This window comes from Eptatretus burgeri, chromosome 8, assembly GCF_056783735.1.
Source record: "Eptatretus burgeri isolate ZD-2024b chromosome 8, Ebu_testis_v1, whole genome shotgun sequence".
Lineage (NCBI taxonomy): Eukaryota > Metazoa > Chordata > Myxini > Myxiniformes > Myxinidae > Eptatretus > Eptatretus burgeri.
This window is the reverse complement of record NC_140968.1, coordinates 6,737,834-6,882,012: the sequence shown is the minus strand read 5'-3', so window position 1 is coordinate 6,882,012 and position 144,179 is coordinate 6,737,834. Positions and strand designations below refer to the sequence as shown.

At 44.5% G+C, this 144,179-nt stretch overlaps 2 protein-coding genes across 5 annotated transcripts in view; both read right to left on the bottom strand.

Moving 5' to 3' along the window:
• Window positions 1-12,535, bottom strand: part of LOC147021009 (uncharacterized) — an 18,214-nt gene extending 5,679 nt beyond the window's left edge. Inside the window, exons 1-3 of one of the 4 annotated variants that reach the window (XM_085893603.1) lie at window positions 8,441-12,535; window positions 4,569-4,614; window positions 4,182-4,367 (exon numbers count right to left, since the gene is read on the bottom strand). In XM_085893603.1, coding sequence (XP_085749729.1) covers window positions 4,182-4,367; window positions 4,569-4,602 — 220 coding nt within the window. In that variant the 5' untranslated portion in view covers window positions 4,603-4,614; window positions 8,441-12,535. Of the gene's footprint in view, window positions 1-4,181; window positions 4,615-4,898; window positions 6,085-8,440 lie in introns of those variants that run through there. The other 3 variants (XM_085893602.1, XM_085893600.1, XM_085893601.1) reach the window with 3 other exon arrangements.
• Window positions 12,536-28,683: 16,148 nt separating this feature from the next.
• LOC147021008 (uncharacterized) lies at window positions 28,684-134,755 on the bottom strand. Its single transcript, XM_085893555.1, is given in 8 exon segments — window positions 28,684-33,171; window positions 33,173-34,944; window positions 93,884-94,316; window positions 113,239-113,402; window positions 130,070-130,502; window positions 130,654-130,945; window positions 133,385-133,514; window positions 134,490-134,755. Coding segments are annotated over 5 exon segments (2,841 nt in total). The 5' UTR covers window positions 130,491-130,502; window positions 130,654-130,945; window positions 133,385-133,514; window positions 134,490-134,755; the 3' UTR covers window positions 28,684-33,120.
• Between the last annotated feature and the right edge of the window lie 9,424 nt (window positions 134,756-144,179).

Below are 144,179 nucleotides of genomic sequence, written 5' to 3'. Positions count from 1 at the left end.
TTGTCTCTCCAAAAGGACCGTTTGTCCTTTGAAATCTCATTCCACTTGAATTTCCTTCTGCCTGAACTGTTTTGTTCTCCATTCTTTTCCCCCATTTTCAAAACCACTTCAAACTCTTCATTGAATAAAAATGCTTCACTTTGGTTGTTTTCCATGAAGAATACCCCACCTTCACTGTCATATATTCCTCTTCTTCTTAAGAATATCGTTGTCCAATTAGGAATTGGAATCAACATTCCTCCACTTCATGTCCCCTCTTTCGACATCCCTCCTCACCCTGTCCTCTCTCAATGTTTCTCTCCACACCCACCACCTCAATGTTTCCCGTGAACCTGACCAACTCAAACCTTCCACATTACACGAACCCCATCAAAGCCTTCCTAAAACCTTTCCTCCTGTTTTTTTTTCCATGTCCTTCAACATAGTCAACTGAAACTTGGTACATGGCCATACGATGATGAGTTACATCACCAGTTCGAGTTTCAGGTCATTTCATCAATTTTTCACAGAGTTATGCCCGTTTTGGGCTTCGGAAATATCACAACAGTCGGGGACATGTATTGCAAAGCAATTCTCACTCTTGTTGTAATGGTGTTTGGTCCATAACCAGGTTGTGAAAAGAGGGGTATCTTGACCTGGACATGGATATTAGGTAGGTTTTCTTTTGATTAATGTTGATGAATCAGTCTTTTCCCCAGTCACAAACAATCTCAAGATCCCAATTTGGATTGATGCTGCCTTGAAGGCGGAATGAAGCAGGCAGGCAGCAAGGATAAGTTCTGTATCGGGTTGAGTCATCAGCATACATGGTGAGCAGAGATGAAATGTTGTGTGGCACGTAAATGTATGCAAAGTAGAAGCATCGAAGGCCTGAACGCAGACCTGGGAGGGACCTGCATGAATGATATGGGCTGCAGAAAATTGACCCTCATGCCACACAAAAATTTGGTGATCTGTGGTAATTCTGAGATTCTTGCCACAGATGCCCTGGAATACAATGCGACTGCAGCTTCTGAATGAGACTCTTGTGACAACCTATCAAAAGCCTTGGAGATGTCAAGGGCTACAAGTCAGGCCTCGCTGCACAAGTCTGGGGCCTGGTTCAAGTGTTCAGTTATGAGGAAAAGAACATCACCAGTCGATGGTAAATGATGGAACCCATCCTGAACATCAGTTCAGAGATTGTGGACTTCCAAGAAAGTGATAACCTGCTCCCCGATGAGGAATTCAAAATACTGTGCTCCATCTGGGAAGAAAGCTGATCGGCTGACATTTGCATGGATCAGATTTCTCTCCAGAGCCTTTAAAGGCAGGTACAACTGAAGCCAACTTCCAGCAAGATAAGAAAACAAACTTTGATAAGCAAAGGTTGTACAGGTTTCACAGAACAGGAGACAATTCTGGCAACAACGTCTTCAGGACCATTGCAGGGATACGATCTGGCTTTTGAAATGTCATGCCGTTGGATGATTTTTCCAACTATCTGAGGAGTGATAATAGTAGTGGATACAATATAATTAATTTTAATAATAATATTAACATTAATGTTCACACAGGTGTGACAAGTCATTAATGATTGATTTTGGTCATCAAGTTTGGAGTTTGCAGCGAAATGCTGCACCACTGGAGTTTGAATTGGCCAGTGAAGTACAATGCAAAACCACCTCTTGGTTTCCCGAATTTCCATTTTGTGTAATCTTTGAGGAATTGTTTTTGGATCACGAGACGTGTTCAAGAAAAGGTGTGTAAAGGTGTGTGTTCACCAAAGTATGATTCATCTTTGGCACATGTTCAAGAAAGGGTGATTCATCTTTGGCACGTGTTCAAGAAAGTCAAATTTACACTTGTGTTGAAGAAAGTGTTCAAGATTTGTATTTCTAAATATACCTCCACCACCCTTGGGATCCGAGGGTCCTGAGTTCAAGCCTCGTTGCCCGCTGAATTAATTCACCAGGGGGTTGACTCAGCCTGCCATCCTTCCGAGGTCGGCAAAATGAGTACCAGCTTGCTGGGATGACCGAGTCATTCAAGTATCCTGCGTCAGAGTGGCGACCTGTCCAGGATTGTGCCCAATAGCCAAGGAGACTGCTTCGGCAGCACCAACGCTCTGTACAGAGTATGGTCCCAATGGACTCCACCACCGAACGGTGAACGGAGGTTATTTTTTCACCCGTTTGTTTGTCTGTCTGTATGACTGCGAACAGAATTCCTCAAAAAATTATTATCAATGGATTCAGACAAAACTTAATCGACAGGTTTGGTGGGTGATGAGGACAAATTGATGAGATTTTGTGAAGATCCAGATCTGGATATGAGAATTTCTAAAGTGATTCTTCACCATTGAGAGATGGGGACAAAACCGATCCAAAGCACGATATTTCAAAAGGTTGTGGAAGAGTTGGCTTGGTGACAAGAATAAGTCGATTCGATTTTGGTTCAGGTCCGGATCCAGATCCGGCCTATCAGTGGGACACAAAACAAACTTTTCAGTCTGGTGGAGGTATTCACTCTACCGAGTGCCATTCCAAATACATTTTTACTGAAGATTTATATTTGTTCATTGCCCATGTTCAAGAAAGGATGATGGATAGGAGTTCAGGTGTGCCAAGGAGGATTTTGTATGATGGAGGATGCAGTCAGCAGTTGGCTTTGGAGGTCAACTTTGAAATGTGTTTTGCCCAAGAAAGATCACGGCTGACAGTGAGACCTCGTATTTTAAGTAACTGAACTTCCTCAAGACTATTGAGAGGAAAGTAAATGGGGTGGCAATGGGGAGGGGGACGGGGGACATCAGTTAATCCCCTCTCTCATAAGTTCTCTCAACCCCTCTTCCTGTCCAAGCTGGAGTTCCTCAAGGCAGCATTTTGCACCCCGTTCTGTTTCTCGTTTTCATCAATGATCTCTCCGACTCTCTGGAGCATCTTTTTTTTTATCTCTTTGCTGATGACTCCACACTCTGCCGTTCCATCTGTCATCCCTCAGATTGGCAAGCAGCAGCTTCTTCGCTCTCTGCAGATCTGGATAAAATCACAAACTGGTCCAACACGTGGAACATGTGTTTCAATCCTGACAAATCTCACACTCTCACGATGTCTCTCTGAAAGGACCGTATGAACCACTGCCCCCCACCACCAACCCCCGCCAATCCGCTTTCTCAACAATCCTCTTGAGGAAGCCCTTTCATTCAAGCTTCTTTGTCTCACTATCTGCCATGATGTTTCCTGGGAAAACCACATTTCCAAACTGGACTCCAAAGACAGTCACCGACTGCATACCCCCCATTGTGTAAAGTCCTTCCGAGACCCACCTGAGCTCCTGACCACATGCAAAGCTTTCATCCGCAGCCTGATGGAGAATTGCTCTCCCCTATGGGCTGGTGTGCCGGTCTCTCACCTTTCTCGGTTTCACGCTGTGGAAACCAAGGCATTTTGGATCGTTGGCATCTCCCGTGGTGAGGCTGAGTCTTTGGGCCTCTCACTCTCTCACCGCAGGCAGGTCAGTTGTCTTTCTGTCTTCTACCATCTCCTCTCAGGTCTCGCCCCCCTTGCTCTGTCTGCGACATATCACCCCTCCCCCATCCCCTCCCCCTTGTATTTCACAGGGTGCTTCAGGTCCGCCAGCAACGCCCTTGTGGTAAAACCACCAATATCACCAATCACTGCTCACTTCACTCTTTCATTGCACTTTTTTTTCCTGTCTTTGGAACAAACTCCCACACTCTCTTCAATCCCACTCTTCCCTCCAGGTCTTCAAAACAGCTGTTCACCATCACCTCCCATATTCCCCCATCCAAAACCACGATCTTTTCCACCCCCAATAATCCACCCCAAACGCACCTCCTTCAATCAAATTCCCTGCTTTCCTTCCCGAAAGTTCCCTGTCGTGTTGGGTTCTGAAAGTCCCTGTGGTGTCCTTGTTTACCCCATGTTCCCCATCCAATCCCTCTTCCTTCCACAGATCTTGTGTGTTGTGTGTTCGCTCTCACATGAGCCTCGACAATATATACAACAAAAAAAAATTTAAGAAAAACAAAAAAAAAATTCACTGTGGATCGAGAATCTAAACATTTTCAACACAAAATTGTTCCAAAAGAGATTCCATAAATTACAAGAAAAAACACATTCATGGTCGAACATCAAGGTATTTCTTGACATGCTCAGGTGTATAAAATAGTGACATACCAGAATTGGGTGTTAATCCATGATCCTGATCATGGAGGTTGCAGACATCACTGAAACCGATTCCCCGGAAACCAGGAATATTTTCCAGCTGCACATTTTGGAATCCGATAAACTTTTTGCAGAAACTGGAAAGTTCTCGAATAGCATTCTCCAAGTTGATGAATAGACTTCCCAACAGAGAAGAGCCTGCAAGGTGGACAACCTGCGGCTTGAAAAAAGATTCCACAAATTTACAGAAGTCGGCATACATTGCAAACTTAAACTTCTCTTTGGCGAGAGAGAGGAGCTCTGTTCGCAATGCATCAGAGTCTGTACAAACTCGAAGAACCTTCCCATTCTCAATTCCAAGTATATTGATCACTGCTTGGGCTGTTTCTGCTCTCAGACCTTGTGATTGGAGCCATTCCAAGAAGTTGTCCATTTCACCGATGACCTGCCAGGGACACAATGCTCATGTTAACAAAGGAAAGGTTATACATATCGTTTTCTTCACTCTGTATCTTATCCAATCAATTCAGGGTTTTGCAGTCAGTTTGTTCACCCCATGTGTGCTGGCAGATTGAACTTGAGGTCGACACACTGACCCCGAGTTGTCTCGCTTGGGTTTGAATCCCAGCCTGGCAATAAACTGTCACCGTGGTGTTTGACAGAGAGGGAAAGGGATCAATGCCTGTGCCGTCCAGCCAGATGAACGTTCAACTGGGCATCCCCTCTCACCGCGTGAGTTGGTGGGCATTAAAGATCCCATGGAGTCTTTCTCGAAGATGAGGCGAGCTTTCAGGCATGCTGGCCAAATTCCAAATTTCTTCTTGAAAATACAGGGGACACTGCATCTGCGGCACAGCCACACTCGCAGCAATGATGCAACCAGCAGCCACCACAAAAACAAAATGAAATAACAAAAAAATGAAAGTGCAACCCCACTACTCCCACCCTCATTATCGTTTCATCAAAAAGCATATAATTAATCAATGTCCAAAGACAAAAAGGAAATGCATCAACAGTAACACCATAACTACACAAAACAAGGACAAAACAAGCAGAAAAGCCATGGTGGGGGAGAACCTCTTATTCCTTTTCTTCTTTCTCAGTTCCCTTTCATGGACACTCAGCAGGATGAAATACAAAAACTGCCAAAAGGGCAGAGGAGCTCCTTGTGAGCCAACAGCCATCCATATCTGGTGCCAACTGCATCTGCAGACATCCTCCTGCAGTTGCTTACCTTTCCAAAGAGATTGATGGCAGAATTTGCACTCTGGCCACCACAAAACTCACTGTAGTGTGTGTTGTGGTGGTGGTGAGGTGTCGTCCACCAGACGAGTCTCCTCGGGTTAATCTGAGGTGTCCCTTCGGTTGGGTGTTTGGAATATCCTATCCTTAAGTGATGGGGATGGGCCAGGCATTTGGCTGGGGGGTGGCCAGACAGAGGATCCTGGAGTACAAGTGGAAAGTGGACGCAGAGATGCACTGTGGCACATGCTTCCAATGAATTAATTCATGAATTTGCCTTCATTCAGTGTGAGCTCAAACACTTCAAAATAGGCAACTGCTCCCACCCAGGGCTGGCCCGAGATGAAATGATGCCCCACGCAAGAATTGTCTTTGGAACCCCCTTTCCATTTGTTCAACATGTGAATGTCTCATGAAGGGATATGCTGTGGTGAGAGCAAGCAGTGGTGAGGGGGGCAGTCAGGGCAAGCAGTGGTGAGGGTGCAGTCAGGGCAGGTAGTGGTGAGCAGGCAGTTCGGGCAGGCAGTGGTGAGCGGGCAGTCACGGAACGCAGCAGTGAGCGGGCAGTCACAGCACGCATTGGTGAGGGGACAGTGAGAGCAGGCAGCAGTGAACTTCCACCGACATTCCATCTCAGTGAAATTGGATTCCACAGGGAAATTATTCAGGAATTCGAGAACTTGGAGGGAAAGTGCGACCACCACCCGAAGTGAGTCGGAACTGAGGGCAGGCAGGGGTGAGTCGGTGGTGAGGGAAGGCAGTGGGGAGTCGGTGGTGAGGGAAGGCAGTGGTGAGGGGATCATGTGGGCAGGCTGTGGACATGCGGTGGTGAGAGCAGGCGGTGGTGAGGGGGTCGTCAGGGTAGGAAGTGGTGAAGGGGAAGTGAGGGTCTTGTCATGGGATAGGTGGGATTGATGCGTTTTGTTCACCCTAAAACAGCCGACGCCCACCCCCCTTATCCCGGCCACCAAATCATTCTTTTCTTCATTCCCTGTTGATATCCCTGTACCTGCCCCACTTCTCTCATCACCACTCTCCCATCCCCCTCCCTAATATCCCAATTAAATTGAGTCGTTCGTTTGATGGATTTATTTCATCTGAATCGAGGTGTTGACGTTACACAGACATGATAGACCAAATCTGAATTTCTCCCTCCTGTGCTAATTTCGTTGTTAATTCCTGTTATATCTTCCTGGCTGGCTCACACAAAGCCAGCACCCCAAGCGGTCTCCTAGGTCTCCTGTCCCAAAATCCGGCCCTGGCCCCACAATCTCTTTCTGATAATCGGCTCTTGCTGTCTGTCTGCCCCATCCTGAAACACAGAAAGGCTCCTTGGAGAGAAAAAGTGCTCCTGACCACATACAAAGCTTTCGGCCACAGCCTGATGGAGTACTGCTCTCTCCTCTGGGCTGGTGCTCCTGCCTCTCACCTTTCACAGCTTCATGCTGTGGAAACCAAGGCATTTCGGATCATTGGTATCTCCTGTGGTGAAGCTGAATCTTTGGGCCTCTCATTGACTCTCCAACCGTAAGCAGATCGGTGGTCTTTCTGTTTCCACTGTCCCTTCTTGTCTCACCCCCCAACCCACCCTCCCCCCCCCCCCAGGCTCTGTCTGTGATTTTCCCACCACTGCATTATTTCCTCAAGACATTCAAGATCTGTCAGGAACACCATTCTGATAAAAACTACCAAAATCAAGAATCACTGCTCACCTTCACTCTTTCCTTCCTCTTTTTCCCCAACCCTTGGAATAAACTATGCCCAAGATCGCTCGATCAGATGATGGAATAAACTCCTACACTCTCTTCAATCCCACTCTTCCCTCCAGGTCTTCAAAACAGCTGTTCAACACCACCTCTCATCTTCCCCCATCCAAAACCACGATTTTTTTTACCCTCATTAATCCACCCCAAACCCACCTCCATCAAATTCGCTACTTTCCTTCCTGAAAGTCCCTGTCCTGTGAATCTTGTATACCAGATGTTCTTTCCCTCTGCGTTCCACAGATCTCCTGATGTGTTTGTTCCCCACCATTTTGTCCTTCCCTCTCTTCTTGTTGTGTGTAGTGTGTTTTGCCTCGACAATATTCCATCCATACATACATATCCAGCAAAGTCGTGAATATAAACACATATATTGAAGTGATGACACATATTAAACACACACCTGGAGGGCTCCGTTCCACCTTCTGAAACCCACGTGTGGAGAGAAGAACAAACAAATATCTCAATTTACATTTACTTGAACTTTCTCACAAATACATCATGAATTTACACTTTCCCTGGTTCAACAAGTCCGACACCGTCATCTCACAAACACATTCCAGACATCGCACTGAAGGGATTTGTGCATAGATGGGAGATGTATAGGTTCCTGATGGGGTGGCAGGGGAGACCTGATGGGGGCAGGGCGGCAAGTGCAGAGCGATACAGGTGGGGGGAGGGGGCGGGGGCTTAGGGGCGGAGGGGGTGGAGGTGGGGTGTGGGGGTGGTCGCACTTTCCCTCCGAGTTCTCGAATTCCTGAATAATTTCCCTGTGGAATCCAATTTCACCGAGATGGAATGTCGGTGGAAGGTTAACGAGGAATGTTACATTTTAGACCCACACGATATTTTTGAGTTTATTGATTATTAATCAGGGTTTTCATCTCCATTCAGATTATGAACGTTAAAAATCCCACGGAACAGGTAAAGTCGGTAATCGAACCTGGTTCCCTCGTTACTCCTCATTTAGAGATAAAATTGGATAAAAAAGTCAATTATAAAATGTTTCTGGTGGTTTTGTTGTTAAAAAGGAAGAATGAGGTTTAATTATCGAAGGAGGAAGTTTTGTGATCATGTGATTATAACACAATGTGGTGAATAAAACAAAAGGAGTGAAAAACACCTCATTAAATTAACAATCAAACACCTCAACAAACATTCAATAAAAACTCCTTTAACTTTCCTTCATCGACGTCGTCAAGAAACATAAAATTATTTTACATTTAAATTCACGTTTTTAGTGTTAAATAAGAATTCCCAAAATACCTCTTCCCATCAGTCCCGTCCCGACCACGAGGATCTCGGTTCGAGGTTCTGTACGAGGTTCACAGGAACAACAACCCGGAAGTTCTTCATCGTCCTTTCATTCTTCTTCTTCTTCTTCTTCCTCGTGTTCACTTTTCTCCTTGTTATCACTGATCTCCACCATTGTATTTGACGGTTTTGTTGTTTTATAAAATACTCCAAGAATGAGGAATTCAATATTCTCCAACGTTTTTATTAAACCGACATCGGAACGTTGCAAGGTTTTCACTATACACCTCCTGACCTCTGACCCCGTCTTCTTCCTCATCGCTCCCTCTCACTTCCGGTCGATACACAACACCACGTGTTGAGATGGAGCCCCCGTTGTCCTGTCACCTCACATCACGTGTGAGACAGTCAATCTCGCCCAAAAGTGGGTGTAACCTCGGACTAATTGGAACAGAAATGAAACCACTTTTATTTGTTGAGAAAAGCTCTGCTGCATGACATACTAAAAATCTAATAAAATATTTTTGGTGGAACATATTGTATTTAATGATTGAAAATTGTCATCCATAAGCAACTGTTGCACGGGCGAAAATGAAGAAATTATAACTTTGTGAGTAATTAAGCTGCATCCACAATCTTGGTGTGTTTACCCATGTTTTTGTGCCGAATCTTTCAAATAAACACATGACTGAACAGTTTAGTGTGTTCCTTATCTTATTCCCAGGGGGGTCCCCACCCCCAAATGTCAATTCAGCTCTCCAAAGGTAAACAGGTTTATAATTCTGTAGTTTGATCAAAAACCAAATCCTCTATTTCAGCCTGTTTCGTGTCACTGCACATTTGCTGGTGGTACCCATGATTATTAGGGCTAAAATATGAAAACAGTTCTGATTTATTTCATCATTTCAATGCTGAATCCTCATATCTCGGAAGCTAAAGATAACAGGTTAATACAGCCATTTTCGTATCTGGTTTGTTTCTTTCAGACCTGACTCTCATTATGATTTGTTTCTTAGTGTTTTCTGAGAGTTCAGGGTTTCAGAATTATTGAGTACTCCCTGCTAATATCTATCAATAAATAGCAGCACCTTTCAACTTGAAGAAACATGCCTTTTCAATATCACCAAATCAGCATATTTTGCCTATTTTTAAATAAGAATGAATAAATAAGATGAAAGGTAAGTAAAATTTAAGATAAAGAATCTCTTGAAGCAAGAGTTCAGACGAGATGTAATCATTAACTCCAAATTAATTGCATGCAAAACATCCAGCAGACCATGCTGAAAGGCGCATTGTTTTAATTCAGAACGAGGGAGCATTCATTAATCTTAAGTGGTTCCTGTTGACTGGACTAAAGATAGAATTATCAAGCATTTTGTGAATTATCAGAGAAAAGGTCTCAAGTGCATTGAATGCAATTGAACACAGAACTGGGAAACTTTGGTGTATGTATATGAAATGTGTAGACATAGTACGGGACTTCATACGATCAGAACGCACGGGTGATTGGAAGCTACATCTACAGATTCTCCAAGACATGCTTCCCTACTTTGCTGCCTCAGGGCACAACTTGTATACCAAGTCAGATTACCTGTACCTTCAGAATATGACAAAGCTGCAGGACAGTAACCCATTCGTGTATTCAAAGTTTATGGATGACTTTCACGTTGTAGGAAGGTCGGATCGCTTTTGGGCAGGGCTGTCACCTGATCTTGTGATAGAACAGGTTCTAATGAGAAGCCTAAAAACAACTGGTGGTTTGACAAGAGGACGGGGCATGACTGAAACACAACGACTGGTATGGTGCCTGTCCAGACCTGTTTGTGCCGAGGTGAACAATGCCATGCAGCAACTAACCTCAGTCACCTATTCAACGAGTGAGCAACATAAGGACTTGTCAAAAGCTCGGCAAATGAGAGCTATGGATGATACCAATAAACTCATTTCCATCCTCGCTGAAAGAAATCCATTTGAAGACAGCCCCACATTGCACAATATTGTAACTGGTGTCGCAACCAGGGATGATGTCAATGTGGAACAAGCAGAGCAAGTTGGGCAGAAAATTCTGAATGAAATGGAGGGGCAACATGTTCAGCAATATGTCTTCCGGAGAAAAAAAATCAAGTGATCACTCCTGAGTTCGAAGTCTACAATCAGAATAAATGGAGAGAAAGTAAACATTGATCCACAACTGCTCTTTCAGAGACTGGTAATTGCAGGAACACAGGCTGAAAATCTAAAGTATGCCTTTCAATATGATCTATGCTCATTTCCACCTGCTTTGTTTGAGACTAAATATGTGCTATTGAAAGCAAACAAACCATCTCTTGGCGAAAGCTATTTGGGCTACCCTACCACAGGGGGAGTAACATTCTGTACCTCTGAACTGCCAGTATATTCTTGATGGTGGTGCTTTACTTCACTGGATCCCATGGCAAATCGGAGAAGCCTTTCAGTCAATTTTGGACAGATACGTGACCTATGTGAGGAAGCATTATAGAGAGGCAGTTGTTGTCTTTGATGGCTACACTAGCGGGCCATCGACCAAAGATGGCACTCATCAGAGACGAATTGGAAAGCGCCAAGGCCGAACAGTTCACTTTCAACCCAAGATGACCCTCCAACTCAAAAAAGAATAATTTCTATCAAATAATGCAAATAAGCAGCGATTTCTTCACTTTTTGAGTAACTCCCTAGAAGCAGCAGGTTGTGAAGTTCATCACGCCAGAGGTGACGCTGACTTGCTTATCGTGCAGACAGCAATACAAGTTGCTGCTCAGCGTGAGGTGGTTCTCATTGGAGATGACACAGATCTTCTGGTACTCCTCTGTTACCATGCAAAGAACTTGGGCCATGATGTCTTCTGGAGACCTGAGCTAAAACAGGGACAGACTGAAAAATTTCTGAACATCAGATGTGTACGTGAGCACCTTGGCGAGACTGTCTGTGAGAATATTCTATTCGTGCATGGTATGCTCGGGTGTGACACTACTTCACGAGTGTTTGGTTTTGGGAAGGGTGTGGCTTCAAACTTACAACACAACAATGAATGCTTTCAAGAGCAGGCTGTGGTTTTTACTAATTCTGCATCCAGTAAGAAGGAGATAATTCAGGCAGGACAGAAAGCTATGCTTTGTTTATACAAGACAAAGTCCAATGACAGTCTAGATTTGCGAAGATACCACAGATTCCAAGAACTAGTCACGACGAGCAAAAAGGTGGTGCACCCAAAGGTATTGGCACCAAGTTCAGGAGCAATGAAGTACCACAGTTTCCACGTCTATCACCAAGTGCAGGAGTGGAAGGGCATGAACTTGCAGGCAGAGGACTGGGGCTGGAAAGTTATTGAAGGGAAGATGCTTCCTCTAATGGCAGATTTGGATGTGGCACCCAAAGCACTGTTAGAGGTCAGAAGATGCAAATGCAAGACAGGGTGCGGAAAACGTTGTGGATGCAGAGGACTTGATCTGGAATGCACACCGGCTTGCAGTGAATGCAGAGGCATCTGTGAGAATATGAAAACCGAGAACTCCGATGACAATGCAGAGGATGACACATACAATTTGACGTGAACTGCATTTTGTCATCATCAACTTACAGTGGAAGAGTCCCAAATTTGGTAATATTTTTTCAGACGAGGGGCGGCATCTCCCCACAGTTGATGAACTCTGGATGTTAATATGATTCCCTATGAGCTCTTTGGTAATTGAAGTGATTATTGAACGAATGTGAAACAAATCTAGTCTTGGTAACCCTGTATCAGGGACCGTGGAGGGGGGTTTGGGCTCCCTTAGCCACAGGCTGCTGTTTCAGTCATTCTTATTCAATAAGACTGTAAAGGGACATTATCAGAGTATCATAAGAAGCAAAGTCAATCCAGCTGTAATCATATTTGAGGTCACTATTCCATGCAACCTAATTTTGCCAGGTCCTTAATTACCAATTTCAAGGGACCCCCCAAAAATGATGTTCCACCAAATATTTTGCATTAGATTTTTTATATGTTATTTACCATGTTTGTCATAACATATTACCACAGGTCTGATCTCTATTCCAATTTGTCCTCGGTCAAACCCTATTTTGACTTAGCCAGTGGGTTGATTCAGCCTGTCATCCTCCTGAGATCGCCAAAACAAGGACCAGCTTCCTGGAAACAAGGGGTCGTGCATCACCGGCACAGCCGCACTTCCAGCAATGATGCAACCAGCAGCAATCGGCTGTAATACAAAACCATAAAAATAAATTATTCTCCCGCATTGAAACACAAATTGACAATCCGAACATCAATAGCTGCAGCACATGATTAGTTCACTTGAGTGACCTAGTCCAAAGTACAATCCACATGATTTGTTCACTCGAGTGACCTGGTCCAAAGTACAATCCACATGGTTGGTTCACTCGAGTGACCTGGTCCAAAGTACAATCCACATGGTTAGTTCACTCGAGTGACCTGGTCCAAAGTACAATCCAAATGGTTCGTTCACTCGAGTGACCTGTCCAAAGTACAATCCACATGGTTAGTTCACTCGAATGACCTGCTCCAAAGTACAATCCACATGATATTGCTGGACTCCACAAACTGACACGTTCCTTTTGAGATATAACTTCAACAACAAGGGAAAATAAACATTGCTTTTCTCATGTACCTGTAAAAACATGGTTTTGGTTTTAAAATAAATTCCTTTTTCACTCCCACATGCCGGAGTGAGTGATCCAAAGATTCTTACTCAAGCAAAAAAAAAAAAACATTTTATTTATTCATTGAAATTTCCTGAGATGAGCTTTCAGCCAACTACATCAGTACATGTCAGTGTACATTTACTGCACATTAATTTCAAGGTCATCAGCATTTAATTAACAAACATTGGGTACATTGGATTTAAACTTCAATTCACTGCATCATGAGGTTCAGATGAAAACACCAACAGGCCAACCAAACACTGTGTTGAGCCAAGGGTTTTATAAACAAAGGTGTAAATTGATGAAGTGATGAATCCAGAAAACCTGCAGCACCAGAAACATTTGCAGAGAATGAATTAATGTGATTAATCACATATTATAATTGATAATGTAGTGTAACTTTCCACCTGGTTATACTGTTGCTGTGCCGGGTTTCGGTGGTGATAACGGCCGCCAGACGGAGCAGTAGGGCCGTCCCCACCGATACCCGGAATTGAAAGTCGTAACCCTTGAAAGTATAACCATGAAAGTGTACATGAAAAAAAAATTGAAAGTGTGCCATGCAGATAACTCCAAAGGTCACGGGCCCCTTAGCGGACCGTGGACGCCAATATTTTCAAGGCGTGGGGTAGGGTTAATTGTCCAATTCCAATATACCTAAGCACCCACGTCATTCAACTACCGGGGAAACCACACCCTCGGCCGACTCTGTCCGAACGGAATCGCATTGACCGACTCGGGTCCGGCGTAACCGAGCGGGAATTACGAGAGCCGCACCGGTCCCAATGACAACTTACGGCACAAACGGCCTCACTAATTCTCAAGCCTGAACCATGCTGGGTCAATGATAGAAACGACAGGCAACAAACTGGAACATTTAAGAGATATTTATTTACAAGGGAGGGAGACATAGAGCAAAGTTATCATGAAGAAAAATGCAATGAACAATGAGCAATCAACACTTATACAATTTCTACTGAACAGACTGGCGCCACACACACACAAAAAGAAAATGGAGCTGGCCGGTCTTCATTCGGAGCCCCAGCCCAGGAGGATAAGCGAACTGGAGGGTCAGAGTTCTGCTGGTACCTGGCCACGTTCGCACGGCTTGCCGACCTGCCCTTGTGGAGCTCAGGATTCTTGTGGAAGGGCTTGGGAAAATCGAACGCTCCAACCACCACGGTGGGATTCGAACCCACACAGACAACCTCGCACCAAGCAACCAAGACGAAGCGGAAGAAGCCAGCCAACACCAAGATGGAAGAAGGCCAGCAGACCAGACGAGACGGATCGCACCGACAATTATTCAACCCCTCCTGCGAGGTGGGAGGGATCCGTCCTGAGGTAACTCTCCCTCCCATTGGACGGGGGGCGTGTCGGTGGGCCGCCCCCCCCGCCTCCCCGAAGAGGCTCTGTAGTTGTTTCTGGCTTTCTGGCTTCCCATTGGCTGGAGCGCCTCGGCTTTGCTCGCTCTTCGTCCATTGGCTGGAGGAAACACTCCCTGCCCTTCTTCAAAGCAGAGCCTCGATCTGAGACAATGGAGGCTCCGCCCACGCCTTCAGCCAAAAATAAGTGGATAATGGAGTCAGTGCGCGAAGGTTTGGTTGGGTGGTGGAACGAAGCAGGATGTTGTTGTTGGGGAATATAAAAAAAAAACTAACGACAAAATAACTCGCAGCACACATGTAATTCACGTTAGACACAGGGGATGGATTCTAACTAAACACATATATACAGTACTTAAAGAAATAACTGAACTGCGGGGACTCTGGCTGTTGTGTGCAGATGGTTTCCAAATCCGTAACACTACCCCCCCCCACCCCCGATTTTTAAAGACTCGTTCCGAGTCACAAATTTTTGTGTGCCATGCAGGTGCAGGTTTCTCCTCGAGTACATTTTACCTACGGATCCCCGAGTGCGACATTTGTATACATGTCCCAAAAAGAAATTACCGAGTGCGCTGCGTACCTAAACTATCAGACTCACACGGACAACTTTACTGAATTGCCGGCGTGGACAGACACACAGGTAGGTTGCAAAAATTATTTACATCTTCAACTATTAACACTAACCATGGCCCAGGACCTGTTATCCATGGGAAAAGAGGCACAGCAAAGTCAACAGTTTGTGTGGGTGAGTGCACAGCAGCTTGAAGGTCAGACATCTTCAGGGGCTGCTCAAAAGGTCCCTCTTTCTGTTTCATTGAACCTTCTTTTTCATTCCTGGCTGCTGGAGGCAACTCACCCTAACACGGCAGGCAATATGCCATCCCACAGGCCATTTGAAGTGGCCTTTATTCAAGGAGGAATTCGCCGGGCTGCTCATTGCATTCCCTGGCTCATTTGAATGGAGAATGGGCTGGATGCAAAAACACAAATGATGGATGGTGCGGCTGCCTGCAGGGTAGTCAGTGGAAAACACCTGACGATGGATGGTCCTGGCGCACATGGATGGTTGGTGACAGGGGAAGGTCATGCAACAAGGGTGAGCAGACATGGGGTCAAGGCAAAGGCAGGCAAGTGAATGCATGGCAAATGCGGACCAGAAGATACAGCACAACAGTCCAGCTCATGAAGCTGGCCGGCCTCTGGTCTCGTTCCATGAGGTTGTGTGGAGGGAGTGCGGTGGTGCCGGCCGCTCCGAAAGCGGGCTCGGACCTAGCCTATGGTCTCTCCGCAACCTATCGCCTTTACCTGTCTTTGTCCACACCCACTCCCTTAATTTGCAACAGCAAAACAACCAAATTTAGCCCCTTCCTTTTTTTTATTTTTCTTTATTAATGTATTTGTAATTCCGTCTCCCGAACCCCCTTTCTGTCTTTGTCCGGCTAACCTATCCTGTCCACCTCGCCTACTCCAAGCCCCTAAAATCCCTTCTGAGGGGACAAAGGGAGAGACGAGCATCCTGTCTCGAGGCCCAACAAAGCCTCAGAATAACCTCCCACATAATTCAGCCATCTTACCAAGGTGGGTCCAGTGGCCGATGGAGAGCGAAGGAATGGATGGTGCGAAGGGGTACATTTCCCAACTATTCTAGCACTTATTTACTTTAAACTACCCCGGGGCTTTTTCCAAAACGCCTGTCACTTTAAACTATTGGTTCTAAAAACCATGATTCCCGTTGCCTGTGCTGGTGTCCATTCTAAATTTGGGCCTTGCCCGCAAATTTTCACTCGTGCCATTGCACAATTTCATGGCTGGGCAGCGTGGATCACTTGGCAGGGATTCCCATTTGCCGAACTCTAACTACGGCACCCCCGGGCCCTGAGGATGTCTCCGAGCCTACCTGCTGCCTATAAACGCTCCCTAGCTCTTCCCGGCATTGCCCCCCCCTCCGATGCCCACTTGGCATTCTGGCGCTACGGGTCCCGTTTCCGACGGGTCGCCCGTGCCAACTGCACTATCCCGGTCCCTTGGCCTACTCTGGCTGACTCGTCCAGTGCCCGGGGTGCCCTCTAATCGAGACTCACCTTTCAACAGCCATGCTCCCAGCCGGTCCATGGACTCCTGCACCATACAAAACAGGTTTCGAGCTTTCTTTCCACACCAACAATACGACCTCCTCTTGGTAAATTTTACAAACCCACTAACGAACATTACACTGACCCCGGGGTCACTTGGGTGGGTTTCACTCCTCCCCCCACTCATTCATTCGCCCCATGCATTCCACATTCGCTCCATTCACACTTTGGCCCGCTGACCCATATTTATTCATCATGCTTTTTTCATTCACTTTTAATTTCACACCAACACGACCGATGTTCGCCTAACTGTCTCGTGATCCCTCGTCGTCCCTTATTTTAATGCACGTTCCATTTAATCTACGTAGCGAAGCGACGTCCCCACTACACATTCCATGTCTGTTTATGTCTCCCAAAATCCATTTCCCACTCTAAATCTAAACTAAATTCCCACTAACTAGTCCACGGGCCCCATGAGGCCGGTCTATCTCACGCTAAACCCTTCCCACTAACTATTGCTTCCTTTGCCCACACAGGATGTCCACCACATTCCTGCCGGACCATCGACTTGGAGTGAGGCTTTTTTTCCTTTTTTTTCTTTCTTCCACCACCAAGGCGGCGGACTACGACTCACCCGCTCATCCCTTCCGTTGGACGATAGCTGGGGCCTTGTCGTCGCCCTGCACATCGCAACAAGCGCTCGCTCTCGGGGAATTCCCCACGCGGGAAAACGAGCCCTGTTAATCTGAAGCTCGCGCCGCGAGGTCCGGCCCGATGACGTCACTCGCAAACCGAACATGCACGGCTTGCCGTGCAGGCCAGCCCGAGCGTATCGTCCCGTGGACCCGCTCCGCGTGTTCCACGAACAGAACACGTGGCATGCAGCACATGGAGCTTCGCACTCGTGCCGGCATGGGGACCCGTCCGTTCCAAATTCAATCACGAGTCACTATTTTCGCCATCTACGCGACGGTCTCTTTCGAAACGCGGGATGTTCACGCGCCAGCTTCTTGAGTCGCGCTCGCCCAGGCCACTCCGAAAACGAAGAGCGGACCTGGACACAACGTTCTGCGGAGCCGGCACGGTTTCCAAAATAAACCCATCCACCATCTGGGTCGGTCCACGTACCAATTCCTCGCATGCTATATTACTCACGCATGCCATGACACTCATACCATACTCACCTTTTGACACACATTTCGACACACTCGTACCACTCATACACTCCACCACACACACCGGGACATTCATATCGGGGATTTGTGCTACCACAAGCAATCCCAGCGTTTCCATACCCTCCAAGCTGCGCGTGTACCCGTTCACATCAGACATCCCCTCAACCTCACACGGCTCGACCGGACTCACCTGGTCGTGATCTGCTTCAAGAGGGTATACCGTCTCCCATCGTTCCTGTGGGAGGTCAATCTGACCCCCGCATTGGGTCACAACACATTCCACTGGCTCAACCCAATTGTCCCTCACTATCTCTACCTGTGTGTGCTCTTCATCTTTATTTCCCCGTATTTCGTTCACCTTTTCCTATTGTACTTCCCGCGTCTCTGGTGTTCCCTCCTTTGTCTCCTGCGTCTCCCCTTTCTGTATCCGTGAATTTTTTTGTCGTCCCCTTAATTGAGGCGCTGCTCATCCCCTCGTGTCTCGTCCCACACGTTTCGGTCTCCCCATTAATTGTGGTGGCGTCTCTCATCATCCCGACCTTACCCATCTCCATTGTGGGCCGGACACAATTTGCACTCCCTCTGGTCGGTTCGGTCGCTCCGTCACGTGGTGCCGCCATTATACCTCTTCCCCGACTGCAGACTCAACCCCATGCTCTGCATTTCACATCTCTGGGTTTACATATCACCGCTCAGTGCCTGCATATCGCGCGCGTTCGCCTCCATTTTGGCATCCATCCGTTGTGCATTTGCGTCCATTTTGCTTGCCATTCCTTGGCACATCACGCGCGTTCACGTCCATCTTTCGCATCGGCACCTCCAACATCTGCCTCATGTCAAACGACCCTGAGGCAGCCAATTCGTCATGATCGGTCACGGTTTCGCTGGGGACCGAGGGGGGAATTTGACGGAGGGGTCGCTCTCGCGCCGCCACTCCCATAACACCCATTACGACCTCGGGGTCTGATTGCGGGGAAAATTCCTGCATGGGGGTGTCCTGGACCATGGATTCTACCAGACATACCTCTAAACCCACCTGCTTCAGCCCATCTTGGCTTGCCATGCCGCATGTTGGGAATAAAATTTCAAAGCGCTCGGGGGGCGGGGGGTTGCTCCCTACCCCTGATCTGTGTCCCGTGAATTTCTCTACGGAGACGGAGGGGTACGAAACGCGTTCCTGAACACCAATTTGTTGTAAAATTGGTGTCCTGCAAATTTATGGAGGTGGAGGGGTTCGCACCCCACTCCTGACAGCCAATTCGTTGTTGGCCGGGTATTGGCGGTGAGCATGACCGCTCGATGGAGCAGTGGAGTCGGCTCCACCGAACACCCGGAATCTTGTTCGTTACCCTCGGATAACTCTGAAGGTACGGGTCCCTTACCGCTTACAGGACCGTGAATCGTCAATGAATCAACCGTGTGGGCACAGGGTTATTTGCCAAACTTCAAAATACCTCGAGGCCCACGTAGCGAGCTACCGAGGATTCACACCCTCGACGGAGCTCGAACAGGACGAGCTGTTATCGTGCTCGATCCGTGCGTAACCCGAGCGAATGGTTACCGAGTTCCCATTGGTCCAAATGCACAACGACGGCGGAAACGGCCTTTTTCATTCCTCAACACGCACCAAGCCAATGAAGGAAAGGACAAAGATGAGCTGAAACATTCAACAAATGTGAATATTTATTTACAATAGGTGGGAAGGGGACACATAAAGAGCAGAGTTAAACCGACGATAAAGAATGCGAATAATTATAATGTACAGCAAAAGCACTAAACCATTTACGACTTAAAGACGGGCCCACAGGACACACACAAACGCACACACAAATACCCAAAAGAAACGGACCCAAGTGGTCTTTATTCAGCCCTCCAACCACGGAGGATAGCTCGGCTGGGAGTCAGGACGGCTGGCTACCTGGGCCGCGAGCGCGTGGCTGGACGTCCACCCCTTACCGGAGCTCCAGTCGCCAAAAGAGGACCAGGGCAGCCAGAGGCAGACCAGCGCAAGCGACGAGATGAGACCAGACCAGCACCTGTGACGAGATGAGAGCAGACGCTGGCGACAGGACGAGACCAGAAGCCAGCGACGAGATGAGACCAAACCGAAACGTGCTCGAGCAGACGGGGCGCGATTCTTCTCCTCATGCTCATCCCGACAACCACTCTTCTGAAGGACGGATAGACGGAGTGGAAGGCAGAAAAAGATGGGAAAACAAGCCAGGCCCCAAAAAGCTCTCTACCGGCAGTCACGCCAACAATTCCCCCCCCCCTCCTCTGTTGAGAGGGGCCATGGCTCTCTGTGGCCTCTTTTCATTGGGTGGAGGGCATGTCGGTCCCCGCCCTCCTGAAAAGGACCGCCCCTCAAACAGGAAGTTGAGTAACAGTATCCCACGCTGGCTTCCCATTGGCCGAACGCCTCGGCTTTCCGCGCATCGCTCATTGGGCAAACAGGGACTCATGCCCTTATTTGGCATGGAATTCACATCACCTGACAAATTGGATTCCGCCCACCGCGAGCATTATGGCGACAGGATGGAGCGAAGGTGTTGTTGTAGATATGAGTAATGTAAAATTCCTATCTATAAAATAACTTCGCAGCGCATGCACACTAAATTCCCATGAGATATATGGGAAAGGGAGCTATCTGTCGACATTTACTTATCAAAATAACTGTTCTAGAGGGACCTGAATGTTGAGTGCAGTAAGCTTCCAGATTCGTAACAATATTCAATAAGAGTGACGAGTGGAGGATTTCTCCCATTTCTAATTCCATTATTTGCTGGTTTAAGTGCGGCTGGAGCATTGACGGGTGGTATTTCAGCAGCGGTGAAAACTGCCAACGAAAGGAAGGCTCAAAAAGAGTTGGAAAGACATAACAAAGAGTTGGAGAAACAAATAAGTGGAAGTGGTGTAATTGTAGATTTTGCTGAAAAACTTGAAAGTTAACCAAATAAAGCGAGATTGTTAGTTGGAGATATGCTTTCTTCTATCGCACAAGCAGGTGTAAAATTAACTAAAAGGGGTAATGGATTATATCTTTCTAATAAATAAATGAGCATTGATGAGTGGTTTAAAGAATTTGGAAAGAATACAACATCAAATTTACAACTTGTCAAATATTGTAAGAAATTAAAAATTCATAATGTGGTTATTTGTATGAGATGAATTAACATACAAAAAATATTATTATTAACTTAGAAGATAATAATGGGAACTGTTCTCATTGGGTTTGTATTTTTAATAGTCAAGACAAATATTATTTTGATAGTTGTGGTCTTCCACCACCTGTTGAAGTCATTAAAATTCTTACAGAATGGTGCTTATCAAACATTTCAAGTCCAAGAATTACATTCCAAGTGTTGTGGTCAATTATGTCGATATGTGTTATTTCAACTCAACAAAAAAATTTTTTAATGACATTATTTTCAATCTAATATACATGACTTATGTTGGTAAAGATGGTTCTATCTTTGGTGTATCCCAAGAACTGGATAGCGATTTATCAAATAATCAAATTTTACAGAGAGGCACAGGCTGAACGACAGAAATATCATACAGCAAAAAATATTAAGATGAAAAATGTTGATAAATTAATAAATTATCTAAGCCCGATTGACGCGAATGACTTGGTGAGATAAAGTGATATATCACAATATTCATCCTTAAATAAAACGGCATGTTTTGTTCAACAAGTAGAACTTACAACCACAACACCTGGTTCAACAAACCAGACACCTTTTCTTATTAAAATCAATTATCTGATACGTTTTGAATTTTATAAAGAAGGAAGAATAGTTAATATGAGAATAGAGAAATGGAGGTATAATATGTGTGATTTCGGATATAATTGGTCTTTTTTATTAAACCAAGATGACCTCCACGATTTTTATCAGTCTCGTAAAGAAGAATATCATCCACTTGGGAAGAATCAGGAGATATGTGAAAGCACAATTTGCAAACAACAAATACACAATTTCGGGAAAAGGAATTTATATGATGGTGAAGCAATAGTTTATATGACAAAGAAGGAAGGAAATTGGATAGTCATACAAAACCGAGGAATACAAATTGATTTAACAACAGGAAGATGGGGTGGTATTACGTGTCATCAAATTAATCTGTCATATATTTCTGATACATAAATGACAGCAAGAAGACTTCAAGAAAATTATAATTTTTGCATTCAAGGATACTTACAAGAAAAGGGTGTTCGATTTTACATTCCTTTTGAATTGGAACAGGCACACGGCCATTTTTCAATTAAGAACTGGCCTTATACTGATATTAAAAAACCTACAAATGGAGATTTGATTAAAATATTAAATAAAAATATACTTCTAAAGGTGATGAAATATAAAACTCTTTTAGAAATCACAACAAATCTTATTGGTTTCCGATTATGAGAAATATAATTGTGGATTCAAGAGTATCGCAGAATCCAGATGAATATATGTATGATATTCTGTGGGGTGAAAGTGGTTCAAGGATAGTAAGGGATGAGGGAGGAGTTGAAGAAACTGAGGCAAGAGAGAAGGAGGAAAGGGAGAAAAAAGAGAAAGAAGAGAGGGCGAAGAGAGAAGGAAGAGAGCGTGAAGAGAGAGGAGGAGAGGGCGAAGAGAGAGAAGGAAGAGAGGGAGAAGAGAGAGAAGGAAGAAAGGGAGGAGAGAGAGAGAGAGAAGGAGGCAAGGGAGAAGAGAGAGAAGGAGGAGAGGGAGAGGGAGGAAAGAGAGAGAATGAATAAATATAAAAATATGGAAACCAGTGAGATTATAAAAAGATCAAAGGTAATGCAGAAAATAAATCAATCTCAACGCACCGAGGTGGAAAACAAAGAATTGGCAAGTCGATGAGAAATATATGCGTCAAGACTTTTAACATCGATTTCAGGGAGAAGATTTCAACGAGAAAGTGAAGATAAAGAAGAGAAAGAAGGAAAAGATTATATTATTCATGATGTTGGTGTAGTTGACTTTGATAAAAGTTTTACAATTTTTTTTCTTTAATAAATGGAGGAGAGAGTGAAGACATTTCTAAGGATTATTTATGTTTTAAAAATTAAGATTCAAATGTGCATGTTGGAAACTAAAAAGGTTTTCGCACTCTGTCAGAATTTTTCACATAATTAAATGAGTTATTGTCTCAAATGCAAAAAGAAAACCGAGAGTAAAAAATCTCATATGATAAAAGTAAAAATAATAGGGTTATCCAAAAAGGTACATGTTTGGTGTGTGGCTCAAACAAGAGTGAATTCATCACCAAACACAAATGAGGGGGAGATATACAAAGGTTTTTCTCAGGAAGTAAATTTACAACAACTGGAATACCAGGAGAATTATATCAACCAGAGTATTCTTTCTGTGGTCCAGGAACAAACTTGAATAAAATATTAGATGAGGCTGACAATCCTAAACCGTGGAGCAAACCTATCAATAGGGTTGATGAAGTGTACATGAAGCATGATATTGATTACAGGAATAACACGACGTTGGAAGAAAAACGTGAAGCCGAGAGAGAAATGTATAATTTGTCTGCGATACAAAATCCAACCTTGAGAGAAAAAGTTGATCGGTTCATCGTGAAGAAGATGATCAGTGCTAAATTGAAACTTGGGATTGGAAATTCAAAAAACTTATAGGCTCTAATGATGTCATTAAGATTGAAGAGCAATTAGCGAATGAATTACATTAACCAATAATCACAAAGTTTCACAGCAGGAAGGTTTATTCCAAGGAAGTTGATTATATCTGGTCCACTGATTTAATTGAACTCAATTATGACAAGGGGTACAAGTATGCTTTAACCATTATTGATTTGAGGAGTAGATATGCGTGGGTTGTTCCTTTGAAAAACAAAACAGGTAACACTATTTTGTTAGCTTTCCAACAGATATTCAATAAAAGCAAGAGAAAACCGAAAAAAATTGTCAACTGATGAGGGTACAACAAAACATTTATGAAATTTCTTTAAAATATTAACATTACATCATGCAGCACCTTTAATGAAGGAAAAGTGGTTGTTATTGAGCGTTTTAATCACACTTTAAAAGAGAGACTATTTATAAAATTCACACAACTCGGTTCTCAACAATGGTTATCTTTCATTCAGGACATTGTAGATAAGTACAACGACATGATTCATACCTCAACGAAAATGAAACCATCAGAAACATTTACAAAATTAGGATTTGAAAAAGAGATTAATGCCAGAAAGCCTGTTCAAAGTTGGTGATATCGTAAGAACATGCAGGTGGAAATATCATTTTGAAAAAGGTTATACCAAGCGATGGACTAATGAACTTTTTTAAATTGTTCATGTCGTCGGAACAGTTCCTTGGACTTACAAATTATGTAATTTAAAGGGGGAAGAGATTTTAGGTTAATTTTATTCACAGGAATTACAAAAGACAAACATAAATTGAAATTCTATTTTGACTCCACCCCTTTTTAACTCCGCCCTTTTTTGACTTCGCCCATGCAAACCTCACCCATGCAAACCTCACCCACACAAACCCCACCCACAAAAGCCACATCCACACAAGCCCCACGCACACAAACCCCACTCACACAAACTCCACCCACAAAAGCCACATCCACACAAACCCCACCCACATAAGCCACATCCACACAAGCCCCACCCATGCAAACCCCAACCACCGACACAAGCCCCACCCACACAAGCTCCACCCATGCAAACCCCACCCACATAAGCCACATCCACATCCATCATATCCACATAATTAGTGATTAGTTCCCCACACACAACATGTTTATTTAATTTAAAAAAATTGCTCCACCCACACAAACCCCATACCCACAAGCTCCACCCACCCACATAAGCCCCACTCACACAAGCTCCACCCACACAAGGCACATCCACCAACACAAGCCCCACCCACCCACACAAGCCCCACCCACACACAAGCCCCACCCCTGTGTACCCCTACCTTTGACCCACCACCCCATCATCCCACCCCCCACCCTTCCACACACACACACACACAGGGAGGGAGGGAGGATGAGGGAGTGGTGGGTCGTTGGGGGAGCGCACCTTCCCCACCAACTTACATCTCCTTTATTTTTTTTTGGGAATTCAAAATCAGATAATTATATGGAAAGCTTCTCCAGTACAAAACCAGTCGGAAGTTGCAAAAATTCTTTATTGAGTTATTGGGTTTATTTGAAAGCCCATAAAATAAACTTCACAACGGTGTATCATACATGGTGGTCTATCACAAACTGACCGAGATATCTTAGGATGAAGTTTTACAACACACGTTATTGGGGAAAATCGAAATAACTGGATATTAGCTTCTGAAGTTTGAGAAACAAAGTCCTAAAGGCCCTGTCACACCTTGACGATTTAGCCAGCGTATGCCTGACGTCTGCAAAATTTGGCTAAAACGCTGGCACACGTCGAATACGTTATGGGTAAGTTTGTATACGTTAAGAGCACGCTGGCATACGTCATAGTACGCTGGCTTTTTTTCGTAGTACGTTGGCATACGTCTTTGTACGCTGGCATACGTCGTAGTATGCCGAGGTGTAAGACAAATTTTCCATGCTTGAAATTTTTCGACGTTTGCCAGCGTATGATTCACACGTTCCGCATAACGCTGGCAATAAGTTGTAGGCACGTTATGCGATCGTTGACACACGTTACTTGTAAGTTACTCATAAGTCGAAACACATCGAGGTAATGTTTTGGCGTACCCGAAACTTATTTCTAACCGATGAGTTTCCAACCGACAACACCAAGATGAGATGCTGTGTTGAAGGCACGTTACGCGATCGTTAACACACGTCCACACACGCCACTTGAAAGTTACTCATAGGTCGAAACACGTCAAGGCAATGGTTTGTGTCAGTGTTCCAGACTCCCTGTTTTTTTTTTGTTTGTTTTTTTCTTCGGTATGACGGTGATGTTGACACTTCGATATCTAGTGCGGTTATAATACAATATAATTAATCGGCTGCCGCTTAACAATTTAAATCAAAACTATTAGATCGCTCGCCAACTCTTCGCGAAGGACATCGTGGGATGTTTAACATCCACAAACTACTGCCGGCAGATGGGACTCCCATCTAATGTCCATCCAATGGACGGCACACACATTGGTGAATGACCCTGCTGTGCAACACCAGGATGACAGTTTATAGCTGGGTCAGGATTCAAACTCAGGCAAGACAGCATTGAGGGAGGTGTGCAAACCTCCAAGCATTCCTGTCAGCCAGACAAAGCGGAGCGAGCAAGAACAATCAAAATGGTTCCAAGAAAGGTTTCACTCATGAGGAAAGATTCAAAGAAAAAAGAAATGATGTTACATTTGAGAGAAGATAAAATATGAAAACAAAATATTGTCCGGTGGACTGACGTGATCATTGCCCACTCTCTCCCAAGCTTCTTCACCTCAGTTTCACAGTATGTCTTTGGTCAAACTTCATCACTCTCTGCAGATCTGGATAAAATCACAAGCTGGTCCAACACATGGAACATGTCTTTCAATCCAAACAAATCTCACACCCTCTCTGTCTCTCTCAGAAAGGACCATCTGGAACACCCCCCCTCCCCCATCGACTTTGTCAACAATCCCCTGGAAGAAGTCCTTTCATTCAAACTTATGGGTCTCACTATCTGCAATGATCTTTCCTGGGAAAGCCAGATTTCCACACTGGCCTCCAAAGCCAGTCGCCACTGGGCATCTTTCATCGTGCAAAGTCCTTCCTTGGCCCACTTGAGCTCCTGATCACATGCAAAGGTTTTTGCTGCAGCATGATGGAGTACTCCTGTCCCCTCTGGGCTGGTGCGCCCACCTCTCACCTTTCTCAGCTTCACGCTGTGGAAACTAAGGCATTTAGGATAATTGGTATCTCCCACCATGATCCTCTCACTGTCTCACCACAAGCAAATCGGTGGTCTTTCTGTCTTCTACAATCTCCTGTCCGGTCCAGCCATCCCCCATTACTCTGTATGCAATATGTCCCCCCCATATTTCTATGTGGTGCTCAAGATCCACCAGCAACCCCCTTCTGGTAAAACTGCCAAAATCACGAATCACTGCTCAACTTCACTCTTTCATTTATCTTTTTCCCCACCTTTGGAATAAACTCCCACACTCCCTTCAATCCCACTCTTCCCTCCAGGTCTTCAAAATAGCTGTTCAACACCACCTCTGATCTCCCCCCATCCAAAACCACGATCTTTTCCACCCCCGTTTGAAAAGCCCAAACCCACATCCTTCAAATTCCCTGTAAGGTCCTGAAAGTCCCTGTGGTGTTCATCTTGTTTACCCCATGAACACCATCCCATCCCTCTCCCTTTCACAGATCTAATGTCTCTGTTCCCCATTGTTTTGTCCTTCCCTCTCCACCCATCTTGTCTCCTGCCCCCTCTTGTTGTGCATTCTGTGTGATCGCTGTCATACGAGCATCGACAATGAACACAAAAAAAGAGCTCACCACCCCAACCATTCACACAACACACTAAAAATGAACCAAAAATGATCGTTAAAAGTTAAAGTCGCAATCATACATTCGTCCAGCAGCAAAGAGGGGGCCCTGAAACTTACATGATGTTAACCCATATGACTTCAAGTCCTCCTACACTCCTCGTGATCCTGGATACCTGACGCCAAGGGTCCCTGATCCTTACATAACTCACCAGATGTTCTAAGATTCCAGATCTTACAGCCCTAAGTTTGCAGCACTGTAAAACACCTTTGGCTCCAAAGGCACAGGGCATTGAGCATCAACCTAATTAATGCAGCACCTCGCTTATGCACAAACTAAGAATCAGAAAGCACCTTTCAGTTGCTCGCGCTATGATTCAAAATCAGCGGAGCGGCTCGAAAAGCCCCTCGAATGTTCGAATGCCCGGATAAAAACATTCAAACCTGGCACGGATTTCACACAATTCAGCTTTCCCGGAACAGATTACAACAATCTGGTTTTAATCCAGATGTCACAGCGCGAAGGTTCCAATGAATGACTCAACTCAATTTCCTCGGGGTGGCGTCACCCAGTCGGGTCAGAGGCAAGGCACATGACTTTATTGAATGCAGGACACAGCGAAAGGGTCAGGAAAGGAAATCTGGAGCGGTCCCCATAACTGCTCTTTCAGGTGGCCACCTGCGTCCGCATCACCTCAGCCGACGTCACTTTTACCTCCGGTGCCCTCCCCCCCCACCACCACCCCTCACCCCTGGGATGTTGCGAGCCTTGCTCACTGTGTCATTTTCTTTGGTGTAATCACCAGAACCTTCAGTGGAATTGAACGTCACTCCATTTCTCGTGAGAGTTGAATCATTTATTTACGTGTGCACGGAAACAAATACACAGAACAACACCAAGATGAGATGCTGTGAACTTCCTTCTTTCCATTCCGTTTTACAAGCAATCTTCTTAAGAGCAAAATTATTTGCAGAAAAGTAGGAAGGAGGAGGCATGGGTAACACAAAGAACAGTACTTCTGACTGAAGCTAACTGAGATTTTAATGGCCTGTAAAGATGTTTCCAAGCTGAGAACATTCCAGCCTCAAGGTGAAAGGTGAGATATTCTGTGAAAACACAGCTGTGTGCAGTATTTTATGACCAAACACAGTATTCTATCAGAATAGGGATGGGTAACTGACAAAGAAACATTGTGAGAGGAGGCTCATGGAACAATGCCTGACAAGATGGGGATATATCTTGGCAAGAAACCCCAACGACCCTGAGCTTTGCAGCTGCGAGCTTATCAGCCAAACATTCCAACCTGCCCGGTTACTGGGCGAGGGGGTTTTAAAACACACTTCCATGATTCTTCTTGGTGAACAAGACCACACATGATGACAAAACAACTTCAGTTAATCACAATGTTTTGCAACAGATGAGACTTTTACAATCATTTAATAGCACACAAGAGGAAATGAGTATCATCAGTTCATTATCTTGCATGACAGAAAATGGTTGTTGCAGCAAATTATACATTTCACAAGACAGAATTAATTATTTTTCTTCCACAATCCCACTTCAAGTGTGAAATATATTTCTTTTGTTGGATTGCATGTTCGGATTGACCACGCTTATGGTGTGATGTGTTTCTTCAATATCATTGATTTTTTGCCTGTAATTACTGTAATGTTCATATTGATACAAAAATACTGTACAAATTTCTCACAGCATTATAACATTGCTTGTTCTGAGTCTGGATTCACCACCTGATGCATTCAGTTATATTCAATAAAAACAAGCAGTGTCCTGACTCACGTGTGTTGTTCATCACTTGTTGGAGAACAATTTTACTATTCCTGTTCTTGGTAGATTTCCTGCAAAATTTTTACTGTTCAACTGCAGAATAATTTCAGTCATTAATCTGATTGGAATGTACATTTGTCCATAAACCATCATGTCTTCGTTGGTAAACACAGGAATTGATGACTGGAGAAAGTAAATCGAAATTGTTCAATGACTCGCAGATTGCATCAGTAATATATTTGCTCTTCAACGATAGTTAATGGTAACAGCATCTAACATTGAACAGGTGAAAGTATTTCCCTGAAGTTTATAATCTAAATTATCAAGGAATGCATCCTGACGGAGTTTTCATTTTATTTTTGAGGTTTTTCATCAATCTCCACCTGCAATGCTCAATAAACTGTTGAAGCAAGACAAGTTGTTCCGATTTCACTTTCCACATTTATTTTTAAAAACTGCTGAACTTCAAAGCTAAATCTCACTTGGCTGCACTTTGATTACTTGAGCCAAAACCAAAACAAGATGCCTGAAAAAGGATTTCAAAATATTTTCTTCTTCCAAGCTGGCATTCACCATAGTTTGTGAGAGCACGGGATCCTGAATTTTCGCTTTCTTCCAAACATCAGCAATGTCGTGGAATCCATCATCGCAGTTGACATAAAATCACACCTTTTATCCAAAAGCCTCATCTCAAATCATCAATTTGGATTCAGACCAGGACACTCCAACTTGGACATGCTGCTTTTACTCTTTCAACAATGGTTGGAGGCCTTCAATATCAGACATATCAAAGCCGTCTCTCTGGGCTTATGTTGAGCTTTCGATATGGTCTGGCATTCCACATGCTGTGCAAACTGTTTGCGAACTCCGCTCGTGGATGACTGACTTCCTCCACTCTTGCAGCAAACATGGGGCTCTCGATGGAACTCTTTGTTCTCCTCTTCCTGTCAAAGCTGGACTTCCCCCAATGTAGTGTTCTCAAACCCATCTTATTACTAATCTTCATCAATGATATCCCCGACTCACTGGAAAATTCTCATTTTCTCTTTGCTGATGTCTCCACTCTCTGCCGTGACATCCCTCATCCTTCTGACAGACAGAAGGCTCTTCCCTCCCTTTTGACCTTGACAAAAATCACAAACTGGTTGGACATCTTTCTCTCTTTCCCTTTCTCTCCCCAATGACCTTACCACAAACCCATCTACTTTCTCATCAACCCTCTTGAAGAAGTTCAGTCACTCAAACTTTGAGTCTCAATCTGAGCCATGATCTCTTGGGCAAGCCACATTTCATCATTGGCCTCCAAAACTAGGTGAGCTCCTATCCACCTGCAAGGCTTTCATCCACAGCTTAATGGAGTCCTGCTCTTCTGTCTGGGGTGGCTCCCATATTGCTCTCCTTGAAGCCATGGAAACAAAGGCTTCAAGATCATTGGAATTTCTCCCGATGAAGCTGAGTCGATGGGACAATCACATCACCATTGCCACCAGGTTGGTAGTCTCCATCTTCTTCCGACTCATTTCTGGTCCTGCACCCTCCACCCTCTCCATGCTCCTTCTCTCCGATGTATGTGCAGGATGCACACAGTCTTCGAGCAACCCCTTCAGAGTGAAACTGCTAAAACCCAGAACCACTGCTTACCTCCACTCAAATGTTTTCCACACTGTCTTCAATCTGATTCTTCCTTCCAGGTCTTGAAGACACCTGTTCACCACCATCTCAAGTCATCACCCCTCCAAAACCATGATATTTTCTCCACCCAGTAAACGATCCCTACCACTTACAACATTTTGTGAATGTGTAGAACTTGTCCACCCTTATGTTGTCCCTTACCCCTCATCGTTACCTGCAAACCCTATGTCAGTCTCTGTCTATTTTCCCCTCCACCCTGCTGATGACGTTTCCCCTTTCCACTGCTGTTCCGTTTGTAATGTTGTATGGTGATCGTTTTGGTGTCCGAGTTCTTTCTCCATGCACACAAAAAAGTCGAGGATTGAAAGAATCTTCTCCTCCTTCTCAGGTGCAAAGGACATTATGAATGAGTGAAGATCAAAAGATAGTGGGTCAGGATGAGAGGACTTGAAATGGTGTTTTCCATGTTGAAAACTCAGATGGGAAGATCAGGATTGGACTACCACTCATCAGTTGCCTTTTCTCCTTGGGATAGCTCATCCAATGCTCAAATGTGGTGATTGTGAAGAGCACCAGAAATGGGGGATGCCATTCAGACCAGGGCTTTTGAATTTTCTCACTGGTATAATTTTCACTCCGACGATCACTGGTATAATTTCAGCTGACTTCAATTTTTGAGGTCCTCGACCTCATTTTACAGAACCTGATATTATGTCATTTTTTCTGATTTCTGTGGCATGTTGTTCAAAGTCGTTGGGAACTGAAACCTCAAAGAAAAATGTTGACTTTTCCTTTTTGTGTTTGAGCACGATGTCTGGACGCAATGCTTTCTTTGTGATGTCCATGCTTCCCCACATTTTCTTAAAGGCATCAGTGTGGTGTTCTTGATCTTGAGCATTTATGATGACTCATTCTCCATCCCAATTCATTTCACCTCTTTGCCATTCCAGTGAGCCTTCCTTGTCAATCCCTGTCCTGTCAAGCTCTGTTTTAAATCTTCCTGCTCTTTTATCACTCTCATTTGTCAGAGTATATCTGCTGATATTTCTTTTTTTAATTTTTATTTGCAATCATTGGGGCTGTGTTTGTTTCTGTTTCGCTTTACTGTGTATTATCCATCATTTACACCTGTTTTTTGAAGTTTGTTGCGAAATGGAATAAGGATCCCTTTTCTGGTTTGATGTTTTCTTGGTCATGCACAAATCTCATGCGATAATCTGTCGAGCTTTTCACATACTCCGCTGGTCTGACACACGATATTCTGTGCACTCGGTTATGCTCCATCACACAACCTCATTCCGGTCTTGGTAAATACAGACACGGTATGCATAGGTGTTTGTCGAACATCTTGTGAATAGTTAGATGTTTCCTTGTTTTGGTGTCTAAATTGTTGATCTCCAATTGTGGCCAGTTTATAATTGCACAGCCATATTGGAATACCGGCACTGTAAGTTGGTTTGCAGCTTTCGTTTTGTTCATTGGAGAGAGGGAAGACTTCAAAATTAGTCTTCTTCTGCGTTGGTACTCTTTGCCGATTATTTTATGCATTTTTTCGTGTTGTACCTGGGGCTTCTTTTATTCCGATGTATTGAAAGAATGCTTCGTTTTCTCGTTCGTGTATTTTTGTGTGGATTTTTTGTCCGCTCTCCTGTATGGATGCTCATGTGCTGATTACCTTCGCATTCTGCGAAAGGTTATGTTTTGGTCGGCGTGTATTTATTTATTTATTTATTTGTAATCTTGTGATTCGTATAACTCAAAAAGTATTAAACCGAATTGCATGAGATTTGGTGGGATGATTGGTTATTAGCCAGGAAGCATTCGATTAGATTTTGCGATCGTTCGGGTCAAAGGTCAAGGTCACGAAAAGGTCAAAATAGTCTTTTTACGATAACACGGTCAATTTTTATTCAATGTGCATGCAACTAACGCCAAAATGTTCAGAATTCAACGCCTCATCTTGTGATATGCAACATGACACAATGACGCCCATACTCTTGTTACCAGTTAGGGGTCAAAGGTCAGGGGGGTCACGACCTTGAAAAATATGCGGTTTTTGTCATAACGCGGTCAATTCTTGTCCGCTTTACATGAACCCAGCACCAAAATGTTCACAATTTAATGCCCAATCTTGTGACACAATGACGTCATAACATGTCACCGGTTGGGGTAAAATGTCGGGGGGGGGGGTCATGCCCTTGAAAAATATGCGGTTTTCGGCATAACTCAGTCAATTCTTATTCGATTTGCATGAAACCAGCATCAAACGAGATTACCTTCTGTTGTTGAAACGTTGTATTCATCGAGCTTGTGAGTGAAGACTCGCCAAAACGACGTGAGTTGATTGTTGTTTAGTCTGTAGCCCCCGAAAGTCGGGGGGGGGTCATGACATTATAGATATGTGGTTTGTGTCATAAGACCATTCATATGAAACCAGTTCCCCACACTCATACCAAGAACAAAAAAAGTAGTGGCGGCGAAGGTATGCGCTCTATGAGTGCCCATTCTAGTTCAAATTGTCTTGATGAGAGAAACTTTTATCACAAATGGAGCATTTGAAAGGATGCTCTCCTGTATGGATCCTCATGTGCCGATTCAAAATGGTTGAAGAAGAGAAACTTTTATCACAAATGGAGCATTTGTGAGGACGCTCTCCTGTATGGATTCTCATGTGCTGATTCAAATGGGTTGTACAAGAGAAACCTTTATCACAGACAGAGCATTTGTGAGGACGCTCTCCTGTATGGATCATCATATGCTTATTCAAACTGCCTTTTTCAGAGAAACCTTTATCACAGATAGAGCATTTGTAAGGACGCTCTCCTGTATGGATCCTCATATGTATTTTCAAACTGCTGTTATGAGAGAAAACTTTATCACAGACAGAGCATTTGTAAGGATGCTCTCCTGAATGGATCCTCATATGTATTTTCAAACTGCTGTTATGACAGAAACCTTTATCACAGATAGAGCATTTGTAAGGACGCTCTCCTGTATGGTTCATCATATGTATTTTGAAATCGCATTTTTTCGAGAAATCTTTGTCACAGACAGAGCATTTGTAAGGACGCTCTCCTGTATGGAACCTCATATGTATTTTCAAATCGCATTTTCTAGAGAAATCTTTCTCACAGACAGAGCATTTGTAAGGACGCTCTCCTGTATGGATCATCATATGTATTTTCAAATTGCATTTTTTAGAGAAATCTTTATCACAGACAGAGCATTTGTAAGGACGATCTCCTGTGTGGATCCTCATATGTATTTTCAAATTGCATTTTTCAGAGAAACATTTTTCACAGACAGAGCATTTGTGAGGACGCTCTCCTGTATGGATCCTCATATGAATTTTCAAAATGCCATGATGAGAGAAATCTTTATCACAGACAGAGCATTTGTAAGGACGCTCTCCTGTGTGGATCCTCATATGAATTTTCAAACTGCCCTTATGACAGAAACCTTTATCACAGACAGAGCATTTGTGAGGATGCTCTCCTGTGTGGATCCTCGTATGTATTTTCAAATCGCATTTTTCAGAGAAACCTTTATCACAGACAGAGCATTTGTGAGGACGCTCTCCTGTATGGATCCTCATGTGCTGATTCAAATGGCCTTGACGAGTGAAACCTCGATCACAAATGGAGCATTTGTGAGGACACTCTCCTGTATGGAACCTCATATGTATTTTCAAAGTGCTCATTCGATTGAAACCTTTATCACAGACAGAACATTTGTGAGGACGATCTCCTGTGTGGATCCTCATATGTATTTTCAAACGACCTTTTTCACAGAAACATTTTTCACAGACAGAACATTTGTGAGGATGCTCTCCTGTATGGATCCTCCGATGTATTTTCAAACTGCCGTTATGAGAGAAATCTTTATCACAGACAGAACATTTGTAAGGACGCTCTCCTGAATGTTTCCTCATATGTCTTTTCAAAATGCTGTTATGAGAGAAATCTTTATCACAGACAGAGCATTTGTGAGGACGCTCACCTGTATGGATCATCATACGTCTTTTCAACATGTTTTTTTGAGACAAACCGTTATCATTAACAGAGCATTTGTGTGAGCGTTCTCCTCGGTGGGTCCTCATGTGAGTTTTGATGCTTGTTGAAGTAAAATCGACACTGCATATCTTACACTTATAACACATTTGCCTTTCGATAACCTTTTTGTGTTTGTTTATTTCAATATTTATCTTTGTGCCGTTTTCACCAGATGCACACTTGAATTTTGAATCTTGTTCATGGGATTGGTTCTTCAAAATAGACGTCTTCACCGTCAAGCTCCTCCTGGAGCGTATCTGCCCAACTGGACTTCTTGATTGTTCTACAAAAACAAACAACAAGAAGTTATTTTAGAGAAACTCAAAATATTTAGCAATTTCGAAAATTTTATGAACCCTGAATTCAAAAGAGTAAATGTTAATTTTGTTTGCTTCTGCACATCTGTTGTAGAACAGAGAGGACTGCCGTTTGTCAAATGAACATCTGAATCTTCCTTTACAGAAGCTTATCTTAAAGTTTGTGAGACAAATGAACCACATTTACAGGATAAACATCACCTGAAAATAATGAAGGACATGAAGTTTAAAACACTGCCACATGCAAATCCCATGAACAGGTAGTATGCAATAGACGTCACTTCCACTGTTGGAACAAGGCTCTGTGATGCTGCCACCATTACAGGAGATAAAACAAGGTGTTTACAATGAGAAAATTTATATATATATATATCTAGTCGAAATTCGTTAATGCGTTACAAAAGCGTGACAGCCGGTAGGAAAAATCATATTCAAATAATTCCACTCAATTCGTCACTTCTGGACTCATTTGAAACCACATTTTTGGGTTTCACTCATTATAAACCCTTCCAGTCACTAGAAAACGAAGAAAATATAGAATGTTTGCGAAAAAAATGGGGTGAACGTGCATCAGGTTTGACCGAAATATGAGGGGATAAAATGCCGTTTTTCACATAATAGCAGAGATATCACGGCCATTACGGGCTTCTTCATCGGAAAACAATGACGTGTTGTTTGTGCAGTGCCACTTGGCACACGTCTACAGCATCATCACTTCTGTTGTACCTCGTTCACGTGACTGGCAGACCACTTTCACGTGCGTAAGAAATTGACAGACCTGCATCATCAGTTTCGTCGGGCATTGTTTTGCATGCTCGGCTATCAATAGAGGCCATTCATGCAGATCGGTACACTACAATTACGATGTAATACATACAATTGATATTGTTGCTGATCTCCGCCCGTCGGCGTGCGGGCGGCCGCGTTTAGCTCATGGCCGATGCTCTCGCCCACCGACGTCGCAATCGAGTCGCAGCTTCCGGATCAACGCCGGAATCCAGCTACGGGTGTGTTTTAAGCACACCACAACCTTGTCCGTACTCCACCCGCGCTCCAGGGTCCGATCGCCGAATGGTGTATTTACCTAATTAATCGCGTGGGCAGACTACCGAGAGATTGTACCTCAACGGGGGCCTGCTTGGAAACGAGCCGCTTAAGCAGCTCGCTCAGTTTTGCGGTGACTGAGCGGTGTATTATCACCAAGCCCCGTTGGACCCGATTGGTTTATTGGTTATTAAAACAACCAGCTATTATTCCGAACTCAATTATGGTAGTTCAATTGAGGGAAAGGACGCAACGAACAGGTGAACATTCACACAAGGACATTTATTTACAAACAAAGCACGTAAGCAGGCATGCGTGTATGCACTCAAACACGTATGCCGGACACGGCGCCACATCATTCAAACAAAGAAAAACCCCAGGAAAGGCAAGGGCAGAACTGGACCTGGTGGGTCTTTAATAGTTCACGGAGCTGTGGAGACCGCGGGAACTCCGAGAGACTGCGCTGGTTACCTGCCACCTTCGTGGTGACTCGCTGGGCTATCCTCGACGTTCCGTCAGCATGGCAAGTAGCGCCACGCGACTTGGTCGGCCCAGGCCCCGCCATGTGGCCTGGTGATTTAGCCAAGCTGACGACGCCTCGGAGGAACGAACGGGCTTCTGCTCTTTTCGAGTTGATACTCTTTTAAGAGCCCGCCCGTTCCTCTGCGTCTGTTCGGACCGTCCCGAGGCCCGATCACCTCGGACCACTATTTCGCTGGGTGGCGACCTCTCTCTGGCTCTCTCCACCGACCCGTGGTTCTGCGCGGCATGGCAGGCTGGTTGCGCTCCAACTGCCCTCCACTGGACTCGCTCCTTGGCTCCAGCTCCAGTCTCCTCGGCTCTCTCCGATAGAACTCCACGACAAACCCAGACCTCCACCTCCTGCACTGCTCCAGACTGACTGCGTGCTTGGTGTTCAGCGTGCCTTTTTATCGAGTCCGTGGGTGATGTTTGATCTTTGACCTCTCACCCTTCACCCCTGCTGGCTCCGCCCTTTTTGTGTTTTTGATCCGATTGTCGTGAAACGTGAAGAAAACGGACGTTGCAGAGATCAGCCTTAACACGCGGACGTTGCAGAAGACATCGGCTTGCAGAAGAAGACCTCAACAGGGAACCCTCACGTCTGTTGGCAGAGATGTTGCTCGATGAAGATGCTGTTGCCTGTAATAAAATGGTGGCGTTTGTGGAAATGAAGGTGAGGCGATGTTTGTTGTGGCGAAGGTGGTGAGGAGATGTCGTGGTTGTGGAGATGTTTGATGAGAGCGATGTTTTCATTGTGGAGAGGTTTGATGAGATGTTGTTGAGGTGATGGCGAGGAGATGTCGGGGTTGGCGTTGTGGAGATGTGGTTGGTCCAAAATAACGAAAGCAAAAGAATATTCTGACCTCAAAGATCACAGCCCGGTAACACGAATAAATCTCTTTAGACATCGGTGGGGAAATCTGATCTGAACACACACTTATTGTGTTCTGATATCTGGGACTGTGTTCTGTGTTCTAATAACTGATATCTGGGAAACCTGAATGGTGTTCTGTGAATTTCCACAGTCGTAAAATCTTTATTGCAATGCAGCGAAAGAGTAAAGCTTATCATTATTTATGCTCCCCCGTGAAACTTTGACGGACACATATTACGCTCGTGAACCGAGGAAACATCGCTCCGTACAAGCAATTCGTCGATCTTTCCGGCGAAACGTGTTACAGAACAAAGGATTCTGAACATATTCTATGGGGGAAAGGCGATTAATATAGCAATAGACGTATGCGAGTACGGCTACAAGGGGTATGCAAATGCGTTCTACGAGGATGTCACGTCACAAAACCAGTACATCAGAATCAACGTTTTTCGGAACAAGAAATGTAAAATCGGACAAACGATGAATTTCGATGCTGCGCACTTCATTACAGACGTGTTGTACGATATGTAACGACGTAGTGGGAATAGAATATTCGACACTGGGAAAAGGTATCCAAAAAAAAGAGCCAAAATTATAACGTTCCGAATTCCATGAAGGGAATGTAATGCATTAGCAAATTTTGACTCGTGTGTGCGTGTGTGTGTGTATATATTGTTGTGGTTGACCAAATTCGCAAACCACCATTCAGGTCCCTTAGGTGAGATATCTCGGTAAGTATATGTGTAGTTAGGCCCAAACCCGTTGTCTAGAGGGAATAAATGTCATTCATGAGGGCTGCGACTCTTCAGGATAGCCGTTTTTCTTTTACTATCTTTATTTTGGACCAGCCGCCATTATTACCACCACCAACGACGTCTCAACAGCCATCACAACAACAACCACCAACCACAACGCCGCTTCACCACAACCGCCACGACCTTTACCGTCACAACTCGCCACCATCGCATCACCGTCATCTCGCGCCACTCGTGGGCAACGATGCTGGACTCGTGCGGGGCGCGCACCGAGGAGCGTGTTCAAAAACATCACGGACTTTCCGCAGAAAAACGGATCAAAAACGACTCACGCCCACTTTTGTTCCGTCCAATCGGTGAGCGAGGGGCGATTTGGCCCCGCCTCCAGGGCGTTGGAGGACGGTCGCTATATGCAAATTCATGGATCAAAAAGCATTCACGCCCACTTTTCCTCGGGCCAATGGGGAGCGAGGTGAAAGGTCGGAGGCAGAGGGTCAAAGATGAAAGAGCGAAGCCACGGGGCTTATAAAAACGACTGCGTTCGTCAGTCGAGTTCGTTCGCAGTTGGAAGTGGAGGAGCAGTTCGCAGTTAGCAGTTGGCAGTTCGCAGTTGGCAGTTCGCAGTTGGGAGTTCACGGAGCCAGTGAAGAGTTGGGACGAGACGGAGAGGGCGATCGGACGAAGCTGTGGAGAGGCGGCGGCGGCGAAGGCAGTTGAGGGGGTGCTCGCGTCGGATTCGGGGAACTGCGGAGGGAGAGGCCGGCGGCGCGACCGAGGTCGTGGTGGAGACGCTCGTCGCGGGACCCGCGATTTTGTGAAATCCTCCTTTCCCCGAGCATCAGCAACCCCCTCCTGTTTCCCCCCGCGCTGAGATAGTGCGACAAAAGGGGGCCCCCTTCCCACCCCCTACCAGACACTGTCCGCGAGGCCCGCGGAGTTGAGGCACCACCGCCACTCCGCGTCTCATCATCAGACGGGTAGGCCCGACACGGTCTCGGCCCCAGGCCCGCCTACCCCCTCATCCTGGAGGGTGGTTCTCTTTTCTTTTGCTTTGGGAATATGTGTTGTCGGCGCCGTCTGTGAAGTAAAATTGTATAAGTGTTGCCGAGTGCCCGGTAGTCGGATAGATCTGCATTGTTGCATTTGCTTTTTGTCTTCTTCTTTTACATGTGCTTTTGGTGGAATTGTATATGTGTGCTTTCCGTTCATCGCGAAATAAATGTGCTTATTGTTGAACTGTTTTCCCGCTTCGCTTCGTCATTTCTTTCATTGAATCCTCATCTTGCTTCACGTAAAGGGTTGGTCGTGGGCTAAGACGCCTGATAATTAATCGAACCGTCGAGGCCGACGAATAACACCGCTCGGTTATCCCGATAGTACGGAACGGGTCGCTTAAGTGGCCCGTGTCCGAAGTCGACCTGCGGCGAGGTGCGATCGCCCGGTCTACCCTCCGTGTGGGTACTTAGGTAGGTCGAATTTGGCGAGCAACCCTATCCCACGCGGGGGCCGATTGGCTCGATCGCGGTGAGACCGAAAGGTCCACCCGAGACTGGTTCCCGGCATTAGTCCGAGAGGGTCACGACTGGATTGTCCGTCCGGTGGGCGACGTGCCGCGATTCGAGTTACGTGGCCGTCCGCACGCCGGCGGGCGCGAATTCGCGACACTGGTGTCAGAAGTGGGATACAAACCCATCGCCCTCCTCGCGGCACTGGTATCGGAGAACGGGAAAACGGGCTCTCCTGTCTCCAGCTAAATTCACGGGTATCGGTCCAGGGGTGAGAGGAGCGACCCCCGATTCCCTCCAAATTACGAGCGAGCTAAATTAACCCTTTAAGAGAAGCAAGATGGCGTCTCAAGGCGAGCGGGAGCCGGGGGTATTAGAAATGTATATGTGTAGTAATGTAGGATCCATGGTCCAGGATGAAATCCCCGTGCAGGAAATGTTGATTGTACAGGAAAACGAACTCGCCCAACTGAACCCAGAGCCCGAAATAGGTGCGGCAGCGGCCGCGGTGTATGACACCTCCCCTCCCCCTCTCCACCAAAACCCCCCAACCCCTGCCGAAACGGCTCACCCAAGCGCACCCGACATGGCCCAGCTATTCACCATGCAGGCAAAAATGTATGCGGAAATGACAGCGAACATGATCAAGCAAATGAACGAAAAGATGGATACAAACACGAATGAAATGAAAAACGAAATGAAAGGCATGAACGAAAAGATGGATACAAACACGAATGAAATGAAAAACGAAATGAAAGGAATGAACAAGCAAATGAAGGAAGAAACTAAAAAGCTCCGGTGTGAGACGCAGAACATGGGCCAATGCCTGCAGGCGGGCATGAAGGCCGTTAGCAGGGAGCTCAAAATGGCGACTCCACGTGTAGGAACGAACGAGCTGGAAGGGGGTGCAACGGCTGTCGGGCCCGCGGTGGAGGCGGGTAAGGAAAAAGTAATTCGGGAGACAAGAGACGAGGTGAAAGTAATTGCGAGGGAGAGAAAAGAACAATTAATACGGAAAGCAAGGATGAGGTACGCGGAGATCGTGAAAGAGCAAGGAGTGAAAAACAGGGAAGGACGGGAGCGACTTAAAGAGAAAGCAAGGTTGACCTACATAAAGATAAGGGAAAGACGCCAGAAAGAAGCGGAGACTAATAGACAGGAGGGGACAACAGAAACTTATAAATGTATAGAGACACGGGAGACAAAAAAAATAGAGGAGAGACTGCATGAATTGGACAAGGTTAGAGACGCACACACACACACGGAGGTAGTGGAGGACGATGAGGTTGAGCTCGCGGAGCGTGTAGGGACCAGGTGCGAGCAGCGGGATAGCCGACTCCAGGAACGAGGGGAGGGAGTATGCCCCCTTGAGGCGAGTCACAACCAGGTGGGTTCGGTCGTGCTTTGTGAGGTTGAGGGGAGGAGTGCTGCGAAAGGGTGCACGGAGAGCTTGGGGGGTATAGAGGCCCCGGAGACCATTGTGGGGACACGAATCCCCAGTGTAGTTGTCCCTGTGTGTGTGGTGCAAGGCGTGAGTGCGTCCCCGTGTGTGGAAACGACCCCGTGTGTGTGTGAGTGGTGTGGTGGCGAGTGTGCCGGAGTACGTGCTTCCCAGCACGCCGTGTGTGGATGAGGAACCGTGTGTGGAAGAGGCCGTGTGTGTGGATGAAACGGCCAGTGTGAGTGAGGCACCGCGGGTGAGTGCCCCCGCGTGTGTGGGTGAGGCACCGTGTGTGAGTGAGGCCGTGTGTGTGGATGAAACGGCCAGTATGGATGAGGCACCGCGGGTGAGTGCCCCCGCGTGTGTGAGTGAGGCACGGTGTATGAGTGAGGCACGGCGAGTGAATGGAGCACCACGTGTGAGTGGTATGGTTTATGCGAGGGAGACCGTGTGTGTGAGAGAGCGGTATGTGAGGGAGATGTCGGTTGGCATGCGGGAGCACGCAGCCGCGTCTCCCGGTGTGAGTTTAATGGTGAATGTGATGGAATGGACTGTGAGCGTCGTAACACGCAGGTGTGCGTGGGTGGAATGGAGGCGACGACGGCGACGACGGCGACATGTGAAGAAAGAAAGCCGAGTAGCGGCTGTAGTTGTTTCGGGGACCGTGCCGGATTCACCCAGCAATGAGCACGAGGTCCGTGCTGTGCAACGCACGAGACCCCCACGTGCTCGCTTGCGAGAGTGAAGTCCCGGTCCGGAAACGCCAGCGGTGGATTTGCCGATCCCGCGGACGGACAAAGTTCAGGCAGGTAAACGGATTTTGACCGGACGGGTTCTCCACGCGATCGTGTGTGTTAAGCTCCAACGGGCAAAGCACATGTTTTCGCGTGGGGAACCACTCGAGACGTGGGGCTTGTGTTTTTTTTATGCGCACGGTGACGCCATGGCTGCACGTGGGGTTGGAATCCGACAGGAGGGGTATCCCTGCCGGATGGTACCGTCCAAGGAGGGACGAGGAACACGTGCAGCTGCATGACGTCACAGGCAGGTGCAAAGTGCGCGAGCTCTGAGTTGCCGCGCTGGTGCTGCGCATGTAAAGAAAAAAAAAAAAAAAAAGCAAGCCTCACTTTCGGGTGCACAGGATTCCTGGGCAAGGGGTGGAAGACCCCCTTGACCTGGGCACAGGATGGAAACTAGTTAGGGGGAAGGGTTAGCTTAGTTAGACAGACTTCATGGGGCAGGGGTAAGTCCTCATGGGGCCCGTGGAATGGATTAGTTAGAGGGATTGTAGCCAGATTTAGGTTGGGAAATAAAATGATTTATTTGGAGACAGTGACAGACTTGTGGATATGTAGAGGGGACGTAGCTTAGCTACGTAGTGTTAAAAGGAACGTGCTATAGTATAAGGGACGACGTGGGAGAACGAGTTAGTTAGGGGAAGTAGTTAGGAGGATGGCAGAGTTCAGCGGTGAGTGTGTTGAAGAGTGGGTGAGTTGTGAGGTGAGTACATGATGAGTGAGTGAGGCCAGCGGGTCTGTGTGTGTGGAGCGAATGGGGAATGCATGGTGCGATGAGTGATTGGGGGGAGGAGTGACTCCCGCCCAAGGGACCCCGGGGTCAGTATAAAGTGAGTTAGGGGGTTAGTCAAATTGAAAAATGGAAGTCGTTTTGTTGTTGGTGGGAGTGCAGGCTCGATACCCATTTGGAGGGGTGCAGGAGCCCTGTTGACGGGCTGGGAGCGTGGCTGCGAAAAGTGAGTATCGCTGAGTGGGTACCCCGGGCACCAGGCTAGTCGGCCGTGGTAGGCCAAGGGCCCATGGGGGGCCGGGATAGCGTAGTGGGCACGGGTGCGCCTGCTTGGTGCGGGGGCCCGGGGCGCCATTAGCCGCGTGGGCAGTGTTGTGGGCACGGGTGACCCTCGGAAAGGGGCCTAGGAAGCCAGCCTGCCACATGTGCGTTTCAGGGGAGGTGCCATGGGGGGCACTCCCCGGTGTTAGGGAGCTGGTAGGCTCGGAGGCAGTGTAGTGCCCGGGGGTGCCATAGCGGGAGAATCGGCAGAGGGTCGTGCCTGCCAAAGGGAGCCACGTGTCCCAGCCATGAGACCGTGTGAGGGCACGGAAAGAAAATTGGGGGGGGGGGCGAGGCCCGAAATTGAAAGGACACCAACACAGGCGACGGGAATTAGGGTTGTGAGAACCAATAGTTTAAGCGAGAGGCGCTTGTTGAAAGCCCCGGGGTAGTTTAACAGTTAAATGGTTAGGGTAGATTAGGAAGTGTACCCCTCCGCACCATCCATCCCCTCGCTATCGTTGTGGGCCGCTGGACCCACTTTGGTTATAGATCGCTGAACTCTGGGGAGGCCATCCTGAAGCTTCATTGGGCCTCGACACAGGACGCTAGCTCTCCCTTATTCCCCTCCGGGGAGGGAACGTAGGGGTTGGGAGTAGGCTAGGTGACAGGATAGGTTAGCCGAACAAAGACGATAAAGGGGGTTAGGGGACGATTTATAGTGGGGAAGTAAAAAAATAAAAATAAAAATAAAAAATAAAATAAGTTGGGGCTAAATTGGGGTTTGACAAATTAAGGGAGTGGGTATAGACAGTGACAGGCAAAGGCGATAGGTTGGGAGGGAGACCGTAGGGTAGGTCCGAGCCCGCCTTCTGAGTGGCCAGCTTCATCTGCTGGCTGCGTTGCTGCAAGGCAAAGGCCGGCCCACTTCATCGGCAGCTGTTGTTTTGCTGCAAGGCCTGTGCCGGCTGGATCGTCTGCAGCTGCTGTGCTGCAAGGCCTGTGCCGGCCGGATCGTCTGCAGCTGTTTTTCTTCAAGGCCTGTGCCGGCCAGTTCGTCTGCCGGCTGTGTTTGCCTGCTGCGGCCTTCTTCTGCGGGCTGTGTTTGCCTGCTGCCTTTGCCATGCCCACTGCCCACGTTCACCAGCCCCGTTCAATTTTTGCTTTGCCCCCCCTGTTCATTGCCATGTGCGCCAGGATCAAGGCAACAGTTTGCAAGCTGCAAGAACTGCCCTGTTGGCAGCTACAACACGGGCCTGCAGTGGCGGCCCGTGCACCGTGTTTGCGTCCATCCATTCATCCATCCATTCGTTGTGTTCATTACGTGTGCCACTTGAGCTGGCACGGAGACTGCGTTGTGCAGCCCATGCACCGTGTTTGCGTTCAGTTCAAACCATTCATCCATCCATTCGTTGTGTTCATTGCGTGTGCCACTTGAGTTGGCACGGAGACTGCATTTGTGCAGCCCATGCACCGTTGTGGTTCACTGCGTTCAGTTCAAACCATTCATCCATCCATTCGTTGTGTTCATTGCGTGTGCCACTTGAGCTGGCACAGAGACTGCGTTGAGCAGCCCATGCACCGTTGTGGTTCACTGCGTTCAGTTCAAACCATTCATCCATCCATTCGTTGTGTTCATTGCGTGTGCCACTTGAGCTGGCACGGAGACTACGTTTGTGCAGCCCATGCACCGTTGTGGTTCACTGCGTTCAGTTCAAAAGGGAAGGCCTTGGACTGCGTGTGAGCAGCCGGCCACGTTCCCTGTCACCTGCATTGTTTGAGCCAGAGACTGCATGCGGGCAGCCTGGCTCCCTGCTAACTGTTTTCTTTTTGCAGAGTTCAGTGATCCTGGGCCATGGTTTAGTGTAAAATTTGTAAGTTAAGGTTAAGATGTACTGTAAATATGAGTGCGCCCCCGGCATGTTTGTCTTAGCGCCGGCAATTTTATTTAAGTCATCCGTGTGAGTGAGTTTGTTTAGGTAGTTACTCAGCCCTTAGGTTATTTATTTTGGGGACACGAATACCATGAATGTCGCACTCAGGGATCCGTAGGTAAAATGTACTAGGGGAAAACTACACATGATGGCACACGAAAATTTGACGACTCGGGACTAGTCTGTAAAAAGGGGAGGGGGTAGTGTTGTGGTTGACCAAATTCGCAAACCACCATTCAGGTCCCTTAGGTGAGATATCTCGGTAAGTATATGTGTAGTTAGGCCCAAACCCGTTGTCTAGAGGGAATAAATGTCATTCATGAGGGCTGCGACTCTTCAGGATAGCCGTTTTTCTTTTACTATCTTTATTTTGGACCAGCCGCCATTATTACCACCACCAACGATGTCTCAACAGCCATCACAACAACAACCACCAACCACAACGCCGCTTCACCACAACCGCCACGACCTTTACCGTCACAACTCGCCACCATCGCATCACCGTCATCTCGCGCCACTCGTGGGCACCGATGCTGGACTCGTGCGGGGCGCGCACCGAGGAGCGTGTTCAAAAACATCACGGACTTTCCGCAGAAAAACGGATCAAAAACGACACGCCCACTTTTGTTCCGTCCAGTCGGTGAGCGAGGGGCGATTTGGCCCCGCCTCCAGGGCGTTGGAGGACGGTCGCTATATGCAAATTCATGGATCAAAAAGCATTCACGCCCACTTTTCCTCGGGCCAATGGGGAGCGAGGTGAAAGGTCGGAGGCAGAGGGTCAAAGATGAAAGAGCGAAGCCACGGGGCTTATAAAAACGACTGCGTTCGTCAGTCGAGTTCGTTCGCAGTTGGAAGTGGAGGAGCAGTTCGCAGTTGGCAGTTCGCAGTTGGCAGTTCGCAGTTGGCAGTTCGCAGTTGGCAGTTGGGAGTTCGCGGAGCCAGTGAAGAGTTGGGACGAGACGGAGAGGGCGATCGGACGAAGCTGTGGAGAGGCGGCGGCGGCGAAGGCGGTTGAGGGGGTGCTCGCGTCGGATTCGGGGAACTGCGGAGGGAGAGGCCGGCGGCGCGACCGAGGTCGTGGTGGAGACGCTCGTCGCGGGACCCGAGATTTTGTGAAATCCTCCTTTCCCCGAGCATCAGCAACCCCCTCCTGTTTCCCCCCGTGCTGAGATAGTGCGACAAAAGGGGGCCCCCTTCCCACCCCCTACCAGACACTGTCCGCGAGGCCCGCGGAGTTGAGGCACCACCGCCACTCCGCGTCTCATCATCAGACGGGTAGGCCCGACACGGTCTCGGCCCCAGGCCCGCCTACCCCCCTCATCCTGGAGGTTGGTTCTCTTTTCTTTTGCTTTGGGAATATGTGTTGTCGGCGCCGTCTGTGAAGTAAAATTGTATAAGTGTTGCCGAGTGCCCGGTAGTCGGATAGATCTGCATTGTTGCATTTGCTTTTTGTCTTCTTCTTTTACATGTGCTTTTGGTGGAATTGTATATGCGTGCTTTCCGTTCATCGCGAAATAAATGTGCTTATTGTTGAACTGTTTTCCCGCTTCGCTTCGTCATTTCTTTCATTGAATCCCCATCTTGCTTCACGTAAAGGGTTGGTCGTGGGCTAAGACGCCCGATAATTAATCGAACCGTCGAGGCCGACGAATAACACCGCTCGGTTATCCCGATAGTACGGAACGGGTCGCTTAAGTGGCCCGTGTCCGAAGTCGACCTGCGGCGAGGTGCGATCGCCCGGTCTACCCTCCGTGTGGGTACTTAGGTAGGTCGAATTTGGCGAGCAACCCTATCCCACGCGGGGGCCGATTGGCTCGATCGCGGTGAGACCGAAAGGTCCACCCGTGACTCGTTCCCGGCGTTAGTCCGAGAGGGTCACGACTGGATTGTCCGTCCGGTGGGCGATGTGCCGCGATTCGAGTTACGTGGCAGTCCGCACGCCGGCGGGCGCGAATCCGCAACAATATATATACAAATATATATGCATATGTTGTTGCAGTTCTCGGAACCGCATGCCTCCAAGGCAATGGCACTCAACACATAGCGGTCGCCAGAGAGTTATTCCATGAATGTACGTAAAGATAGTCGCTTCCCTTTTGTCTCGCGGGACAACAGGACGTGCATTGCTGGGATCTCATAGCTCGGTTTACTTACACCACTAACTTCATTTCTACTCTTATTTTCTGCTTGTTTTTGAGGTAAATCTGAATTTGGTTCCTCACAGAGGCCAACACGTGCAGCACATGCGAGACCGGGGGAGGAGAATAGAAAGGCTGCTGGGGCACCACACGAGCATTGATAGTGCAGAACTCCCGTCCTCAAGCGATCCCTCAACCCAGCTTTTGCGGCGAGTTATACAGTATGCCCGGCAAAGAGATTATCGACTCCAGCTTCCGATGATCTGGGATGAGATTGCTGGTTGCATTGAAAAAGGCATAGGAATTAATATCTCGGCGAGAGCGTGGCTGGCAGCTTGGTTCCAATAGCTGCAATGTCATAGGCCGATAATCGAAAAACAACTACGCAATGACAAAAGTGTGCAAGATACGGGTGGCACGTACTTTTCAACCCATTTCTGGACTAATGATATCGGCATTCTCTTTTCCCTCCATTTCTCCACCGGAAACATATTGTTGCGGATTCGTGCCCGCCGGCGTGTGGACGGCCACGTAACTCGGATCGCGGCACGTCACCCACCGGACGGACAATTCAGTCGTGACCCTCTTGGACCAACGCTGGGAGCAAGTCACGGGTGGGGGTTTAACCTCACCACGATTGTGCCAATTGCCCACCCGCGCAGGATAGGGTCGCTCGCCAAATTCGATCTACCTCAGTACCTGCGCGAATGGTCGACCGGGCGATCGCACCTCGCCGCAGGTCGACTCCGGACACGAGCCGCTTGGGCCGCCAGTTCCGTGCTATAGGGATAACCGAGCGGTGTTATCGCCGACCTGGACGGTTCAGATTAATTACCGGGCGTATTAAGCCCACGAAGAACCCTTGACATGAAGCAGGATGAAGGATCAATAAAGAAAAGACGAAGCGAAATGGGAAAACAGTTCACACAATGCACATTTATTACGCGACACACGGAAAGCACACATATACAGCCAAACAGTCAAAATGCACATATCGCAGTTAAAGCAAAAGAAACAATGACGCAGAGTTACTTCCGAATACGCGTACACCCGGCAACACTTATACAGTTCTACTTTTCAGACGGCGACAACAACATTCATTCGAAAGTAAAAGAAAAGGCCACCCTCATAGACAAGGGGGCAGACGGGGCCCGTGGGCCTTTATGGCGTGGGACTTGGCAGACCGAACGAGTCCCACGAGACCGTTGCAGGTTACCTGGACCCTCGCGGTGCGATGGTGGGCGAGCTCTCTCCGGCGCTCCTTGTACGAATGCGCAGATCTGCGCGACACAGCTGGCAGAGCGGCACCTCCAGTCCGCGTCCCCTCCGCGACGTCCGGACTCTCCACCGAATGCAAGTTCCAACGAGCGGGTCGCTTTACGGACCCCTTCTCCAAGACCCAGACGGGCAGAAGACCATGAACCGCCGACTGACCTGACCTCCTCTGACCTGACTTTCTCTTTCCAGCGGCGCCTCCGTGCACAATTTTATTTCCCCGGCACCCCGCCCCTCCCTTCGCGGCACGCGGGGGGGGAGGGGCTGGGGGAACATTACACTTGAGAAATCGGGGTGGGAGTTGAGTTCCAACCGTCATTCGTGTTTACCAGGGAAATCGGGGTGGGAGTTGTTGTTGTTCCCCTTTGGTATTCGTGGAGATGTTGACGGTTGCTGGCGTAGTGATGAGGATGGCGTAGTTGAGAGGCAGGTGTGGTTGTGGTTGTTGTGAAGCGGAGTTGTGGTTGGTGGTTGTGTGATGGCGGTTGAGACGTGGTTGGTTCAAAATAAAGATAGAACAGAAAAATGCCAAACTCACAGCATCGCAACCCGAATGAATCACATAAATTCCCTCCAGACAACGGATTTGGGGCGAACTACACATGTACTTAGAGATATCTCACCTACGGGCCCTTCATGGTGTATTGCGAATTTCCACAGCCATAACAATATCTATATCCTTTTCATTCCAAACCTCTATGTAATTATTATATCCGAGCGTTCCCCTCAAACCCTGACAAAGATCGGTGTTGGCCCCGTGCACACAATAAGGGAATCAGGCGAAAGCGAGCACTGACCATGTGGGTCATGATGGATCTGCACTCACTGTATGGAACGTGCTCGAACGCAGACCCGTGCTTAGCTCGGGACACTTGATTATCGTACAGAGCAGGGCACGAATGGACACATCTTACCGTCTGCCCATGGGTTTATTATAACACCTTACTGTCTGTCGTCGCTGGTGGCCATGGATGTTCCCCACGGACAGTGAATGTCTTCCGACCTCTCCGCCCGGCGAATCCGCAATCAGGCAAGAGGGGTGCTGGGCAGTCCAGATTGCCCGGGCAAGCATGTGGGACGGATGCCACCCTCAGCCGGACGTAAGGGCACGGCCCAGGGTTGTTGCAAGGCAATTCATGACGCAGTTCGGTGTGGGCAATTCATATCATGTCGTGGGGTCGGAGTGGGACATTTTCACAGCTCGGGGTCACCTGGCTGGAAGCGGAATGTCGCCGCTTCAGGCCATCGCGGCCTGGCCGAGTGGGGGAGCGAGGCCAATCAGGGGGGCCGATTCAGGTGATGACGCATCGCTTCGGGGTAGCCCCCCGCACCGGCATTGCGGGTCTATAAAAGGCAGATCTTGGAGCCGATCTCCAGGGTTTCCACTTTTCGGGAAATTTCACCACTCCCAGGAAATTTTTAGGGAAGGGCAACAAGCTTGGGAATTCTTGGGAAATTTTCAAAATATCTATAAATTGATCAAATTTCGATGAATTAGGATTATTTGCGAGAGAAAATAATGGAAGTAATCAATTGAATTAAAAAAGATAGCAATATGCGCGTTTGACATCGGCCGCTTCGGCCAATGAGGGTGGAGTCACGTTTTGCGTGCTCAATTTCCACGTGAAGGAATCAACCTTTCCCGGAAGCGCATGTGCTTTTCTCTCATCCTCATGTCTCAGCACTCAGCAGTTTCAAGTGGGCGGTATATTTGAACACGTGAAAGGTCAGTTTATCCTTTCGTCGGCAATTTTTGGTCTTCTTGTAAATTTTTTTCAGAACCTTATGAGAGTCTGTCATGACCTTCGTAGCTTAAGTGAATGACTTGACAAGTGACATGGTTCAAATCAAGTCCAGGGTTGACCAGTCCGTTCCCCAACGAAAATAACTTGTTTTGTTGAGAACCTGTACCACAGCACAGTCAGATTAAAAAGAATGAAAATGTCAGCTTTTGTCAGAAATAATTTTCCAGTATTGTTTGCGTTGATTGATATTTCTATTGCTTCTCCTGGAGCAGAATGTTTGAAACTCGGTCAAATTATGGGTCTATGTTTAAGTCCTTTTGGCACTTGCCTTGCCCTGCCCTAACCTACCTGATCTATGGCGACACTGGCCGAGCCCGTTCATGTCAAAGTGTGTTTCATGTCCGAGTTTTTGCTTTTCATGTCATTTCCAGATCGAGCAGTTGGGAATTGAATAATGTCGGATGAAAGGGTGCATCCGGTTCCGGCATCTATTGAAAAAGTACCTCCTGCGAAAAAGCAGTACCAGCAGAAATTTGCAGATGCTTGGCTGAAAGTGCCAGAATGCAAACCATGGCTTATGAAAAAATTGGCAGAAGATGGTTTGTACAAACCGTTCTGTAAAATTTGCAGAACAGGTGTCGGGTGTCATAAACCACACTCATGCGCCACCTTTCAAGCAAGTACCACGTTGAGGCCGCGCAAATGGAAGCTGATCTACAGAAGTCTCAGCCAACTGTACATGACGCTTTCATTGGCCTTGATGGAAAGGCTGCAGCCATGGAAATTAAAACGTCAGCGTTTATTGCAGAGAACAATTTGCCCATGTATTTGTGTGAGTGATGGATCGACCTCATGAAAGACCTTCTCCCAAGTGATGCAGCATTGAAAAAAGTCACATTCGGAAAAGAAAAGTGCACTAATGTGGAACGGCAAGTGCTTGGACTTACCGTTGCGGATGAGGGTGTGGAGAATCTTCGAAGCCACAAATTCTCCATCATACTGGACGAAACAACGGAATGAGCAACGACCACGCAGCTCGCAATTTACTTCGATATCGACGAATACAAAATGAAACAAGTGTTGCTGGACCTCAAGAACATTCCAGATGGAAAATCTCAGACAATTTACAATGCTCTTCCACAATGTCTTAGGGATAGGCACATTTCCTTCAAAAACATGGTAGGATTTTGTGCAGACACCTTTAATGTAATGTTCAGGTCGAAACAATCCTCGTCAGAGCTGATTGCTCAGAATCACCCATGGGTAGTTCAGGTGAAGTGTTCTTGCCATACAATTCATTTGTGCACGTCGCATGTCGCTTCCGAGCTACCAAAGTCGGTTGAAGACCGATGAAGAAATGTTTTCGCACATTTCTCAATGTCGTCAAAAAAAAACAAGGACACGGCGCAATAACAAGGAGAATATGAATAATCTATCTGTTAATGAATATGGATGAATGGATACTTTAAATTTGATGAATAATAATAAAAAAAAAACTTTGAATAAAATAAAGACTAATAATAAACTTAAAAAAAAAAATGAATAAAGTTTAAATAAAATAAAGCAAAGTTCAGTATTAAAAATTTCAAACAACTATAAAAATGATGAAACACACATTGACCTTCTCCACTTTACTTCAAAGGAAAAAAAATCACATTATGCTTTCATCAAAAATTTATCAAGATTAACCAAATAACAACTATATAAGGGAAAATGTAAAACATATCCTTGTCAGAGATGTCTCAACTCCTTTCACACAAAAGAACGATTAAATCAACAATAATCAATTTACCAAAAGCAGGTTCAAACATCTTATTCAAAGATTTTAACGAATCTATAAAACATCCGTTTGTGATACTGTAGATGCTGATTTTGAAAGTATCCTTGAAAAGACAGAGGGTTTCTCCAAATCCAAATAAATCATACACAAATAAATATCAAAAACATACTCCTTGTGGTTTCTGTTATTATATTGTTACGGCTGTGGAAATTCGCATTACACCATGAAGGGCCCGTAGGTGAGATATCTCTAAGTACATGTGTCGTTAGCCCCAAACCCGTTGTTTCGAGGGAATTTATGTGATTCATCAGGCTGCGATGCTTTGAGTTAGGCGTTTTTCTGTTCTATCTTTATTTTGAATCAACCGCCATAACCATCAAACATCCACCAAAAACCCTCCACCACCCTCACACCTCTCTCTCCTTCTACGGCAGTTCCAGCACCACCTGTGAACACTGAGCGTTGGGCTGTCTTGGGCTCGTTCAAGATACGCGCCGAGCCGCGAGTGCAAATAGCGGCCTTTCCGAGGGAAAATTCGGATCAAGAATGCGACACGCCCACTTCTGATCCGTCCAATCAGCGAGCGCGGAGCGGCTTGGCCCCGCCTGCAGGGCGTCTGTGTGAAATCGAAATCTGCAAATTCTATGATCAGGGGAGGTTCACGCCCACTTTTCCTCCGTCAAATGGGCGAGCGTGGCTCCGCCCCCGAGCTCATCCTGATCCGGAAATTTGCATATGGGTTCTCCTGCCGGCCTATAAAATGCCGAGCGCAAGGCGAATCGTGGCAGAGTCAGTTTTGAAGGCGGAGAGTTTTGGCAGAGTCAGTTTTGAAGAGCAGAGTGTGGCAGCAGTGGAGTCGGGAGGTGAAGGCGTCGAGTTGGGTTCTGCAGTCGGCTGAGGAGAGTTGTGGCAAGAGGCCAAGGAGCTAGGGTCCGAGGCGAGAAGGACGGTGGTCGGCGACGAGGTAGCGGCGGGAGATTGCTCGTCGCGGGACCCAAGCCAGCCAGCTATTCTCCCTCCCCCAGAGCATCAACAATTCCCCCTTTTCCCCCACGCTGATATAGTGCAAAAAGGGGGCCCCGTTCCCACCCCACTCCAAGCGGTGCAAATGAAACCCGTGAAGGAGCACTAAGTTGGGGCACCGCCGCGCAGCCACATTTGCGGCTTGTCACGAGGACGCGGGTTGGACCCACCCGGTCTCGCGGACCTGACCGCTCCTTCAGGTCCCGCGCGCATATTGGCCTTCTGGCCCGTCTGCCCCCTTGTCTGAGAGTGGCTTCTTTCCTTTGCTTTTGAGTAATTGTGGGTTGGCGCCGTGTCTTGTAAAGTAGAACTGTGCAAGTGTTGCCGTGTGTACGCGTATCCGGTTGTAACTCTGCGTCGTTTCTTTTGTTTTGCTGATATATGTGCATTCTGACTGTTTGACTGTATATGTGTGCTTTTCGTGGGCCGGGTAATAAATGTGCATTATGTTGAACTGTGCCCATTTCGCTTTGTCTTTTCTCCATTGACTCTCCATCCTGCTTCACGTAAAGGATTCGTCGCGGGTGCAAGATCCCGGTAATTGATCTGAACCGTCGAGGTCGACGATAACACCGCTCGGTTATCCTGATAGTACGGAACGGGCCGCCCAAGCGGTTCGTGTCCGGAGTCGACCTGCGGCGAGGTATGATCGCCCGGTTTACCATCCGCGTGGGTACTTAGGTCGGTCGAGTTTGGCAAACAACCCTATCTTACGCGGGTGGCCGATTGGCACAATTGTGGTGAGGTTGAAAGGCCCACCCGTGACTGGCTCCGGGCGATAGTTCCCGGAGGGTCACGACTGAATTGTCCATCCGGTGGGCGACGTGCCTCGATCTGAGTTACGTGGCCGTTCGCACGCCAGCGGGCGCGAATTCGCAACAATATCAAATCATCTGTTGGTGATGAATACAACAAGTTTGAACTTTTTGAGGAGAAGATGCTTCAGAGGAGTTTGAAAGATGATTGGAAAAAGACAATATAAGACTCAGAAAAATAATGGTTAAAACATATAAACCAATGTCATTAACAAAGGGAGAGAAAAAGGAACTTAGAAAGAACAGTATCTGTCATATTTGTGAGGAGAAAATTGAGGGAGAGGTCAAGGAAAGGGATGACTGTCATCTTACTGGTAAATATAGAGGTCCAGCTCATTTCCATTGTAATCTTAATTGCAAGCCTCCAAAAACTTTGTTCCTGTCTTTCTTCACAACAATGCTCACAATGACACACATCTATTTATGAATGAAATTTCAAAGACATCTGGAGATATTTCTGCCACTCCTCACACAAATCAAAAACACATCTCATTCACAAAAACAATTCATACATCTCCCATAACCAATATCAGATTTCTTGACACATATAAGTTTATGACAAGTCCATTATCTAACTTAGCATCAAATATTAAAAACTTACTGAATCAAAAATTACATTTCTCAAATCAAGAAGAGATTGATCTCTTCTCACAAAAGGGAAGTGTTGCAAATCTGGAAGCCATGAACACTCAACATTCAGGTCCCCAGAGATCAGTTATATCGGTAAGTATGTGTTTCTCGTGAGGGTCCCGTCCCCAATCTAATAGGAATTAAATGTTCATGCGCTGCGGAGTTATTTTGATAGTCAGGGTTTTCTTTTTTTACATCAACGATAACGACAACAACATGCCTTCACCTCGCTTCCTCACACCGAGGCCATTGCCTACATGCTTGCCAGCACGTACGTGGGTGGAGTTCACAAGGACCTGATGTCGCTCTTGCCCAATCAGGAAGATGTGAGCGAGTTCCCCAACGGTCGACGAATAGGCGCAGGCCACGCACGAGCAAACCCTGCCCGAGAAGACGACGAAGGAACGGAAAACAAATAATTAGCGCTCCTTCTCGAGCGAGTGTTCTGGCGCTCTGCTCGTTTCGTCACTGGCGCTGGTCAGATCTCTCTCGTCACTGGCGCTTCTCTGCCCTCTCTCGTCACTGGCGCTGGGCTCGTCGCAGCGATCCCTCACCTCGTCTCGCCGCCGCTGGATTCGGCTGCCCTGGTCCGTTCTTTGCCGACTGGTGCTCCGGGAAGGTGCGGACGTCGAGCCGCGCGAATGCGGCCAGGTAGCCAGCCACGTTTTCATCCCTCCGCTCGACTTCCCTCCGAGCCGAAGGGATAATAAAGACCATTTTGAGTCCGTTTCTTTTGGGTGTGCGTCTGTCTGTGGGCCCATCTTTAAGCAGAAATTGTTAAGTGCTTGTGCTGTACATTATTCACATTCTATCAGTCATGATAATTCTGCCCTCTATGTGTCCCCTCCCACCTATTGTAAATAAATATCCATTTGTTAAATGTATCAGCTTGTTTCTGTGTTTTCTTCATTGGTTTAACACGGTGCGTGTTGGGAAATTGGGCAATGGTAAATCGTGCGATCGGCCCAGATCGCGCAGATCCTGCCCAGGGTGCGAATCCTCAGTAGATCGCCACATGGGTCTCGAGGTATTTTGAAGTTCGGCAAATAACTCTGTACGTGGTTGATTTCTTGACGATTCACGATCCTGTAAGGGACCTGTAACTTTCGGAAAACAATCTAGATTCTGGGTGTTCGGTAGCGTCGACCCAACTGCTCCACCTCGCAGTCTCGCTCACAGCCGATACTCGGATCCACAACAATATATCCGGATGACTATATGGATTCATTTGAGAAGTTTAAAGAAACACAACTTCCTTCAAGGGAAAGTTTCCATGGAAAGTTAAATAAAACTCCTATTTCTGAGAGAGATTATACACAAGCTAAAAAGGTTTGGGAGAAGTTTAAGATAAAGAATCTTGGAGAATATCATGATTTGTATCAAAAACTGATGTATTGTTATTGGCTGATGTGCTTGAAACTTTTAGAACAGTCTGTCACAAAAAATTCTTTTGGATTCAACCCCATTCACTATCACACAGCCGAGGGTTTGGCTTGGAGTGCTATCTTAAAAATGACAAAACAAAATTTGGAATTAATCAGTGATATAGATATGCTTTTAATGATAGAAAAGGCTAAAAGAGGAGGAATATCTCAAGTATGTTCCAAGAGATATTTCAAAGCAAATAACAAATATCTTCCTGATAATAACAAGAATGAGGACAACTCTAACCTGATGTATAATGATGCCAACAGTTTGTATGGGTGGGCTATGTCTCAATCTTTACCTTATGTGAAACACTAAAATGGGTTAAAGAAAAACGTTATGAAAAAGTTTTACTTGACATTGTTATGTCCTCTCAAAAAGAATTGGATGAAGCTGAAGTTGGATATTATTTTGAGGTTTATTTAAAATATCCAGAAGAACTTCATAACAAACATAAAGACCTAACTTTTGCCCCTGATAAAGAAAGTCTAAGAAAAGAATGGTTAAGTGATTACCAACAGTCATTTAATATGAGGTAAAGCCACAGAAAAACTAATTACGACATTAAATGAAAAAGAAAGTTATGTTTTGCATCAAAGGAACTTGAGACAATATTTATCTGCTGGGTTGAGAGTGAGAAAAATTCATCGAATTTTGAAATTTAAACAGTCATTGGTTGAAGAAGTATATTGATTTTAATACAAAAAGGAGAACAGAAGCAAAAACAGATTTTGAGAAGCACTTTTATAAATTAACGAATAATGCTGTATTTGGAAAGACTATGGAAAATGTTAAGAATCGACAAAACACAAGACTTTCTACATCTTGGAAACAGGCTTCAAAGTTAATTCATAGACCAGGTTTTGAACGAGCGGAGGTGTTTTCAGAGAAGTTTTGTGCTATTCATTTGAAAACAGAGTATTGAAATGGATAAACCTATTTATATAGGAACATCAATTCTTGACTTGTCAAAGTCGTTAATGTATGACGATAACTGTAATAATTTAAAAGCAAAGTATAAGGCAATGTGTCATTGTTATATATGAGTAGGGTGAATATACTGATTCTGGCTCACTTTTCCCCATGTAAATGAATGGGGGATTTTCAGCGATTCATATTTTTTTCCCAAAAAAGTAAACCCCCTTTTTATCCCAAGGTATATTTATTTGTCTCCCCTTTTAACCTCGGGACACTTTTTTTCAAATAACCAATGCAATAAGATAAAGATTTGTTCAAGTTGTAAAGTCGCCATGTGATTTGTGAAAGGTGATTCTAAAGAAATATCTGAAACATCTAAGCCTTGGGACACTCTTTTCCAAATAACCAATGCATATTGTTTAGCTCACTCATTGAACCGATAAAGATTTGTTCATTCCCAAATTCCTTCAATAGTTTAATTTTCTTTGCACAATAATCCTCATCTAAAATATTTAAAAACAAAACATTTGAATCTTTATATTTTTTAAGATACCCCTTTTGTGCCATTACGAAATGATAAACTTCTCTTAATGCTGTTGTTTGACCACTTCCTGAGCCACATGTTATTTTTTAAGCCACGCCCACTTTTCATAAGCCCCACCCACTTTTAAATGAAATTTTTATAAGCCCGCCCACTTTTCTTTAAGCCCAGCCCACTTTCCCCGAAGCCCCGCTCACTTTTCATGAGGTATTTTCGTTAGCCACGCCCACTTTTCCCTTCACCCCACCCACTTTTCACTACACCCCACCCACTTTTCACGAGGTATTTTCATAAGCCACGCCCACTTTTCCCTTCACCCCACCCACTTTTTATGAGGTTTTCATAAGCCACACCCACTTTTCATAAGCCTCACCCACTTTTGCTGAGCCCCGCCAACTCTTACATCATTTCCAGTTCATCTCTGACTCGCAAAGAAATCACAAGAAAATTCTGGAATGTTATGGTTTTGAAAAATTTCCCAACAAAGGCTTGCCTGGGCTTGCCCAGGGAATTTCCAAAGGAAACCACACCCACCAGTCTTTCCCTATAAAAGCCTCAAGCCCAGGCTCCATTTTAAACATTTTTTTTTGCTGGCAATGGTGTACTGTGTGCTTGCCTGGAACTCTCCGACTTGTATGAAACGAAACCTTCAAGTTGATGAACTGGATTCAAACCTCTTATCCATTGAGGTAAGATGTTATTTCCCTATTTTCAGTTTGATTTAAGCATCGACTCATTTAATAATTGAATAACTTAATTTATACATTATTATTTTCTCTCACAGGAAATTGTATCTGAAAATACCGATTTTGCCATAGCTTTGGGCGAAATTGTTGGCTGGTTGAAGACCTTGTGAGCGACCAAGACCCACAGAACGAGCGAGACCTTGAGTGGGATGACTTTGGGGTTCCTTGGAGATTGACTACTTGTATGAAACTAAACCTTCAAGTTGATGAACTGGATTCAAACCTCTTATCTGTTGAGGTAAGATTTTATTTTCCTATTTTCAAAGTTTGATTGAAGCATACTCATTTAATAATTAAATCACTTGATTAATACATTATTATTTTCTCTCACAGGAAATTGTATCTGAAATACGAAATGAAAATACTGCTTTTGCTACAACTTGGGGCGAAATTGTTGGCTTGGTTGAAGACCTGATGAGCGACCAAGACCCACAGAACGAGTTCGTCCTTGATGATCCAACCAAAGAGTGATACCTTGGAGACCAGCAAATTCCTGAAAAAGAGTTTTGTAACAATAGTACTCATTGTGAGTTATCAAGACAATACTCCCTGAACAAGTAAAACCTTGATGAGCCAGAATACAAGTTTTACCTTGGAGACTCAGAATTTTCAGACATTTTGAAAAATGGAGTTTTCCTTGATGATCCACAGTTATACTATGTGAGATCTATCACTGAAACCCATAAAAATTGGAAAAATGGAGATTTCCTTGATGATCCACAGTTATACTATGTGAGATCTATCACTGAAACCCATCAAAATTGGAAAAATGGAGATTTCCTTGATGATCCACAGTTATACTATGTGAGATCTATCATTGAAACCCATCAAAATTGGAAAAAAATGGAGATTTCCTTGATGATCCACAGTTACACTATGTGAGATCTATCACTGAAACCCATCAAAATTTGGAAAATGGAGTTTTCCTTGATGATCCACAGTTATACTATGCGAGATCTATCACCGAAACCCACTATATTTCTGGAAATTGTGATTCTACCTTGGAGTCTTGGATAGATGGTTATACTTTTGGAGACTTGAAATGTGGGTTCTGGCTTGAGAACTCACAATGTGATACGTATCTTGGAAACTCAACAGGAATGTGGTTATACCTTGGAGACTTAGAAAGTTGGGTTTATTTTGGAGACTTGAAATGCCACCACTCTTTGGGATCGAAACCTATCAAGAAAGTTCTTACTCCCCCTTTCTACGTCATCAAACCTGAAAGCCTTAAAAGACAGAATTGGAAGAAGAGAAAAAAACAAAAAATATATATTGTTAGTTCTGGGAAGAAAGGGCAGGCTTACTCCCCCTTTCTACATCATCAAACCCGAAAGCTTTAAAAGACAGAATTGGAAGAAGAGAAAAAAAAAAAACATAAAAATATATATTGTAAGTTCTGGGAAGAAAGGGTAGGCTTACTCCCCCTTTCTGCATCATCAAACCTGAAAGCCTTAAAAGACAGAATTGGAAGAAGAGAAAAAAAAAAAAAACGAAAAAATATATATAGGTGGAAATCTCATTTTGAAAAAGACATTGTGTTGGGGGGTTGGGGTTGAGATTTTGAATGTGAGGGTTGGGACGGACACACACACACACACACACACACACACACACACACACACACACACACACACACACACACACACACACACACACACACACACACACACACACACACACGTTAAGCCTTGACTATTCAGTTGAGGATTCTGTGTTTGGGGTTCACAGATCTAAGAACGTCCCCCTTCACACATTATATACTGTTATACACCTCGGACTTGACCCTCGAGTGTCCACAACGGTGTATAGTAGGAGAGAGTGAAGGACCAACCCATTGCTCCCATGGGTATTATCGACTGAGTTTCGTCTTTTGTAATTCCTGTGAATAAAATGAACCTAAAATCTCTTCCCCTTCTAAATCATACATCTTATAAGTCCAAGGAACCGTATCTATGACATAAACAATTTTAAAAAGTTCGTTCGTCCATCGTTTAATATAACCTTTTTCAAAATGAGATTTCCACCTATATATTATTATGATATCACCAACTTTGAACTTAGGTTTTCTGATATTAAGCTCTTTTCATATTTTAATTTTGTCAATGTTTGTGATGGTTTCATCTTCGTTGACGTGTGAATTGTGTCATTATACTTATCCACAATATCCTGAATTAAAGATGACCATTGTTGTGAACCGAGTTCTGTGAATTTTTAATATAGTCTCTCTTTTAACGTACAATTAAAAGTTCAACAACAACAGCCTTCGCTTCATTCAAGGTACTGTATCATGTAATACTGTTATTTTTTAGAAAATTCATAAATGCCTTGTTATAAAACTCTTGACCCTCATCAGTCCACAATTAAGGTTTTCTCTTGCTTTTATTAAATATCTGTTGAAAGGCTAACATAAGAGTATTACCTGTTTAGTTTTTTAAAGGGACAACCCATGCGTATCTTCTCCTCAAATCAAAAACGGTTGAAGCACACTTGTACCTCTTATCATTATTAAGTTCAATCAAATCAGCGGACCAGATATAATCAATTTCCTTGGAATAAACCTTCCTTCTACGAAACTTTGTGAATATTGGTTTATGTAATTCATCAGCTAATTGCTCTTCAGTCTAAATGACATCATTAGAGCCTACAAATTTTTTGAATTTCTAAGTCCAAGTTTCAATTTAGCACTGATCATCTTCTTCACGACGAACCGATCAACTTTTTCTCTCAAGGTTGGATTTTGTATCAGAGACAAATTATACAACATTTCTCTATCGGCTTCATGCTTTTTTTCCAAAGTTATGGTATTCTCATAATCAATATCGTGTCTCATGCACACTTCATCAACTCCATTGATGGGTTTACTCATGATTTAGGATTGTCTGCCTCATCAAATCTTTTATCCAAGTTTGTGCCTGGACCACAGAAAGAATACCCTGGTAGATGTAATTCCCCTGGTATTCCAGTAGTTGTAAATTTACATCCTGATAAAAACTTTTGTATATCTCCTCAGAGTTTGTGTTTGGAGATAAATTGATTTTTTTTTGAACCACACACCGAACATATACCTCTTTGTATAACCCTGTTATTTTTACTTTTAATATATGAAATATTTTTCGTATTAGTTTTCTTTTTGCATTTGAGACAATAACTCATTTATTTATGAGAAAAATTCCTGCAGAGTGCAAAAACCTTTTTCGTTTCCAACATGACATTTGAATCTTAATTTTTAAAACATAAAGAATCCTAAGAAATGCCTTCACTCTCTCCTCCATTAATTTCAGAAAAAAAATGAAAAACTTGAATTAAAATGAATATCTTGCCGATGTCAATAGCCTTGTCGAAAATATTGCAAATAGACGTGTCAATTCTTCGTTTTCCTCCTCGGTGGGTTGTTATACTTATTATCTGTTATACCCCCAATCTTTTTTTAATCTCATCGGTTTCCATATTTTCATATTTATTTCGTCTTGCTCTCTCCTCCCTCTCTTTCCTCCTTCTCTTTCTTCTCCCTCTCCTCCTCTCTCTTCTCCTTTTCCTCCTCTTCTCTCTCTTCAACTCTTTCCTCGTCCCTTACTATCCTTGAATCGCTTCCACCCCATAGAATATCACACATATATTCATCAGGATTTCTTGTTATTCCTGTATCCAAAATATTTTTTTTGCAACAGGAAACCAATAAAATTTCTTTTGAATTTCTAAAAGAGCCTTACCTTTTCTTAACTTTATAATTTTTTCATTATTGAACATTCTAATTAAATCGAAAGTTGTCGGTTTATCAACATCAGCATAATGCCAATCTTTAATTGAAAATACCTCATTCTTATGTTGTAGAACATATTTATTAAAATACCGAATACCCTTTTCTTGAAGGTATGCTTGGACACAGAAATGATAATTTTCTTGAAGCCTTCTTGCTGTCATTTATGTCTTAGAAATATACGTTAGAATAATATTATAGCACGAAACACCTCCCCATCTTCCCAAAGTTAAATCATTTTGTATTTCCTTACTTATTATACATAATCCTGTTTTTTTTATGTTTTCATGATAGAAACGAGGGCAAAACCATTATTATATTTACCCTTATTAAATTCTTTTATTTATTGTTTACCAATCGAGGTTCCACAAAACTCATTCTCAATACCAAGTGGATAATATTCTTCCTTATGAGACTGATTTAATTGTTCCAGGTCTTCGAGGTCAATTTTAAATGACCAATTATACCCTAAATCATTCATATCATACGCCCATTGTTCTATTCTCATACAAACGATACGGCCTTCTTTGTAAAAATTTATTTTAATTCGAACTGTGAATTCTGTATGACCTGGAGTAAAATCAACACTTCTGTATCTTTGGAATACACTGCCGTTTTATTTAAGGATATATATTGTGTTAAATCGCTTCATCTCACCAAGTCATTCGCGTTAGTCAGGCTTGGATAATTTTTTAATTTATAAGCATTTTTCATGTTAATATTTTGGTTATATTATATTTATGTCGTTCAGCCTGTGCCTTTGTGTAATAATTTGATCAATCAATCTCCAGTTCTTGGGATACACCAAAGATAGAACCATCTTTACCAACATAAGTCATTTATATTAGATTAAAAATAATGTCATAAAATTTTTTGTTTTTGTTGAGTTGAAATAACACATGTTGGCATAATTAACCACAACACTTAAAATTTAATTCTTGGACTTGAAATGTTTGATAAACACCATTCTGGAAGAATTTTATGACTTCAACAGGTGGTGGAAGAGCAAAACTATCAAAATAATATTTGTCTTGACTATTAAAAATACAAACCCAATGAGAACCGTTCCCATTATTATCTTCGAAGTTCATAATAATATTCTTTGTATGTTTGGCACATTTGTGAATTCATCTCTCATACAAATAACCACATTATGAATTTTTAATTTCTTACAATATTTGACAAGTTGTAAATTTGATGTTGTATTCTTTCCAAATTCTTTAAACCGCTCATCAATGCTCATTTATTGATAAGAAAGATATAATCCATTACCTCTTTCAGTTAATTTTACACCTGCTTGTGCGAGAGAAGAAAGCATATCTCCAACTAACAATCTCGCTTTATCAGGCAGACCTTCAAGTTTTTCAGCAAAATCTACAATTACACCACTTCCACTAATTTGTTTCTCCAACTCTTTGTTATGTCTTTCCAATTCTTTTTGAGCCTGGAGTTGAGCCTTCCTCTCGTTGGCAGTTTTCACCGCTGTTGAAATACCACCCGTCAATGATCCAACCGCACTTAAACCAGAAAATAAAGGAATTAGAAAGGTGAGAAATCCTCCACTCGTCTCTCTTATTGAATATTTTTTCAACATTGGTTTTGTCATTTTAATTTTAAGTGAGCCAGTATCTTCAAGATTTTAACCTGTTCTCTTGTGAGCAAAACATCAATTCTTACTGCTCCTTTTCTCTGAATTGTATTAACGTTAATCGTACAAGGCTTTTGATTTTGAACACAAGATGATAGTTTATGAAGATTGATTTGATTAACATACACTCCAGTTGGTACTTTGCCACTCATTTATTTAACAAAAAATTATGTGAGAATAATCATAACACCATTATCTGTTTTAATCTGCAATTCTGTTTCTTCCAAAAGCAAACAATATGCATCAACTTCTTCACTCTCTCATCTTTCAATGTTTCGGGAAGTATCCACTCGATTAGACTTTATAGTTTCCTTTTGAGCACTCAGGTCAAACGCATAGATTGTATACAAACTTTTAAATGCTGTCATATCCAAAATAGGTTCTTTATTTCCATTACTTCCACACACCTTTTGGTAAGACTTGTATGCTTCAGCAAAATCATTTTTTTTCCAATTAATTTCCAATCTATCGCGTGGATAAAATGTTCCATCTCGAGAAACGCGAAGTTGTTTCACCTGAGCATTATCACTCAATGCATTATTATGATCAGTCGCAGTATCACCATCTGGCTTTTTAAAAATGATCCACAGATATCGTGGCTTTCCTTCCAGAACACCCAAATTCCACGTGTAAGTGGTTTGGTTGAGTTTAACGTGTTGACATCTTCTTTTGAGGTATGAGACACTGAGTGGTTTCTTTGAGTTAAGTCTTCTATTCAACATCTCTTCTGTTTTAAGATTCGGAGTATATTCACAAATATACCAACTCATTTCATCAATTACAAATTTATTCTGCTCAGCAAAAGCACTACCAACACCAAAAAGCGATTTATTTTCATTATCATTCCTTTGGAGATGAAATCTAATTTTAAGACCATACAGAACTTAATCATGATCACAAAATCCAAATATACCTTTAAGAGGAACTGCCACAGTAAAACTATTAACTGCTTTTGCATCATCATTATACGCTCCTTTCCTTTGAGTATATCCAGGGTCTGTGGTTGTTCCCATTGACATATCAGGAATAAAACCCTCGACAGACCCCTTTCCCATTCTATCACTGAATGTTTCGAGTGTAAATTTCATCAATTCAGATACAGCAGAGATATCATCAACCACTTCAACTTCTTGTGTTCCAATGTACAAACGCACACTATCAAACATTTTCCAGAAGAAATCATTTACGAGTGTAGCGTTTGTGTTATTCTCTGCCTTAGTGAATTTAAATTTACACAACAAGAAACTTTCGGATACATTCAAATATGTTTGTTGATTATTTATTTCAAAACTTTTTGTACCATTTGCATTTTAACTAATTATTTTAACAGTCGATTAACTAATTGCGATGGGTCATTTGGAAGAAAAGTAAAACCTGAACCAAGGATACTTAAAGCCTGAATGTGTTCTCCGGGTCCAGTTTTGGAGCGACGAGAGGTCTCCTTCGGGGCTCCCTGCTGACGTTCTCAAAGTTAAGTTTCCGGTTGTTATTTGTCCCGTTTTAACTGTTTAATTTTCTCAACTACATGTTACTGTGTGTTCCTCGTTCGGTTTTGTTTCAAAAATCGTGCTATTTTGTGAGTATTTTTGTCGACGTTCTTACCTGGTGTTTGAGGCCGAGGCCTAGGCTTGAGGCCTACCAGTTCCACTCGGTGTTCGATCGTTTTTTTTTTGTTTGTTTGTTTTTTCTCCCCATTACCTTCAATTTCTATCCTCCCCATTACCTTCAATTTTCATCCTCCCCACTTTCAAAACATCCCCCATTCTCCCAACTAATCTCTTTCTTATCTCAAAAAAAAATATAAAATAAAATAAAAAAATATATACCCAACAGCAACAACAACAACAACACGCTCGCCTTCTCCCGATTCTGCTTCTTCTCCTTCCTCTTCCTCGATTTTTTTCGACACTTCCATGACCTAATCTGTTGAACTCTCTCATACATTAATATTAACAACAAAAACGATCTTATAATGCTTCATCTTACTCTCTCACACATGTGGTACTCTTTACTGTTTCACAATGCACTACTCTTTTGCTATTTTAACAGACTGCTCTCATTTCGACCTCTGCTTCATTCCTTGCCCAAAAAATCCAACTATTACAGCGCTTCTTCTCTCCATTCTCTGAATTCGCCTTCATTGCATCCATCAAGAATTGTGTTAAATCGCATCTCTGACCTAAAACTTTTAAAAACGACAGTTTGCCATGGATGTTCGCTTTCCATCAACCATTCTTTTTTTCCAACTTCAGTGCCAACTCACCCCCCTCACCCCTCACTCCCACTCTCAAAGCAACCATCCCACTCTTCTCCCTCCAAGCCTCCCTCTCACCTCTCTCAAAAAGTCCCCCCTTACCTTTTTCCCACCTTTCATCCCCCTCACTCTTCCTTCTCTAAGTTGCCCCCCTCTCATCCACCAAGCTGCCTCCCTCCACTGCCCTCTCATCTCCATCTCTTCACACCACCTCCTCAAATCCTCAACTGCCTTCTTCCTTGTCTCTTGTCCCCCCTCTCCCCCAGCACCACAGAGCCTTTTCTCCTCCTCATTCGGCCCCCTCCCCTCGCTATTCTGCAATACCCCACACTCTTTCAACAACCATCCTTACCTCCCACCCTCGTCCCTTGTCCTATCCTCCCCCTCCCCCTCCACCTCCTGCACCCAAAGCCTCCTCCCCTACCTCTTCATTAAAAGTGTGGACCTCAAATATCCGGGGCCTTCGCTTAAACCTTTCAGATCTTTCCATACAGGTTGCAACTGACAAACCAGACATTATCTGCCGAACAGAAACTTTCCTCTCCCAAGACGTGTCTGACTCCGAAGTATCTCTCCCCGGTTACTCCCTATTACGGTATGACAGACCTGGGCCTCGTCCTGGTGGAGGTGTTGCTCTCTTCATCAAAGACTCTATTCCTCACTCTCCATGCACTGCTCTCACTCCCCCACACCCCCAGGAATACCTCTGGCTTCGGCTTCCCCTCCACTCCCACCTCATGTTTATATGTGTACTGCACCGTCCACCGAACAGTGATGACTCCATCTACACCTCACTATCCGAAAACATGGACCATCTTCTATCTTCTCATCCAAACTCTCTCTTCCTCTTATGTGGTGACTTCAATTGTCATCACGCCAGTTGGCTTGGTGTGGGTACCTCTCTCACCTGCCATGCTACCTCAGCAAAAGCTTTCTGCGACTCATTGGGACTGAATCAATCGGTCAACTTCCCCCCCCCACCCCCCCGGATCTCAACCAATGGTACTCCATCTCTTCTGGATCTGATTTTGACAAATTTCCCTGAAAATATCTGCTGCTCTTCCTTCGCTCCAATTGGTTCTTCTGACCACGTCCTTGTTAAAGTGGACATCTCTCTGGCTGTTATCAGAGAACCACCTCACCGCCGTCGAGTCTGGCATTTCACTCAAGCCGACTGGCAGGGTCTCCGAGCAGCCATCAAACTTACAGACTGGTCTCCTATCACTACTTTCTCAAACATCAACTCATCCGGGGAATTCTTTCAAAGAAACTTGCTCTCCCTCATGCACAGATTTATCCCCTCTCGTGTTCAGTTGTCCGACCCTTCCTCCCGCCCTTGGTTTACTGAAGCTTGTGGCGAGGCAGTTGTCCTGAAACAACTTGCCTTTGCCTCATGGAAAGCAAACCCAACTGAGGGCAATCTCAGTTCTTTCCACAAAGCTCGGAACAAGTGTGTATCTACCCTCAGGAGAGCCAGAAAACTACATCTTTCTCATCTCAAGTCTGAACTCTCAAACCTCTCTCCCTCCTCAAAATCCTGGTGGCGTTTAATCAAATCTGTTTCTGGTGTATGTGCCCCCCTCCATCCCCTCCCTTACCTCAAATGGCCGCACTGCTGATTCCACACGTGATAAAGCTGAATGTCTAAACTCGGTGTTTGCAGCTAAATATTGTGTCCTAAACCCATCACTATCTCTACCCACTTTACCCAGTCGCACCCAACTGTCCCTGGACTCTGTGTCCTTTTCTCCTGACAAGGTGGAGAGCTTGCTTTCAAACCTACACTCAGATTCTGCAACCGGTCCAGACGGCATCAGCCCACGTGTCCTCAAAGCCTGCTCTTCTGCTCTTGCTCACCCTCTATCTGTTCTATTCACCCTCTCATTTGGCCAAGGCCATCTGTCATCTGCTTGGAAATCTGCTAACATCACTGCCCTGCATAAAAAAGGTGCAAAAACAGATCCCTGTAACTACAGACCAATCAGCCTTCTCCCAATCATCAGCAAGGTGATGGAATCCATCATCGCTTCAGACATGAAATCCTTCCTCTTCTTCAATGGCTTGATTTCCAATCATCAATTTGGTTTCAGACCAGGTCACTCTACCCTGGATATGCTGCTTCTGCTCTCCCATCAATGGATGGAGGTCCTCAATGCCAGACAGGAAATCCGAGCCGTATCCCTGGATATATCACGTGCTTTTGACACAGTCTGGCACCCTGCCCTACTCACCAAACTCTCTTCCCATGGTATTCAAGGCCATCTCCACTCATGGCTCGCAGACTCGCTATCCTGTCGCAGTCAACGTGTGGCCCTAAATGGAGTTCTTTCATCCCCTCTTCCTGTGCAGGCTGGAGTTCCTCAAGGTAGCGTTCTGGGCCCTGTTCTTTTTCTGGTTTTCATCAATGATCTCTCGGACTCTCTGGAAAATCCTCTATTTCTCTTTGCCGACGACTCCACCCTCTGCCGTACCATCTGTCATCCCTCAGACCGGCAAGCAGCAGCTTCTTCGCTCACTGCAGATCTGGATAAAATCACAAACTGGTCCAACACGTGGAACATATCTTTCAATCCAGACAAATCTCACACTCTCACTATGTCTCTTCGAAAGGACCATTTAGAAAACCCCCCCATCCACTTTCTCAACAATCCTCTGGAAGAAGTCTTTTCTTTCAAGCTTCTGGGTCTCACTATCTGCCATGACATTTCCTGGGAAAGTCACATTTCCAACCTCACCTCAAAAGCCAGTTGCCGACTGGGAATCCTCCGTCGTGCAAAGTCCTTCCTCGGCCCTCTTGAGCTCCTGACCACTTAAAAAGCTTTTGTCCGTAGCCTGATGGAGTACTGCTCTCCCCTCTGGGCTGGTGCTCCTGCCTCCCACCTTTCACGGCTTCACGCTGTCGAAACCAGGGCATTTAAGATCATCGGCATCTCCCGCAATGAAGCTGAGTCTTTGGGCCTCTCACTCAATCACCGCAGGTTGGTCGGTGGTCTTTCTGTCTTCTACCGACTCCTCTCCAGCCTTGCCCCCCCCTGCTCTCTCTGCGATTTGTCCCCACCACATTTCCACAGGGCGCTCAAGGTCCGCCAACAACCCCCTTCTGGTAAAACTACCAAAATCACGAATCACTGCTCATCTTCACTCTTTCATTCCTCTTTTTTCCCACCTTTGGAATAAACTTCCTCACTCTATTCTTTCCCATTCTTCCCTCCAGGCTTTCAAAACAGCTGTTCACCACCACCTCTTATCTTCCCCCATCCAAATCCTCGATCTTTTCTACCCCCGATAATCCACCCAAGCCCACTTCCTTCAATTCCCCTGCTTTCCTTCATGAAAGTCCCTGTAATGTCCATCTTCTCTTCGCCATGTTCCGATCCCATCCCCATCCCTCTCCCTTCGACAGTTCACCTAATGTGTCTGTTCCCCACTGTTTTGTCCCTTCCACTCCCGCCCTCTTGTCTCATGCCTCCTTGCTGTGAGTTGTGTGTTAGCTCTCATACGAGCCTCGACCAAGGTATACAAAAAAAAAAAAATGTGTTTCTCCTTCTCATTTTTTCTACTTTTACCAGAAATACTAACCCTATAATTAAGAGTGTTCAGCAGATCAATATATACTCTATCATCAATATTTTTCATGTCCAATGGTTTATCAATATACTTTCATTCATCCCTCACAGTTGAACCTTGTCTTCCATCTTTTGTGAGAAGAAACATTAATCTCGGAGTTAGTTTAACAGGTGGTTGAGCAGAACCCAAGAACCTTAATTCATCATTAAATATCAATACCTTTTCTTGAACAAGATGAAATATTGCTGGTTGTTCTGTTGGAATGAGTCCTGCTTTGGTTTTTGAATCCGCTGAATATTCATTGTTTTGAAGAGCATTCACAATATAATCAGGGGGTCGATTAATCTCTTCCAGTTGTTGAAATAAACCTTTATCATCATATTCTAATTCTCCCAAATGCTCTAATTCTTCCCAGTGATTTGATCAAAATCTTTTAACATTTGAAGTTTTTTATGAGTATATTCTACTGTGGGAACTGTGGAAACATCTTTCATTTTTTCTTGGGAAGTTTTTAAAAGTGGTTTAAAAAATTTATCTTGTTTTCTTTCAAATGCATCTTCGCCCGTGAGTTTCTGTCTGCGTTTCTTCTTTATGTCTTCCTGTTGTTTTTCAACTTTTGAAACCAACTCTTGATGTTCCTTAAATCTTCTTGCTCTTTCTTTCGCATCCATTTAATTATTGGAAAATATCATTTAATGAATTGTCATGATCAACAGGGAAATTTTCCTTTTCTTCATCATCCAAGTAGATGTGTTCAAATAAATCCTTTTCTTTAAATATTTCATCAAATTCTTTATTCACATGAATACGAGTTGGAATTTCTTCTTCACTTATACTTGCATCTCTGCTTTTCATACGTTTGCGTTGAGTTTCTTCATCAACATCAAAACCGAATGATAAAATCTTCACTCCGCTCAGATGTTTAATAATTTGTCTCGTTCCTTCTGGATTAGTTTCTAATATCCCAAGACCACCAGATTTTAGTTTCCTTAACTCACTCTTACAATGTGAATATTTTGTTGTACCAAGAGAAACCTCCTCAAATATTTGACCTTCATTCCTCAATCACATATGTTCCTCCACTGAAATGTAGTGATAATCTTCACCTTTTACTTCTCCAGGTCTTATTGCTCTCGTTGTTGTTGATACAATGCATATCACGGGGTGTTTTTTAAGTAAATTTACAATATTCTCATTTTTACAACACAAGAACCTTGATTTATGAAAATTTTTCCAGAAGCAGATTTACCCACAAGATTTATAATAATAGTTGTCATTTAGAGATGTCATTGTTTATAAAACAAAAAATATATCCCTTAATATCTCATCTTGTTTCACAACAATATATTTATATTTTTCGTATTCATGTGAATCAAAGGGCGGAGGAGCTCCTTGTGAGCCAACGGCCATCCATATCTAGTGCCCAACTGTGTCTGCGGACGTCCTCCTGCAGTTGGGTCACTTCTTATTAGGAGGTTGGTGGCAGGATTTGCACTCCGGCCACCGTAAAAACGCAAAAAAATCTGAAAACCCACTCCGTGGGAGTACCTCCTGTGCAGCTTCCCTTCGCAGGGCAGCTCACCGGATGACGAGATTGGGGCAAAGCTTTCGGGACCCCCAATCTTTGATAGGAGGGAAACCACGGGGTAACATCCCTGGGTCAGATTGCGGGAGAGTGTGTCGGAGTGGTGCTGAGGTGTCGTCCACCATACGGCGGTCTCCTTGGGTTAACCTGAGGCGGTCCCTTCGGGTGGGTGCCTGGAATGTCCTATCCCTAAGAGAGGATGATCACCTGTCTCTGTTATCATCTGAGCTCAAACGTTTGGACATCGGGATTGCAGCTCTCTCTGAGGTTCGGAGACCGGATTGCGGCGAGATAATGGTGGGTGGTTACACCTACTATTGGTCTGGTCGCTCTGATGGTTACCATACCCAAGGAGTTGCTGTAGCTGTGTCCAATAAGCTGACCCCAATGATAATTGAGGTAACACCGGTCAACGAGCGTATTATGAGATTAAGGATTCGTCACTCCTTAGGTGTCATTTCCCTGGTCTCTGTTTATGCTCTGACTGAGGCGAGTGATCTCACCGTGAAGGATGCATTCTACGCCACACTCGAGTCTGTGGTTGATCAGCGCCCCAGACGAGATACACTTCTAGTCTTGGGGGATTTCAATGCATCGACTGGAACTGATAGGGACGGTTAAGAGGTGTGCGTTGGTCCCCATGGGTCAGGAACTATGAACCAGAATAGCACTAAGTTCCTTGACTTTGCAAGAAGTCATGGACTTAGGGTGGCTGGTTCATGGTTTCAGCGCCCACAAGCTCATCGCTGGACTTGGTATTGCAACGCTGGCGGTGTGGCAAAGGAGATTGACCATGTCCTCATTGACGGTCGTTGGAGGATGATCCAGAACTGCAGGGTCTCCCAGAGTGCTCAGTTCCTCAATACTGACCACAGGCTTGTTGTAGCAACTCTAAAGCTGCACCTTAAATCCTGGAGAATGGTACCATCCCAGCCGAGGCTGGATGTTGCCAAGCTCAGGGATGAGAGAGTAGCTGAGGAGTTTGCGAACAGGCTGAGTGGACACTTGGGGAGTCTGGGTGCTTTGGGGGGTCCTGAAGAGTTGTGGAGCACCTTCAAGACCACCGTCCTTGATGTTGCCGGTGGATGCCTTGGAGCTCACCGCAGGGCAAAGAAGAATTTTGTCTCTCAAGGGACACTGGATACCATTGACCAGAGTCGCAGGGCCAGGCTGAATGGCAGAGCTGAGCTGTTCAGGGAGCTGAGGCGTAAAACTGTACGTGCACTGAGTGTGGACAAGGAGGCCTATGTGCGAGGAATCTGTGAGGGGGTAGAGCATCACCTGTGGACAGGTGATTCTCGTCCTGCTTCCAGGGGAATTTGCGCATTACGTTCATCCAAGCCCATCCCTCGGAGCACTACAGTTCGAGCAGAGAGTGGTAGGCTCTTGACAGAGGAGTCTGAAGTGAAGGCCCGCTGGGCCGGTTACTTTGAGCGGTTGTACCAGGCTGATCCCCCAACTGTCGAGTTGGACGTCAAGGGTGTTACAATCCCTGTTGCTGACCCTCGAATCAACTGTGGTCCACCTACGCTTGTGGAAACACGGGCTGCGGTGAACCAGTTGAAATGGGGCAAAGCTCCAGGGATCTGTGGCATCCATGCCGAACTTCTCAAGGCTGGTGGAATTGCAGCACTCGTGTCGTTGCATGCAGTTTTGTGCTCTGCCTGGAACACACGCATCATCCCAACTGACTGGAAGAGGGGCCTTGTTGTCCCTCTCTGGAAAGGGAAGGGTGATCGCCAAGACTGCAACAACTACCGAGGGGTGACGCTGCTCTCAGTGCCGGGCAAGGTCTTTGCTCGGATAATTCTCGATAGGGTTCGCCACCATCTGCTTGAGCACCAGCGTCCAGAGCAGTCAGGCTTTACACCAAAGAGGTCAACGATTGACCGTATCCTTGCACTTCGTGTCCTCACCGAACGCAGACGAGAGTTTCGGCAGGGGCTGCTTGAAGCCTATGTTGATCTCTGTATAGCGTTTGATTCAGTGAATCGGGATGTCCTCTGGAGGATTCTTGGTCTTTGTGGGGTGCCACCAAAACTGATCGATCTGATGTCTGAACTCTACTCTGGTACTGAGAGTGCTGTGAAGTGTGGTGGTACCATCTCTGACTTATTTCCAGTTGTTACTGGAGTTCGTCAGGGATGTGTACTTGCCCCCACACTTTTCAGCACTTGTATGGACTGGATTCTATGGAGGATGTCAGAGAGATCAAGTTGCGGTGCGTCATTTGGGAATGTCAAGATCTCGGACCTTGACTTTGCAGATGATGCAGTCATCTTTGCGGAGACTTTAGACATCCTCTTGGGGGCCCTCGAGGTGCTGAATGAGGAGTCAGAGCTGTTGGGATTACGGGTTTCTTGGGTCAAAACTAAGATCCAAGCTTTCGGTGACATCTTGGATGCTGCTGTCCTGTCTGTGTCTGTTTGTGGTGAGGATGTTGAGGTCGTGGAGAGATTCACTTACCTTGGCAGTGATTTTCATGTCTCTGCTGGCTGCGAGTCAGAGGTCAATAGACGTCTGGGTCGGGCCTGCGGAGTCGGTACCTGTGCGGGAGGACGAAAGTCCGAGTCTTCAGGTCCTTGGTACTTCCAGTCTTGCTCTATGGGTGCGAGACTTGGACTCTGACCAAGGATCTGAGACAGAGACTTAATTCCTTTGGTACCAGGTCTCTTCGGAGAATCCTTGGCTATCGCTGGTCGGATTTTGTGTCCAACGAGCGGTTGCTGAGAGAGACTCGGATGAGATTTGTTACCTGCATAGTCCGTGAGCGTCAGTTGCGGCTGTATGGACATGTGGCTCATTTTCCTGACTCTGATCCTGCTCACCAGATTCTCTCAGCGAGGGAGTCTCATGAGTGGAGGAGGCCAGTGGGTCGACCACGTGCCTCATGGTTGCAACAGGTTGACCATCATCTCAAGGAGATGGGGATGGGCCTGGCATCTGCCTGGGGGATGGCCAGACGGAGGCCCCTGGAGTACCGGCGGAAAGTGGACGCAGCGACGTGCTGTTCTGGCACATGCTCCCATACCTGACCTGACCTGACGGGGTGTTTTTTAAGTAAATTTACAATATTCTCATTTGTACAACACAAGAACCTTGATTTATGAAAATTTTTCCAGAAGCAGATTTACCCACAAGATTTATAATAATAGTTGTCATTTCGAGATGTCATTGTTTATAAAACAAAAAATATATCCCTTAATATCTCATCTTGTTTCACAACAATATATTTATATTTTTCAGTCGTGTGCTTCATGTCATCCCCAAATTCCTTTTTACTACATAATGTAGAACAATTATCTCTCCAAAAATTATTTATATCTATTGAATTTAACTTGAATAAAATCAAAGTATTAGCATTGTTTCTGATGGAACGACGAGGAAGTTGAAAGTACGAGTGTCTAAGATAAATACAATTACAAGAAGAATGTCTCCCTCTGATGTAGTAGCTGTCCATTACCATTTAGTTTCTCTCATTAACACAATCAAAGATAACGAGGTTCTTTTTTGATTTCTCCAAATCTTGGGGAGACGGTATATCATCCGTATTATCACTGAGATTACAAGTTATCGGTTTTGATTTCTTTTTACATCCCTGTGTATCACAAAATAGTTGAATTATATCTTCAATGTTATTATCATTTAGGTTTTTTTGAAGTTTAAATAAACTGATTATATCTTCTTTTTGAAGACCAGCATTAAAACATTGTGAGAGTAGTTGATACTTTGGTTGAAAACTTGACTTTGTGAAAATTATTAAATTATCATAATCTAAAAAGTTGGGAGACAGGAGCATCTTCAAAAGTAAGCAGATTTTTCCACATCCGCTTGAACCAACGATGAGACATCTTCATTAATTTGGAAGATTTTTATGATTGTTAAATTTTATCTTATTTTCCCAAATGGGTAAAAAATCATTCACTTATATATATTTGGAAAACAGGTTATTCAATTTATTATTGGCTTTTTTAGAAACTCTATATTTTATCCAAAGTTCAGGTTTAATTTCAAGATAATCCATTATTTTATTTATGCAATATCTTGTGTTGATATTTCCCTGAAAATCAGATCCATGAAAAATATATAACAACAATCCTTTGAACATTTCTCCAATACGTTCAGTTTCTTCCATTGTAAGGAAAGGTGTGTTGTCACCCTCATACTTTACATTCATTTCTCTAATCAATCTTGAAAAGTAATTCATTTTTGGTGTAAATCTAAAAATTATTTTCCTTTTAAAATTTATAATCATTAATTAGAAGATAATCACAGAATATACATTGTTTATAGGCTTTTGAGTCTGTGTTTAATCCCCGTCTTTCACACACAGGATAATTCTCAAATTTGTCACATGGAGAATCAGGGAAGTCTTGCATATTTATAAAGTAAAAAAAACTTAACTTAAACTGAAATTCATCTATACTTTCAGTTGCATATTGACTCATATTTAATAATATTACCATCGATATCTATATACTTTTTTTCATTACCAGATTCAACTACAACATTTTGAATATTAAACGTAATTTTAGAATGATTCTGAACTACCATTGAATGAAATGTCATTTCACCTGATATATTAACATCCTTTATTTCATCAGGATTTACATATTTCGGGTTGTTGAAAAAAATACAAATTTCTCCTTGCATTTTACAGATGGTCTTATGTTTTCTTTCTAAAGCTTCATCCATAAGGTTTTTGTTTTTTGATACTTTTTCTTGTTTCATTGCTTTTTCTAGTTTTGAATATATTACCAGAAGGAGAGGAGAAACTTTTGTTAGAGATACTTTAATTGATGTTCTACCAGGTATTCGAAAAGCCCTTCCACTGAAGGAAATTGAAGAACTCATCATATCCACCATAATTGTTTTTATCCAATAGTTGTTATATTTATCTTTGTTCAATTCTACATCTTTTACAAATGAAGAGATTGATTGAAACATTGTATTTATTAAGTGAAAAAAGTTGGAGGATAAAATGGTTTTAAGCATAGATTTAAACACACATTTAATCTATTTCATCAAATATCTCCTCTTGAGTTGGAAAGAAAACATTGCGATATCTGCTGAAAGGATGTTTTGAAGAGTAGTTCTAATAGACATCTTCAATCACAAAAAAACACAAGAAAAATGAGTCTAAAGTAAAGGGAGACTATTATATTGAAAACACTGATGGGGCATTTAAAGGCAATATCAAAATAAGGATTTTTCAATTTGGAGAACCCGATCCATCATCAAGAGCTGAATCAATTGAAATAGTGAAACCTGATGTTGAAAAAGTTATGAGAAAGACATTAAAAGAAATGAAAACTTTAAAGTTTTATATGGGAGTGAAAATGAATATGAAAAGACAAGATGAAGAAACAAATTCCTTGTACGAGAACAGATCTTCATTTTATAACATCATTTCAAGATTTTTTGAATAGTGGGTTTTATGAAGAACTATCAAGACAAGAGGATGATGTCGATAATACAGTGGAAGGAAGTGGATTTCATATTAAAAAAAAATCATCTTTTTAGAAAAACACATTCTAAAATCAAACCCTCTGAAAGCTTCTTCTTATATTGAATAACCAAAAGAAATAAAACTAAAGAAGGCAGTTATTAATATCAAGAACAATGATAATAAATGTTTTCTCTGGTCTGTTCTTGCTCACTTCCATCCACCAAATTGTAATTCAGAAAGAGAAAACAATATATGAAATGAGAATACCTTCGACATTAAAGATTTTAAATTCCAAATGCCACCAACAGATATTCCTAAATTTGAGAAAAAGAATAATCTTTCTATTAATGTATATGGAGTGACGGATCCAAAGTTCAAATATTAAAAATTTCAAACAACTATAAAAATGAAGAAACACACATTGATCTGTGATATTTTAGTGTTGGAAAGAATTCACATTATACATACATCAATAATTTATCAAGATTAATCTCTTCTCAGGTATTCAGAACAGCAAACAAAATATATCCTTGTAAGTGATGTCTTAATCCATTTCATAAAAAAGAACGATTAGAACAACATTCAAAATATTGTTGTAATCATAAATCAGCTGTAATTACAATGCCGAAACCTGGTGAAAAGATTCCTTTTGAAGATTATAATAAATCTATCATGCACCCATTTGTGATATCTGCTGATTTTGAATGTATCCTAAAAAAGACAAATTCTGCTTCTCCTAATCGAAAAGAATCATATAAAAATAAATATCAAAAACATATTCCTTGTGGTTTCTGTTATTATATCAAATCATCTGTTGGAGAAAAGTATAATAAACTTGAACATTATAGTGGAAGAAAAGCTTCACAAGAGTTTGTAAAACGATTAGAAAAGGATTGTATAAGACTCACTAAATTAATGAAAGAAACAAATGAACCGATGAAATAAACTGAAGAAGAAAAATTATAATTTAGAAAGAACAATATCTGTCATATTTGTGAGGGGAAATTGAGGAGTCTTAAGTGAGGGATCATTGTCATCTTACTGGTAAATATAGAGGTCCCGCTCATTCCTGTTGTAATCTTAATTATAAATTTCCTTCTTTTATTGCAGTCTTTCTTCACAACAGCGCCAACTATGATACACATCTATTTATAAATGAACTTTCAAAAACACCAGGGAATATTTCTGCCATAGCAAACACAAGTCAAAAGTATATTTCATTTACAAAAATGATATTCACAAAACCTTTAACTCGTATTAGGTTTCTAGATTCTTACAAGTTCATGTGAACACCACGAGCCGACCTCGCATCAAATCAAAGCTCCACGGACTCTTTTCCAAATCTTAATTCATTCTTTCCAAAAGAGGAAATTCTAACTGAAGAGGAAATTCGGATTAAAGAGAGAATTCAAAGTAAAGAGGAAATTCTCATTAATGAGTAAATTAATGAAGAAATTCGAGCTGAAGATGAAATTCTATTTGTAAAGAAAATTCAAACAATGAATGAAATTCTGATTAAAGATGAAATTCTGATTGAAGAGGGCATTCTAACGATAGAGGAAATACAAACAAGGAATGAAATTCAAAGTAAAGAGAAAATTCTAACAAGTCAGGGAAATTATCCTTATGATTATATGGAATTAATTAATGAGATTTAAAGAAACACAACTTCCTTCAAAAGAAAGATTCTATAATAACCTTTATGAAGAAGAGATAAGTGATAAGGAATATAAACACGCACAAGAAATATGGAAAATATTTAAGATAAAGAACCTTGGAGAATATCATGATTTGTGTCTAAAAACATGTTTTATTGTTCGCTGATGTGTTTGAAGCTTTTAGATCACTCTGCCATAATAAAAATTGTAATGGATTAAATCCTGCCCACTATTTCACAGCTCCTGGTTTGGCTTGGAGTGCAATGTTGAAAATGACAAAACAAGATATAGATTTAATCAGTGATGTAGATATGCTTTTGATGATTGAGAAGTCTAAGAGAGGTGGAATATCACAAGTATGTTCAAAAAGATATGCTCAAGCAAAGAATAAATATCTTCCAAATTATGAAAGTGAAAAAGATGGTAATTATTTGATGTATTTTGATGCTAATAACTTGTATGGATGGGCAATGTCTCAATCTCAGCCTTATAGTAAATTAGAGTGGGTGGAAGAAAAGGATTATGAAAAGGCTTTGATGAATATTGTTATTTCTTGTCAAGAGGAATTGAATGAGGAAGAATAAGGTTATTATTTTGAAGTTGATTTGAGGTACCCGAGTGATCTTCATAATAAGCATAAAGACCTTCCTTTTGCATGTGAGAAAGAAACCCCAAAGAAAGGATGGTGAAGCGATTATCATAAAAGTTTTGATATTAAAGACAAATCAACAGAAAAGTTATGAACAACATTCTACGATAAAGAGGGATATGTTTTGTATCAGAGAAGCTCAAAACAGTTTTTGAGAGGATTGAGAGTCGCTAAAATTCATAGAGTTTTCAAATTTAAACAAAGTCCTTGGATGAAAAAGTATATTAAATTCAATACAGATATGAGAACAAATACAAAAGTAAAATTTGAAGGGGATTTCAAAAAGTTGATGAATAATGCTGTCTTTGGAAAGACAATGGAGAATGTTAGAAACAGGCAAAACATTAGATTTGCAACATCTTGGAAAGAAGCTTCCAGATTGATAAATAAACCAAGTTTTAAAAGAGAAGAGGTTTTTTCAGAGAACTTTTCTGCTATTCATATGGAAAAGGAAAGTATTGTGATGGATAAACCAATTTATATTGGAACAGCAGTTCTTGATTTATCAAAGATATTGATGTATGATTATTTGTATAATGGCTTAAAGAAAGAGTATGGTGAAAATGTTTCATTGTTGTATATGGACACTGATAGTTTTATCCTAGATACAAAAACTGATGATGTTTATAAAGATATGAAGAAAAATATTGGAGTATTTGATACAAGTAATTTTAGTAAGAAGAGTGAGTTATTTTCCAAAAAGAATGAAAAGGTTATTGGTAAGTTTAAGGATGAGTTGGGTGGAAAAGTAATGAGTGAGTTTATTGGATTGAGAGCAAAGACATATGCTTATAAGCATGGTGATCAGATTGATAAGAGGTTAAAGGGAATAAAGAAATATGTAATAAAGAAATCAATAACTTTTAGAAATTATTATAATTGTTTGATGAATAAGAAAGAAGAATATAGGAAAATGAATAAAATAAGAAGTTATAAACATAACATAGATAATGAAGAAGTAAATAAAAAGGCATTAGGAGCCTTTGATGATAAGAGATTTATTTTAGATAATGGAATAGATTGTGTTCCATATGTATATTGTAGGATAGAGTGTATAGAATAGATTGTGTTTTAACGATGGGAAGATGGGTTGGGGTTTTTAAGGGCTCCCGCCACGTTTTTTCACAATATATAAATGGTCAAACCAAGTATTAATCAAACTAAAGAGTGGAGAAAATCTCAGTCTTGGTATATAAATGGAAAACATAATGAATGTGAAAAATATCAAATAAGTCTTCTTGAAAAAATAACTAAAACAAAGGCAAAAAAAACAAATAAGCGAATCAATTGAAAAACTAGTAAGTTGGAGGATGTAAAGAAAAAAATAAATATCCTTGAATGGACTGAAAACTTTTATGGTTATCAATTGAACAATGAAAAAACAATTTACTATAATCTCAAAATGATATGTGGCTCAGAGGGTGGTCAAACAAGAGCATTAAGAGAAGTTTATCATTTCGTAATGGCACAAAAGGGGTATCGTAAAAAATATAAAGATTCAAATGTTTTGTTTTTAAATATTTTAAATGGGGAATATTGTGCAGAGCAAATCAAATTATTGAAGGCATTTGAGAATGAACAAATCTTTGTAGGTTCAACGAGTGAGCTCAACAATATGCATTGGTTATTTGAAAAAGAGTGTCCCGAGGCTTCGATGTTTCAGATATTTCTTTAGAATCACCTTTAACAAATCACATTACTACTTTACGACTTGAACAAATCTTTATCTTATTGCATTGGTTATTTGAAAAAAAAAAGTGTCCCGAGGTTAAAAGGGGAGACAAATAAATACACCTTGGGATAAAAAGGGGGTTTACTTTGAAGGGAAAAAAAAATGAATCGCTGAAAATCCCCCATTCATTTACATGGGGAAAAGCGAGCCAGAATCAGTATATTCACCCAACTTACATGGATCCAGATAGTTTTATATGAGAAATTAAGACAAGTGATGTATATGAGGATATGATTGATAAGATTGATAAATATGATACAAGTAATTATGTCTGAAAGTATGTTGTTTTCATGAAAGAATAAAAAGGTTATTGGTAAGTTTAAGGATGAGATGGGTGGAAAGGTCATGAGTGAATTTGTGGGTTTGAGATCAAAGTCTTATGCTTTTACGTATATTGATAATAATAACATTGAAAGGTGTGATAAGAAGCGAAAGGGAATAAAGAAAAATATAATCAAGGAAACAATAAACTTTAAATATTTTTACAACTGTTTAACCTCAAAGAAGGAAGAGTACAGGAAAATGAATACAATAAGAAGTATAAACATCAATTATATACAGAAAAGATAAATAAGAAAGCATGAGGAGCTTTTGATGATAAAATATATATATATATATATTTAGAGAATGGAATCAATTGTCTCCCTTATGGTCATAAGTATATGTGTTAAGATACTGGGTTGGGGATTTTAACGGGCTACCGCCGTCTTTTTACTGATTTATAAATGACAGAACCAAACAATAACCAAACCAAAGAGTGGAGATGCCATCAGCCTTGGTATTTAAATGGGAAACAAAGAATGTGAGAAATATGATTGAAGAAATAACTGGGGTAAAAGTAGATAAAACAAATTAGCGGATAAATTTAATTACAAATAAGTTGGAGGCTGTCAAGAAAAAAAAAAAAATCAATATCCTGAAATGGACTGAAAACTTTGATGGTTATCAAGTGAACAATGGAAAAACAATTTACTACAATCTCAAAATGATATGTGGCTCAGGAGGTGGTCAAATAAGAGCATTAATCGAAGTTTATCATTTAATTTCTGCTCAACAAAGACATTTAAACCAAGAACCAAGTTCTGAAATAATCTTTGTGAATACACTCAATGGTGATGAATGTAACAGGAAAATGAAGTTATAACCGAAGAAGAACATGAACAAATATTCATTGGATCACTGAATGGAATGAAAAATATGAAAGGAAAAAAGTGTTTTGATCAGTAAGTTTCAGTTTAACATTGGCAAAATGGGGCAGAAATCAGTATCCTATTTTGGGTTTTTCAGGCTTCAGACACAAAGGTTTTCACATTTGCTTGTTTGGGAGAGGGAGGAAATCAGTCTCCTGTTTTGGGCTTTTGGGGCTTGAGACAGAAAGGTTTTAACATTAGCTTGTATGGGAGAAGGAGGAAATCAGTCTCCTGTTTTGGGCTTTTGGGGCTTGAGTTAGAAAGGTTTCCTCATTCATTTGCATGGGAGAGGGAAAGGGAGGAAATCAGTTTCTGTTTTGGGCTTTTGGGGCTTGATTCAGAGTTTTTCCCATTTCCCCATTCATTTGAATGGATGCCTTAGAAACCGCATTTATGCTGTAAACCTGTTCAATTTCTGGTTTTCATCAACGATCTCTCCAACTCTCTGGAAAATCCTCGTTATCTCTTTGCTGATGACTGCACCCTCTGATGTACCATATGTCATCCCTCAGACCAGCAAGCAGCAGCTTCTTCGCTCACTGCAGATCTGGGTAAAATCACAAACTGGTCCAACAAGTGGAACATGTCTTTCAATGCGGACAAATCTCACACTCTCACTTTGTCTCTCCGAAAGGACCTTTTGGAACCCCCGCAACAACCCCCCCCCCACCACCACCACCATCTACCATTTTCCTCGGAAAGCGACATTTCCAACCTGGCCTGCAAAGCCAGTCGCCAACTGGGAATCCTCCATCGTGCAAAGTCCTTCATCGGCCCACCTGAGCTCCTGACCATATGCAAAGCTTTCGTCCTCAGCCTGATGGAGTACTGCTCTCCCCTCTGGGTTGGTGCTCCTGCTTCCCACCTTTCTCAGCTTAATACTGTCAAAACCAAGGCATTTCGGATCATTGGTATCTCCGACGATGAGGCCGAGTCTTTGAGCCTGTCACTTTCTCACTGCAGGCAGGTCGGTGGTCTTTCTGTCTTCTTCAGTCTCCTCTCCGGTCTTGCCCCCCCCCCCACCACCCTGCTCTGTCTGTGATTTGTCCTGACCATATCTCCACAGGGCGCTCAAGGTCCGCCAACAACCCCCTTCTGGTAAAAATAGTTGTTCAGTTGTTCAGAAAGTTCTCCAAATCTTTTGTTGTGCAAAGGTGCACCCCTTTTTCACAGGTACATTTCCAAGTATTATCAGCTGCTTTGAAAAGCTGGTGAGTCGTTTCATGGTACAATCCTTATTTGGCAGGCATGCCATACGTCTTGGCCACCCGATGACTGTTGTCAATTGATTTTCGTGGATGCGTGCCAAGAATCTAAGGCAGATCAAGTCATTTCAAAAGTCACGTGTTGCCTGTGTTAATCCGTACCTTCTTGTGCTGTGTTTGTCGAATTTGTTTTTTTTCTCTTGATCACGGCCTACTTTAGCCAGCCACTGTAAGATTTGGTGTCCCTTTTGTCTCCATAATTCCTCGTTTTGCTTCTTTCTTTCTAAATATTTTACCTCATCCTCAAATGTGTCCCATTTCTTCTGCTCACTTCAAGGATTTACAAGGAATTAAGGCACAGGAGGAGGCCTTTCAGCCCATCACACCTGCTCCAAACCAACACCACATTTAATCAATCCGTCGATACCCCTTTCCTTCATGTGCAGCTTTATGGCAACTGCACTGGTACTCATTTCACCGACCTCGGAAGGATGACAGGCTGTTCACCGGAAGGATGTGAACCCCCTGGTGTTAATTCAGCAGCAAACAGGGCTTGAACTCAATACCCTTGGATCCCAAACCATCACCCTCACCGCTAAGCCAACACCAGGTAATTGTTGAAAAAATTCTTCAAAAGAAAAAAGAAGAAAATAATTCCACTCCATTGAAATCTCATTCCACTTGAATTTCCTCCTGCCTGCACTGTTTTGTTCTGCTTTCGTTTCCCCCATTTTCAAAACCACTTCAAACTCTTCATTGAATAAAAATGCTTCACTTTGCTTGTTTTCCATGAAGAATACCCCACCTAAAAGGACCCCTGACATGCAAAACTTTCTGGTTATTTATATATTAACTTGACCTTCCTTGTGAAGAAATCACCCATGGGTTTTTTTTAATCAAAAATGGGATAATTGGAGTAATATTTCGATCATTTCTTGTGCCTTTCACAACTTGCTATGCTCCGCCCCTAAAAAAAGTTGACTTCAGCGAATCGCAGCGTTGATGTCACATACAGAAACTCGCACAGAGTGGATTGACTCGAGATCTCGAGAGTCCAGACCAGCGCTTCTCAACCGTTTTACCCTTGTGGAACCCTTGAAATAGTTTTCATGTCTCAGGGAACCCCTGCATAAAAATTATTATATACCATTATTAATATCTCGCTCTTTTATATTTTTATCGAAGTTCACGTGGTAAATATAATTTTTTTTTTTCAGATACCTGGTTTCAGGAAAAAATGACCCCCTTTTTGTCAAATTTATTGGCAATGAAAAAAAAACATACTGCTCATTTATGAGACCTCACACCGAGGTTTTAATTGACAAAAAAAAAATTTTTTTTTTGTTTGAAAACGTCATTTTTGAAAGTGTTTGTCAACCCCGAGTCTGTTTGACAATTAAAAAAACACCTCATGTTAGTTGATCAACAAAACTTAAACAAATAAAGCTGAAGCAATAAAGGTAAACAGAAGAACTAACCTTGAGAGAGAGACTTCGCTCGGAAGCACAGAGAAGAGAGATGGACACCGTGCATGCGTCCCGTACTCGAGTCAGTCACTCAATGATACACGAATCCGCCGCGTACAGGACGTCCACTAACCAGTGAGGGCGGTTTCACACTGGCGCCATATAGACATCGTTAAATACATTCCCTGTGGTTGATATAATTGTAAATAATATAAGAGGTTGAAGCCTCTATTATAATAACCAAGGAGTTTCCAACAATATGCCGTACGTGTATAGTAAAATTACGAATATTTAATTAAATCAAACAAAAACTACTCAAAAATACATTAGCCTATTTATTACTGTTTCTCGCAGAACCCCGAGCGACCTCTTGCGGAACCCCATTTGAGAAACACTGGTCGAGACGAGTCCGATAAATCCGTCGTCTGTCCGACTGGTCCGATAAATCCGTCGTGCTGCAGCTTTCTTTTATTATTCTCTTTTCTTCATTGTTGTCTGTCTATCTCTATCTCTATCTCTATCTCTATCTCTATCTCTATCTCTCTCTCTCTCAGCCTGTGGCTGCTGGTTGCATCATTGGTTGGGACACAGCTATGCCGCTGATGCAGTGTCCCCCTTACCAGTACACTGGTGCTCATTTTGCCAACCTGGGAGGGATGACAGGCTGAATCAACCTCCTGGTGTATTTTAATTCAGCGGCCAACGAGGCTTGAACTCAGGACCCTCGGATCCCAAGCCGCCACCCTCACCACTAAGCCAACACCAGGCTTATTGTTTTCAACTGGTGCTACATGACAACAGTAGGAATAAAATAAATAAAAATGCAACAGAAAGTCAGATTTATCGGACTACTCGAGACAATTACGTCACAAGGTGTGTTCTGCACACAAGTTTTCATCGTACCCAGACAGCAAGATTGCTTCGTTTTATGCGCGGAGAGATACGGCCCATGACATGGGCTGGCCTTGCTTGCGATTTGTTCGCCGTGGTGCAACATGTCCGCTGCGCTGCGCTGGTCACATCATTTCACGAAAATATTTCTGATTTCGAGCAGTATGCAAGTCGAATTTACATTTTTGAATTCCGAATAGGATTTAGTCCAACCAGTTGTTATTGCCAAGTCTTCCTTCGATGTCCTCCCGATCATAATGAACGCCGGGAATTTCAGCCATTTTCCTCTGCTTATCCTGCTTCGGGCTCGAACTGCTCAGGCCGTATTTCATTTCCAGCTGCCTGAACTTCACCTCCCGCGACTACGTTATCCGACAATTCTCCATGTGATTCAGACCAAAATCCTTCCTTTCTCTCACACTCACTGTCGTTACCAGACAAATGGAAGTCCATGCCATCCATTATTCAAAACCAAACGTTCGATTTTTTTAAAGCAGAAATGAACGAAGCGATTGAGTCGACCAATCAAATGTGGAAACACACAGAAAGCCAATAGAATCACGAAGACCACCAACCCGAGTAATTTTCATGCAGCCTTTGTTATCCTGTAGTTGACGTCATGTGGGTTACGCCCCTTCCAGGAGAAATTTTAGGGGTGTTCCCGAAGAGGTTTGTTTTTTTACATTTTACAGAATGCGTATTGTGAAAAAAGATATTGTCAGATCTGAAATCACGATAGAAAACCTCTATAGGACATATATAAATGAAATTTCAGTACTTTTGCATGTCAGGGGACCTTTAACCATCATCTATTCCTCTTCTTCTTCTTCTTAAGAATATCGTTGTCCAATTTGGAATTGGAATCAACATTCCTCCACTTCATGTTCCCTCTTTCTTTTTCCCTCCTCACCCTATCCAATCAATGCTTCTCTTCACCCACCCACCACCTCAATGTTTCCCGTGAATCTGACCAACTCAAACCTTGCACATGACACCAACCCCATCAAAGCCTTCCTCAAACCTTTCCCCCTGTTTTTTTTCCATGTCCTTTGACATAGTCAACTGAAACTTGGTACATGGCCATACAATGATGAGTTATATCACCAGTTCAAGTTTCAGGGCATTTCATCAATTTTTCACAGAGTTATGCCCGTTTTGGGCTTCGCAAATATCACAAGTCGGGGACATGTATTGCAAAGCAATTCTCACTCTTGTTGTAATGGTGTTTGGTCCATAACCAGGTTGTGAAAAGAGGGGTATCTTGACCTGGACATGGATATTAGGTAGGTTTACTTTTGATTGATGTTGATGAATCAGTCTTTACCCCAGTTACTAACATTCTCAAGATCCCAATTTGGATTGACGCAGAAGCTTGAAGGCGGAATGAAGCAGGCAGGCAGCAAGGATAAGTTCTGTATCGGGTTGAGTCATCAGCATACCTGGCGAGCCGAGATGAAATGTTGTGTGGCACATAAATGTATGCAAAGCAGAAGCATCGAAGGCCTGAACACAGACCTGGGAGGGACCTGGATGAATGATATGGGCTGCAGAAAATTGACCCTCATGTCACACAAAAATTTGGTGATCTGTGGTAATTCTGAAATTATTGCCATAGATGCCCAGGAATACCATGCGACTGCAGCTTATGAATGGGACCCTTGTGACAACCTATCAAAAGCCTTGAAGATGTCAAGGGCTGCAAGTCAGGCCTCACGGCACGAGTCTTGGGCCTGGTTCAAGTGTTCAGTTATGAGGGAAAGAACATCACCAGTCGATCATAAATGATGGAATCCATCCTGAGCATCAGTTCATAGAGTGTGGACTTCCAAGAAAGTGATAACGTGCTCGTCGATGAGGCATTCAAAATACTGTGCTCCTTATGGGAAGAAAGCTGATCGGCTGACATTTGGATGGATCAGATTTCTCCCCAGAGCCTTGAAAGGCAGGTACAACTGAAGCCAATTTCCAGAAAGATAAGAAAACAAAGTTTGATAAGCAAAGGTTGTACAGGTTTCACAGAACAGGAGACAATTCTGGCAAGCATGTCTTCAGGACAATTGCAGGGTTACGATCTGGCTTTTGAAATGTCCAGCCGTTGGATGAATTTCCCAACTATCTGAGGAGTGATAATTATCACTCCTCAGATAGTTTCGTATATAATCGTTGTGGATACAATATAATTAATAATAATAATAATAATAATAATAAAAATAATAACATTAATGGTCACACAGGTGGGACAAGTCATGAACGATTGATTTTGGTCATCAAGTGTGGAGTTTGCAGCGAAACGCTGCACCACTGGAGTTCAGATTGGCCAGTGAAGTACGATGCAAAACCGCCTCTTGGTTTCCCGAATTTCCATTTTGTGTAATCTTTGAGGAATTGTTTTTGGATCACCAGACATGTTCAAGAAAGGGTGATTCATCTTTGGCACGTGTTCAAGAAAGGTAAATGTGCACTTGTGTTGAAGAAAGTGTTCAAGATTTGTATTTCTAAATTTACCTCCACCACCCAAAGTGGACGCAGGTTATGTTTTCACCCATGTTTGTTTCTCTGTCTTTATGACTGTGAACAGAATACCTCAAAAAATTCTCAATGGATGAAGACGAAACTTAGTCAACAGGTTGGTGGATTATGAGGACAAATTGATGAGATTTGGTGAAGATCCAGATCTGGATACGAGAATTTCTGAAGTGATTCTTCACCATTGAGAGATGTGGACAAAACCGATCCAAAGAACGATATTCCAAAAGGTTGTGGAAGCGTTGGCTCGGTGACAAGAATAAGTCGATTCGATTTTGGTTCAGGTCCGGATCCAAATCCGGCCTATCAGTGGGATTCAAAACATAAACTTTTCAGTCTGGTGGAGGTATGCACTCTTCCGAGTGTCGTTCCAGATGTATTTTTATTGAAAATTTCTCGTTGTTAATTGCACATGTTCAAGAAAGCCTGATGGATAGGAGTTCAGGTGTGCCAAGGAAGGACTTTGTGTGATGAAAGATGCAGTCAGCAGCTGGCTTTGGAGGTCAACTTTGAAATGTGTTTTACCCAAGAAAGATCACGGCTGACAGTGAGACCTCATATTGTAAGTGAATGAACTTCCTCAAGACTATTGACAGGAAAGTCGATGGGGGGGGTGGAGGGGGGGGGGTCGGGAGACATCAGATAATCCCCTCTCTCATAAGTTCTCTCAACCCCTCTTCCTGTCCAGTCTGGAGTTCCTCAAGGCAGCGTTTTGCACCCCGTTCTTTTTCTGGTTTTCATCAATGATCTCTCCGACTCTCTGGAACATCTTTTTTATCTCTTTGCTGATGACTCCACACTCTGCCGTTCCATCTGTCATCCCTCAGATCTGCAAGCAGCAGCTTCTTCGCTCTCTGCAGATCTGGATAAAATCATAAACTGGTCCAACACGTGGAACATGTGTTTCAATCCTGACAAATCTCACACTCTCACAATGTCTGTCTGAAAGGACAATCTGAACCACCACCCACACCCCCAACCCCCGCCAATCCGCTTTCTCAACAAACCTCTTAAAGAAACCCTTTCATTCAAGCTTCTTTGTCTCACTCTCTTTTTTTTTTTTTTTTTTTTTTTTTTTTTTTTTTTTTGTATACCTTGGTCGAGGCTCGTATGAGAGCTAACACACAACTCACAGCAAGGAGGCATGAGACAAGAGGGGCGGGAGTGGAAGGGACAAAACATTGGGGAACAGACACAGGTGAACTGTGGAAGGGGAGGGATGGGGATGGGACGGGGAACATGGCGAGGGAAGATGGACATTAAAGGGACTTTCAGGAAGGAAAGCAGGAGAATTGAAGGAAGTGGGCTTGGGTGGATTATCGGGGTAGAAAAGATCGAGGATTTGGATGGGGGAAGATAAGAGGTGGTGGTGAACAGCTGTTTTGAAAGCCTGGAGGAAGAATGGGAAAGAATAGAGTGAGGAAGTTTATTCCAAAGGCGGGAAAAAAAGAGGAATGAAAGAGTGAAGATGAGCAGTGATTCGTGATTTTGGTAGTTTTACCAGAAGGGGTTGTTGGCGGACCTTGAGCGCCCTGTGGAAATGTGGTTGGGACAAATCACAGAGAGAGCAGGGGGGCAAGGCTGAGAGGAGTCGGTAGAAGACAGAAAGACCACCGACCAACCTGCGGTGATTGAGTGAGAGGCCCAAAGACTCAGCTTCATTGCGGGAGATGCCAATGATCTTAAAAGCCCTGGTTTCGACAGCGTGAAGTCGAGAAAGGTGGGAGGCAGGAGCACCAGCCCAGAGGGGAGAGCAGTACTCCATCAGGCTACGGACAAAAGCTTTGTAAGTGGTCAGGAGCTCAAGAGGGCCGAGGAAGGACTTTGCACGACGGAGGATTCCCAGTCGGCGACTGGCTTTTGAGGCAAGGTTGGAAATGTGACTTTCCCAGGAAAGGTCATGGCAGATAGTGAGACCCAGAAGCTTGAAAGAAAAGACTTCTTCCAGAGGATTGTTGAGAAAGTGGATGGGGGGGTTTTGTAAACGGTCCTTTCGAAGAGACATAGTGAGAGTGTGAGATTTGTCTGGATTGAAAGACATGTTCCACGTGTTGGACCAGTTTGTGATTTTATCCAGATCTGCAGTGAGCGAAGAGAAGCTGCTGCTTGCCGGTCTGAGGGATGACAGATGGTACGGCAGAGGGTGGAGTCATCGGCAAAGAGAAATAGAGGATTTTCCAGAGAGTCCGAGAGATCATTGATGAAAACCAGAAAAAGAACAGGGCCCAGAACGCTACCTTGAGGAACTCCAGCCTGCACAGGAAGAGGGGATGAAAGAACTCCATTTAGGGCCACACGTTGACTGCGACAGGAGAGGAAGTCTGCGAGCCATGAGTGGAGATGGCCTTGAATACCATGGGAAGAGAGTTTGGTGAGTAGGGCAGGGTGCCAGACTGTGTCAAAAGCACGTGATATGTCCAGGGATACGGCTCGGATTTCCTGTCTGGCATTGAGGACCTCCATCCATTGATGGGAGAGCAGTAGCAGCATATCTAGGGTAGAGTGACCTGGTCTGAAACCAAATTGATGATTGGAAATCAAGCCATTGGAGAAGAGGAAGGATTTCATGTCTGAAGCGATGATGGATTCCATAACCTTGCTGATGATTGGGAGAAGGCTGATTGGTCTATAGTTACAGGGATCTGTTTTTGCACCTTTTTTATGCAGGGCAGTGATGTTAGCAGATTTCCAAGCAGATGGCAGATGACCTTGGGAAAATGAGAGGGTGAATAGAACAGAGAGAGGGTGAGCAAGAGCAGAAGAGCAGGCTTTGAGGACACGTGGGCTGATGCCGTCTGGACCGGTTGCCGAATCTGACTCGAGGTTTGAAAGCAAGCTCTCCACCTTGTCAGGAGAAAAGGATACAGAGTCCAGGGACAGTTTGGTGCGACTGGGTAAAGTGGGTAGAGATAGTGATGGGTTTGGGACACAAGATTTAGCTGCAAACACCGAGTTTAGACATTCAGCTTTATCACGTGTGGAATCAGCAGTGCGGCCATTTGAGGTAAGGGAGGGGATGGAGGGGGAACATACACCAGAAACAGATTTGATTAAACGCCACCAGGATTTTGAGGAGGGAGAGAGGTTTGAGAGTTCAGACTTGAGATGAGAAAGATGTTGTTTTCTGGCTCTCCTGAGGGTAGCTACACACTTGTTCCGAGCTTTGTGGAAAGAACTGAGATTGCCCTCAGTTGGGTTTGCTTTCCATGAGGCAAAGGCAAGTTGTTTCAGGACAACTGCCTCGCCACAAGCTTCAGTAAACCAAGGGCGGGAGGAAGGGTAAGACAACTGAACACGAGAGGGGATAAATCTGTGCATGAGGGAGAGCAAGTTTCTTTGAAAGAATTCCCAGGATGAGTTGATGTTTGAGAAAGTAGTGATAGGAGACCAGTCTGTAAGTTTGATGGCTGCTCGGAGACCCTGCCAGTCGGCTTGAGTGAAATGCCAGACTCGACGGCGGTGAGGTGGTTCTCTGATAACAGCCAGAGAGATGTCCACTTTAACAAGGACGTGGTCAGAAGAACCAATTGGAGCGAAGGAAGAGCAGCAGATATTGTCAGGGAAATTTGTCAAAATCGGATCCAGAAGAGATGGAGTACCATTGGTTGAGATCCGGGTCGGGAAGTTGACCGATTGAGTCAGTCCCAATGAGTCACAGAAAGCTTTTGCTGATGTCCCATGGCAGGTGAGAGAGGTACCCACACCTAGCCAACTGGCGTGATGACAATTGAAGTCGCCACATAAGAGGAAGAGAGAGTTTGGATGAGAAGATAGAAGATGGTCCATGTTTTCGGAGAGTGAGGTGTAGATGGAGTCATCACTGTTCGGTGGACGGTACAGTACACATATAAACATGAGGTGGGAGTGGAGGGGAAGCCGAAGCCAGAGGTATTCCTGGGGGTGTGGGGAGTGAGAGCAGTGCAGGGAGAGTGAGGAATAGAGTCTTTGATGAAGAGAGCAACACCTCCACCAGGACGAGGCTCAGGTCTGTCATACCGTAAGAGGGAGTAACCAGGGAGAGATACTTGGGAGTCAGACACGTCTTGGGAGAGGAAAGTTTCTGTTAGGCAGATAATGTCTGGTTTGTCAGTGGCAACCTGCATGGAAAGATCTGAAAGGTTTGAGCGAAGGCCCCGGATATTTGAGGTCCACACTTTTAATGAAGAGGTAGGGAGGAGGATTTGGGTGCAGGAGGTGGAGGGGCGGGGGAGGGTAGGACGAGGGACGAGGGGGAGGTAAGGAGGGTTGCTGAAGGAGTGTGGGGTATTGCAGAATAGCGAGGGGAGGGGCCGAATGAGGAGGAGAAAAGGCTCTGTGGTGCTGGGAGAGAGGGGGGACAAGAGACAAGGAAGATGGCAGTTGAGTATTTGAGGAGGTGGAGTGAAGAGATGGAGGTGAGAGGGCAGTGGAGAGGGAGGCAGGTTGGTGGATGAGAGGGGGGGCAACTTAGAGAAGGAAGAGTGAGGGGGATGAAAGGTGGGAGAAAGGTGAGGGGGGAATTTTGAAAGAGGTGAGAGGGAGGCTTGGAGGGAGAAGAGTGGGATGGTTGCTTTGAGAGTGAGAGTGAGGGGTGAGGGGGTGAGTTGGCACTGAAGTTGGAAAAAGAATGGTTGATGGAAAGCGAGCATCCATGGCAAACTGTGGTTTTTAAAAGTTTTAGGTCAGAGATGCGATTTAACACAATTCTTGATGGATGCAATGAAGGCGAATTCAGAGCATGGAGAGAAGAAGCGCTGTAATAGTTGGATTTTTTAGGCAAGGAATGAAGGAGAGGTCGAAATGAAAGCAGTCTGTTGAAATAGCAGAAGAGTAGTGCATTGTGAAACAGTAAAGAGTACCACATGTGAGAGAGAGGAAGATGAAGCATCATAAGATCGTTTTTGTTGTTAATATTAATGTATGAGAGAGTTCAACAGATTAGGTCATGGAAATGTAAAAAAAAAAAAAAAAGAAATCGAGGAAGACGAGGAGGAAGTTAAGAGGAAGAAGAAGTAGCAGAATCGGGAGAAGGTGAGCGTGTTGTTGTTGTTGTTGTTGTTGGGTATTTTTTTTTTTTTTTTTTTTTTTTTTTTTGAGATAAGAAAGAGATTAGTTGGGAGAATGGGGGATGTTTGGAAAGTGTGGAGGATGAAAATTGAAGGTAATGGGGAGGATAGAAATTGAAGGCAATGGGGAGAAAAACAAACAAACAAAAAAAAAAAAAAAAACGATCGAACACCAAGTGGAACCGGTAGGCCTCAAGCCTAGGACTAGGCCTCAAACACCAGGTAAGAACGTCGACATAAATACTCACAAAATAGCACGATTTTTGAAACAAAACCGAACTAGGAACACACATTAACATGTAGGTGAGAAAATTAAACAGTTAAAACGGGACAAATAACAACCGGAACTTAACTTTGAGAATGTCAGCAGGGAGCCCCGAAGGAGACCTCTTGCCGCTCAAAACCGGAACCGGAAGTGATCTCTCTGCAATGATCTTTCCTCGGAAAGCCACATTTCCAAACAGGCCTCCAAAGCCAGTCGCTGAATGCATACCCCCCATTGTGTAAAGTCCTTCCGAGACACACCTGAGCTCATGACCACATGCAAAGCTTTCGTCCGCAGCGTGCTGGAGTATTGCTCTCCCCTACGGGGTGGTGCTCCGGACTCTCACCTTTCTCGGTTTCACGCTGTGGAAACCAAGGCATTTCGGATCGTTGGCATCTCCCATGGTGAGGCTGAATCTTTGGGCCTCTCACCGCAGGCAGGTCAGTGGTCTTTCTGTCTTCTACCGTCTCCTCTCTGGTCTCGCCCCCTTGCTCTGTCTGCGATATGTCACCCCTCCCCCATCCCCCCCTTGTGTTTCGCAGGGTGCTTTAGGTCCGCCAGCAACCCCCTTGTGGCAAAACTACCAATATCACCAATCACTGCTCACTTCACTCTTTCATTGCACTTTTTTCCTGCCTTTGGAACAAACTCTCATACTCTCTTCAATCCCACTCTTCCCTCCAGGTCTTTAAAACAGCTGTTCACCACCACCTGCTATCTTCCCCCATCCAAAACCATGATCTTTACCATCCCCGATAATCCACCCCAAATGCACCTCCTCCAATCAAATTCCATGCTTTCCTTCCCAACAGTTCCCTGTCGTGTAAGGTTCTGAAAGTACCTGTGGTGTCCATCTTGTTTACCCCATGTTCCCCACCCCATCCCTCTTCCTTCCACAGATCTTGCTGTGTGTTGTGTGTTCGCTCTCACACAAGCTTTGACAATTTTTTCAAAAAAAATAAATGTTTTTTTCATAAAAAAAAAAACATTCACTGTGGATTGAGAATCTAAACATTTTCAACAAAAACTTGTTCCAAATGAGATTCCATAAATTACAAGAAAAAACACATTCATGGTATTTCTTGACATGCTCAAGTGTATAAAATAGTGACATACCAGACTCAGATGTTAATCCGTCATCCTGATCATGGAGGTTGCAGACATCACTGAAACCGATTCCCCGGAAACCAGGAATATTTTCCAGCTGCACATTTTGGAATCCAATAAACTTTTTGCAGAAACTGGAAAGTTCTCGAGTAACATTCTCCAAGTTGATGAAGAGACTTCCCAAGAGAGAAGAGCCTGCAAGCTGGACAACCTGCGGCTTGAAAAAAGATTCCACAAATTTACAGAAGTCGGCATACATTGCAAACTTAAACTTCTCTTTGGCGAGAGAGAGGAGCTCTGTTCGCAATGCATCAGAGTCTGTGCAAACTCGAAGAACCTTCCCATTCTCAATTCCAAGTATATTGATCACTGCTTGGGCTGTTTCTGCTCTCAGACCTTGTGATTGGAGCCATTCCAAGAAGTTGTCCATTTCACCGATGACCTGCCAGGGACAAAATGCTTCTGTTAACAAAGAAAAGGTTATACATATTGTTCTCTTCACTCTGTATCTTATCCAATCAATTCACGGTTTTGCAGTCAGTTTGTTCACCCCATGTGTGCTGGCAGGACGAACTTGAGGAAGACACACTGACCCCGAGTTGTCTCGCTTGGGTTTGAATCCCAACGCGGCAATGAACTGTCACCGTGGTGTTTGACAGATAGGGAAAGGGATCAATGCGTGTGCCGTCCAGCCAGATGAACGTTCAACTGGGCATCCTCTTTCACAGCGTGAGTTGGTGGGCATTAAAGATCCCATGGAGTCTTTCTCGAAGATGAGGCGAGCTATCACTGGCATGCTGGCCAAATTCCAAATTTCTTCTTGAAAATACAGGGGGCACTACATCTGCAGCACAGCAACACTCGCAGCAATGATGCAACCAGCAGCCACCACAAACAAAATGAAAGAACAAAAAATGAAAGTGCAACCCCACCGCTCCCACCCTCATTATCGTTTCATCAAAAAGCATATAATCAATGTCCAAAGACAACAAGGTAATGCATCAACAGTTACACCATGGCGACACAAAACAAGGACAAAACCAGCATCCGTTGAAGACAAAGTCTTCGATTCCCCCGCCATTATTTTTTTTTTTTAATCTGTAAACATTAAAAGGCACGAGTTCACCACTTACTTGATATGTGTACCAAATTTTGAAAAGATATCTTGAGGGGATTTGCAGTAAAGCTCCGGAAACGAAAAGTGACGGACGGACGGATGTACGGACAGACGGAACCCATTTCTATATCCGCTGCCAACTTCGTTGGTTGGCAGAGGATAACAAGCAGAAAAGCCATGGTGGGGAAGAACCTCTTATTCCTATTCTTCTTTCTAATTTCCCTTTCATGGACACCCAGCAGGATTAAATACAGAACCTGCCAAAAGGGCAGAGGAGCTCCTTGTGATCCAACAACCATCCATATCAGGTGGCAACTGCATCTGCGGACATCCTCCTTCAGTTGCTTACCTTTCCTCAGAGGTTGATGGCAGTATTTGCACTCTGGCCACCACAAAACTCACTGTTGTGTGTGTTGTGGTGGTGCTGAGGTGTCGTCCAACAGCCGAGTCTCCTCGGGTTAATCTGAGGTGTCCCTTGGGTGGGGTGTCTGGAATATCCTATCCTTAAGTGAAGGGGATGGGCCAGGAATTTGGCAGTGGGGTGGGTAGATGGAGGCCCCTGGAGTACAAGTGGAAAGTGGATGCAGCGATGCACTGTGGCACATGCTTACAATGAATGAATTCATGAATTTGCCTTCATTCAGTGTGAGTTCAAATACTTCAAAATCGGCAACTGCTCCCACCCAGGGCCGGCCCGAGATGAAATGATGCTCCACACAAGAGTCGTCTTCGGAACCCCCTCTCCATTTGTTCAACATGTGAATGTCTTATGAGGGATATGGGGTGGTGAGAGCAGGCAGTGAAGGCAGTGGTGAGTGGGCAGTCAGGGCAAGTCGTGGTGAGCGGGCAGTCACAGCATGCAGCGGTGAGCGGGAAGTCACGGCATGCAGCGGTGAGTCGGAACTGAGGGCAGGCAGCGGTGAGTCGGAAGTGAGGGCAGGCAGGGGGGAGTCGGTGGTGAGGGAAGGCAGTGGTAAGGGGATCATGTGGGCAGGCTGTGGACACGTGGTGGTGAGAGCAGGTGGTGGTGAGGGGAAGTGATTACATGAAGTAGTGAAGGGGTAGTCAGGGAAGGAAGTGGTGAAGGGGAAGTGAGGGTCTTGTCATGGGATACTGTAGGATTGATGTTGTGTATTGTTCACCCCAAAACAGTCGACGCCCACCCACCTTATCCCAGCCACCAAATCATTCATTACTTCATTCCCTGTTGATATCCCTGTACCTGCCCCACTTCTCTCATCACCACTCTCCCATCCCCATTCCCAATATCCCCATTAAATTGAGTCGTTAGTTTGATGGATTTATTTAATCTGAATGGAGGTGTTGATGTTTCACAGACATGATAGATTTAAATCTGAGTTTCTACTTCCTGTGCTAATTTCATTGTTCATTCCTGTTATATCTTCCTGGCTGGCTCACACAAAGCCAGCATCCCAGGCGGTCCCCTGGGTCTCCTGCCCCTAAATCCGGCCCTGGCCCCACCATCTCTTTCCAATAATAGGCTCTTGTTGTCTGTCTGTCCCATCCTGAAACACAGAAAGGCTCCTTGGAGAGAAAAAGTGCTCCTGACCACATGCAAAGCTTTCGGCCACAGCCTGATGGAGTACTGCTCTCTCCTCTGGGCTGGTGCTCCTGTCTCTTACCTTTCTCAACTTCATGCTGTGGAAACAAAGGCATTTCGGATCATTGGTATCTCTTGAGGTGAAGCTGAATCTTTGGGCCTCTCATCGACTCTCTAACTGCAGGCAGGTCGGTGGTCTGTCTTCCACTGTCCCCTCTCTGGTCTCACCCCTCTGGGCTCTGTCTGCGATTTGCCCACCACCCCATTATTTCCTCAAGACATTCAAGATCCGTTCGGAACCCCATTCTGATAAAAACTACCAAAATCAAGAATCACTGCTCACCTTCACTCTTTCCTTCCTCTTTTTCCCCACCTTTGGAATAAACTATGCCCGAGTTCGCTCGATCAGATGATGGAATAAACTCCCACACTCTCTTCAATCCCACTCTTGCCCACAGGTCTTCAAAACAGCTGTTCAACACCACCTCTCATCTTCCCCCATCCAAAACCACGATTTTTTACCCCCATTAATCCACCCCAAACCCACCTCCGTCAAATTCCCTGCTTTCCTTCCTGAAAGTCCCTGTCCTGTCCATCTTGTATACCACATGTTCCATCGCTCTCCCTTCCACAGATCTCCTTATGTCTTTGTTCCCCACCGTTTTGTCCTTCCCTCTCCCGCCCCTCTTGTTGCGTGTTGTGTGTTGTGCCTCGACAATATTCCATACATACATCCACACCGAAGTGGTGAATATAAACACACATATTGAAGTGATGACACATATTAAACACACACCTGGAGGGCTCCGTTCCACCTTGTGAAACCCACACGTGGAGAGAAGAACAAACAAATATCTCAATTTACTTTTACTTGAACTTTCTCACAAATACATCATGAATTTACACTTTACGAGAAGATAAATATCCTGGTTCAACAAGTCTGACACCGTCATCTCACAAACACATTCCAGACACCACACGGAAGGGATTAGTGCATCAATGGGAGATGTATAGGTTCCTGATGGGGGTGGGGAGGCGGGTGCAGAGCGATACAGGTGGCGGGGGGCGGGGTAACACTTTCCCTCCGAGTTCTCGAATTCCTGAATAATTTCCCTGTGGAATCCAATTTCACTGAGATGGAATGTCGGTGGAAGGTTAACGAGGAATGTTACATTTTCGACCCACACGATCTTTTTGAGTTTATAGATTATTAATCAGGGTTTTCATCTCCATTCAGATTATGAACGTTAAAAATCCCACGGAACAGGTAAAGTCGGTAATCGAACCTCGTTCCCTCGTTTCTCCTCATTTAGAGATAAAATTGGATATACAAGTCAATTATAAAAGGTTTCTGGTGGTTTTGTTGTTAAAAATAATAATGAGGTTTAATTATCGTTGTAGGAAGTTTTGTGATGTTGTGATTATAACACAATGTGGTGAATAAAACAAAAGGAGTGAAAAACACCTCATTAAATTAACAATCAAACACCTCAACAAACATTCAATAAAAACTCCTTTAACTTTCCTTCATCGACGTCGTCAAGAAACATAATATTATTTTATATTTAAATTCCCGTTTTTAGTGTTAAATAAGAATTCCCAAAATACCTCTTCCCATCAGTCCCGTCCCGTCCCGACCACGAGGATCTCGGTTCGAGGTTCTGCACGAGGTTTGCAGGAACAACGACCCGGAAGTTCTTTATCGTCCTTTCATTCTTCTTCTTCATCCTCGTGCTCACTTTTGTCCTTCTCATCGTTGATCTCCACCATCGTTGTTCGCTGCTCATCGCCCAGTTGGTTTCATTTGAACAATTGAAGCCACAGATCGGCCATGTTACCACTCCATTCAATGTTCATGGTGCACGGGTGATCCCTCTTTGTAATTACCTTTCGGTCGGTTTCATCAATCATCGATTGACATGAACGTTGTGGGTTCTCACTCTCCCTTTCACGGACATTAAGTTGGTATAATTTACCTGATTCAACGTTGTGGATTTTTCCTGTGGGATTCCGTTCCGGTTTATCCCCCCCCCCCGGGTTCGGGTGATTACCGGACGTGACATCACCTGGACCACTGAACTGAAAATACCCAGAGTGCTCATAGCCCGGAAAAAGTGTAGCCGCTGTCAGCTCGAGGTCACGTGACCGGCGCCATCTTGGTCAGCACGACTTGACTGACTCGTGTCGTGGATGGAACTCCTCCCAGATTAAAAAAGTCAAACAAATGTTAAAACATCATTTTCCGTGGTAAAAACTGATCAAATTGGTTACAGGAGGGTTGTGGTTGTGGAAGGAGGTTTTACAGGTATTTTTATTTGTTGATGAACAGGAATAGTGTCGTTTTACTCTGAATTATCACTGCGGTGTCACAGGTTTTAATTTGTCGTGAAACTGAAGAAGAAGATGATTATTAATGTGTCTTGTTTGTATTTGTTGTCGATGTTTCAATCGAGTGAGATAAACACGATAAACTGGAGAAGTTCGATGTGGACCCAAACACAAGCCCAGGGGAGATGCGATGACATCATTGGTTCTGCACCTTCTCGAACTTTCTTACAGTCATCGAGGATCTACATCTGGACAGGGTGAACACCGTTATAAATCAGGTCTCACCTTCGGTCTATGAACATACGACGCTGCCATCGACGTGCTCCGGGTGCTCAACATGAAGCCGAGGAACGAGATCCATACAAGACACCTTCTCGCCACACACAAGCAGGAGGGCTGGTGAGACGAGAGACCAATACATACAACGTCTGAGATGGTCACACAAAGATTGTAACTTCCTGGGTGTCTGTCAAGCAGAATGGAGGTGATGGGACCCGAGAGGTATTTCGACATGGACTGCAGTCTGCATGGATATGACAGAACCTGCTGGAAAATGTGACACTGGACCTCCAAACATCTTTAGACCAAGTCCGGGCTATCGATGTGGCCCAGAAACAATTCAAGTCTGACGGTCCACCTGTTTTCTTCATAAATTCTGCGACCATGGGAACACGAGAAGAGACTCATGAAATGAGGGAAGAGGAAAATTCACCTGAGGACCCAGATACCTCGACCTCTCCAACCACCTCTGCAGCTTCCACGGTTGATAAGTGTTTCCTTAGTGGGTGGAGGAGGCATCCATGATGCAGATGTCCTGCCAGGTATGCCACCTGCAAAAACTGTGGAAAGAAGGGACATTACGTTTAGGTATGCCAGTCTGTCACGAAGGTAAATAAATCAATGTCAGCAGCTGGTGGAAGGGAAGGTTGTGGCCGCTTCAACATGTTGCTTATCAAAAGCGATTGTAAAAGTCCAGATAAATGGACATGCGGTGGAAGCATTGATCGTCACCGGCAGCTCCAAGAGTTTTATCAGCAGCACAATGGTAAAAGACCATAACTGGAAGATCTACCCAGCCAAAAATAGAGTAACCATGGCTTCAACCTCATTACAGTCTGGAGTACAGGGAAACTGTAAAATTGAACTCGCCATAGTGAGATTCACCTGTCGTGTTGTAAAGTTACTGGTACTCCGGAATTTATGTGCAGATCTCCTCTTGGGACACGACCGATTAAAGCAGCACTCCAAAGTCCAGATACCCTTTGGGAGAGAAAAACCTCCTTTGACAGGAAGCGTAATAACTACCGATACAGTATCGCCATCCTCACTTTTTGAAAATGTATCTCCCGAATTCAAACCAATCGCCATCAAGTCGCAGCAATATTCAAACACTGATGCAAAGTTAATCACATCTGAAACCAAGAGACGACTCGATGAAGGAATCACAGAACTCAGCGACTGACCATGGTGCGTGCAAGTCCTGGTGACATCAAATCAGAAAAATAAAAGACTGATGGTTGTTGATTACTCACAAACGATCAATCGATTCACACAACTCGATGTCTATCCATTGCCACACAGAGACGACATGGGAAGACATGTCCCTTAATACCGAGTCTTCAGGACAATTCATTTGTGTAGCGCCAACCATCAGATTCCTATCACAGAGGAAGACAAACCCCATTCAGCATTTGATGAGAGTCAGAGACTTTATCAGTTCCGCAGAATTCCGTTTGGAGTTACTTCTGGGGAAGTCAGTTTCCAACGAATCATCGATATCATATCACAGGAAAATCGAAAGGACACCGATGCTTACATGGTGATGTCACGGTGTGTGGAAAGAACCAGGTGGAGCTCGATGAAAATTTGGACAAGTTCCGAAATATCACCAGAAAGTAGAACCTGCCATTCAACTTTGACAAATGTGTGTTCTCTGAAAAGACCATTGACTTCCTTGGCGACACAATAGTCAACGGCACGATCAGACCCGATCATGAACGCCTGCGCCCCCTTTGGGAGCTACAACCTCCTCATGATATACCGTCATTGCGTTATATTATCTCATGGGTGTGTTTGCCTTCGATTCGCAATGGATAACCCGATATTATGAGAAAATTTGTCCTCTCGTGCAATGTCGAAGCTTCCCACAACAAACGGCTTCCGTATGCCTGGTGTTGGCTTAATGGTTAGGGTGGTGGGTTTGTGGATCTGAGGATCCCGAGTTCAAAACCCCCTCGGCTGTGGAGGGCTACAGTGGAGGGCTACTGGATTGATTCCAGGCCGAGATAGAATCAGCTATGAGGAGCGGTTGAAGGAGAGAGGGCTTTATACACTGGAAAGGAGGTGGTTACGAGGAGATATGCTCAAGATGTTTAAGATAATGAAAGGTGGAGATAAAATAAGTGAAGATGAATTACAATTATTCAACAGAGTACACAGCGATAGGACCAGTGGCCATAGCTTGAGATTAAAAAAAAAAAATAGTTAAGATCGTGATAAGACAGGGGACCTCCATGGAAAGTAGTGGCAGCAGAAACAGGACATAAGTTTAAATTAGAATTAGATAGGCACCTGTAAGTTTTGGAGATGGAGGTGTACACTGGACAGGGATGTTGAAAACACTTTTCGGTCGTTTGAGCATTGATGGGTGATTGTGTGCATGTGCGTGGAGTGTTGTTAGTGGGGTTTTATGAAGGGGTGTTATGTGGTTGTTGTGTGTATTTTCACCAAGCCCATACCCCCTCCAATGAGGCGAAGAAAAGAAAGAAGAAAAATAAATAAAAAATACAAAAACTACAAAAAAATATCAAAAATTCATTAATTAAACACATTTTTTTGCATTTTCTTCCTTGGTTCTTGTGTTGATAAATTAGTGTGGTGTTCGAGCAGGCATGATGGGCTGAATGACCTCCACCTGTGTCTGATTTCCTTGGATATGAAGTGATTCTTCACCATTGAGAGATTTGGACAAAAATGACATTGTACTGCATGGCGTGATATATAAAAAATGTATTGGGCCCGAAATGTTCTTGTGGATCAGGTGTTACATGGAGGAGGTACGCACTCCACTGAGTGCCTTTCCAGTTTGTTTGTGTACAACCTGGGGCTGTATAATTTTCTGGCGGGGAGGGAGGAAGGTTATGTGCCACTGATGCATTGTCCCTGTTGCGAGCAACTGGTACTCATTTTTCCCAACATCAGAAGGATGAAAGGCTGAGTCAACCAACTTGGTGTTCATTCATCGGTAAAGTCAGGGCTCAATCTCAAGACCTGAAGATCTCAAGCCAGCCAATTTTTTAGCCAAGTTCTGAGCCAAGCCAGCCAACATTTAATTCGCAATTAAATGACTCAACCTTACCCATCAAGCCATCACGAAGCCTTGTGTAAAGGTAATCCAACATCTTGAGAAACACTTTATGCAATACAGTGAGCCCGTCCTCATTCGACTCAGACCCATCACTATCATCATCTTCACTCTGATTGAGAGAAGATCCTCAAAAGAAGAGGTAAAATCAACACAAAACAGATGTTGTAAAAGAAAAATATCAATGGACAGAATACCAGTGTTCAGGTGTGTGTGAATTGTGGAAATTTGACGTCAATTTCATAAAATGTTGTTGTTATTGTTGTTCTTGGTGAGCCAGTTGCTCGTTTACCACGACTCCAAGTAAGAGTTTAAGGGCTCAGAACATGTAAGACTGGGCCAAGTCTTTCAGGAAGCAGTTGGGAAAACCTGACATGATTGGAGATGGTAAAGGCAGGTTGTTGTGATTTGTTCAGAGTGCTGGAAAATAACTTACCAACTCTTCATTAAACACATCGAAACATGTTTTTTTCTCCAAACGAATACTATCAGAGGGGAAACGAAGCACAAGATCCATCTGAGGGACTGCTCACTTGTGACCAAACATCCCACTGACGAATCACCAATGTTATTTCATGGAAAGGATGGAATCACCAGGAAGGACATCCCTATCCACAGTTAGAAGAGAGGGAAAGATGACCTTTAGGACATCAACCCTTTGTCCGACCAAAAATGCCACAAACAGTTGGACACGAGCCTTCACGAGCAAGACAAGCTCTTCATTGGACATTGTATGGTCAGGATGATCATCAAAGCAGATTGGACAGTTCAGAGGTAAATTCCCTCCCTCTGAACAGACCTGTTGGACACAGATCAATTTATGAATGGGGAATTCTGTTCAGCAAAAGGATAAAAGAGGAATAATGGTGGAAAAACACACAAATGTATCTGAAACAGTGTTGAACAGCAATAAAGAAGATAAAATTACATTTTTGTATCGATATAAAAGGGGTTGATATTTCAGAATCAAAGAAGTCTTCTTCATTCGTGTACAGCACAAGGCAGCAGGACAGCATCATCACCTGAAGGTGTGGATGTACCGCTGATACAGTATCCTCTACTGGTTAGGGCAGGAAATTGTAATTTTTTTCAGGATGCCAGCGATAGCTCGTTGACTCTTCGCGAAGGACACCATGGGATGTTTTACATCCACCAACTTATGCCGGCAGATGGGACCCATTTAATGTCCATCCGACGGACGGCACACACACATTGGCGAATGACTCTGCCTGTGCAACTCCAGGTTGACAGTTTATAGCTGGGTCAGGATTCAAACTTAGGTAAGACAGCATCGAGGCAGGTGTCCATACCTCCAAGCATTCCTGTCAGCCAGACAAACCAGAGATGGAAGAATGATCAAAATGGTTCCAAGAAAGGTTTCACGAATGAGGAAGGATTCAAAGAAAAAAGAAATGGTTACATTTGAGAGAAAATAAAATATCATGAAAACAAAATATTGTCCGGTGGACTGACGTGATCATTGCCCACTCTCTCCCAAGCTTCTTCACCTCAGTTTCACAGTATGTCTTTGGTCAAACTTCATCACTCTCTGTAGATCTGGATAAAATCACAAGCTGGTCCAACACATGGAACATGTCTTTCAATCCGAACAAATCTCACACTCACTGTCTCTCTCAGAAAGGAAGGTCTGGAACCCCCCTCCCCCATCGACTTTGTCAACAATCCTCTGGAAGAAGTCTTTTCACTCAAGCTTCTGGGTCTCACTATCTGCCAAGATCTTTCCTGGGAAAGCCACATTTCCAAACTGGGCTCAAAAGCCAGTCGCCGACTGGGCATCTTTCATTGTGCAAAGTCCTTCCTTGGCACACCTGAGCTCCTGATCACATGCAAAGCCTTCGGCCGCAGCATGATGGAGTACTCCCCTCCCCTCTGGGCTGGTGCGCCCACCTCCAATCTTTCTCAGCTTCACGCTGTGGAAACCAGGGCATTTAGGATCATTGGTATCTCCCACCGTCATCCTCTCACTGTCTCACCACAAGCAGATCGGTGGTCTTTCTCTCTTCCACCATCTGCCCGGTCCACCCACCCCCCCGCCCCCCACTGCTCTATGTACCCCCATATTTCTGTGTGCTGCTCAAGATCTGCCAGCAACCCCCTTCTGGGAAAACGGCAAAATTCACGAATCACTGCTCAACTTCACTTTTTCATTTCTCTTTTTTCTCCAGCTTTGGAATAAACTCCCACACCTGTGTGACCACTCCTTGGCTTTTTTCACAAGATCTTGGCAATTAGTTGTTCACCTTGGAGTCTTGGTTTTCTATTATAATCACCTTTCTGAAACCTTGTGAAATCTTGGCTTTTTTCATTGGCTCACCTTGGCATTTATGAAAATTAGGAGTGGTCACACTGTCCCACACTCTCTTCAATCCCACTCTTCCCTCCAGGTCTTCAAAACAGCTGTTCAAAACCACTTCTTGTCTCCCCACATCCAAAACCACAATCTTTTCTCCCCCCCGTTTATCCACCCCAAACCCACCTCCTTCAAATTCCCTGCTTCCCTTCCTGAAAGTTCCCTGTACTGTGAGGTCCTGAAAGTCCCTGTGGTGTCCATCTTGTTTACCCCATGAACACCATTCCATCCCTCTCCCTTCCACCGATCTAATGTCTCTGTTCCCCACTGTTTTGTCCTTCCCTCTCCCGCCGATCTTGTCTCCTGCCCCCCCTTGTTGTGCATTCTGTGTGTTAGCTCTCATACGATCCTCGACAATGTCCATACAAAATAGAAAAGAGCTCACCACCCCAACCATTAAGCCAACACCTTAGAAAATGAACCAAATTGATCGTTAAAAGTTCAAGTCGCAATAAATACATTCGTCCAGCAGAAAATAGGAGCCCTAAAACCGATATGATGTTAACCCATGGGACGTCAAGTCCTCCTACACTCCTCGTGATCCTGGATACCTGAAGCCAAGGGTCCCTGATCGTTACAAAACTCAACAGATATTCTAAGATTCCAGATCTTACAGCACTAAGTTGACAGCACTGATCAACACCTTTAGACCCAAAGGCACAGGGCATTGAGCATCAACCAAATGCAGCACCTCGATTATGTGCCAACTAAGAATCAGCAGACACCTTTAAATTGCTTGTGCTACGATTCAAAAATCAGCGGAGCAGCTCCACACGCCCCTCGAATGCCCGGACCAAAACATTCAAACCTGGCACGGATTTCCTACAATTTGGCTTTCCCAGAACAGATTACCACAACCTGGTTTGAATCCAGATGTTAAAGCACGAAGCTTCCAATAAATGACTCAACTCAATTTCCTCGGGGTGGCGTCACCCAGTCAGGTTAAAGGCAAGGCACATGACTTTATTGAATGCAGGACACAGGGAAAGGGTCAGGAAAGGGAATCTGCAGCGGTCCCCTGACCTGCTCCTACAGATGGCCACCTGCATCCGCATCACCACAGCTGACGTCACTTTGACTTCCGGCAACCCCCCCCCCCCTCCGCTCGCTCCCGGGATGTTGCGAGCCCTGCTCACTATGACAATTTATTTTGTGGAATCATTGGAACCTTCAGTGGAATTGAACAACACTCCAGTTCACGTGAGAGTTGAAACACTTATTTACGTGTGTACGGAAACAAACAAATACACAGATCAACACCAAGATGAGATACTGTGAACTTCCTTCTCTTCATTCTGTTTTTCAAGCCAATCTTCTTTCGAGCAAAAGTATTTGCAGAAAAAGAGGGAAGGAGGAGGCATGGATTACACAAAGAACAGTACTTGTTATTGAAGCTTACTGACATCTTAATGGCCTGTAAAGATGTTTCCCAAGCTGAGAACATTCGAGCCTCAAGGTAAAAGGTGGGATGTTCTGAAAATACACAGCTGTGTGCAGTATTTTATGACCAAACACAGTATTCTCTAGGAATAGGGATGAGTAACTGACAAAGAAACATTGTGAGAGATGGGGACATGGTACATCACTTGACAAGATAGGGATATAATGTTATATATTGGCAAGCAACCCCAACGACCCTGAGCTTTTCGGCTGCGAGCTTATCAGCCGAACATTCCAATCTGCCCGGTTACTGGGCGAGGGGGTTTTAAAACACACTTCCATGATTCTTCTTGGTGAACAACACCACACATGATGACAAATCGACTTTAGTTCATTCCAATGCTTTGCAATAGATGAGAACTTTACAAGCATTTAAAAGCACACAAGACGAAATGAATGTCATCAGTTCATCACCTCAAATGACAGAAAATGTTTGGTGCACCATATTATACATTTCACAAGACGGAATTAATTATTTTTTTTCTTCAACCCCACTTCAAGTGTGAAATATATTTATTTTGTTGGATTGCATGTTTGGATTGACCACGCTTATGGCATGATGTGTTTCTTCAATATCACTGAATATTTTGCCTGTTATTACTGTAATATTCACATTGATACAAAAATACCATACAAATTTCTCACAACATTATGACATTTCTTGTTCTGAGTGATAACATAGTTATAGTGATGGCATTATAACATTCAGTCAAAACAAGCAGTGTCATGACTCACGTGTGTTGTTCATCATTTATTGGAGAAAAATTTTAATATTCCTGTTCTTGGTTGATTTCCTGTAATATTTTTACTGTTCAGCTGTGGAATAATTGCAATCATTAATCTGATTGGAATGTACATTTGTCCATAAACCATCATGTCTTTATTGGTGAACACAGGAATTTATGACTGGAGATAGTTTATCGAAATTGTTCAATAACTCGAAGATTGCATCAGTAATATATTTACTCTTCAACTATAGTTAATGGTAACAGCAACTTTCATTGAACACGTGAAAGTATTTCCCTGAAGTTTGTGACCTAAATAATTATCAATGACTGCATCCTGACAGAGTTTTCATTTTATCTTTGGGGTTTTTCATCAATCTCCACCTGCAATGCTCAATAAACTGTTGAAGCAAGACAAGTTGTTGATTTCACCTTCTACATTTATTTTTTTTAAACTGCAGAACTTTTAAGCTGAATCTCACTTGGCTGCACTTTTATGAGTTAATGCAAAACCTATAAAAAGGCCTGGAAAAGGATTTTAAAATATTTTATTCTTTCAAGGTGGCATTCACCAAAGTTTGTGAGAGCATGGGATCCTGCATTTTAGCTTTCTTCCAAACATCAGCAATGTTGTGGAATCCATCATCGCAGTTGACATAAAATCATACATTTATCCAAAAGCCTCATCTCAAATCATCAACTTGGATTCAGACCATGTCACTCCAACTTGGACCTGCTGCTTTTACTCTCTCAACAATAGTTGGAGGCCTTCAATATCAGACATATCAAAGCCGTCTCTTTGGGCATATGTTGAGCTTTCGATATGGTCTGGCATCCCACATGCTCTCCAAACGGTTTGCGAACTCCGCTCATGGACGACTGACTTCCTCCACTCTTGCAGCCAACATGGGGCTCTCAACGGAACTCTTTGTTCTCCTCTTCCTGTCAAAGCTGGACTTCCTCCAATGTGTTCTCAACCCCATCTTGTTACAAATCTTCTTCAATGATATCCCCAACTCGCTGGAAAATTCTCATTTTCTCTTTGTTGATGTCTCCACTCTCTGCTGTGACATCCCTCATCCTTCTGACAGACAGAAGGGTCTTCCCTCCCTTTTGTCCTTGCCAAAAATCACAAACTGATTTGACATCTTTCTCTCTTCCCCCTTCTCTCCCCAATGAACGTACCACAAATCCATATACTTTCTCATCAACCCTCTTGAAGAGGTTCAGTCACTCAAACTCTTGGGTCTCACTCTGAGCCATGATCTCTCTTGGGCAAGCCACATTTCATCGTTGGCCTCCAAAACTAGACGAGCTCCGATCCACCTGCAAGGCTTTCATCCACAGCTTAATGGAGTCCTGCTCTTCCATCGGGGCTGGTTCCCATCTTGCTCTTCGTGGAAACAAAGGCTTTCAAGATCATTGGAATTTCTCACGATGAAGCTGAGTCGATGGGACAATCATTTAACCATCGTGTGTCATTAACAATCATTTAACCAACAGGTCGGTGGTCTCCATCTTCTTCCGACTCATTTCTGGTCCTGCACCCTCCACCCTCTCCATGCTTCTTCTCTCCAAGGTATGTGCAGGATGCACGCAGTCTACCATCAACCCCCTTCAGAGTGAAACTGCTAAAATCCAGAACCACTGCTTACCACCATTCACGTATTCCTTTTTTCCACACTGTCTTCAATCTGATTCTTCCCTCCAGGTCGTGAAGACACCTGTTCCAGTTCACCACGATCTCAAGTCATCACCCATCCAAAACCATGATCTATTCTCCACCGGGTAAACAATCCCCCACCACTTCCAACAATTTTCTGATGTGTCCAACTTGTCGACCCCTCACTCTTACCCTCATCGTTACCTCCTTGGGATAAGCTAAATGTGGTGATTGTGAAGAGCAGCAGAAATGTGGGATGCCATACAGGGGCTTTTGAATTTTGGCATCTTGGTGAGTGTTTCATAAGTTTCTGTTTGGCAATTATCACTTGAGGAATATCTTCTCGATGTTGCTTCTTCTTTTCCAAGTTTTGGATCTGTTCCACCTTCTTGTTGTGTTCTTTTCAGTTTTCATAAAACCCTTTCCAAAGTCGTTCATCTTTTTCTGGGGTGGAAGAATTGTAACAGTCTGCTTCTGTTTCCTTAGTTTTTGATTGACACTTCCGAGTAAATTTTCAAACTGCTGGTCTTTTCTTCTTTCATTTACTTTGTTTGTTTGAGTATTTTTAGGCTCTCACTGGTTGTTATCGACTTTGAATTTCAAAAGGTGGGAGGAAGTTCTCCAATAACTCAATATCTCCACCTCCTTTTTGGTAAAGGATCATGCTTCATAAACCAAACTGTGAAATGTCCTTCTCATCGCCTCGTTCCAAGAACTCAATGTATCCACCTCCTTTTGGTGAAGGATCATGATTCATAAACCAAACTGTGAAATGTCCTTCTCATATCCTTGTACCAAGGACTCTTTTCAAAATCTTCACTGACCTGTGACAGCCTCCATTTGTAGCTTGTTTGGAATGATATTCCCAGAGTGATATTCAAGTACTCAGTCAGGGGTTTCCTTGTCATTCCTCTCATGCCGACTACCACTGGCATAATTTCAGCTTTCTTCAATTTTGAGGTTCTCTTGACCTCATTTTTCAGAACCTGGTATTTTGTCATTTTCCTGATTTCTGTGGCATGTCGTCCAAAGGCATTGGGAACTGAAACCTCAAAGAAAAATGCTGACTTTTCCTTTTTTGTATTTGAGCACTATATCCAGACGCAATGCTTTGTTTGTGATGTTCATAATTCCCAACATTTTCTTAAAGGCATCAGTGTGGTGTTCTTGATCTTGAGCATTTATGATGACTCGTTCATCCTCATTCATTTCACCTCTTCCTTGCCATTCCAGTGAGTGTTCCTTGTCAATCCCTGTCCTGTCAAGCTGTTTTAAATCTTCCTGCTGTTTTATCACTCCCATTTGTCAGAGTATATCTGCTTATATTTCTTTTTTTAATTTTTCTTTGCAATAATTGGGGCTGTGTTTGTTTCTGTTTCGTTTTCCTGTGTGGTATCCATCATTTACACCTGTTTTTTAAAGTTTGTTGCGAAATGGAATAAGGATCCCTTTTCTGGTTTGTTGTTTTATTAGTCATTTACTAATGTCATGCGATAATCTGTTGAGCTTTTCACATATTCCGCTGGTCTGACACACGATGTTCTGTGCACTTAGTTAAGCTCCATCACACACCCTCCTCATTCCCATCTCGGTAAGTACAACCTCAGTATAGGCCCTGTCACACCTTGAAGATTTAGCGAGCGTATGCTGACGTATGAAAAATTTGTCTAAAACGCTGACACAGGTCGAATACGTGATGGGTAAGTTTTGTATACGTTAAGAGCACGCTGAAGCACGCTGGCATACATCGTAGTACGCCGAGCTCATCGACAAATTTTGTGCATGCTCAAAATGTTCCGACGTATGCCAGCGTATGAATCACACGTTCCGCATATGCTGGCCAAAAGTTGTAGGCACGTTACGCGATCGTTGACAAACATCGACACACGTTACTTGTAAGTTAATAATAAGTCGAAACACGTTGAGGTAATGTCTTGCGTACCCGAAACTTATTTCTAACCTATGAGGGCCCTGTCACACCTTGATGTTTTAGTCAGCATATGGCAACGTATCAAAATGTATGTAAAACGCTGGCGTACGCTGAACTATTGATGTTTTTTTCAGTTTTGGGCGTATTCATAACGAGTTGCATAGCATATTAGTTACGTACACAGAACGTTTCGATAACTTATAGATAACTTATACCAAAGAATGCTTAGCGTGTTGTCGGCGTTCACAACCTATGCCCAAAGATAGTCTAACTTCTGCATAGTGCAGCAGCGTATCGCCGACGATCACGTGGTGTAGCCTATTAAAAGGCTGCTGCTCGACGATTCAAATCATAACCGCACTAGACATCGAGGAGTTAACATCACCGTCATTCCGAAGAAAACTTCGAAGAATGCTGCAAAGAAGTCTCCTGGCCATGGTAGTGGACGCGGACGCAAGGAGGATCCATAATCATCCACACCCTCCCCATCACGCTCACCTACTACTGACATGGACCACCTACTACTACTACTACTGCTGCTGCTACTACTAATACTGCTGACATGAACACCTACTCACCATGGAGTCTGGAACACTGAGGGGTTCCTCCTGTGAACCCCATTTTTATATACCAATTCCCCTAAACGCTGCCAATACGCCATTATACAGTAGCTGTAAGTTAGAAACACATTCAGTAAGTTCTGTGGTCGTCCGGAAGACGTCAAATACCTCTACATACGTCAATATGCGTTGGAGATATGTTACACATAGGTTCAAAGCACGTTACTCATAGGTTAGAAATAAGTTTCGGGTCCGCTAAACATTACCACGATGTGTTTCGACTTATGAGTAACTTACAAGTAACGTGTATCGACGTGTGTCAACAATCGCATCACGTGCCTTCAACTTATGGCCAGCGTATGCGGAATGTGTGAGTCATACGCTGGCATACGTCGAAAAATTTTGAGCATGCTTAAAATTTGTCGACGAGCTCGGCCTACTACGACATATGCCAGCATGCTTCAGCGTGCTCTTAACGTATACAAAACTTACCCATTACATATTCGACGTGTGCCAGCGTATTCGCCAAATTTTTCATACGTCGACATACGCTGGCTAAAACTTCAAGGTGTGACAGGGTATGACGGTGATGTTGACACTTCGATGTCGAGTGCGGTTATGATTTGAATCATCGAGCGGCAGCCTTTTAATAGGCTACGCCACGTGATCGTCGGCGATACGCTGCCGTGCGCTATGCAGAAGGTAGACTATCGTTGGGCATAAGTTGTGAACGCCGACAACACGCGACGCATTCGTTGGTATAAGTTATCTATAAGTTATTGAAACGTTCTGTGTACGTTACTCATACGTTATGCATACGTCCAACTCATTATGAATACGCCAAAAAGTTAAAAAAAAAAAAAAACGATCAATAGTTCAGCGAACGCCAGCGTTTTACATACATTTTGATACGTTGCCATATGCTGGCTAAAACGTCAAGGTGTGACAGGGCCCGATGCATTGATTTTTGTCGAACATCTTGTGAATAGTTACATGTTTCCTTGTTTTGGTGTCTACATTGTTGATCTCCAATTGTGGTGTTTTTCATTGCACAGCCATATTGGAATACCGGCACTGCAGGTTGGTTTGAAGCTTTGGTTTTGTTCATTGGAGAGAGGGAAGACTTCAAAATTGGTCTTCTTCTGCGTTGGTACTCTTTGCCGATTATTTTATGCATTTTTTTGTGTTGTACCTGGGGCTTCTTTTATTCCGATGCATTGAAAGAATGCTTCGTTTTCTCGTTCGTGTATTTTTGTCTGTTCTTTTCGTGTGGATTTTTTGTACGCTCTCTTGTATGGATCCTCATGTGCCGATTCAAATGGCCTTTGCGAGAGAAACTTTGATCACATATGGAGCATTTGTAAGGACGTTCTCCTGTATGGATCCTCATGTGCTGATTCAAATGGCATTTACGAGAGAAACTTTGATCACAAATGGAGCATCTGTGAGGATGCTCTCCTGTATGGATCCTCATATGCATTTTCAAATGGCCTTTTTGAGAGAAACCTTGATCACAGACAGAGCATTTGTAAGGACGCTCTCCTGTGTGGATCCTCATATGCTTTTTCAAACTGCCATTATGAGAGAAAACTTTATCACAGACAGAGCATTTGTGAGGATGCTCTCCTGTATGGATTCCCATATGTATTCTCAAACTGCCTTTTTGAGAGAAACCTTGATCACAGACAGAGCATTTGTAAGGACGCTCTCCTGTATGGATCCTCATATGTATTTTAAAATCGCCTTTTTGAGAGAAACCTTTATCACAGACAGAACATTTGTAAGGACGCTCTCCTGTATGGATCATCATATGTATTCTCAAACTGCCTTTTTGAGAGAAACCTTGATCACAGACAGAGCATTTGTAAGGACGCTCTCCTGTGTGGATCCTCATATGCTTTTTCAAACTGCCATTATGAGAGAAACCTTTATCACAGACAGAGCATTTGTGAGGACGCTCTCCTGTATGGATCCTCATGTGTATTTTCAAATCGCATTTTTGAGAGAAATCTTTATCACAGACAGAACATTTGTAAGGACGCTCTCCTGTATGGATCCTCATATGTATTTTCAAACTGCTGTTATAAGAGAAATCTTTATCACAGACAGAACATTTGTAAGGATGCTCTCCTGCATGGATTCTCATCTGTCTTTTCAAAATGTTTTTTCGACACAAACCTTTATCATTGACAGAGCATTTGTGTGGGCGTTCTCCTCTGTGGGTCCTCATGTGTATTTTGACGTTTGTTGAAGTAAAATCTACACTGCATATCTTACACTTATAACACATTTGCCTTTCCATCACCTTTTTGTGTTTGTTTAATTTAAAATTTATCTTTGTGCAGTTTTCTTCATAAGCACACTTGTATTTTGAGTCTTGTTCTTGGGATTGGTTCTCCAAAATAGATATCATCTTCACCGTCAAGCTTCTCCTGGACCGTATCTCCCCAACTGGACTTCTTGATTGTTCTACAAAAACAAACAACAAGAAGTTATTTTAGAGAAACTCAAAACTCAAAAGATTCAACAATTTCGAAAATTTTGTTAGTGCTGTCACCATTACAGGAGATAAAACAAGGTGTTTATAATGAGAACATTAATATATATATACATATACATATATATATATATACATATACATATATATATATATATATACATATATATATATATATATATATACATATATATATACATATATATATATATATATATATATATATATATATATACATATATATATATATATATACATACATATATATATATATACATATATATATATATATATATATACATACATATATATATATATATACATATATATATATATATACATACATATATATATATATACATATATATATATATATATACATATATATATATATACATATATATATATATATACATATATATATATATATATATATATATATATATATATACATATATATATATATATACATATATATATATATATACATATATATATATATATACATATATATATATATACATATATATATATATACATATATATATATATACATATATATATATATATACATATATATATATATACATATATATATATATATATACATATATATACATATATATATATATATATATATACATATATATATATATATATACATATATATATATATATACATATATATATATATATATATATATACATATATATACATATATATATATATATATATATATATATATATATATATATATATATATATACATATATATACATATATATATACATATATATATATATACACACAAGGTGTCCCTAAAAAATGACATCATTTCGTAGTCTAATAACAAAGCTCATTCTCGCTTAAATGATCTCAAATTTTAACAAAATGTGTAAAAACCAAGTTGAATGTTTAATTCTTATCTCAATGAGAATCTACCAGGAAGATGGATTGGGCATGCCAGTGATAATGACAATGTGCTGTTGAAATGGCCACCACATTCACCTGACTTGACACCTTGTGATTTTTTTCTATGGGGCTATGTGAAAGGACTGGTCTATATACCCCCTTTTCCTACAAGCCTGGAGGAACTTCAGCAGAGAATCACTGAAGCGTTGGAGAATGTTACGCAAGACATGCTACAGCGTGTTTGGCAGGAGCTGGACCACTGACTTGACGTGTGTCGTGTCAAAGGCAGTGCGCATATCGAACATTTGTGAAAGTTTTGAGAAAGCGGTTATAAAATCTACATCCCCATGAATCTCTTGTTCGAATTTTGATAAATAAATCTTTTATTGTTCAACATGAAGCCTCTTTACTTTCGTTTGCCTGGGACATGGAGTTACTTAGATATTCAAGTTTCAAATGATGTCATTTTTTTAGGGAGACCCTGTATATTGTTACGGTTGTGAAAATTCACAGAACACCGTTCAGGTTCCCCAGAGGTCAGTTATTTCGGTATGTGTGTGTTCCACGTTAGAATTCCCCACCGATGTATAATGGGCATTGTTTGTGTACCGGGCTGTGAACCATTGAGTTAGCCGTTTTTCTTTTCTGTCTTTTATTTCAAACAAACAGCATCTCTTCAACGATGCCACTACAACCACGCCACCTCCACCACCACAACAGCATCTCAACAACCATGCCATCCCCACCACAGCGCCAACCACACTGCAACCACGTCCGGTTGTGGCAGGGTGATTTCGACCACGTCTGCTTGTGGCAGGGCGATTTCAACCACGTCCGCTTGTGGAAGGGCGATTTCAACCACGTCCGCTTGTGGCAGAGCGATTTCAACCACCTCCGCTTGTGGCAGGGCGATTTCAACCACGTCCGCTTGTGGCAGGGTGATTTCAACCACGTCCGCTTGTGGCAGGGTGATTTCAACCACGTCCGCTTGTGGCAGGGTGATTCCAACACGGCCGCGTTTGACGGCAGGAACGGATCAGGAGGCGAACAGGGGCGGAAGCAGCCAGGGGTGAAGGGTCAAAAGTGAGGGAGCGAAAACCCCTCCCCTTGGGGCTATAAGAGGCCGCGTTCACGCGTTGAAAACCAGTTGAGTTGGGAGCTGGTGGAGTCCAGTTGAGTTGGGAGCTGGTGGAGTCCAGTTGAGTTGGGAGCTGATGGAGTCCAGTTGAGTTCAGGAAGAGAGTTGAGGGAGTCCAGTCTAGTCCGGGCTTGGAGAGAGAGAGAGCTCGGAGGCAGTGGAGAGCTGTTCGGAGTTGGTGTGGAGAGCTGGAGAGTTCGGAGGTTGGAGTACAGGCAGAGACACCGAGGGTCGCCGAACCAGGGCCCAGCGAGTCACCAAGAGGGTGGCAGGTAGCCTGCTCGGTCTCTCGGAGTCCCTTTGGTCATCCCGGCTCCGAGCAACCATAAAGGTTCACGAGCCCTGTTCTTGCTTTTCTGGGGTTTTGGATGAAAGTCTGTGGCGCCTTGTCTACCAAATAGAACTGACTAAGTGCATGTACATAATAAATATATATCGGCTGAAGGTTTTTGCTAATGTCATGTCCCCTACCCTCATTCATTCATTGCATACATGTAAAAATAAATACCCCCATTGTTTGAGTGTTCACCTGCTCGTTGCGTCCTTTCCTGCCATTGACTGCCATAATTGCGTTCGGAATAAATAGCTGGCTGATTAATAGCCAATAAAACATAAATCTGGTCCGACGGAGCTTGGCGATATAAAACCGCTCGGCAATCGCAAACTGAACGAGCTGCTGAAGCGGCTCGATTTCGTGTAGGCTCCGTTGAGGTGTAAATCCCCGGCATTTCTGTCTGCGCGAATAATTAGGTACATCGACAATTCGGCGATCGACCCTGTAGCGCATGGACAGAGGAGTTGGCTGATTTATGGTGTGGTGAACAACACTCGTAGCTGGGTTTCGGCGTTGATCCGAAAAGCTGCGACTGGATTGCTCGTTCGGTGGGCGCGCACGGCCGCAAATTGACCAAGGTGGTCGTCCGCACGCCGGGTGGGCGGAAATCCACAACAATATATATGTATATATTGGGAATCGTACCTTTTTCTATTAGCTTTGCTTTTCCAAGTCATTATATGTTTTTGCAGGCTTGGTGATTAATCAAACTATACTCTTGGCTGGCTGCTTGTGAAAAAGAACATTAGAACAGTGTATGCTGGAAATATGATTATGATTGACCTTGAGTGGTTCAAAGAAGCATTGTGAGAGTTGGACGAGGGAGTGAACCGTTACGTGCTCTTATCTCCACTGTGTTTCACCATTTTTGTAATGAAATAAGCCAACTGCTTGCAGCTGGTGAGGTTGAAAGGACAAATTGTGAGATAAACATTTGTCCAAAGATAAAACCGAGTACATAAGGGGGTGATATAGCCATCTCAAACTCGTGTGTGTCTGATGGTGCACTCTGAGCATCCTGAAGATTATTGATGTTCTTGGTGCCTGCACTCCGTGCGCACATACCTTGATGAATAATTAAACAGCCTTTCTCTCAAGTATATTGATGTCTTCATACTTTAATTGAAGGGTGATCGACGGTTACGACATACATATTGTTGCAGTTCTCAGAACCGCATGCCTCCAAGGCAATGGGACCCAACATATAGCGGTCGCGAGACAGTTATTCCATGAATGTACGTAAAGATAGTACCTTCCCTTTTGTCTTGTGGGACAACAGGATGTGCATTGCTGGGATCTCGGAGTTAGGTTTGCTTCCACCACTAATTTTGCTGATGACTCCACCCTCTGACATACCATCTGTCATCCCTCACACTGGCAAGCAGCAGCTTCTTCGCTCATTGTGGATCTGGGTAAAATCACAAACTGGTCCAACAAGTGGAACATGTCTTTCAATCCAGACAAATCTCACACTCTCACTTTGTCTCTCCGAAAGGACCGTTTGGAACCTCCGCAACACCGCCCCCCACCCCCCACCAACACCACCACCATCTACTTTCTCAACAATCCTCTGGAAGAAGTCCTTTATGTCAAGCTTCTGGGTCTCACCGTCTGCCATGATCTTTCCTGGGAAAGCCACATTTCCAACCTGGCCTCCAAAGCCAGTCGCCGAATGGGAACCCTCCGTCGTGCAAAGTCCTTAATCGGCCCACCTGAGCTCCTGACCACATACAAAGCTTTCATCCGCAGCCTGATGGAGTACTGCTCTCCCCTCTGTGTTGGTGCTCCTGCTTCCCACCTTTCTCAGCTTCATGCTGTTGAAACCAAGGCATTTCGGATCATTGGTATCCCAGACAATGAAGTGAAGTCTTTGAGCCTGTCACTTTCTCACTGCAGGCAGGTCGGTGGTCTTCTTGTCTTCTTCAGTCTCCTCTCCGGTCTCACCCCACCCACCCCCCCCCCTGCACTGTCTGTGTTTTGTCCCGACAATATCTCCACAAGGCGCTCAAGGTCTGCCAACAACCCCCTTCTGGTAAAACTAGTTGTTTAGTTGTTCAGAAAGTTCTCGAGTTGTTCAGAAAGTTTTCCAAATCTTTTGTTGTGCAGAGCTCACCCCTTTTTCACACGTACATTTCCAAGTATGTTCAGCTGCTTTAAAAAGCTGGTGAGTCGTTTCATGGTGCAATCCTTATTTGGCAGGCATGCCACACGTCCAGGCCACCCGATGACTGTTGTCAATGGATTCTGGTGGATGCGTGCCAATAATGTAAGGCAGATAAAGTTATTTCAAAAGTCACGTTTTGTATGTGTTAATTTGTACCTTCTTGTGCTGTGTTTGTCGAATTTGTTTTTCTCTTGATCACGGCCTACTTTAGCCGGCCACTGTAAAATTTGTTGTCCCTTTTGTCTCCATAATTCCTCGTTTTACTTCAACCTCAAAAGTATCCTATTTATTCTGCTCACTTCAAGGATTTACAAGGAAATAAGGCACAGGAATAGGCCATTCAACCCATCACACCTGCACCACACCAACACCACATTTAATCAATCCGTTGATACCCCTTTCCTTCATGTGCAGCCTTATGGCTGCTGCACTGGTACTCATTTCACCGACCTTGGAAGGATGACAGACCGAGTCAACCCTCCTCATCTTCTTTCAGCTGCTCCCATTAGGGGTCGCCACAGCAGATCATCCGTGATGATCCGCATAATCATTTGGCACAGGTTTTACGCCGGATGCCCTTCCTGACGCAACCCTGGTTGTCTTACGACACAGGGATATAGTACACCTATTCTAACCGGGGTATACACTGGCCCAGTACACTGGTACTCACTTTGCCGACCTCGGAAGGATGACAGGCTGAGTCAACCCCCTGGTGTATTAATTCAGTGGCCAAACGGGGCTAAAACTCAGGACCGTTTGGCAGGCTGAGTTAACCCACTGGTGTTAATTCACTGAAAAAAAGACATGGATTGAACTCAGGACCCGAGGATCCCAAGCCACCACCCGAACCGCAAAGCCAACACCAGGAAATTGTTGAAAAACTTCTTCAAAAGAAAAAAGAAGAAAAGAATTCCACTCCATTGAAATCTCATTCCACTTGAATTTCCTTCTGCCTGTACTGTTTTGTTCTGCTTTCGTTTCTCCCATTTTCAAAACCACTTCAAACTCTTCATTGAATAAAAATGCTTCACTTTGGTTGTTTTCCATGAAGAATACCCCACTGAAAAGGACCCCTGACATGCAAAACTTTCTGGTTATTTATATATTAACTTGACCTTCCTTGTGAAGAAATCACCCATGGGTTTTTTTTTAATCAAAAATGGGATAATTGGAGTAATATTTCGATCATTTCTTGTGCCTTTCACAACTTGCTATGCTCCGCCCCTAAAAAAAGTTGACTTCAGCGAATCGCAGCGTTGATGTCACATACAGAAACTCGCAGAGTGGATTGACTCGAGATCTCGAGAGGTCTAAATTATTATATACCATTATTAATCTCGCTCTTTTATATTTTTATCGAAGTTCACGTGGTCCATTCATTTTTTTCCCCCATTTTCAAAACCACTTCAAACTCTTCATTGAATAAAAATGCTTCACTTTGGTTGTTTTCCAAAAAGAATACCCCACCTTCACAATCATCTATTCCTCTTCTTCACAACATCGTTGTCCAATTTGGAATTGGAATCAACATTCCTCCACTTCATGTCTCCTCTTTCGACATCCTTCCTCACCCTACACTCTCAATGTCTCTCTCCACACCCACCACCTCAATGTTTCCCGTGAACCGACCAACTCAAACCTTGCACATTTTTTCCCCCATATCCTTCAACATAGTCAACGGAAACTTGGTACATGGCCATAGGATGATGCGTTACATCACCAGTTCGAGTTTCAGGGCATTTCATCAGTTTTTCACAGAGTTATGCCCTTTTTGGGCTGAGAAAATATCACAACAGTTGGGAACGTGTATTGCAAAGCAATTCTCACTCTTGTTGTAATGGTGTTTGGTCCATAACAAAGTTGTGAAAAAGAGGGGTATCTTGACCTGGACATGGATATTAGGTAGGTTTTCTTTTGATTGATGTTAATGAATTAGTCTTTTCCCCAGTTACTAACATTCTCAAGATCCCAATTTGGATTGACGCTGGCTTGAAGGCGGAATGAAGCAGGCAGGCAGCAAGGATAAGTTCTGTCTCGGGTTGAGTCATCAGCATACATGGCGAGCAGAGATGAAATGTTGTGTGGCACGTTAATGTTGCAAAGCAGAAGCATCGAAGGCCTGAACACAGACCTGGGAGGTATCTGCATGAATGATATGGGCTGCAGAAGATTGACCCTCATACCACACAAAAATTTGGTGATCTGTGGTAATTCTGAGATTATTGCACACAGATGCCCAGGAATACCATGCGACTGCAGCTTGTGAATGAGACCCTTGTGACAACCTATCAAAAGCCTTGGAGATGTCAAGGGCTACAAGTCTGTCCTCGCCACACGAGTCCAGGGCCTGGTTCACGTGTTCAGTTATGAGGGAAAGAACATCACCAGTCAAACGGAAATTATGGAATCCATCCTGAGCATCAGTTCAGAGATTGTGGACTTCCAAGAAAGTGATAACCTGCTCGTCGATGAGGCATTCAAAATACTGTGCTCCATCTGGGAAGAAAGCTGATCGGCTGACATTTGCATGGATCAGATTTCTCTCCAGAGCCTTTAAAGGCAGATACAACTGAAGCCAACTTCCAGAAAGATAAGAAAACAAACTTTGATAAGCAAAGGTTGTGCAGGTTTGACAGAACAGGAGACAATTCTGGCAACAACGTTTTCAGGACAATTGCAGGGATACAATCTGATCCAGTGGCTTCTAAAATGTCCAGCCCTTGGATGATTTTCCCAAATATCTGAGGAATGATAATAATAGTGGATACAATATTATTAATTATAATAATAATATTAATGTTCACAAGGGTGGGACAAGTCGTTAACGATTGATTTTGGTCATCAAGTGTGGAGTTTTCAGCGAAACGCTGCACCACTGGAGCTTACATTGGCCAGTGAAGTACGATGCAAAACCGCCTCTTGGTTTTCCTCATTTCCATTTTATGTAATCTTTGAGGAATTGTTTTTGGATCACCAGACGTGCTCAAGAAAGGGTGTGTAAAGGTGCGTTTTAAGGAAAGGGTGATTCATTTTTGGCACGTGTTCAAGAAAGGCAAATGCACACTTGTGTTGAAGAAAGTGTTCAAGATTTATATATTTTTATTTACCTCCACCACCGAAGGTGGACGGAGGTTATTTTTTCACCCATGTTTATCTGTACGTCTGAATGTCTGTGAACAGAGTACCTCAAAAAATTATGAAAGCATTCAGACGAAACTTAGTCGACAGGTTTCGTGTTTGACGAGGACAAATTGATGAGATTTGGTGAACATCTGGATACAAGAATTTCGAAAGTGATTCTTCACCATTGAGAGATGGGGACAAAAATGATCCAAAGCAGGATATTTCAAAAGGTTGTGGAAGAGTTAGCAAGGTGACAAGAAAAAGCGGATTCGATTTTGGTTCAGGTCCGTATCCAGATCCGGCCTATCGGTGGGATACAAAACACAAACTTTTCAGTCTGGTGGAGATATGCACTCAACCGAGTTCCATTCCAGATATATTTTTGCTGAAGATTTATGTTTGTTCATTGCACATGTTCAAGAAAGGCTGATGGATAGGAGTTCAGGTGTGTCAAGGAAGGACTTCGTATGATGGAGGATGCAGAGTCAGCAGCTGGCTTTGGAGGCCAACTTTGAAATGTGGTTTGCCAAAGAAAGATCACGACTGACAATGAGACCTCGTATTTTAAGTGACTGAACTTCCTCAAGACTTTTGATAGGAAAGTAGATGGGGTGGGGAGGGAGTGGGTGGGGCGGGGGGGTACCTTCTGGAGAGAGATAATGAGCATATTATATTTATCACCAGGATTGAAAAACATATTCCAAGTGTTTCACCATCTTGCGATTTTGTTAAGGTCTGGAGAGAGGGAAGATGCTGCAGGCAACCTTTCTGAAGAATGAGGGATGTCACAACACAGGGTGAAGTCATCAGCAAATACACAAAAGAGGATTTTCCATCGAGTCAGACAGATCATTTATGAATATCAGGAATAGGACTGGACCTCGAACACTGCTTTGGGGTACTCCAGCCTTCACAGGGAGAGGAGATGTTGCTTCTTTTGCAGCCTGTGGCTGCTGGTTAAATCATTTTTCAATAATCACGGTTGTGCCGCTGATGCGCTGCCCATGTTACCAGGAAGCTGGTGCTCAAGATGACAGGCTGGGTCAACCCACTTGGTGTAACATAAACAGCACTTCAACGGCACAACCAGGGCTTGAACTCCAGATCCAATGATCTTAAGCCATCACCTTAAACGTTAAGCCAACAGCAAGCTGGAGAGGAGATGAAAGGATTCTGTTGATCGTCACACATTGACTTCTGGAATGGAGGAGTCGGGAAGCCATGTGTGGGGTTGGCCTTGGATGCCGTAGGCAGAGAGTTTGGAGAGTAAGGCAGGATGCCAGACTGTATCAAAAGCACGAGATAGGTTCAGAGAGATGGCTCTAATCTCTGATCTGACATTGAGGGCCGGCTTCCATTGCTGCGTGAGTAGAAGCAGCATGTCCAAGGTGGAGTGACTTGGTCTGAAACCAAATTCGTGAACTGAGGTGAGGTTGTTTGATGTGGAATTCATGACCGTTGGTTGACCAGTCATAAATGGAAGATTGGAAAACACCAAAGCAGTTGCTTCGTACCTTGGCAAGGCGGAATCGAGTACTGCCGAGTACCCCGAGCGGTGTGGATATTCCACTTTTGAATGATCACGTCTAAACATGTATTAACGAGCTGTGGGAAAAGAGAAAACATGAAAGATGAGAGATTGAATGAAAAGAGAAAATAATGAAGATTTACAATCACTGTATGCATGTTTTCAGTGGAATGGTACCTCATGAAAAGTTGACAGTACGTTGAAAGAAATGAAGAGCAGGGAAGGTAATGGCAACCCACCCAGTGTCAAGCTTGCAAAGCAGCCAAGGATCTGCCTTCAGGCAGAGGATGCAATCAATCAATTAAATCAAGCTTTTTCTCTTTTCTTTTCATTTTTTTCAACTCACAATTGTTATCTTCTCGAACACTCAACTCCCTTGATGGTGTGCAATTCTCGTGTGGATAGCGTGCCTCCAGTTCTGTTTTTCACGTTTCTTCTTCCACTTTTTAATTTCTCAATACCGATGTGTTTATTCTACTTACACGGTCTGTCTACCTCAAATGAGGAAATCAGTGTGAACCTTCACCGGGCATTACACTTCATTTTGCCTCGGTTTCTGTGATGTGTTGAGGGTGAATCAATTCTGTCTGAAGATTCTGACGTGTGGGAAGAACAAAAAAAATGCATTGAGTTACATAATCTACATTTTGCGTGCAGAGACAGACAGCTTGATTCGAAAACGAACACATTCCGTATCATGTGTAACTGGCACAGGTTCGGTGTGCCGTGCTTGATGGACACAAAATGGCTTCCAAATGAAAGTTGTTGCAACTCCTTGTGTGCAGGGACTCAATTGGAAACACCACCCCCACCCTCCAACTGTGTAACACTCTGTATCATTTGGATAAACACCACCAACACTCTCCCCATCCACTGCAACCCACAAGTGTTATGCCCATTGAAGAAAACACTTCTTCCTTTATTGAAAAGCTTATTTTCCCTTGTTTCTCTGGCATCGGCACCCAACGTGGTCTTCATTTTCTTCTTCTTCTTCAACACAGGCACATTTTGTAACCTGTCTCTCACGGAAATGCTGCTTCTGTCATCCATCCTCTGGTTGCAGCAGCTCGACCTTTCTCCGTGCATTGAACAAAAATGCCATCCACCAATCCAATGATGTTCATCTCAGAAAGTTAAATGTGTGAATCTTGGGAAGTTGTTTGCAGAGGTTGTCTGCACACAACAATCAAATCCTGTTCACACGATTTTGCAGTGTCAAACCCCTCCGTGTCAGAGCTCTCCCAAACATCGACTTCAAGCCCACGTCCTTCGTGTCCCACTCTTCAGCATCCCTGCACTTGACGTCTCCCCTTTCTGCATCCCCTTCACGCCATCCTCTCCAAGCTCCCTGCCAACTCACCACCTCTCATGCCATCTCCCCACTCTTCCTGCCCCTCTCAGTTTACCTCTCATCTCACCCCCTCCCACAGTCCAACAATCCCAACCCCTTCCACCTTCTCAGCCTCAGCCCACTCAAAGCCTTCTTCCCTGTCTCTCACTGTGTGTCCCTCAAACATCTGAGGCCTCCACTCAATCCTGTCAGATCTCCCAATCCAATCTGCAACTTACAACCCAAACAAGATCTGTTCAACAGAATCCTTTTTCCAATAGGATGTCTCTCACAGTATCCATGCCTATACGAGTGGTAAACAAACTACTTCCGACATGCGGTTAATTAAAATATGCTGTTAAACACGGAACACTTTGGAATTGAATGTGAATCAGAACAAAAAAAAAAAGGAAAGTTTCATGGAAAGCAAATCCAAGTGAGGGTAATCTCATTTCCTTCCATAAAGCTCGGAACAAATGTGTGTCGGCGCTCGGGAGAGCAAGAAAACAACATCATTCTCATCTCAAGTCTGAACTGTCAAACCTCTTTCCCTCCTCCAAATCCTGACGGCATCTTATCAAATCTGTTTCTGGTGAATGTTCCCCCTCCATCCCCTCCCTCACATCAAATGGCCGCACAGCTGACAATGCACATGAAAAGGCTGAATGCCGAAACTCCGTGTTTGCTCCTAAATCTTGTGCCCCAAACCCATCGCTTTCTGGACCCACCTTACCCAATCGCACCCAGCTGTTACTGGACTCTGTGTCGTTTTCTCCTGACAAGGTGGAGAGCTTGCTGTCAAATCTCGATTCAGATTCTGCCCACGTATTATAAAAACCTGTTCCTCTGCAGTTGCTCAACCTCCCTCTGTTCTATTTACCCTCTCATTTTCTCAAGGTCATCTGCCATCTGCTTGCAAATCAGCAAACATTCCCACTCTGCATAAAAAGGTCACAAACAGATCCCTGCAACAACAGACCAATTAGCCTTCTCCCAATCATCAGCAAGGTTATGCAATCCATCAACGCTTCAGACATTAAATCCTTCCTATTCTCCAATGGCTTGATTTCCGATCATCAATTTGGTTTCAGACAAGGTCACTCTACCCTGGATATACTGCTTCTGCTCTCCCATCAATGGATGGAGATCCTCAATGCCACAAATGAAATCAGAGGCATATCCTGAGACATATCACATGCTTTCGATACGGTCTGGCACCCTGCCCTGCTCACCAAATTCTCTTCCAATGGTATCCAAGGCCATCTCCACTCATGACTCGCAGACTCGCTATCCTGTCGCAGCAAAGGTGTCGCCCCAAATGGAGTTCTCTCATCCCCTCTTCCTGTCCAGGCTGGAGTTCCTCAAGGCAGCGTTCTGCACCCTGTTCTTTTTCTGGTTTTAATCAATGATCTCTCTGACTCAATGGAAAATACTCTTTATCTCTTTGCTGATGACTCCACCCTCGGCCGTACCATTTGTCATCCCTCAGATCAGAAAGCAGCAGCTTCTTCCCTCTCTGCAGATCTGGAGAAAAATCACAAACTGGTCAAACACGTGGAACATGTCTTTCAATCCTGACAAATCTCACACTCTCACGATGTCTCTCCAAAAGGACAGTCTGAACCTCCCCCGCCCCCCCCTCACCCCCCGGTCGCCCACAACCATGCCAATCCACATTCTCAACAATCCTCTTGAAGAAGTCCTTTCAATCAAGTTTTTGTGTCTCACTATCTGCCATGATCTTTCCTGGGAAAGCCACATTTCTAAACTGGCCTCCAAAGCTAGTCACCGACTGGGCACCCTCCGTTGTGCAAAATACTTCCGAGACCCACCTCAGCTCCTGACCACATGCAAAGCTTCTGTCCGCAGCCTGATGGAGTATTGTTCTCCCCAATGGGCTGGTGCATCCCGACTCTCACATTTCTCGCTTTTACGCTGTGGAAACCAAGGCATTAAGGATCGTTGGTATGTCCCACGGTGAGGTTCAGTCTTTGGGCTTCTCAATCACTCTCTCACCGCAGGAAGGTCGGTGGTCTTTCTGTCTTCTGCTGTCTCCCCTCTGGTCTCACCCCCCCCCCCTCATATTTCTGCAGGGTGCTCAAGGTATCTGCCAGCAACTCCCTTCTGCTAAAACTCCCAAAATCACGAATTACTGCTCACCTTCACACTTTCATTCCACTTTTTTCTTGCCTTTCGAAAAAACTCCCACTCTTCCCTCCAGGTCTTCAAAACAGCTGTTCACCACCACCTCCAATCTTCCCCAATCCAAAACCACGATCTTTTCCACCCCCGTAAATGCACCACAAATCCATCTCCTTCAATCCAATTCCCTGTTTTCCTTCCCGAAAGTCCCTGTGGTGTCGATCTTGTACCCCACCCCATCCCTCTCCCTTCCACAGATCTCCGAATAGCTCTGTTCCCCACTGTTTTGCCTTTCCCTCTTCGCTACTCTTGTCTCCTGCCCACCTTGTTGTGCGTTGTGTGTTCGCTCTCATTCGAGCCTCGACAATGCACACACAAAAACAACAACATTCACTGTGGATCGAGAATCTAAGCGTTTTCAAAACAAAATTGTTTCAAAAGAGATTCCTTAAGTTACAAGAAAAAACACATTCAGGTCAGGTCAGGTATGGGAGCATGTGCCAGAACAGCTCGTCGCTGCGTCTACTTTCGGCCGGTACTCCAGGGGTCTCCATCTGGCCTTCCCCCAGGCAGATGCCAGGCCCATCCCCATCTCCTTGAGATGCTGGTCAACCTGCTGCAAACACAAGGCACGTGGTCGACCCATTGGCCACCTGCACTCAAGAGACTCCCTCGCTGAGAGAATCTGGTGAGCAGGATCAGCGTCAGGAAAACGAGCCACATGTCCAGACAGCAGCAACTGACGCTCACGGACTATGCAGGTAACAAATTTCATCCGAGTCTCTCTCAGCAACCGCTCGTTGGACACAACATCTGACCAGCGACAGCCAAGGATTCTCCAAAGAGACATGGTACCAAAGGAATTAAGTCTCCGTCTCAGATCCTTGGTCAGAGTCTAAGTCTCGCATCCATAGAGCAAGACTGGAAGCACAATGGACCTGAAGACTCGGACTTTTGACCTTCCGCACAGGTACCGGCAGCGCCACACCCCATGATCCAGTGAATCCATGACTCCCCAGGCCTGACCCGGACGTCTTTTGACCTCTGACTCACAGCCAGCAGAGACATGAATATCACTGCCAAGGTAAGTGAATCTCTCCACGACATCAACATCCTCACCACAAACAGACACAGACAGGACAGCAGCTTCTAAGATGTCATTGAAAGCCTGGATTGTAGTTTTGACCCAAGAAACCCGTAATCCCAGCGGCTCCGACTCCTCATTTCAGCACCTAGAGGGCCCCCAAAAGGATATCTAAAGTCTCCACAAAGATGACTGCATCATCTGCGAAATCAAGGTCCGATATCTTGACATTCCCAAACGATGCACCACAGCTTGATCTTTCCGACATCCTCCCTAAAATCCAGTCCATACAAGTGCTGAAAAGTGTGGGGGCCAGTGCACGCCCCTGACGAACTCCAGTAACAACTGGAAATAAGTCAGAGATGGTACCACCACATTTCACAGCACTCTCAGTACCAGAGTAGAGTTCAGAAATCAGATCGATCAGTTTTGGTGGCACCCCACGAAGACCAAGAATCCTCCAGAGGACATCCCGAATCACTGAATCAAACGCTTCAGAGATCAACATAGGCTGCAAGCAGCCCCAGCCGAAACTCTCGTCTGCGTTCGGTGAGGACACGAAGAGCAAGGATACGGTCAATCGTTGACCTCTTTGGTGTAAAGCCTGACTACTCTGGATGCTGGTGCTCAAGCAGATGGTGGCGAACCCTATCATGAATGATCCGAGCAAAGACCTTGCCCGGCACTGAGAGCAGCGTCACCCCTCGGTAGTTGTTGCAGTCTTGGCGATCACCCTTCCCTTTCCAGAGAGGGACAACAAGGCCCCTCTTCCAATCAGTTGGGATGATGCCTGTGTTCCAGGCAGAGCACAAAACTGCATGCAACGACACGAGTGCAGCATTTCCACCAGCCTTGAGAAGTTCAGCATGGATGCCACAGATCCCTGGAGCTATACCCCGTTTCAACCGGTTCACCGCAGCCCGTGTTTCCACAAGCGAAGGTGGACCACAGTTGATTGGAGGGTCAGCAACCGGGATTGTAACACCCTTGACATCCAACTCGACAGCTGGGGGATCAGCCTGGTACAACCGCTCAAAGTAACCGGCCCAGCGGGCCTTCACTTCAGACTCCTCTGTCAAGAGCCTACCACTCCCTGCTCTAACTGCAGTGCTCCGAGGGATGGGCTTGGATGAACGCAATGCGCGAATTCCCCTGTAAGCGGGACGAAAATCTGTCTACAGGTGATGCTCTACCCCCTCACAGATTCCTCGCACATAGGCCTCCTTGTCCACCCTTAGTGCACGTACAGTCTTATGCCTCAGCTCCCTGAACAGCTCAGCTCTGCCATTCAGCCTGGCCCTGCGACTCTGGTTAATGGTATCCATCGTCCCTCGAGACAAAATTCTTCTTTGCCCTGCGGTGAGTTCCAAGACATCCACCGACAACATCAAGGACGGTGGTCTTGAAGGCACTCCACAACTCTTCAGGACCCCTCAAAGCACCAAGACACCGCAAATGTCCACTCAGCCTGTTCGCAAACTCTTCAGCAACTCTCTCATCCTTGAGCTTGCCAACATCCAGCCTTGGCTGGGATGGTACCATTCTCCAGGATTTAAGGTGCAGCTTTAGAGTTGCTACAACAAGCCGGTGGTCAGTATTGAGGAACTGAGCACTCCGGTATACCCTGCAGTTCTGGATCATCCTCCAGCGACCGTCAAGGAGGACATGGTGAAGCTCCTTTGCTACACCGCCAGCATTGGAATACCAAGTCCAGCGATGAGCTTGTGGGCGCTGAAACCATGAACCAGCCACCCTAAGTCCATGACTTCTTGCAAAGTCAAGGAACTTAGTGCTATTCTGGTTCATAGTTCCTGACTCATGGGGACCAACACACACCTTTTCACCATCCCGATCAGTTCCAGTCGACGCATTGAAATCCCCCAAGACGAGAAGTGTATCTCACCTGGTGCACTGATCAACCACAGACTCTAGCGTGGCGTAGAATGTGTCCTTCACGGTGAGGTCACTCGCCTCAGTCGGAGCAAAGACAGAGACGAGGGCAATGACACCTTTCGGAGTGACGAATCCTTCGTCTCATAATACACTCGTTGACCAGTGTAAACTCAATCATCATTGGGGTCAGCTTATTGGACACAGCGACAGCAACTCCTTGGGTATGGTAACCATCAGAGAGACCAGACCAATAGTAGGTGTAACCACCCATCATTATCTCGCCGCAATCCGGTCTCCGAACCTCAGAGAGAGCTGCAATACCGATGTCCAAACGCTTGAGCTCAGATGATAAAGACAGGTGATCATCCTCTCTTAGGGATAGGACATTCCAGGCACCCACCCGAAGGGACCGCCTCAGGTTAACCCAAGGAGACCGCCGTCTGGTGGGCGACACCTCAGCACCACTCCAACACACTCTCCTGCAATCTGACCCAGGGATGTTACCCCATGGTTTCCCTCCTTTCATCAAAGATTGAGGATCCCGAAGGCTTTGCCCCAATCCCGTCATCTGGTGAGCTGCTCTGCGAAGGCAAGCTGCACAGGAGTTACTCCCACGGAGTGGGTTTTCAGATTTTTTTTGCATTTTTGTGTTTTGCGGGATGAAGGGTTTTACGGTGGCCGGAGTGCAAATCCTGCCACCAACTTCCTAATAAAAAATAACCCAACTGCAGGAGGATATCCGCAGACACAATTGGGCAGAAGATATAGATGGCCGTTGGTTCACAAGGAGCTCCTCCCCCTTTGACAGGTTTTGTTTTTAATCCTGCTGGGTGTCCATATCCAAACACCCTCCTCACCAGAAAACCTGGTGGGGGAGACGGTTTAGTCGCCGACAACCCGACCATGGAACAGGTTAGTACAGGTTTACATTCATGGTTGAACATCAAAGTACTTTCTTGACATGTTCAGGTGTATAAAATAGTGACATACCAGACTTGGGTGTTAATCCGTCATCCTGATCATGGAGGTTGCAGATATCACTGAAAGCGATTCCACGGAAACCAGGAATATTTTCCAGCTGCACATTTTGGAATCCAATAATCTTTTTGCAGAAACTGGGAAGTTCTCGAATAACATTCTCCAAGTTGATGAATAGACTTCCCAAGAGAGAAGAGCCTGCAAGCTGGACAACCTGCGGCTTGAAAAAAGATTCCACAAATTTACAGAAGTCGGCATACATTGCAAATTTAAATTTCTCTTTGGCGAGAGAGAGGAGCTCTGTTCGCAATGCATCAGAGTCTGTACAAGCTCGAAGAACCTTCTGATTCTCAATTCCAAGTACATTGATCACTGCTTGGGCTGTTTCTGCTCTCACACCTTGTGATTGGAGCCATTCCAAGAAGTTGTCCATTTCACCGATGACCTGCCAGGGACACAATGCTTATGTGAACAAAGGAAAGGTTATACATGTTATTTTCTTCACTCTGTATTTTATCCAATCAATGCAGGTGTTTGCAGTCAGTTTGTTCACCCCATGTGAGTTTGCAGGATGGACTTGAGGTAGGCACACTGACCGAGTTGTCTTGCTTGGGTTTGAATTCCGACACAACAATAAACTGTTGCCATGGTGTTTCACAGATTGGGAAAGGGATCAACGTGTGTGCCGTCCTTCAGATGAACGTTCAACTGGGCATCTCCTCTCACAGCATGAGTTGGTCGACATTAAAGATCCCATGGTGTCTTTCTCGAAGATGAGGCCAGCTATCACTGGCACGCTGGCCAAATTCCAAATTTCTTCTTGATAATACAGGGGGCACTACATCAGCGGCACAGCCACACTCACAGCGATGATGCAACCAGCAGCCACTGCAAACAAAATGAAAGATCCAAAAACGAAAGTGCCATTCCACCACTCCCACCCTCATTATTGTTTCATCAATAAGCATATTGTTACGGCTGTGGAAATTCGCATTACACCATAAAGGGCCCGCAGGTGAGATATATCTAAGTACATGTGTAGTTAGCCCAAACCCGTTGTATAGAGGGAATTTATGTGATTCATCCGGGCTGCGACACTTTGAGTAAGCCATTTTTTCTGTTCTATCTTTATTTTGAACCAACCACGTCTCAACCGCCATCACACAACAACCACGCCACCGCCACCATCTACGCTCCCATATCATCGCACCATCGCCATTCCCAAACGGCACCATAACCATCAAACCACCACCAAAAACCCTCCACCACCTTCACCTCTCTCCTTCTACGGCCATTCCAGCACCACCTGTGAACACTGAACGTCGAGCTGTCTCGGGCCCGTTCGGCGTTTGGTGCCGAGCGCACCGAGCCGCGAGCGCAAATAGCGGCCTTTCCGAGGGAAAATTCGGATCAAAAACGCTACACGCCCACTTTTCCTCCGTCCAATTTGCGAGCGCAGGGCGGCTTGGCCCCTTCTCCAGGCACGTGCGTGTGAAGTCGATATATGCAAATTCTAGGATCAGTGGCGGTTCACGCCCCCGTTTCCTCAGACCAATGGGGGAGCGTGGCTCCGCCCCCAAGGTCATTCTGATCCGAATATTTGCATACTGGCTTCTCCTGCCCGCCTATAAAAAGGCGAGCACAAGGCGAATTGGGAGTGGCAGAGTCGAGTCGGTCGAGTGAAGAGAGTGCGGAACTGAAAAGAGTGGTAGAGTCGAGTCGGTCGGGTGAGGAGAGTGCGGAACCGAGAAGAGTTGCGGGAAGAGGCAAAGGAGCTCGGGTCCGAGGCGAGAAGGACGGCGGTCGGCGACGAGGTTACGGTGTGGGGAAAATCGCTCGTCTCGTCGCGGGACCCAAGCCAGCCAGCCATTCTCCTCCCCCAGGGCATCAACAATTCCCCCTTTCCCCCGCGCTGAGATAGTGCAAAAGGGGGCCCCGTTCCCACCCCACCCCAAACGTCGTGCCAACGAAACCCGCCAAGGAGCACGGAGTCGGGGCACAGCCGCGCGGTCACATTTGCGGGTCGCCCGCCAACGCGTCACGAGGCCGTGGGTAGGACCCCCCCGGTCTCGCGGACCTGGCCGCTCCTCTTGGTCCCGCGCACATTTGGCCTACAGGCCTGTCTGCCTCCTTGTCTATGAGGGTGGCTTATTTCCTTTGCTTTTATGTAAATGTGTGTTGGCGCTGTCTGCGAAGTAAAGCTGTGTAAGTGTTGCCGTGTGTGCGCGTCGTTGGTATTAACTCTGCGTCGTTCTTGCTTTTATTGTTTTGGTTGCTTTATGTGCATTTTGACTGTATAGCTGTATATACGTGCTTTCCGTGTACTGGGAAATAAATGTGCATTGTGTGAACTGTTTTCCCGTTTCGCTTCGTCTTTTCCTAATTGAATCTCCATCCTGCTTCTCGTAAAGGGTTCGAAGTGGGTGCAAAACGCCCGGTAAATAATCTGAACCGTCGAGGTCGACGATAACACCGCTCGGTTATCCAGATAGTACGGAACGGGCCGCCCAAGCGGCTCGTGTCCGGAGTCGACCTGCGGCGAGGTACGATCGCCCGGTTTACCATCCGCATGGGTACTTCGGTAGGTCGAGTTTGGCGAACAACCCTATCCTACGCAGGTGGCCGATTGGCACGACTGTGGTGAGGTCGAAAGGCCCACCTGTGACTGGCTCCGCGCGAGAGTTCCCGGAGGGTCACGACTGAATTGTCCGTCCGGTGGGCGACGTGCCACGATCCGAGTTACGTGGCCGTCCGCACGCTGGCGGGCGCGAATTCGCAACAATATAACCAATGTCCAAAGACAAAAACGGAAATGCATCAACAGTAACACCATGATGACACAAAACAAGGATAAAACAAGCAGAAAAGACATGGTGGGGAAGAACCTCTTCTTCCTTTTCTTCTTTCTCATTTCCCTTTCATGGACAACCAGCAGGTTTAAATACAAAACCTGCCACAAGGGCAGAGAAGCTCCTTGTGAGCCAACAGCCATCCATATCTGGTGCCAACTGCATCTGCGGACATCCTCCTGCAGTTGCTTACCTTTCCTTGGAGGTTGGTGGTGGTATTTGTACTCCGACCACCACAAAACACACTGTAGTGAGTGTTGTGGTGGTGCTGAGGTGTCGTCCACCAGACGAGTCTCCTCAGGTTAATCTGAGGCGTCCCTTCGGTGGGGTGTCTGGAATGTCCAATCCTTAAGTGATGGGGATGGGTCAGGAATTTGCCTTGGGGATGGCCAGACGGAGGCCACTGGAGTACAAGTGGAAAGTTGACGCAGTGATGCAATGTGGCACATGCTTCCAATGAATGAATTAATGAATTTACCTTCATACAGTGTAAGCTCTATTGCTTGAAATCTGCAACTGCCACCACCCAGGAGCAGCCCAAGATGAACTGATGACCCACGCAGGATCGTCTTTGGAGCCCCCTCTCCATTTGTTCAACATCTGAATGCCTCATAAGGGGGTATGGGGTGGTGAGAGCAGGCAGTGGTGAGGGGCACTCAGGGCAGGCAGTGGTGAGGGGCCAGTCAGGGCAGGCAGTGGTGAGGGGCCAGTCAGGGCAGGCAGTGGTGAGGGGCCAGTCAGGGCAGGCAGTGGTGAGGGGCCAGTCAGGGCAGGCAGTGGTGAGGGGCCAGTCAGGGCAGGCAGTGGTGAGGGGCCAGTCAGGGCAGGCAGTGGTGAGGGGCCAGTCAGGGCAGGCAGTGGTGAGGGGCCAGTCAGGGCAGGCAGTGGTGAGGGGCCAGTCAGGGCAGGCAGTGGTGAGGGGCCAGTCAGGGCAGGCAGTGGTGAGGGGCCAGTCAGGGCAGGCAGTGGTGAGGGGCCAGTCAGGGCAGGCAGTGGTGAGGGGCCAGTCAGGGCAGGCAGTGGTGAGGAGGCAGTCAGGACAGGCAGTGGTGAGGGGGTAGCGATGGGGGGGGCAAGGCTAGCCTGATTGGGGGCAAGACGGTGGGGGCCAGCCTGATGGAATGTCGGTGGAAGGTTAACGAGGAATGTTACATTTTAGACCCACACGATATTTTTGAGTTTATAGATTATTAATCAGGGTTTTCATCTCCATTCAGATTATGAAGGTTAAAAATCCCACGGAACAGGTAAAGTGGGTCATCGAACCTCGTTCCACCTCCTCATTTCGACATCAATTTGTATATAAAAGTCAATAATAAAAGGTTTTTGGTAGTTTTGTTGTTAAAAAGAAGAATGAGGTTTAATTATCGTTGTAGGAAGTTTTGTGATGATGTGATTATAACACAACATGATGAATAAAACAAAACGAGTGAAAAACACCTCATTAAATTAACAATCAAACACCTCAACAAACATTCAATAAAAACTCCTTTAACTTTCCTTCATCGACGTCGTCAAGAAACAAAATATTATTTTATATTTAAATTCCCGTTTTTAGTGTTAACTAAGAATTCCCAAAATACCTCTTCCCATCAGTCCCGTCCCGACCACGAGGATCTCGATTCGAGGTTTACAGGAACAACAACCCGGAAGTTCTTCATCGTCCGCCGTTCTTATGCTTCTTCTTCTTCCTCGTGTTTACTTTTCTCCTTGTTATCACTGATCTCCACCATTGTATTTGATGGTTTTGTTGTTTTGTAAAATACTCCAAGAATGAAGAATCGAATATTCTCCAACGGTTTTATTAAACCGACATCGGAATGTTACAACCTTTGAACTATAGTTATACACCTCCTGACCTCTGACCACGAACTCCTCTCCTCATCGCTCCCTCCAGAGTCCTGTCCGTGCATAACTCCACATTTCCCCCTTTCTTTAACCACATTCATACCGCATCTCAGTGGACAACAATGACACTAATTAACTCGAAGTTGAAATGTAGTAATCGCCACAGCACCGATTAACCATAAACCAAGTAATAATAAACATGGTCACAGTTTAAATTAGTTTCCTTTTCGAATTCCCAAAGGACTTTACATTACTTCATCACATCATCTTGAGTCCAGACTGGAGGTTTCTGGTGTTGCAGATAACAGCAATTTTTGAGAGGAATCGTGCAAATGATGATGCAAGCATCAAATTAGGCACATTTGTTCTCCAGGGGATTCCAATCAAATCTGCCTGATTGGCCATTTGAAAATCCAAGATGGCGGCCATTTTTCAAGATGGCCGCCAAATTACCCTCCTGAAGGTGACTTTTTGCTTTGAAGTATTTGTAGTTGTCCGATTTGCATAATCTAGGTGTGGACACCTATGTTTTCAAGCCTGCTGGAGTGGATTTTCCTGTTTTTAAAGCCCCCTGACACACACTTTTTCTGATTTTGCACCACTTTAATGATTGTCACATGAAGCTAAGGCCTTTCTGCAACCGGGCCCTGGCTAATAAATGTTCAAAGTTATGCATACCATGCGAATGATCCTCCAGCTGCTACTGTCCACATATGCAGCTGCAGAGTGCTGTGCAAGGGAGCCCTGACTGAAAGCATTTGCATCTCCGGTTGCAACCTTTCTAACAGGAACACTTGGTCAGTTCCTGACAGCTGGCTGCAATCGGGGGTAGTGTTGTCCAACATATCTGCCACGTCTCTCCTTTCTGTGTCCATCCCCATTCAGCGGGACTGCTCGTGTCTGGACTGGAGATGGTTGCCTGGCCCCAGATGATCCCAGCCTGATAGGCTGCACGCTTTGCATGTTCTCTGAGGGCTGCCTGTGTTGGTGGATTTGAGTTGTATGGCCTCTCTTTGCAGGCAAAGAGATCCAGTCTGGCTCCGTCCACACCAATGGCTGCGCTTGATCTGTCATACTTGAGGACAACGAATCTCTCCAGCCTCTGCAGGTCAAGATCACGAATCAATGTTGGATGCTGGTTGAGATTGGTGAATGTTTCAGAAACATCATCAAAGACGTTCCAAGTGTGCCATGCAATTTTCTTCCCTTTACCACGGAAGGCAGACATGACGTCACATCCAGTGAATGCATGGAAGTGTGGGATCCCTCTAGCTTTCTCAGGCCCTATTGCAGAAACTACCTCATGGACTGGAATCCATCACACCTTGGTTCCTTGGCCAAAGGCAATCCACATGTTCTCAAGACCTCGTTCCTGTAAGGATGGCAGTGCAGATATTGCTATGACGAGTACGTCCGTGTCATTAACCTGAATGATAATGGACTTGCTACCATCCGTCGTTGCATCCCTGGCATGTACAAATATTCGAGTGTCAGCTTCTTCGTGACAACCTGGAGACACAGCATCCAGTGACTTCCTTGTGTTGCTAATGGCATCTTCTCCTTTTATGACAATGACTGTGCTTGTTGTCTGTGCTTCACACATCTTTTCTGCAAGGAAGGGAAACAGCTCAGTCTTGTTGCTGTCATCTCGAAGAAAGCTTCGCCAGTTACTTGGGGTCTTACTGGTTCCTGTCACCCTTCTTCTGATTCCTTGCCCCCTTTTCGACCTTGCCTCGGACTTCAGACTTGACTTCTTGTACACATCAAACACTACGTCCACCCTCTCGTACCTGGCACCATAGGATTCCACCTTTGGGATGATGTCTTCTTTGGCATAGTCATCAAATATCTTTGAAGTGCGTGGAGGTAGGGCATTAATAAGTGCTGAGCCATCAATGATGACTGCATCTCCCCTTGGTTCTCTGTCTGGGATGTTCACTTGCGCTTCAAGAATTTCAGCCAGCTGTGAATTCTGACATGTATGAAGCTTGCCGCTGTCACTGAGAGATGCAGGTGTGACTGATTCTCATGCTTGAAGAATTCTTGCAAGTCACACTGCCTGTTCTGGCATGAGATGAACAGTCGTCTTTCAGGACTTTCCCCTTAGAACTTCCCCCAGCTTGCTCTTGTTTGAAGAAAGAAACAATGTTTTTCTTGATTGGATGATAGAAAGGACATTCACCTTCATTCTGTAGCCCCTCCATGAATGAATGGAACTGCTCTTTACCCCGCTAGTGATGTGTAGCTACCATTTCGGCTCGAGGTGGGTCTGCAATGTTCTTCATGTCTAGTACCAGTAGGTCGGCTGATTCTTCTTGGAATGGGTTGCCCATCTCCTGCATTACTGCAGAGAGTGCTTTCACCTTTTCAAAGAAAGATTTCTGGGCACTCAGTGTCTGCTCATGGTGTCTGCTGTTGTTGTTTGCATCTTTCATACCAGACATGGCCTCATATCCAGCTACTAGACGACTCACTTCGTATCCAGCCACCATCCACCTTCGAAGTGCTGCCGGGTCTTCTGTCAACCCAATTGCTCCTCCGTCACCTTTGATAACTGCGCTATTTTGCTCGTGGGCTTGGTCGATTGCCAGCGCAGAGAATTCTCTTCTGGACTTGTGGATAACGAAGTTCCCTTTGTGAAACTCCCTGGCCACATCTGGATGTTGTTGCTCAAGCGACATCATATCTCGGAGGTGAACTGGGATCCATCCTGCATCGTTGACATTGTTATTCGCAAAGAAGTAAGGCACCAGTTCTGAAAGTGCTTCACGGTACAGGTTGAAGTCTCCTTCTCTGAATGAGCGGATCAGGGTGAATATTGTGAGTTACATGTCCAGCACCAGACTCCAGAACTGTGGACTCTCTTGCCTCCCTTGTTCACACCAATCTTCAAAGGTTAGATCTGATCTGCTAGACTCTTCAGAGCGGTTGTCATGGTATGCTTCCTTCATCAGTTTGTACAAGCTGCATGCAGTGTCTGGTGTGCTTGTCTTGTTCTGGTGACTCTGGATGCAGACAGGAAAGACTCTGCTGTACCAGATGAGGCCACCTCTGCTTCCACAATGGAACTGGTCCAGCCACTGTCCTGTAGTAGTGTTCCTATCGATCTCAGTGCAGCCATTTCTATATGAAGTCCACCAAGCATGATAACGAACTTGTCCTCTCCATATTCGGGCCACTGCCATTGTATTTGTTTTGCCAGAGCATACAACGGTTGGTCAGCAGCAATGACAGGTGTCTGCCCTGGGTTTAGGAAAGCCACTGTATCACAGACCTTCTCCATGACATGCTTGATCGTTGCAACAGAGTGAGCCTGGTCTCGCAATAGAGACATCAGTGCTGAAATGCTCACTTCAAATGGATGGCTCCTTTTCTGTGTTGCATGGTGGGCTGACCATGCGATGCAGACTGCATCAGCCACATCCTCAGTGAGGGACACTTCCTCCAACCAAGAATATTCTTCTTTCACATGTGACCAGATTGACTCGGGTGCTGGTAAGGACTGGCTTGCTCCTGGAGGAGGATTGGGATTTTTCGTAATGTATGCTGGTCTAACTTTGGTGAATGCTTGTGGAAGCTCTGGAACTTTCTTCACCTTCATTTCTGACTCCAGTTTGAGCAGCTCATGTTCATCGCCAGCATTTTCAGTGCTTGGATGTTGAAAAATGGACACACTTCTGCCATGGAAGGATGTTTGAGCTGTGGTCGCAGTCAGATTATGATCTATGTTGTCCACTGCTGCAGTTGTGAACAACTGTTTTCTCAAGACTGGGGGACGGATGACTCCATCTTCCACATACCGTGCAACAACTGCTTCTCCTGACTGGGCTGAGACTTCTCGGACTCTGTCATATGATATGCTGAGCCCATTCTCATGGAGCATGTCAACGAGTTGTCTCTTCCTCGTCTTGACAAACACATACAGGCCAACGTAGACTGAAAAAGGTGTCTCACGGTCCTTGGAATGCCTGTGGACATCCGTTCCTTCCTTGTACTTGGCAAAGCAGTTGTACTGCAGGAGCTGTGATATAGAAAGGTCAGATTTCGATGCTCCATGCTGGAGTTGGGACTTGATGTCTGCACCATGTTCGACCATGCATACAAATTGCAGAAGTGATGGCGGTACAGGCTGTTCTAGGTCTGCGTTGTGAAACATGCTGCTGAAATGCAACTTTTGATGGAGCATGTCTCGTCTTATTATCCCAGCTGCTTTCGCTAGATAAATCGCTTCACCGTACTTGGATGCTTGTGTGAGGATTGAGCCTACATCATTCTCAAAAGCCAGAAGAACGTCTCGTCCTTGTCGATGAGCTTGCGGCTTGGGGATGTGAAAAAGCAGCTGGTCCTTTAGTCGAGTAGGATGAACATCAGGCGATCAACACCAAGCTGCTCCAGCCTCTGTTTGTAAAGCATGGTCATATCAGCAAGCCTGAAAATGGGTGGATCTGTATAATGTCTGTGACCAGTTCAGAGAAAGCAATTGGATATGCTTCCTTCCAGTGCTCCTGTGCTTTATCTTGCTCCTGCGCCTTCAGGTCGTCTCGTTCTCGGTTATACAGTGCCACCAAGCAGGCAGGGTGATATTTCAGTTCTTGTGCTACAACATCTCCTACACTCAGTTTGGCAAGGAGTTTTCTATCACTGAGTGTTTTTGCACATTTCTTTATTTTCTTATTCAATTTCATTGTCATTGCTTCTCTAAGCTCACCCCCCTTGGGTTTCGCAAAGAAAACATTCTTGTGTTTTAGCTTCTTGGACCTTTTGTGGGATCTTACTTCTACTGCCCTCATCACTTGCACCTGCAGCGATTGATCTTTTTTCAGCTCTGTGTAACTTTGTGTTGTTAAATAGAAGCCTGCAACTCTCATGATATCATTCCTTGTTTTGTCTCAAGGTTTCCTCTATCCAACCACCTTCATCAAGTCTTGCAGGGTCTAGCTTGATTGGTAGTGCATTGAGTGAGTGAAACAGAGGAATATTCCATGCCAAGTTCATATACCCATCATCTCCTCTTTTGGCAGGATTGGCCTGGAGGGGACTTTAGATCTTCTTTCTTAACCTCCTGACATGGGCAACACTTGGTCCAGACAGTGTTCCCTGATTTACCAGTAGAACTCGCGTCCAGGCCAGTATGACGTTCAGGGTCGAGGGTTTATCCTTTTACCACCCTGCACATGTATAATGGACACTTTCCTGTATGGGATATAACTAGGTTTATGCATCTGCCCTACACCTAGTCCGATCGTTCATCCAGTGTCATAAGTCCCGTGCGATCTGTACACCATCCAGATAACTAAAACCCCGTTATCCTTGGCTCGGCTCTCCCGCGCTGGCACGTCCTGTCGATTCAGGTGCGGCTGCCTAACTGATCCAGGGTTGATTAGGCAACCTTTGGGACACTCGTAAGTTGTTGCAGTATGATGCCAACAATGAGGCCAACATACAATTCCTACTTAGCTGACACTGAACCCCATGCTGAGTTTCACAGCAGTGATGTCACCAATGTGCCTTGGTAGAAATCAAGAAATTGTTACTTGGCGATGAACTGGAAATGTTGATTAAAGGACTGGCAAGTGGCCTGGAATCAATCAGCACATCTGTTTCATCAACTTCGTGCACTTCGAAAATTTGGAGCTGGATGTACTCCATCACATGCAGAGACCTTCTGTGTGCTACCCTCATCTAGTTTAGCCTGTGAGCCAATGCGGTTTACCAGGGTGTGGCCGATGCCGTGCACTAGCAACTTCTTGGAGCCATGGATGAGAGTTGGGCCAGTGATGAGGACCAGTGCCAGTAGTCCATCCAAGGGATGTGGTTGACTGCTGAAACAAAGGTACGACCTCTAACACTACACCCCGACACCCCCATGCAAAAGTAGCTACCACTACATACATGTTAAGTCATGCAAACGTCTGAAAATCATAAACAAATGTGCAAAATCAGAAAAAGTGTGTCAGGGGGCTTTAAAAATAGGAAAATCCACTCCAGCAGGCTTGAAAACATACGAATCCACACTTACATCATGCAAATCGGACAACCACAAATACTTCTAAGCAAAAAGTCAACTTCCGGAGGCTAAATTGGCGGCCATCTTGAAAAATAGCCGCCATATTGGATTTTCAAATGGCCAATCGTGCAGATTTGATCAGAAAGCCAAGCAGCACAGAAATGCCAAATTTTATGCTTGTATCATAATTTGCACGATTTTTCTACTATCTACTACACTATTGCGAATTCTGTCATCCCGGCCGATCGGCACATGTTCTGATGTGTCTTGCGCTGGTGGTGAGGTGATGTCAGGAAGGAGAGACAGCTCGGCCTCATCTCTTACATTCCTTTGACAGACAGATGACAAATGAGACGCATTCCAGGTCCGTCCATCGGACAGTTTTGTACATGTAAGATCCTCTGCTCGGTAACTTGGAGGGGCACTGAAAATTTTTATTGTCCTTTTCGGAGGATGCCAGGAGATGATAAATGGGGTTTCTGGGACGCCCATTCAAATGAATGGGGGGAAAGGGAAAAACTTTCTGACCTACGCTCCAAAACTCAAAATAGGAGACTCATTTTCTCCCCACCTACCCCTTCCCTCCCACACAAGCAGAAGCTCAAATTAGGAGACTCATTTTCTCCCCACCTGTCCCCTTCCCTCCCATACAAGCAAATTAAAAATTGAGACTGAAATATTGAGACTGACTGATTGAAGTACTTCTTCCCTTTCATATTTTCATGACACTCAAAGAGCGAGCCAACAAATATTTGTCCATGTTCTACTTTAGGGAACAACTTAATTTTCTTGCAACATTCATTTCCATCGAGTATATTCACAAAGAATAACTTGGAACTTGGTTCTTGGTTTAAGTGTCTTCGTTGAGCAGAAATGAAATGATAAACTTATCTTAATGCTCTTGTTTGACCTTCTTTACCCCGGTTGTTTCTTCAACAAGACTTATTTAATTTTTTTTTTTTTTTTTGTATACCTTGGTCGAGGCTCGTATGAGAGCGAACACACAACTCACAGCAAGGAGGCATGAGACGAGAGGGGCGGGAGTGGAAGGGACAAAACAGTGGGGAACAGACACATTAGGTGAACTGTGGAAGGGAGAGGGATGGGGATGGGACGGGGAACATGGCGAAGAGAAGATGGACATTTCAGGGACTTTCAGGAAGGAAAGCAGGAGAAATGAAGGAAGTGGGCTTGGGTGGATTATCGGGGGTAGAAAAGATCGAGGATTTGGATGGGGGAAGATAAGAGGTGGTGGTGAACAGCTGTTTTGAAAGCCTGGAGGGAAGAATGGGAAAGAATAGAGTGAGGAAGTTTATTCCAAAGGCGGGAAAAAGAGGAATGAAAGAGTGAAGATGAGCAGTGATTCGTGATTTTGGTAGTTTTACCAGAAGGGGGTTGTTGGCGGACCTTGAGCGCCCTGTGGAAATGTGGTGGGGACAAATCACAGAGAGAGCAGGGGGGGCAAGGCTGGAGAGGAGTCGGTAGAAGACAGAAAGACCACCGACCAACCTGCGGTGATTGAGTGAGAGGCCCAAAGACTCAGCTTCATTGCGGGAGATGCCGAGGATCTTAAATGCCCTGGTTTCGACAGCGTGAAGCCGAGAAAGGTGGGAGGCAGGAGCACCAGCCCAGAGGGGAGAGCAGTACTCCATCAGGCTACGGACAAAAGCTTTGTAAGTGGTCAGGAGCTCAAGAGGGCCGAGGAAGGACTTAGCACGACGGAGGATTCCCAGTCGGCGACTGGCTTTTGAGGCGAGGTTGGAAATGTGACTTTCCCAGGAAAGGTCATGGCAGATAGTGAGACCTAGAAGCTTGAAAGAAAAGACTTCTTCCAGAGGATTGTTGAGAAAGTGGATGGGGGGTTTTGTAAACGGTCCTTTCGAAGAGACATAGTGAGAGTGTGAGATTTGTCTGGATTGAAAGACATGTTCCACGTGTTGGACCAGTTTGTGATTTTATCCAGATCTGCAGTGAGTGAAGAAGCTGCTGCTTGCCGGTCTGAGGGATGACAGATGGTACGGCAGAGGGTGGAGTCGTCGGCAAAGAGAAATAGAGGATTTTCCAGAGAGTCCGAGAGATCATTGATGAAAACCAGAAAAAGAACAGGGCCCAGAACGCTACCTTGAGGAACTCCAGCCTGCACAGGAAGAGGGGATGAAAGAACTCCATTTAGGGCCACACGTTGACTGCGACAGGAGAGGAAGTCTGCGAGCCATGAGTGGAGATGGCCTTGAATACCATGGGAAGAGAGTTTGGTGAGTAGGGCAGGGTGCCAGACTGTGCCAAAAGCACGTGATATGTCCAGGGATACGGCTCGGATTTCCTGTCTGGCATTGAGGACTTCCATCCATTGATGGGAGAGCAGAAGCAGCATATCCAGGGTAGAGTGACCTGGTCTGAAACCAAATTGATGATTGGAAATCAAGCCATTGGAGAAGAGGAAGGATTTCATATCTGAGGCGATGATGGATTCCATCACCTTGCTGATGATTGGGAGAAGGCTGATTGGTCTGCAGTTATAGGGATCTGTTTTTGCACCTTTTTATGCAGGGCAGTGATGTTAGAAGATTTCCAAGCAGATGGCAGATGACCTTGGGCAAATGAGAGGGTGAATAGAACAGAGAGAGGGTGAGCAAGAGCAGAAGAGCAGGCTTTGAGGACACGTGGGCTGATGCCGTCTGGACCGGTTGCAGAATCTGACTCGAGGTTTGAAAGCAAGCTCTCCACCTTGTCAGGAGAAAAGGATACAGAGTCCAGGGACAGTTGGGTGCGACTGGGTAAAGTGGGTAGAGATAGTGATGGGTTTAGGACACAAGATTTAGCTGCAAACACCGAGTTTAGACATTCAGCTTTATCACGTGTGGAATCAGCAGTGCGGCCATTTGAGGTAAGGGAGGGGATGGAGGGGGAACATACACCAGAAACAGATTTGATTAAACGCCACCAGGATTTTGAGGAGGGAGAGAGGTTTGAGAGTTCAGACTTGAGATGAGAAAGATGTTGTTTTCTGGCTCTCCTGAGGGTAGATACACACTTGTTCCGAGCTTTGTGGAAACAACTGAGATTGCCCTCAGTTGGGTTTGCTTTCCATGAGGCAAGTTGTTTCAGGACAACTGCCTCGCCACAAGCTTCAGTAAACCAAGGGCGGGAGGAAGGGTAAAACAACTGAACACGAGAGGGGATAAATCTGTGCATGAGGGAGAGCAAGTTTCTTTGAAAGAATTCCCAGGATGAGTTGATGTTTGAGAAAGTAGTGATAGGAGACCAGTCTGTAAGTTTGATGGCTGCTCGGAGACCCTGCCAGTCGGCTTGAGTGAAATGCCAGACTCGACGGCGGTGAGGTGGTTCTCTGATAACAGCCAGAGAGATGTCCACTTTGACAAGGACGTGGTCAGAAGAACCAATTGGAGCGAAGGAA